Consider the following 144,179-nt stretch of genomic DNA (forward strand, 5'->3'; position numbering starts at 1 on the left):
GTTAACAAGAGGGGAAACTGAGGGGCACCTGGGGGGCTCAGTTGGCTAAGCGACTGCCTTTGGCTCAGATCATGATCCCAGGGTCCTGGGATCAAGCCCCACATCAGGCTCCTTGCTCGGCGGGGAGCCTGCTTCTGCCTCTCCCTCTATCTGCTACTCTACCTGCTTATGCTCTCTATGTCAAATAAATAAGTAAATAAATTCTGGAAAAAAAAAAGAGGGGAAACTGAGTGCTGAATATATGGGAATTTGCTGTACCATCTTTGTCATTTTTCTGTAATTACAAAATTGTTCTAAAAATAAAGTTCATTTAAAATGCATACTAACAAATGTCCTGAAAATATTTTAAATTATCACATAATAACCTACAGAGTTTATTAAATTCTTTAAGCATTTCCCTATTGTTGAATATTTGAGCCATTTCCAATTTTTCCCTGTTAAAAGTAACAGAGTGATGAACAATTATCTACATGGAGATTTTGGTTCATACCTTTGATTATGTCCAGCAAAGATTCCTAGAAGTTCATTCTATGTTTTTAAAAAAAGTCAAGATGACATATTTACCTAATTGCAATAATAACCAAAAGTATTGGAAGTCCCATTAGATTGTGCAGCTTCTCTGAAGTAAGTTCCATTCCTCTCAACGGTGAAAAAAAATCCAGGATTTGTATTCAACTCCCAGCCTTATCCACCGATTCTTGCATTCATTCAATAAACACTTGAGTAGCTGCTATATTCCAGGCAAATGTACTATTAGGAATGACATTTAACCACCTTAAGATCTTATTATTTTAGAAATAATAAAAAAACACCTAATTCACAGAATTCTTAATTTGACAGCTAAAGATCATTTCCTGATCTTTGCAGTGAGATAGTATAGGAATAGTAAGTGGTAGGCGCTTTTCAACTAATTGTTTGCAACATTTGAATCTCCAGGCCACAGTGTGATTCTGTAGCTAAAAAAGATTCCTCCAACGTTAGCATTTGGTGATATTTTTAAAAATACTTACTTAAGAACTTAAAATTTTTACTCTATAATAAATGATTTCCTGTAGTATTTGTCTATCTCCTTTTAACTTCACTGCCCTCTGGTGCCACCTAATGCCCATCCCTCTGGCACATTTGTGTTTCTTCATCCTCCCGTAAATGTTATTTTAAGTCTGGGTGTAACCACACCAGCAAAATTTCCCTTGATTGTCTTCAGAATGTCCATGTATCACCAAACTCTTCAAAACCATTGCCATTGTTTCCATGACATCTAATTGTTTCTTCCAAAAACTTAGAGATCACTTCAAGAAATTCAACAATGGTGTCTGTTAGAATGAGTTTCTTAGAAACATTCTCTGTGATGAAGAGCTGCATGCAGATGGTTTTTTGGGGTGAAGGCAGTGCCCCTTAAGATGCCCCTGTAAAGACGTGAGGGGGGAAGGTTGGGAGGGAGAAGGTGACCCACAGTGTGGTTTCACCGGAGCTGAAATAGATCCCACTGGGAGCATTGGAGCCTGGACTGCAGAGATGCCCCAAATGGAGACAGGAGGGCTGGGCCTTTAACCTCTCATCAAGCAGTCATTGGCTCTGAGCATCCCCTTGGAGGGGGCCAACCTTGGGAGAGGCAGTTTCCCACCGTCTAGGGCAATGCCCAGTGAGGGACACAGCTGTGAAGCCACACAACCTACAGCCCCAGAGGTGGGAGGAAGGGCACGTCACCAGAGGAGGGGATATGGCTGGAGCACTGAAGCTTCCACGATGGCTCTGCTCTCACTAAGTCTTTGCCTGCTCATTTACTCTTGCCAGTAGGTCTTAAGAGGATCAAGCTCTTGAAAATGAAGTCTACAATCCACAGACACTTTTTTTAATCAAGGAGACTTCTGAGAGCTTGTAGTTCGTTCCAGTTGTGAAACGGTGAAGCAGAGCGGGGCAGCCCTGCATGCTACTCCTAGCACAGTGCCTAGGTAGGCACTCCGAAAATACCTTCAGAGGATACCAAAAGCACCACCATTCTTAGGCATTACACCCGCTTTTAGGAAGGAAAGGAAGTGACACACAAAAATAAAAATATAAATAATATAAAAGGACCAACAATGAGATGAAGATGCCTAAATCAGTTCTCAGCAAAAAACCCGAGGGAGGACTATGTGCAGAGCTGTGAGCACAGAAAGATTTGGAATCACATTCTAAATCTGTATTTGAGAAACTGATGATTTTTGTCTATGTAACCTTGAAAAATAAAATCCCTCTAGTAGTTGTAGCAATGTGGGATATTCTCAGGAGTATAAGAGATAGCCTAACTCAAAAACGTATGGCTTTGTGAACAAAAGTTTGCATTTAACTTTCTTATGTTGGGTTCATCTATTTGTCTGTTTGTTTTTTCCAGACTTTATGTAATTGTTCTGAGTCTGACAATTTATAACATGGTAAAACTAAATCCTTTCTTTAAAAACAGAACTTTGGACTTATGCAATGTTTTATTTGAAAAAGTTCACTGTTGCAATAATATTAAGAAATTGATAAAGATGTGGTAAATATTTTTTTAAAAGTTGCAGCTAAACAGCTCCTTGAGATATTCTTTTAATAAATGACCAAAGCTATTCAATAAATATCAGAAAACTAAAAGATAAAGTTCATTTATGTCATACCATATCATTTATCCTAGTTATTCTCCTAATACTTTAAAAATTAAAAGTTTTTCTTGGGGCGCCTGGGTGGCTCAGTCAGTTAAGCATCTACCTTCAGCTCAGGTCATGATCCCAAGTCCGGGGATCGAGTCCCACATCAGGCTCCCTGCTCAGTGGGGAGTCTGCTTCTCCCTCTGCCCTTCACCCTGCTTGTGCTCTCTCTTGCTTGCTCTCTCTCTCAAATAAATAAATAAAATCTTTAAAAAAAATAAAAGTTAGAAGTTTTTCTTCAATTAATAGAAAAATTATTTACTAATTATTCAATTTGATTTCACATTTGTGGGGTATCTACTATGTGCAAGGCATATATTCAGCAAAGGGAGTAACTAAAAGTGGCCCCTTCGGAGGAGACACTCCACTTGGGCTGTGGTGAAGAAACATTTTCAAGTGTAGGAAGGCCTCATTACAAAACTATTATCTGTAAAGTGCAGGCAGCCCCTGGGTTTCCTGAACTGGTGAGGTTCCAGAAAGCTATTTACTGACTTCATCGGCCCAGGGAAGCAATGTTACAAATGGGGCTGGTTTCCAGATGAGACCTCCTAATACAGTCCTAGCAGCTCCAGCCCAAGTTCTGGGGGCAAGAAATTATAAGGGACGGGAGGAGAACACGGTAGGTTGCTCACTCCTTTGCCAGATCCAGTCATTCTGCAGCAAAGCTCGGGATCAAAGAAAGTCTTCAGACAGCATTCTCCCTTCCCGCACACCTCCACTCAAAGCTCTACTATTTTCCAGCCTCTTTGCACACCTGCTGACTACTAAGTTCTGCAGCAGCCCCTCAGGCCCAGGTCACCGCCCCAAATTCGACAGATCAAGCTAATTCATCCCACTCCCGCCAACTTCACCCACCTCCATCAAAATTTAGTTTTCTATCCAGGAATGAGGAGGAAAGAATCTAAGTGAATTAATTCATGCTAAAGTAGGAATGATCAGTCCTTAAGGCTCCAGAAGACAAGGGTGTAACTTTTAAAGGAAATTAATACCTGTTAAGTCAAATGTTGGAGAATAACAGCCTATTAACAGTGATGGGGGGGGCAGGCAGCATAGGAGAATAATGAATATGTATTGAGCATTTACCACGTGGCAGGAACTCACTCTAAAGAACACCATCGGGTAAGTGCGTTATTCTCCCAGTTTTACAGAAGAGAAATGTGGGGTTTGGAGGGGCTAGCACCTTAGTGAGCTCCGGAAGACACTCTGCCCAGTCCTCTCTCTGCCATGGTGAAGTCAACCAGTAGGGTCTTCACCCCAGGGGTGGACAGCTTGCCTCAGCCGTTCTTCCTTTGCACGATTCCTTCTCTTCCTTTTTACTGAAACTAGAGATCCTCGAAAGGCAAATTTTTTCCAGAGTGTGACAGTCAGGACAATAGAGAAACTAAGGCAGTGATGGATGAATACTACTAAAGCATATCTGTATAAATGAAACTGCTTCTAAGTGGGGTGTAAATCAGGACTTGCTCGTATACTAGACTCTGTAAAAGGAGAAGACAGTATTTTTTTTTTAAGATTTTATTTATTTATTTGACAGAGAGAGAGATAGCGAGAGCAGGAACACAAGCAGGGGGAGTGGGAGAGGGAGAAGAAGGCTTCCTTCCGAGCAGGGAGCCCGATGTGGGACTCGATCCCAGGACCCTGGGATCATGACCTGAGCCGAAGGCAGACGCTTAACGACTGAGCCACCCACGCGCCCCGAGAAGACAGTATTTTAACTTCCTCAGTATATTTATCCCCAAGCATCAGTATCTATCTATGGAAAGTATGATTTATAGGGTCTTTTCCAACACTCTAGGCCTCAATTAATGAGAGAGGCTTTAAGTTAACTCAAGTGTTATCATTTGTACCAAAGCTGACTTTAAAACTACTCATCTCATTACTATGGCTTTACAATAGTATAGAAAGGCATTAAAAAAGGAATCTGACATACTTTTTTATTCTATACACTATGCTCATTTTACATTAAAAACACAGGAAAAACAGTCTTCTCCTGCAGGGCTGGTGTGAGCCCTGTGCCCCAGGCCAGTAACTAGATCCAGCAGCTCACAGATCAATGCTCTAGGTGCCTGATCATTCATCTTCCCAACTGCTGATTATTGACACAACCCCAAGTGCACATGGGAAATTTTTGCTTGCCCACAGCAATATTTTTTTAATGAAAACAATCCCATAGCATTTATTGTCATCTAGTAATAACATGAAGGTAATCAAAACAATGTGAACAAATGTTTTACAACTATACTCCCAAAAAAGAACATTTAAAAAAACAAACTACATGGCCTTCTCAAGAATTTCTCACTTCATTGATCATTTCTAGTTGGAGACACTTTGGAGCAGGGTAATATTATCTCCTTTTGGCATGATCCGACCCAGCTGTTTTCTTGACTTTGTTTTAGAATGAATCTCTCCTGCATTACCCAATACAAGGTTCATGTACTCATCAAAACCAATGACACAGCCCTCTATCTGCATGTTCACTTGTTCATAAAGCCACACCTCAATCCGAGATCTATTTTGCAAGTATCTGAAGATGCGATTGATGGGCTGCGCCATCACCTTCTGTGCTTTCTGGCTCTGGCCACTGTATGCCATGATGGAAGCTGACAAAGATCACATGCTATCTCAGAAAATGCCCACAGCAATCTGATTTGCCTTTAAGGACCTGCTTCTCTCCCATTTTCAATCCCCATGGTTTAGGTTGGGTTCCCCTCACTCTGGGGCTCCAAGGTACACCCATGACCTGGCCAAGCACCTCATCCCCTGGCCACAAGGAGTAGAGTAAGAGCCCAATCATTCCAGTGAGACTCCCTCCAAAGAACTGTGCACCAAAGGCTGCCGGAGGAAACAACCTGAGAGGGAAGATGCCCAGAGTCAAGGAATTCTGAGCGAAGGTGAGAAGGAGGGGAGGGGCAGAGACAGAGAGAGCTGATGGTATTGCTTGAAGCTCTGCGTCCAGCCTGCTCTGGGTCTTTTCAGGGGTGAGCCAATATACCCTCTGTTGTAGCCATAGCCAGGAAGAGTTGAGCTTCTGTCACTTACAAGGAAAGAGTCCTTAATAAGACATCTCTGTCTGGGCTCCATTCATCTCATTAGACATCTGCATTCCTGCCCACTTCTCCCCAGATGTTCCATTATGATGGGAACCACTGTGTGCTCCTGAGCCTGGCCCACCTGGCAGAACCCACAGGCCCAGCCTCAGTAGCAGGTGTATCTCCTGGCTCCTGGCACACCAGGCATCAGTTGTCCAGCAGGCCCTCACACTCCCCCCAACCCCCAGCTCCACCTGCCCTTCTTCTCATAGGCTGCTGTCCCAAGCAGAGAATCAGGCTTCGAGGCAGGGAGCTCCAGGTTAGGTCTATGGCTGGTTTCTTTTAGAGGGAATTAAGGATGATTCCATTTGTCAAGGCCCAGAGCACACAGCACAGGTCCACATCCCTCTGAATTAGCCACCTCTTAGGTTTGAGAACTGCCTTCTAACTTAAACAAAAACTCTTTCTTCAAATGACTCCAGAGTGTGGGCTTTTACCTTTTCTAGCACATTTATTTCTAAACCATGGCCATGGGATCACTGAGAGAAAACTAGTAGAGAGAGCTGAGGGGATAGAAGTCTATTCACACTAGTGCTGGTGCAAACTAGACCAACAGCAGTTACCATGAGGTAACTGAGCCTCTGTATCTCCTATGAAGAGGAATCCCCATGGTTTCATTTACTTAACAGTGGGTGTCTACAGTACCTGATAGTGACATTTATCTTTTGTGTATTTTTACTATTTCCCCAACTAAGAGGACAAATCTCTGGAGGGCAGGGGCAAGGATCCATAGAAGCTAGAACAGAGACATGTGAGTGTAGCCCATAGGCAGCAAATGTTGACTCCTGAGGAGGAGAACTAACAGGATTCCATATCACATCCTCTAGTAAAGAAATCTTGCTTTTCAGTGGTTCAGTCCCAAAGACGACTGATACAAGGGAACAGAAATCAACTTTCAGGCAACAGAACCCAATATTAACAATAAACTCCAGTTGTGACCAAATTAGGGTTCCAATTATGTACTGGTCTCAGTAAATGCTACAGGCCACAACTAGCTTTTTATTTCTGGGCACATCTGCTTGTCTTTCTAGGAAGCCAATCTATAGTTCTGTCCTTCTGAGAACCAATCCATGTCCCCTGCAAGTTTCTGGGATAAATAAATATAAAAGGTCATGGTTGAAAATTCAAAGACTCGGGTTTTGATTTTTTTTTTGTAGTGCTAATGGGGCCATCTTATTTCATGAGAGCTATCACTGAGTCTTCCTTTTAACCCAAGGGTACTAACGGAGGTTTTTGGAGTCCATGGGTTGGAAGTCACTGATTTCCTTGCTTGAAGGTGAATCAGTAATAATGGATTTGTGTACATTTGTATTTCTTTATGAAGAGAATGCAGGTCATCACTGTGGTTGGCTGGAGAGATCAAAGCTTGATTGGCAGGCCTCACTTGGGCAGGTCTTGGTATAATTTCTGAGCCCTCATTTGCTGGACATGCTAGAATCCATACCCTGAGCTTTCATAAAGTAGCAAATAGGCTGCTGATACTACTACTTCAGGTTTGATTGATGGACTAGAGCCTCATAGAGGAGTTGTTATAGTTCCTTTTTTTTTTCCCTACTGCAACACTGTATAATAAATACCATGGTGAGGTTTTATACCCTTTAAGCTTTCCTTGTTGCTTAGGCACTACAGCCAATCTGTTTCCCAAAGGTGAATATTGGCTGTAAATGAATATATAAAACTTAGATTTTATATCTAAGAAAATACATAGGAAAACATAAAACTTAAATCTCTCTGCCCATGTTTCAGATCTGTTCAACAAGCAGTCTTCCTAACTACCCATGATTATGTTAACAAAATATACAGATTTAAATATACACCTCCTTACAGAATCCCTTCCCAAGGTTCTTCATTTTTTTCCCCCATCCTAACTTCAGGAAAGAAATAGGAAGCTCACAAAATAGATGTCTTCCATAATTTACCGCTGTAACATCTAAATCACTGGGCTTTATCTCATTTTCATCTCTACTTAGGCTGGGAAATGTGCTATCTCTGAGAATCTCTCCCCTGAGTACTGACAAGGGGAGATTAGATTGCATTTCCTGCCTTCATTTACCTTCCAACAGTGCGCAATAAAAAGGCAATAGGAAGAATGAAATGGCTTGTTTTTCCAGGGGGAAAGATATTTCTATTTCTTACAGACATTTTTAAAATACAACATCTTAGGAGAGGGAAGTAGCCCCAACTAACATTTCTATGTCTTCACAAACCACATCTGTGAGCACAATGTGGCTCCACAGGTAGCAGCAAAGAACAGCTATTCCCAGACCAAAGTCACGAACTCCCTGAAGATGGTTCTCCTCTTCACAGAGGAGCATCAGAGCTCTCAAGACGGCTTCAGAACTTGTGAAAGTCCACATCTCCCCATGGCCCACAAGGTCCTGCATAACCTGGCCCCGGCCAACAGTTCCAGACTGATCCCCCATACTTTTCTTCTTACTGAACTCTGGCTGCCCGGGCAAACTTTCTCTAAGTGCCTTCTGCTGTACTGTCCAGTGCCCAGAACTATCTGCCACATCCCTTACTTCCTTCTGCTCCCCCAAATCTGGCCAACTCCTGTTCATTCTTTGCACCTTAAATGTCACTTCTTCAGGAAAGCCTTCCCTGCCCCTCTCCTTCCTGCAAGCTTAGGCTGGGACCACTTACGATTGATTAGCTGTAGTTCTCTGTACTCCTCTGAATCCATTATTACAATTATAATGGAACATGATTTGTGTATTTTAAAAACTGTAATGGAAATTTCTCCTACTAGACCATAAACTCTCGGAGAGCAGGAACTGATGTGTCTTCTTTATCAAGGTATTAACAAGATACCATGTCTACCATAGTGTAGGATATTTCATAAATATGTGAGGAAGGGAGAGAGAAAGGAAGAGAGATCTAGTCCCAAAATTGTTGGTACGGTAGCAGAAGGAGATCTTCCAGCTACATATATACATCTGGGGCTGGTTCACCATAGAAAACATTTAACCAAATCTTTTCACCATTCCAAGATATCCAGAAAAGCCAGCGCTCGTGAGCAGATGTAGCAACTTCAGTGTGGAGGAAAGCCATGCATCATGGCATTCAACCACTTAACTTACTCAGGTACAAAAATCCCAGCTCCACCACTTACCAGCTATGTGACCCGAGCAACTTCCTCGCCCTTTCTGAGCCTCCACTGATTTATCTATAAAATGAGGCTAGGAATTCTGGCCTCTTCTAGAGTTGTCTCAAAGCCTAGAAGAAGTAATGCCTGCAAAGCACTCACGACTAAGACTTTAGTGCCATTATTATTATTACCAAGAAACATTAGAAGTCTTACCAAATTCAGAAGATATATCTCGCCTTTTTCTTGCTAAAGGAATATACCCTAACCAGGCATAGTCACGGACAACTAGTTGCTTAGACAACAAGCTGTTTTCCTGCCCAGAGATCCTAACACATAGACTAACTGCAGGATGCATAGCTTTATTCTTCAAAGGCATTTAACAACATGATTGGAAGTCCAGATACATGTATGGAACTCACAACAAGAATGATCTGAAAAATGTTCACTTATGAGCTCTCAGAACTGAGTGTGCAAATAGACAAACTAACCCATTCACACTCACTCTTTCTGGATACTTTCCTCCAACCAATAATAGCACATTCTTCCAGTTGTCTCTCCAAAAAGTTAAGACTCAGGCCCTTTGGTAAGACTGGTGTTAAAGGAATGTCAGAATCAACCACGAATCAGTGGTTTGGGTACCAGTCATGTACCCGGCACTGGTGCACGGATGTGGCCTCGCTAACCAGTGGAGCGGGGGGTTTCCAGAAACTATGGCCCGGCAGAAATCAGATGTCTGCTACCCATGCTCTTCCACTGACTAGCTATGGACAGAACTTGGACTGCATACAAACTGGCCTCTCTAATCATTTACCATATATAAAATGCACTGATAATTCCTCTCTGTAAAAACCGCTCTGAGGTTTTGAGTGAGATAATACACATAATCTATAACAACTATTTGAGATACCATGTAAACAATGCCCAGCAAATAAATCTACTTCATTTCATAGCCTTTCTCTAATATCATGCCTTTCACAGGATAAGAAAGCCTTAATGAGAGAAGCCGAGGAGGCTGTAAAATATAGATAATACATAATTATAAGGGTCTCATAACTTACAAAGCATTCCCTTTTTTTTTTTTTAAAGATTTTATTTATTTATTTGAGAGAGAATGAGAGAGAGAGAGAGAGAGCATGGGGGGGGAGGGTCAGAGGGAGAAGCAGACTCCCTGCTGAGCAAGGAGCCCAATGCAGGACTCGATCCTGGGACTTGAGGATCATGACCTGAGCCGAAGGCAGTCGCTTAACCAACTGAGCCACCCAGGCGCCCTTACAAAGCATTCCTAATAACAATATCAATAACAGAAATAGTGGTGATGATCTAGCAGGGTTACCTGATGAGGAAGAATTTTTTTTAAAGTAAGACGGACGTTCAAAAGTTGCTAGCAATATCTTTATCTAGCAGTCAAAGAGAGCTAAGAGGACTTAAGAGTAAGAAGTAAGTGGGAGAGCTAGGATTATGCCTGACACCAAAATCTTCTGTTACATTCTGTACTTGTTAAGAGATAACCTTCAGATAAGAAAGGGCATGGGGCCTGGGAAACTGGAAAAGGAAAAGAAGGAAATGGCCGAAGAGCTGTGATGTTACTACTGAGATGGGGACAAAGACAAGGCTTTAAAACTTCATCCAAACTTCCCCCTGGAGTTCCATTTCCCTAGGCTGGGCTCCTTGGGCACAACCTACTTCAGAGAGCCTTCCTTTGTAGAATCCAAATTATACTGATGTGTGACTCTGGAGCAGTCCCTTAATCTCCTATAACTCAGTTTCCTCATCTGGAGAATGCAAAAGGTAATAAACCTACTTCAGAAAGTATTGTAGTAGATAAATGAGCTAATATATGTAAAGCACCTAGAATAGTGCCAATACATAATAAATACTCTGTAGGTTTAGTGATTTTTAAGAGCAGGTATAAAGTGTCATTTTAAAATGGCACCAAGATGAGAGGCCCCGTGGTTGGTGGGCCAAAGGTCAGAGGTGAAAGGATACAATTACAAAGAGAGCCCAGCGCAGGTGGGTGAGGGAGGACCACACTCAGCATGTCCTCCCTCATGTGACCTAACTTCAGAAGCTGGAACATGTACTGCGATTTTACAAAAGTTAATTCAAATGCAGGGTCATAAAGCCAAGCCGTACCACTAGAAAGCAGTTCATGGGCACTTAAGCAAAACTAGTTTCCATGACCAATTTCTAGCACCATTTTACAAACAAAATTTGTGTAGCTACTGAAAACTCACATTGGATTTATATGCCTAAAAGAAAAGAATAGATTTTAAGATATGAAATGGACACAAATAAATACACCACTCGGGATGCTATCCAGATAAAATTAAGAGGATGAAAAAAGTAACAAAATGGCATAAGAACATATTTTCAAAAACAGTCAATGAGAATCGGTAGCAATATTAACAGAAAACAGAACATTTTTTAAGCAGCCAACAAAAACAAAGGCCTAACTCAGTTATTCTCTGACTTGTCTTTTGAGGTGATTTCACAAAATGAGCTTCCTCATGCGTATCAGGAATATCCTCAGATGAGAATACATCTTCACAATCCTAAAGGTATCACTTTTTCTCTAATTAAAACATGAACTATATCAATAATGAAGCTCGCCAAAACACCTCCCTAGTTTTAGCTCTAAGGATGTCTTTGTGAGGCTAATGCCAGGCCCAGCTTGAAAATACTAACGGTAGATACTGATTATTGTGAATTCTAGGTTTCAAAAGCTTAAGGGAATGATTCTTTTCCATAGTGGCTATAAATAAGATAGCTACTTAGGAAAGAATAATCATTCTGCTGAAGAAAAGGCATTCCTTATACATTAGTTCAAATTCAAAATAAGATTACTCATTCCCTTTGCAGAACACACCCCACAGTAAACCATGAAAATTGCTGATTGGTTTTTTTCTTCTCTCTCTTTGGCTGAGCTGGTTATTATACAACTACTCAGACTACATAGACTTAAGCCAGTTGTAAAGACAAAGTTATCATTGAAAGGTAGTACTGCCACATTAAATTTAGAAGTGGAAGAATATTGGAGTGCCTGGCTGGCTCAGTCGGTAGAGCATATGACTCTTAATCTCAGGGTCATCAGGTTCAAGCCCCATGTTGGACATGGAGCCTACTGAAAATAAAAATAAAAATAAAATAAAATAAAGCAGTAGAAGAATATCGGCGTTGTGGTCGTCTTTGGCCCCAGGGGAAAATAGTATGTGTGTGAAAGACTAGGTATGTATATACAACATACCTGGTAAAGACGTAACTGTGTGGGTGTGTGTACAGCAAATGTCAAAGCAGTGCAAAATGTCAAAACATCATAGGAGCTAATTACTTAAACCTCACTATAAGAAAAATTATAAAAACTTCTAATAAAAAAGTGCCTGACGTTCCTTTTTTATTTTCCCTGACCATGTTCCCAGAAAGAAAGAAAAGTAAAACAGCTGAAAGGCAGGGAGCAGTAGGGCAGAGAATGAAGAGCCAAGACCCACGTAATACCCCACCGGGGAAGTCCTGTGAGAGGTAAACAGCCTAACCATGGTTGATAATCCAAAATACACAAAAATCCCTTCCTAGTAAGTTCCATATAGTTCTTCCTCCTGTTCTGGCATATACCCAGGGAGAAAAAAAGTTCAAGTCAGAGAAAGTGAAAATGTCAGGCAGAGAGGAATAAATATAAGATCACTTAACAAAGCTGTATCTTCCTTGAAAAGAGGCAGAGGGCATGGGGCCTGGGAAACTGGAAAAGGAAAAGACTCTCCGCCTGGTCCCCGGCCTCACTCAGCTGATCCCCACAGAGCAGGCCAGAGAGTCACAAAAGCCCCAGCTGGGTCTAGAGTAAATGAATGCTGTCTGGGGGGACAAAGGGAGCAGGAAAGGATTGAGGGGTGACAACCAAAATGGTTAGGTAAATGGTTTTTTCACTTGAAACTACAGAGTTGAATTGGCATATATGCAAGGCCAGTCACAATCACAGCTGGACTCCATCCCTGTCCCTCAGCTCCAGGTTCTCTTTAAAAGCAGAGGGAAGGGGCACCGGGTGGCTCAGTTACTTAAGTCTCTGCCTTCGGCTCGGGTCATGATCCCAGCGTCCTGGGATCGAGCCCCGCATCGGGCTCCCGGCTCCGGGCTCCCTGCTCCACAGGAAGCCTGCTTCTCCCTCTCCCACTCCCCCTGCTTGTGTTCCCTCTCTCGCTGTCTCTCTGTCAAATAAATAAATAAAATCTTAAAAAAAAAAAAGGCAGAGGGAAACAAAGAAAGGAGATGGAGAAGGTGCGGGGGTGGGGGGGGCATGTTGAGTCAGGGTTTCCCACCTCTAGGGAGCATGAGGCTTGGCAACAGCTCTGTAGTGACAGAGATCCTCTCTCCAAAATCTATTCCAATCTCAAAAGATACTTTAGGAAAACACTCAGACTTCTAATTTGGTGTGGTGAAAATACTATTTAAAAGCAACTATAGAAATGCTGCATTTTTCTGTTATGAAAAGCTATTTTACATTTCAATAAAAGAACAGGAGCCAAATATGGCTTAAGGGTCTAGATAGAATATGGTTTCTATTTTGAGAAGATATCTATTTGCAATTTTCAGAAATTGATCATTTGCCATGCACAGATCAATCTTTCGTCTGAGAAAGAAAGCATATTTTAATATGTTTGAGGCACAAAATGCCTCAAGAATGAAAATTTCCAACAGAGCCCATGGATTCTAAAACTTTTCATTTTAACTATTTCCCCAAATATTTAGCCACTCTGACATCAATCAGGTCCATAAGAATCTATGAAACCGAGTCATGTGGGAGGTTTTCTTGTTTTACCTGATTTTAACAAACATGTTAAACCTGTTTTACCCTTTCTCTTACCCCACCAACACTATTTTCAGTGTCTAATGCTGCAGAGAAAAGGAAAACTATTTCATTCAGGAAGAATTCAAAATAACTATAAAGAATATGAGCTATTGCGGTAAATAGGTGACAATCTGGTGCTCAGGAGCCTGGCACCCTCCACCATAAATGCAAATTCAAAACTCAACCTTCCCCAGAAAAAGACTTTTCAATAAAAGCATTTTTTTTAACATAACCAAGAAAAACCAAAGACATAAGTAAAGGGGAAAACGTGGTGTGATTACTTCCTTCCACTCTCCCTTTCCTTGAAGGTTCAGCCAAATCCCTGGTCTTTCAAATCTCCTCTCTTCCCATCCCCAAGGTCAGGTGACTGCCCAGCTTCAGGCTCCCGCTAGGACTCTTGTGGTCTCTGCTGCTAACTTCTCCTTCTGATGCTCACTTGACTCTGTCTCTCCTGCTCAGATGCCCCCAAGGTTCCCTACAGCTGCCCTGGATGCACTGCTCGGCCCCCCAGTCTGGCCACAGCTTCATCTCCACCTCTACTTCCCATACCCTCCTTCCTGAAGCACAGGCCTCAGACCCATCACTGACTCCCATGTTTTGAATACACAGCACACTTATTCACATCCGTGGCTGTGGCAGTAACCACCCCTGCCCCCCACCCCCCACCCTGCCCTGCCACCACCACCATCTCCCTGTGGCCAAATCCTAACCACACTCCAAAACAAGGCAGAAGCCATCAGGTGGGAACACCCCTAAATTGCTGACACCAAACCTACTGCTTACCTGCATCCATGCCCACAGTGTCTCCTTCCGTTTGCAATGGAAGAGGAACCCTTCTTCTGGCTGAGGCTACCACATCCCCTAGACTCTGGGGCCCACTCTGACCCATGCCCTGAGTTAGCTCACCCCTTCCTTTATCCCCCTGTTCTCCTTAAATGTCAACCTCTCCCTCTCCATAGGCTCCTACTTATTAACCCACTCAGGTGATACCCATTAAAAAACCAAAAATCTTCCAAAGGGCCCATCCCAACATGGTTCCTGCCCTCCTACTACCACTTTCTTTTATCCCCTAAAGAGCCAAACTGCTTGGCTTCTTTCCCTGTCCCCGGCTCCTCTTTCTCACACCCCTCAGCCCACTGCATTCTGGCTTCAATTCCACCACTCCTGATTCCATTATTTGGTAAAATGCATTGACACCTCCTATGTCGCAGATAACATATGCCTGGCACTGGGAGAGGAAAGGAGAAATCAGACCTGAGCTCTCTGAGCCAGAAGTTCAAACTGATAGCTAAACTCAGCCCAGAGATATATTTTATTTGGACTATAGTTTAAAAAATTTTTTTCAAATAATTTGCCAAAAGTTCAAGAACCTGGAGATTTCACATGAAAATCCAGGTTTCTAGCTTGTATTAAAGAATCCAGAAATTATGGCAACAATGCCTCTTTCACGATATGACAATAACCCGTTGAAGCTGAAGAGCAGCTGCCCTTCAATGGAGCAAGAGCTCCCTTGTTCACCACGAACCCCATCAAACCCTCTCTGCTCATTTTCTTTTCTTGGATGGTCCCTGTGCACAGTGAAGTTTGAATCCCTGTCCTAGATCAGTGCGGTCTGCTAGAAATAAAAATGTGAGCCACGTACATAATTTTAAATATTCAGGTAGTCATATTTTTTTAAAAAATGGAAAGGAACTTTAATACTATATTCCATTTAATCCAACATACCCAAAATATTATTTTAATGTACAAGCACCATACAAAATTAATAATGAGATATTTTACCTTCTATTCTTTGTGCTAAGCCTTCACAATCCAGTGTGCATCGAACACTTACAGCACATCTCAATTCAAATTTGCTGTATTTCCAGCGTTCAAGAGCCAAGTGTGGCTAGTGGCTCCATCTGAGACAGCACAGCTCCAGATGCTTAATGATTCACTATGAAAATGATCTTGCAAGTAGAGAGAGGGAGAGAGAATTTTAAGGGGAAAGAGGAAAGCAGGCAGGACTGACGAAAAGGGTGATTACGTTAAAGACTAGACATGGTGAGGACTTCAAATTAGGATGGAAGGAAGCAGGATCACAGAGACAATGAACAGTGCTCCCCAAAAAGATCAGCTGTAGTCTAGCACTCCAGGTATAAAGACATCCTTTATAGGCAAATGTAATTAACTGGCAATGCAGATTTTCTGGAGGGAGGCTTTAGCATTTCCTAAATAGGCTCAGCGTTAGACATGTAGTCACTGTGAAAAGCAATTGACCAAATGTCTGACCCAGAGTTCACACACTTGGCATTCAAGAGGCAACAGAGTGGACCAGGCTAGTGAGGACAGGATTCTGGATCGAGGCTGGGATTTTAATCTGGTTCAAGGGGATGGGTTTGAGGAGAAGTGACAGTGATGCAGGCAGGACATTAGCTTGAGCTAAGATCCAAGCAGAGATCAAGACTTAGAGATCATAAGTGAGTAAGACTATGTCAGCAAGGTGTTGGAATCCAGATGTGGGGGTGCAACATCAGGGGTCAGAAAACGAGACTTGGGTGCCAAAAAAGGGTACCCAGAGTCAGAGATTGGCACCAAGAAATGCATCCCTGAGCCAGAGACCTCAGAAGTAGAAATCACTCCTCCATCCTCCACGTGAATACAATATGGTGGCCAGTTAGTAGGTGTCATGTCCTCCCTTCACACCCGCCGGCACGAACAAGAACTGAAGTACGGGCTGAGAAAAGCCAAGCCACCAGCTAGGGAAGAGGAGAAGGTCAGATACATCTGCCAGACTTAAAAGGACTTGGAAACAAGAAGGCAGGAACATCATTATATAACTAAAAGTGCTTTTGAAACATTTCCAGAGAACTTCTGAATAGCTCTAGCCCTTCCATTCATCCCTTCATTCACTCAGCAACCACTTAGTGAGTAGTCTTCCCTCTACAATGCTGATTAGACAGGTCGATTGTACTAAGGCTTGCCAAATTCTACTCTAGCAGTGCTGGTGAAGAGAGCCAGGCTTAAGCAAAATAGGGTGAGTTGCTCATACTGACGGGGCCTCACTGATAAAACCTGTGAGATTAGGAAGACGCATTGATCCCAACACATCCAGAGGTCCATTTGTCTATCATGTGTTATAATTTTTCCCAAAAGGATGAGAAATCAGGCTGGTATAAAATATCTCAAAAGACTTCACAGGACTATTGTTCTCTAAGAAGACAGTATGCAGGACTTTTAAATCTCATTGTATTGAAAATATAGGGGTTTTTTGTGTTGCTTGCATTCAGATTGATGTTAAAGACAAATATATCTGGAGACATGAGGAAAATCATGGCCTGATATTCCGCTGAAAAAAAAATTCTCATGTAAGAAACTGGTCTACATTGGAGGGGGAAACTATTTGCATAAAATCTTCAGTTGTTGAGGGATAGTCATCACTTTCCACATCTGATTTATAAAAAGCAATGTTAGTTGGAAGAAATGGTTGACAGTGACAAAGAAAGCAAAATGGCACATAAAGCTAATCTTGCAGGGAAAAAGAAAGTGTGATTGTCGACAGTTCCAACAAATCAAAAATCACCAATAAAAACAGTAGAGATTATTTGGCAACAGAAAAAAATGACATGAGGAAGGGTGCCTCACACCTTTCAATAATTAACTTTATAGAAAGATAAACTTGTCCTCTATAGATCCCATACCATAATTTTATGAAAAACAAACAAGTTTATCTAAAGCAAGTTCTAGCACAATATTTACTTCACTCACATTAAACAAACAAAAAAGCCAGTTTTCAAACAATAAGCCTCAGTTACCAAGAGCAGGTTTATTTAGGACTCTTGGCTTATTGAGGCAAGGAAATATATCATGTTTCGTGAGTTTTCCAGGAAAAAAAAAAAAAAGAAGTCAAACCAAAACGTTTCAGGATTCAAAAACGTCATTTCTGTTTGTCTAAAACATAGGACTATGACACTGCAAATGGTATGAATTAACAAGAAAACACACGACCTAACTTCAGAATATGCAGATTTTGTCAATGCTTACAAAATTATCAGACTATTTACTCTTCGTCAGTCTAGAGTTGACCAACATTTTGATAACCATCACGAGCCAAGAAACCACACTACGTTTCTGAGTTACAAAAGATATATTATTAACCTTTAATTTTGTGAAATCATCCCTTATTTCCAAATGACGGGGCAAAAGAAAAAAGGGAGAGTGCTTATCCTATTATCTTTATGAATCTAGTAATCCTATTTTCTCTAAGTATTTATTTCACTTTTCCAGAATAATGTGCCCACACTTGCCAAAAGTAATATAAGGTTTTTCATTACTCTGTGAAATTATACTGTCATCAGTACCACCTTGGTTAATCTGAGGCTACTTTTGCCACCCATGCAAGTAAAATCATTTACATCTTAAATGAGGAGGACCAGCAAAGTTCCCATTAATTTTTTTTCAGCTACGCGCTTATTTGTAATTTTGGCAGTGGCAAAACTTTAATACAGTTATACTATAATACACTAGCAATTGCTAGGGCTTATTGAGCTCCCATAATATTTACTTGATAACATTTCCATATACCCAAGATGCATAGCTGTACTCAAATCTGCCAGATACACAGGATAGAACATAAAAGTCATAGGAAAATAATTCCACTCCAAAGTAAGCCTGTCACTGTTTACTCTCTTCCTCTGCAATAAGCTGATGATCCCAGTATTTTTTAGAATGCTATCACACATCAAACTTCATGCCCTGTTCCAAAATGTCCTAAGATCTCATCCTTCCTCTCTCACTTTGAAAAAGCTTGGAAAAAGTTATTAACATTGCTTTTAGGGCTTGTTTTTGAGAGTGTTCATTTTTTGGTGATTTTAAGCCATTCATATTAGGAATTACATTTCTTTACATTTGTGTCTTCCCCAAGATTAAGTTATGTCCTTTCAAGTAATATTAAGGACACCTGGGAAATAGCAAAAATTAACCCAAATCACATTTTTAAGTCATTTTTGAAAACATAAGCTTTCTCTAAAAGGTCAGATAATTAATGAACCAAGCTGCACTTCATGTATAGACTTCATCTTAGAAAATATTTTTCTACTTTTTGTTGGAGCTTACAGATGTATCTTAGGAATTTTATCCCAATGAATGAATATTCCTCTTACTATGTTTTGAAACATTTCTATCATACCCTGAATAATGTAGCCACGTTTTTTACAAAAATTTTTTTGCTTCCCTATGGAAGCAGTTTTAACAACATGAATTTAAAAGAAAAAACAATAAAAGTTTAACATTCATAAACTTCACATTTTTGTTAAAGCCCTAAAAAAATGGGACATATTCATTCTTCACTCTTTATCTTAAAATACTGGCTTCCTGATTCTAGCAAAATATAATTTTAGTAACTCATCAAGACAGAATACATAAAATTGGCATATTTTTGATATGCACACAAATTCAGAAAGCATCTTTCCCAACTGTGTTGCAGAAAATGAAATGCATCTGGTATGACAATATGGCCAAGCACGTGAACTAGAATCAGTGGGAAGAAATGTGTTTTTTTTTTCTTTTTCTCAAAGCAGAACATTTTAAATAATGTACATGCCCTAACAACAAGACATTATTAACTCTGTTAAAGTGCCTTTCAGAGGTATATCGGACTGAAGACCAGAGTAGCAAGAGGGAGATGGGAGGCAGCATGGTTTGCTCAGTGTTAATCATTGTAGTTCAGTGATTTCCAAATCCCTTTCCCCCAGCAGTTCAAACTGATGTAGTTGTTTTTTTATTTTTTGTTTTGTTTTGTTTTCTTGCTTTTGCTTAACACCTCCACCCAGAGTCAGAGTTTATGCACATATGTTGTTGTGGCCTCATGCTGAGCTGCAGGGGGGAAATGGAGAGGTAGGGAGGTGTTGGAGAACAGGGCTAATGCCAGGATCAAGCAGAGAAAAACTGAGACATTTGCATTATTTTTGCAATGAATTTTCTTTCTTCTTTGAAAGAAAGTTCTTTTTATCTAGGCAATCTGGAGATGTATTCAGTGCTCTTATTGCCTTTGCTTTCATGTGTACCTATTTGGCTTGGTGTACAACACAGGGATCTGCACATGCTACACTCTCCCTACCCCAGCCCAAGTATGTTGTGAGGCCAGGGCCTGGGGGAGCAAGGAAAGATCTCTGAGTGATGCAGGAAGCTTGCAAGGGTGCATGAAGCTCAACCTACTCCTGGACACCTCAGGGAGTCCTCTTCTACTTCCAGCTTCCAACTCTATTTCTTCCTCTTCTTCATCACAAGGTGAGCCAGCCGGGCTCTAGGAATTGGGCAGAGGGGCCATGGGAGGACCAAGGAATCCTGCTTCTGCACTGGCGAGAGAGTGCTGCTCAAAGCCAGATTTGTGACTCCTAACAGAAGGCTGTCCACTTCTCAAGGAACAGACTCCATGAGCAGCAAGCAGATGCAGGAAACCAGCAATGGTGCCTCTTCCTAGGACTGTTTGTGGCCTCAAACAAGCCCCTTGGGGCTACTGTTCTGCCTACACCCCACTTTTCACCTATTCTTTGAAAGGCGTTTTAGCTTTGTTATTCCTTTTATGTCTTTGTTGAAATGCTGGTTCCTTATAAGGAAAAGCTTCTTTAGATGGTATAATTAATAATGTCACTTGTAAATGTGATGTCATAGTTATGAAATAATGTATCACAGAGAAAAGAACAAATTAATATAGCTAATACATCATGGAACTGATTCTAGGAAGGGGGAAACCCCCCAGAATGTATGTAAACTTGCAAGCATTAATCTTAGGACTGAAGTCATCTCAGAAACACACAAGCTCTAAAAGTTGTCAAAGGGTTATAGTAATGTAAAAAGACTCTGGAGAATTTTAGTGTAAAACCTTGGTCATTTATTAACCATGTGACCCTGGAAAGGTTATTTAATGTCTTTGAGCATCAGTCTCCTAATCCATAAAATGGCAACAAGAACTTCTGTCCTGTAGGGGTGCTGGGAGGCTCTAATCCAGTAAGGCTGTAAGGCATAGGGTGAGGGCACACACAATGGTAGTGTAATGTGCTCTCCAAAATTCATAATTACATGGCAGTATTTTTTAAAGCTTGATAGTGTCAGAAAACTTTTTGGTAAAAACTAACAAAGATTCATTCAGAATTCTCTGCTTTTGCTTTGAGAATCTTGGTTCGATGAACTGCAAAGAATTTGGGGGGTTAAGTAATATATCTACCTTCAGAATAATTCAATTATTGGTTGTTGTATTATTCCTGATCATAGAAGTTAATAAAAACAAATGTAAACAGTACCCCAACTCTGAAGTTCTTATACCTTAGATTTATGTACACATTCAAAAGTAAATTCTATTAAAATATATAGCATTCCTCTACACTGAATTTAAAACATCCTTTTAAAAACACTTTTTACTTTTGAAGCCAGAAACAGGAGTTCTATTCAGTTACCTTTCAAGATAAAAGGAAAAGTAGAGTTTAGACTCTTTGTCAATGTTATCTCTACCTACTCTTCTCCGAATAGGAACTTTTTCTAGAACATCAGGTGTCTTCTAGAGCATCAGTAACATCAGGTTACCCACCTGTATTCTGGCTTGTTTTCTGAAACCACAGTAATTAGCTAACAAACGACAAAAATTTTCAATTGAGAGGCCATCTATTCCTGTATCTTGCTGTTCAAAACATGGCCTTAAGGTTATGTAGCTCAAATTTTAATCTAATTAAAGATTAACCTTTAAATTAATTAAAGACTAATTAGAGTCAAAATAATGAGAATTTAAATAAGCTAAGATGTATTGGAGGAAAAGAGTTCTTTGAGGTCACTGACAGACTGGAACTTTCAAAATACTTGCTAGCATTAACACAATTTTTAAGTATTAACAAAAGGAGCGCAACTCCTCTCCAAAACCGAGGGAGTAAAAGCAGCTGCTCCGTGGAACGCCTTAAGAATCCTACAAGTTCATTTTTACTTGACTCTCGTCGGACCAAACTTAACTCTTGCCTGAACAAAGAGGCAACACGATGTACATAAAGCAGCATACTTGAGACGCAACCGCTTCAGATGACTACTGAAACTTGGAAAAGGCCATAGGAGCGAGTCTGACGAGCTCGGCTGAGACGCTCACGCAGTCCACTTGTTGGGCAGCGATCGACTTGCCGCCGGAACTTTGAAGAAGGGAGTGCGAGAAAACAAGCAGACTTCTGCTTTAAGGGTTTCCCCAATAAACGGCCTCACGTTTACCAACGATTCACCTCCCCGCATCACTGTTCCTTCCCGCAAGCCATTTGTTTCTAGTTGTTTCCAATGGTGGCCCCTCCGCACCCTCATACATGGCTGTAATTTTTTTTTTTTTTAAGTTGCTGGATTTGTTTTTCTTTAGAGGTGAGACTTACCTAAGACAGCCCTTCTAGGAGACCCCCCAAAAAAGTACCCATCTTATGTCTAACTTTATTCCTCTCTCATTTGGCTACTATTAATAGCTCCATTTTCATTGGCAACGCATAGAGCTACCCAAAGAGCTTCTGGTAGTAGGGGTTATTTCTACCAAAAGTAACGTCAGGGTGCAAGTCAGAACTGTATCTTTACTGAGCAGGACCGGGACTGTTTTCTTTTCACTATTTGATTTACTTGGTAGCACCTCCACTCCCCCCGCGTCTCCCCGGGTAGCGACCGCCCGAAGCCGGAGGCGTGTCCCGCGCACCCAGTCTCCCGCCGCGCGCACCGGTCGCTCACCTGGCTGCTGCCGAGCTCCTCGCCCTTCTCCGGGGTCCGCGGCTGCACCGGGCTCTGAGGTGGCTCCGCGGGAGGCGGCGGCGGGTCCAGCAGCTGCTCCAGGCAGGCAGTGCCCGGCAGGGATGAACTCTTTTGATGGCACAAGTGCGCCTCGGGGCCCCGACGCCGTGCACCCTCATCTCGGGCGCGGTCCCCCCTCGCGGGCGGCTGGGGCGAGGAGGACAGGGAGGATGAGGCGGAGGACGAAGAGGGAGCCGAGTCCGGGGAGCGTCCGCCAGGAGGCGTCCCTCCCTCTGCTCCCGCGGTCGTCGCCGGCCCCTTTCCCGCGGGGAGCAAATGCTCACGGATCCGGCGGCGCAGGGTGGACCCCTGCTCGGTTCTGCCGGCGCCGCCGGGCTCGAGAGGCTCCGGCGAGGAGCAGCACAGGTTGGGCTGGGAGGAGGAGAAGACGCGGTCCAGCACTTGCTTGCGCTTCTTGAAGCCGCTCCACCTGCTGCCCGCGCCACCCACGCCGGCCAGTGCGTCCCGCCTGCCCCCCGGGAGTGGCGGGGAGGGCGATGGGGTGTCCGCAGTGCGGCGCTCTGGGCCCCCTGCGCGCCCGCCCCCGCTGCCCTTGCTCTTGCCCACCCCCAGCTGCAGGTTCTTCCAGAGCCGGGCCTGGAAGGAGGAGGACGCCGCCGCAGGCTCGGGCGACCCCGCCGCGGCTGCCCGGGGCTCCATCCTCCACCCCCTGCTCCTCCTCTCCACTCCTCCGCCACCTCCTCCTCTTCCTTCTTCTCCTCCGCCCTCTCCGGCTGCACCTCCTCCAGGAGCCCCGCGGTGGCGGCGGCGACGGACGCAGCAGCAGAAGCCGGGAGTGCCCGGCGGCTTCAGGACAGCGCGGGGGAAAGCCGCCGCCGCCGCCTCCAAGGCTCTTCGGCCGCCGGACTCCGGCGCCGCCTCTTCCTCCTGCGCCTGCCGGGGTGGCCTGGCGCTGCCACCGAATCCCGGCCGCCGCTCCCGCAAAGTTTCTAGCTCCGAGCTCCGCAGCTCCAGTCCCCTGGAGTCCCCCAGGCCGCGCCCTGGCTCCCTCTCCTCGCGGGCTCTGGGCTGGAGAAGCTACAAGCGCACGAGCGTGCGCGTCCAGCTGCGCCAGGGACCGCACCCTGCGCCCTCAGGGCAGCACCTGTCAGCGGCGGGGGCGGCTGCCTCCCAACTGGGCGCGCGCGCCACTCACACAACAGGGCGGATCGGGCTGAAGACAGGCGCGACCAGCAGCCCCGCGGGAGCACCCCGGGACCATCCTCCAGCTCCTGGGCGGGAGGGTGGGCAGGCGAGAGCCGGGTGGAGATGGGTAGGGACCAGCGCCAGGTTGCTCCCCAGGATCTGGCCACAGCTCCCCACGTAGCTCTCTTTGGGCCGATGGCTGGACGCGCGCGCCGGCTAGTGTCTTGGTCCAATGAAGTGAGCTAGAGAGAAGATTATGCGCCTTGGGTGGGTCCTGTGGGGCACAGAGCGTCCATACCGAAAGGTGAACCTGACCGAATTCTGGGGCTGAACACTGCTGCTCCCGCCCCGTTTCGTGTCCTGGATCCAACAAGAGAGTTTGATTTCTTCTGTCTTGACTTCATCCCATCCAGCCTCCTTGCTCTTTATTTGCATGTACACCGGTAGTTCCTTTTGTGATCCAGGTCTAGAGGTTTCCGGAGTCTGACCGTAAATTAGCCAGCCCTAAAGTTGCAGGGAGTTTATGGTGGACGAGGATATGGAGGATGTCCACTACCTCTCACACCATTCCAAACGCAGAGAATCTTGTTTAAATCCAAGTGCATTTACTTCCTTTGCTTCGTTGCAAGGCAAATGGAAAAGGGTTTGTTTTCCTCGTTCAGACCTTGCTTCTCCCTAAATCTACTGATCCAAGGGTCTTCCGATTCTACTAAGAGTGCTTCTTGAAAAGCAGGTGACACCGTGTCCCTTCCCTCGTCCACTGCCCTCCACACCATTAAATGTGGAAAACACGGAAGAGTTCCCTGGGCTTTGGCACCATACTGTCTGATTCCAGTCTCCTCTAGCTAACAGTATGCCCTCGAGATCTTACCATCCTGGCTTTTTAGTCTTTTTTTTTTTTAAATCTTTATAACAAATACTTAACAAATATTTATTGAGCACCTACTATGTGTCAGGCAATATGAGAGGCTGTGAGGATGAAGCTGTGAACAGGGCAGACAGGGCCCCACTCTCATGGAGCCCATCTTCCGATAGGAGAGTCGAACAGTAAACAGAATTTCTAAAAAGAAAAGTCCCATGAAGAAAATTAAACAGGAGGGGCGCCTGGGTGGCTCAGTTGGTTAAGAAAATTAAACAGGGTACCATAACAGAGTGGCTCTGGAGGTAGGGTTGCCAGATAAATTGCAGGACATCCAGTTAAGTTTAAATTGCAGATACTCTTTGAGTATAGGTATGTCCAGAATTTGTACACCACACACTAAAATGCCATTTGTTGCTTATCTGATATTCAAGTTTAACTGGGTTTTGTATTTTTTACTTGCTAAATCTGACAACCCCATACAAAGGGTTTTTGGTTGCTATTTTTTCTTAAAACAAAAGTCTAATGAGAAACTAAAATTTAAGGTGAAACTTAATAAGGACAAAGAGATAGTCACAGAAAGGTCTGATTACAGCATTCCAGGCAGAAGGAACAGCAAGGCAAGTCAGGAAGCAGCTTGTTTAGGCATGTTCAAGGACAGATGGAGACCAGGCCATATAGCGTGAAGCAAGGTGAAAGAGTCGATAAGAGACGGAGTAGAAGAAATGGACAGGGTCCTGGCGGGTGGGTCCCATAAGGACAGTAAGAGTTTGAGGTTCCTGTAAGTGAAATGGGGAGCCATTAGAGGGTTTTTAAACATGAGAGTAACATGATGTGATTAACTAATACCTACCTGCCCCATAGGGCTGTTTTAAGAATTAAGTGAAAAAGGACTTAGGTCAGTGCCTGAGGCTTTTCCACACAAGACAATCAAACTTAAAGTACCATGATCACAAAAAATTACATCAATATAGAACTACCATGATAGTCCAAAAAGAACTGCAATATACAAGTCTTTCTTCTCTATAGCACAGGAAAATTATTTTGTTACTAATATTTCTAAGACATAGTAAACAAAAGCATAGAGAAAATAAGAAACATAGAATTACTGTAAAGAAGTAAGAAGAAATGACCTTCTTACCAAAACTCTTTATAAATATGTCAGTTTGTCATATTTATATGACATAGATCTGTGGACCCATGGAGATAGCTCCATACAATTCAGCCTTATATTCATATAGTCTTTTTTTTATTATACATTTAATTGACTTTTGTAGTTTAATATTTTCATTTTTCTCCTCCACCTAATTTTTCCTTGAAAATACTAACTCTGAGATTTTGGGTTCTGGGCTCTATGACCCATCCCAAATAACACTTACTCATCAATGTGAATTCATTTATACAACTTGAATATGTATGTATATGTAACTTGCGTATGTAACTTTTCCTAAATATCTAAAGTGGATTACAAGAGAGGTTGTCCTACAAATATTGCATTATATAAAGTTGTACATGATATGTCCGATGTCTTATTATGTTTAAGAGAAGATACTTATAAAAACGACAACGCAAGGGAAAAGGGAATGGTACAAATTGATCACTGAGAAGTGAAGAATCACTTCTGCCCTGACTGATCAAGGAAGATTTCTTGCTGGAGGCATCATCTGAGCTAAGATCTATTGCAGGCGACAGAGTATACCAAGAAGATAGATTGCCACCCACCAGGGAAAGCAAAATTCATGGCATGTAAGCTGTTCTTTTTATTATAATTTACTAACCATCTTAAATACTGATAGAGCATCTGTTGCTTGAATTAATAGGAAATTAATAGATGCATCACACACTGATATACAGGAGGTTGGGAAGGGGATGGGTAAGGTAATATTTCAGCACAAACCCAAAGGAAGTGAGGGAGTGAACCAGGCAGTGAATCTGAAGGAAATTTTTTTCCAGGAAGAGGGAACATTAAATGTGAAGAGGCTGGGGCATGTGGGTGGCTCAGTCGTTAAGCATCTGTCTTGGGCCCAGGGTCCTGGGATCAAGTCCCCCCCCCCCCACCCCCATCAGGCTCCCTGCTCTGCCGGAAGCCTGCTTCTCCCTCCCCCACTCCTGCTTGTGTTCCCTCTCTCGCTGTGTCTCTGTCAAATAAATAAAAATCTTTAAAAATAAATAAATAAATAAATAAATGTGAAGAGGCTGAGGCAGGAACTTGCTCAGACTGAGATGTGGCAAAGAAGACAAAGTAGCCGGAACAGAGAAAGCAAGAGGAGAGGGGGAGGGAAAGACATTGCAGAGATGGCTAAGGGCCAGGTCCTGTAGGATTCTGTAGGCAACAGTGAGGACATTGGATTTGGGTGGATGGGAAGCCACTAGGGGGCTTTGAGGAGAGTTTCCTTATTATCTAATTTGCATTTCAAAAGATTCACTCTGGTCTTTTTGTTGACAATAAAGTGGAGGAAGGGAATGGGTGGAAATAGTTTTGTGTTTTTTTTTAAGATTTAATTTATTTATTTTACAGAGAGAGAGTACTAGCAGGAGGATGCAGCAGGGAGAGGGAGAAGCAGGCTCCCGCTGAGCAGAGAGCCCGGCGTAGGGCTCAATCCTAGGACCCTGCGATCATGACCTGAGCCGAAGGCAGATGCTTAACTGACTCAGCCACCAGGCTCCCCAGAAACAAAGTTTAGATAGGCGCTGTCACTCACTATAATACCCGAGGGACAAGGGTGGCTTTAAGCTTTAGCTGAGGAGTGATGAGAGTGGTTAAATTCTAGATACACGATGTTTGGAGGATAGAAGCAACAGGACTAGCCATAGTCTAGATATGGAGTACTCAAGCATTGTGCTAAATGGTTTGCATCATTTACTATCTGTAATTCTCACAGCAACCCTATTTTATAGATGCGGGAACCAAGTCTGAGGCATGTGACCTGATCTCGCAAGGTCACTCATTGAGTAGTTAGCAGATCCCAGGTCTAGGGATTCTGAAGCCACAAACCTTCTTTAGTTTTAAGATGTACGCATAAATATAGGGAATAAAATCATTGAAAGAGGCTTCAAAAAGATGCATGGGTCCATGTCCTTGCGTTGGGTGAGCAACAAGACTGTCCTGGACAGAACCACAATTTCCACTTGGTGAGATCAAGGACATAAATGCAAGCATAAAAAACAACACTTGGGGGACTAATTGAGTTAAAGGCCAACTAAATGGCCCTTAAAGAGCCCTCTTGTCAATGGAGCTCTGGCTGCTGTCCCCGCCAGCTCCCAGCCCAGGGCCAGATGCCTTCATGCCCTCATTTCCTCTCTCAGTCTCTAAAATGGGGATAAGAATATCTATGGGCCTGACCCACCTCACAAGGATCCAATTAAAAGCCAGTGGAGGCAGCGGTTTTGACGAGTAAAGCCTGTCTACAAGAGAGATGTTATCATCACTTTGTAATCAAAAAAAAGAACAACTACCAGACCGACTTGTTCCAACTTACATGGAAAAACCCTGCCTGTGTGGAAAGCAGCATTGTGAACCTTTTAAAAGCAAGAACCCGGTCATCACAGTTCCACATGTTGAGACGGCTGCTGACTATAGTCAGTTCAACAGAATAAACGCCTGCTCAGGTGTGAACTAGTTTTTGCCTTTTTCTTTCCTGCAAGTTTTCTCAACAGTTCTCAAATGCAGTTTAATGCTTAAATAACTTCAGAGAAGCTCTTTCTGTTAACTTTGTTTAACCTAAGCCACCTCCTATTTTCTTCTCAACCAGAGTGTTAAAAATTCTAGGGTCCTAGACCAAGACATGCTCTGGAATGTCTATGTTGGAAGGGCATAGGACTGTCATGTAGCTTGAATGGGGGAGGGGGGAGTTTGAAGCTGTCTTTGCATAATATTTTTTTTAAATCAATTGTCCTTATAAAAGAAGAGGAGAAGGAGTTAAGTGGCGATTTGGGGAGAGAAAAGTCTTCTGCTGCCCACCTCTCAAGGCCAATTCTACATTGCACAGAGTCAGAAGACGTGGGCATTTGCCTGGTGTTGCACCTAAGTGCTCTGTAACCACAGGCAGCCCCTAGAGCCTCAGTGTTTCACTAGCAAAATGAAGAAATGGAACTAGTTTCCCTCCAAGGCCCCTTTCAGCTTAAAAATTATGTAAGCTTCTGAAACAGTTCTCCAGTGTAGGATATAATCCATCTATTCATTCCTGGTCTGATGTCCTACTTTCGCTGGTATATACAAAGGCAGGTATTACTGGATGGGCATGCAAATAACCCCCTTTGAATATATACCACATCACAGAAGCTCCCAGGGCCCTACTCCTATCCCTCAGGCCTCAGCACTTCACAGTGGGTATATGATCTCTCTACTACACCTTCCTCAAGTGTCCTAAACCAATGAGTTCCAGGAGATGATGTATAGATATTTTGCTCTCCCTCAGAGAGGGAATCAGGTAAGATAACTCAGAGGGAGGGATTCTATCTTCTTCCTAGTTCCAGTGCCCTTGGTGCCATTTGGGTTGACAACACACCCTTTCTAAGCTTCCTTCCCTTCCTGTCTCACATGCCTCCTTCCCTAACACTGCGCCCTGCACCTCAAAAAGAAACTGCTTGTATTTGAGTCCTTATCGCTAAGTGGGCTTCTGGGGGAACCCAAACTAAAACACATGGGATGGACATTTCAGTCTTTAGCCAATGAGGTTCCCGATTTGACCATTCAATGAGAATAAAAGTAATGTTCTCCAGCAAGATTCCTTTGGGCCGTACAATTCTCTTACAGGGAACCTGGGGCCTATAAAGACAAAATTTACCCCCCAGCCTACAATCTATCCCCTGAAAGTGAGACCCCTTGAAAACCAGAGTTTTCATCTATGATTTACCTCCTAGAGTAGACAATAGGGTTGTACCGGCTGTTGTATGGATGTATTGAGTCACTAAATTCTACACCCAAAACTAATAATACAGCTCGTATGTTAGCTAGCTGGAATTTAAGTAAAAGGTTAGAAGAAAAAAAATGTTCAAGAACTCAGAAGGTCATCGCTCAGATTGAGTGGGGCACTCCTATCTTGTTGCTCCGCCGCATAGACCTACCATTCTCAAAGTCACTCACGCTTCACCATCATCAGCGAGCTGCACTCATTACATTCACCTTCCAGCCAAAGGAAAAAAGGTAAAGAAGAGTCTGCCCCCACCTTTAAAGTTCCTTCCCAACTCTTCTCAGATCCCAGGGCTTAGAACTCAGGTACATGGCCACGTCTAGCCATAAAATCTTTATTCTGGGCAGTCATGTGTCCAGCTAAGAAATCTGGGGTTTCATTATTGAGGAAGAAGGGGCAGGCAGATATTGGGGGACAGCAAGCAGACTCTGACACAGAGGAGTAGTCATTTGAGGACTTCTGCACTCATAAAGAAAGGGCACAAAATAAATGTTCTCTTTTCTTTATCTACACGTTTCGATGTTTGGTGTGACGTCTGGAACTGCTGCCCCCATCTCCTTCTGAATCTGAGGATGAAGCGGACACTGACGCTGGCAGAGGAGAGAGAAACAGCCTCAGTTCTGGATGTCATTGTGCTACACAGTCAGTCAATCCCTGAGGCCTTCCTTAACTCTGCTCCTGTCTTTATGTAGTTAGCTGTTTATTAATTATTAAGTAGGAAATTAATTTATCTAGATTTGTAGACCAGAAGAAAAAATACATCTCCCAGGTTGCCTCATTCACACTAGGGCATTAGAGGAACTGGCTCCGTGTTACAAAGAATTGAGACACATCAGTATTCACTAATGGTAAGAGCACTGAGAGACAGCTAAACAGGGTAGATCTTTCCTCTCTGCTGTGTTATTTCAAATCTGGTCATTCTGCTAATGAGAATCACACTGCTCCCTTATTTTCACCTAACAGCATGCTTTCCCAGGTTGCAATCAGTTTTGGATTTATTTCAAATCCAATCCCCTAACTCGCACGTTTTTCTCTGAGCTAAAATGGTTATTTAAAAAATACACATTATTGATTTCAAACCGGTGCCTAAAAATTGAGCTGCCTTTCTGGCAAGCTCTGTCTTAAAAATGCTTGTTTAGGGAATACATGAGCAAGAACTAGTTAGAAAAAAGTTTTGTGGAGTTTTATTCTGAGATGAGCTTCTGTCTGAATCCCATAGGGGAAGTAGGAAAAGGAAGGAAAGATGGAGTAGCTAAATGTGTACAATCATCCTTGGAAAAATAAAATCAAGTATTATGCATTTTATGAAGAAAATTACTTCGAATGAAACTACGTTGGCTAAAATAGATTTCCCAGACCCTGATTTGTAGCCTGGAAGTCCATCCGCCTGGTTTGTTTTTAATCTTGACATCTGCCACCATTACAGTTAAACTTCTAAATTCTGTCCATATAATTACGTAGGTAGGACAGGTATTGTTTTCCACCTTTGACAGAACACCTAAGAAACCAAGGTATACGGGGACTTGGCCCAGGTCTCATATAAAGTCAGTGCTGAGATTAGTGAGGTAATTATAGTGAGGTAATTATTGGGCTATCCTTACTCCCACCACTCCCAGTGTATGTGGATCTATTTCTCATTCAGTTCTACGATTCAGCAGATTGGATCCAAGCACAATTTAACCACTCCAAGATCAAGAATTGTTTGTCTCTGTCGGGATGCATCAGACCATAGCCTAAACTCCAAAGACATCAGGTCTGGTGCTGCAAAGTCTTGGCTCAAGCCGGAAGGCAGCACCTGGAAACTCTGCCCTGGGGTTAAGAAATGAATTTGAGGCAGAAAATTGCTGCCATAAGTAAACAAAATGGAGGCACCATTTATGGGGGCTGTCATCTATAAATAAAACCTCTGAGCGCTAATGAGATTGGATATATGCCAAGAGGGCTAGGGACTGTAGGGAGAGTCTGACTTTGCAAATAGGAGAGTATTGGAATAAAAAAAAAACCACAGTATGGCGAACTTTTGTGCAGATGGAGAGAAAAATATAGCTCCTTTATATTTTCTGTAACTAATATGGTCTTCCTTTAGAGTAATGTCACTCAACCAGAAGTTAATGGAGAAAAAAAGAATGAAATATCCAACCCAACTTTGACAATCACCAAGATTTAATCATTTAGACAGTCCCTTTAGGAAATGCCTATGGTCTTCCTGGAACAAAATGTCTCTCAGGTAGGCTTCTCTCCCCTCGTTACTCTCCCTAAGAAGGTATCTGGGTAACTGGGGAAAGGCTGTGTCTTTCACATCTTCCATGAAAGCAGGAAACAGCCGGGGCAATGTCATCTGCCTCTTCTGCTCTGGGAGAGATGTCCCTTGTCCACCTGTTTTGCCTGCTACCATTCATGAGCAAGTCTGCACTCATATGACCCGGTGTTTCCCATCCTAATCAGATCCCAAAAAAAAGCTCCCAGATGACTCAACATTTCGTTGGCTCCCACTGACCGGGGCCCCTGACATCTATCTGTCATTTCTCTTATCCAGCCTGGGCCCAATTACTCATACTAAGCTTCTACTGTGAGGTCACCTAGGCCCATTGGCACTTGACTCGGCATCCATAACTTAAGAGATGAGTTAGGCTCAGAAAAGCTGAATGTCAGGGCCTTCTCCTGCCAGCTCTAGAACGCCACCTAGCCTTTGTTTGTGCGTCTGCACCCTAAATGGGTTTGCGACAGCTCTGTCCTCTGGGACTAAAGAGAACTTGCTCTTTTCTCTCTCTCTCTCTCTCTCTCTCTCTTCCCCCCACTCCTCCCTCCTTCCCTATCCCTATCCCATGTCCCCTGCCTTCCCTCCATCCCCTTGGACTGTCCTTTGGTATCCAGACAGGATAGGTTCATCATTCAGGGTTATAGCAGGAAATAGATACCACATTCAAGTAAGAAGATTTTGATATAAATTTAGTAAATATAATTATTTTCAAAGGTGTGGGAAGGTTGAGAGCTGTGGCTCTCAGAATCTGACCTGGAGACCTGAGATCCTTTCGGGCCAAAGCTATTTTCCCAATAATTCTAAGATGTCATGTGCCTTTTTCATAGTCTCCTACAAGTGTACAGCAGAGTTTTCCAAAGACTACATAGCATGTACTATTTATAAGAAAGGACATCATAAAGTAAAAGATAAAAAACAAAATGGGGAAGGGGAAATAACTGCAAAATATATAACAGGCAAGAGATTAAAATACAGAGGTTATAAGGAACTCCTCAAATTGATACAAAAAAGACAAACAACCCAATAGAAAAATTGGCAAAGAACATGAATGCGAAATTCACAAAATAGAAAAAGGAAAAATGCAAATTGTAATGCCATGAAGATACTTTTAAAAAATTTATTACAGAGATTAGTAAAATATAAAATTGCTTGCGGGTATCAGCTTTGGTATGGGTGTAGGGAGTAGATATCACAGTCATTACTAATGACAGTGTGAATTATTATAGCCATTTAAGAGGTCAATTTGGGGACTCCTGGGTGGCTCAGTCAGTTAAGCGTCTGCCTTCGGGTCAGGTCATGATCCCAGGCTCCTGGGATCAAGTCCTGCATCAGGCTCCCTGCTCAGCTGAGTGTCTCCTTCTCCCTCTCCTTCTGCCCCTCCCCTCTGGCTCGTTCTCTCTCTCTCTCAAATAAATAAAATCTTCTTTTAAAAGAAGAGGTCAATTTGGCAATGTGTATTTAAATGCACATAATTCATTACTCAGGAATTCTACTCCTCAGCATCTTCCCCACCCACACCCCCAAATTCTGCACATAGATTAGGCTATATGTGTAAGGATCACATTGCAGCATTGTTAGAAATATCAATAATGGTTAGTAATAGCCAAATAAAAACCAAAAAGGAAAAATTTGAATGTCCTTCAACACAGGAGTGATTACATATATTGCAATTTATCCATGCTATGAAATTTTATGCAGCAGACAAAAAGAAAGGGGTGGATCAATATGTTCACATAAGAAAGATCACCAAAACATTGCCGAGTCCAAAAAAAAGCAAGTCGCAAATAAATATTTATGCTATAATAGCATATTTCCATTTATAAATAAATAAATTCACAAATAGAAATCAGTAGTACATTAAAAAATAATACACCATAACATAGTTAGATTCATCTCCACAGTGGAATAATAATAGCTTACTATTAGGGAATTTACTAAAATAGTATGCCTATTAATCAAATGAGATGAAGTAATACAAAGCACGTAACAAAATTTGACATCTTTTACTAATTTAAAAACCCTAGTGAAATAGAAAGAGATGCAGGAGCACCTGGATGGCTCAGTTGGCTAAGCATCCAACCCTTGGTTTCGCTCAGGTCATGATCTCATTGATCATGCCATCCAACCCCGAGTGGGGCTCCACACTCATCAGGGAGTCTGCTTGAGATTCTTTCCCTCTGCCCCTCCCCTTGGTCACACACACACACACTCTCTCTCTCTCAAATAAATAAATAAATCTTTAAAAAAAAAGAGAGAGATGGATAATTCTTTAACATGATATAATAATATATGCATAAACTCCAAAGCCAGCAATAATATTCATAGCAAAGCAGTAATAAAGGCAATTCTGTATAAGTCAAGACCCAGACAAGGATCCCAAATAATGGCACAACTATTTATAAGTGTTCTGCAAGAGTGAGCCAGTGCATTTAAATAAGAAAATAAAATAAGGTGTAAATAGTGGAAAGAACAAAGCAAATTTTTCCATTATTTATAGATGACAATCATTGAGTACTTGAAAAACTAAAGAAAAAAACATAAAAACAATAAGGAAAAACAGTAATGGAGTAAGTTACAAAATTAATCTACAAAAGTCAATAGTTGTTCTTTCTACAGAGATTATAAAATAGAAAAAATAATATTGTTAAAAATAATACCCAAAATATAAAAACTGAGTGCACAAAATAAGATAAACCCAAGAGCTATATGAGGAAAGCTTTAAAACTTTATTGTGGGACATGAGAGAAGACTCGAATAAATGAAAACCAGCTGGGTGAAGAGATTCAGTATTGAATAGTGATCATTTATATTTAAATGAATCCATAAAGTCAATGTGATCCCAATCACAATACCAAGAATTTTTAAAACATGATGAAATAGTTATAAAGTTCATTTGGAAGACTATGTATGTTGTAAGAGTCAGAAAATAAATCTGTCAAAGAAGACTTTCAAGGGGAAATTAGTTCCTTCAGAAATCAAAATTTATTATATAAACTACAGTAATTTTAAAATTATGGTATTGGCTCAGAAACAGACACTATGGGTCAATGTTCAGAATGGAGTTTAGAAATAAACCCAAGTACCTACAGGTATTTACTTTTTCATAAGGGTGCTACTTGAAAACCAACAGTAAAAGATAAAATAATTAGTTGAGATAGCTAATCCTATAAAGAAAAACAAAACAAAAATGTATTCCTACCTCATTCCTGTTATCAAAGTAAATTTCATATAGCTCAAATACTAATCCAATGCTAAAATAATTAACAATATCATAGCAAATTGAGTATATTAAAAGAATATCTAAGTGGATCAAACATTATTCCATAAATGCAGACATTTTTGCCTGTTTTATCCACCAAAGTAAGATGCCTGACACACAGCTAGTATACGATAAATATTTGTTTGATGAATACATGAATCATAGTCCGAAACATTAATAAAGATAAAAACTACAGAAGAAAATATAAATGACTTAAAAAAAAAATCTTTGAATTAGAGGGGTACCTCTGTGGCTTAGTTGGTTAAGCATCCACTCTTGCTTCCAGCTCAGGTCATGATCTCAGGGTTGTGAGAATGAGCCCCATGTGGGGTTCTGCACTCCGTGGGGTGGAGGTGAGGATCTGCTTGAGATTTCTCCCTCTGTCCCTCCCCCCTTCAAATGAATAAATAAATCTTTTTTAAAAATCTTTGAATTAGGAAGGTCTTTTTTCATTGTAAAAGGAAATCCAGAAACCACTGGGGGGAGTAAAGATTGATAAACCTGGTCAAATGAAAATTAAACTTGTCCATTCAGCCAAATTCCCATAAATAAAAAACATATATGAGTGGCAAAAGACAAACTTAACATTCAGAATGAATTTCCTAATCAATGCTAAAACAACAACCCCATAGGAAACTTGGCAGAAATTAGTGGATAGAGAATAAGCTATACACAGAGAAAGGAATACGGACGGTCAACAATAATTTCATCGTTAAGTAGCTAAATATAAGTTTTCTAAATGCCACATTTTCTAACCAATAATATTGGAAAAGATAAATGGATTGTACCCAGTGTTCACATGTGTTACTTATTTAAAAAGGAGTTCTCATGCACTATTAGTGGAAATATAAAATGGAACACATTTGTTAAGGTAATTTGGCAATGTATATCAAAATGCTAAAAATGTTTACCATTTGACACAGTGTTGGTTCATCACCTTGGGGAGTTTCCTGGATGAAATTTATTATTCAAATTTTTTACTATTTATAGATAATATCAAATCGGCCCCCCCCTACACAGATTCAAAAAGCAAAGGAACCTGTGTGGCTTGTCTTAAGTGGCCACGAGAATAATCAGTCTCCATTCCCACCTGCCAGAGTCTCAAAAGTTTATAGAGAGGCCTTAACTGGGCTCAGTCACATATTCAGTGCACCTGGTCTCAATGCCTTACTCTCTGAAGGCTGCGTCCTTGAAACAGCCTGCTGCTAGTATGGGCATAGTAGACAAAACATACATTTTAGGTACAAGAGAGCTGTCATACAATAGTAGGTAGAATATACATTCCAAGGACAGACCAGCTCTCTGGTCAACCAGCAGTCACATCCTATGACCTCCTCTAACAGTAAGTTTTTCTAAATAATTTATCTGACAGATATACTGTCACAAATGTTCAAAGATGTGTATTCATTACAGCATGTTTATAATAGTGAAATTTTAAAACAATCTAACTATTCATCAGTAGGGGTCTGGTTAAATAGCAATGCATAAAAATAAGGAACTACAACATAGTCATAAAATAAACTGCAAGATATAAAAAATAACTATAATATAGATTTAAAGTTAAAAGAAAATCACAAAACAACATGAGAATGTCATTTTTTTATCTTTAAAAATGTATAGGTAGGTAAATATATACCCCATGTGTGCACTTAGGACGTCTAGAAGGAAATACACCTCTTTTTTTTTTTTTTAAAGTAGGCTCCATGCCCAGCGTGGAGGCCAACACAAGGCTTGAACTCACAACCCTGAGATCAACACCTGAGCTGAGATCAGGAGTCAGACGCTCAACCAGCTGAGCCACCCAGAGACCCTGGAAATATACCTAACTCTAAATAGCAGTTACTTCTGATATGGGGCACAGAGCATTTCTCACATCACACAATTTTGAGCCATCAGATCTTTACAACCATTTGTTGGCTTTATAATAAAACCATTTAGTAACTGATTAAGCTTTTAAAACAATATGGGAAAGCCTTAATATTTCTAAAATAATGAATTTAATATAGGACACATAATATATTAACATTAATTACTATCACATTAATTAATATCAACTATATTAATATAGGACATAATGTACTGGGCATTAGAAGGCTTGGAATTAGAAGATCTGTGTTTGAATTCAGCTTTATCCCGTACTAAATATCAGTAATTTATCAAACCCGTATTTACTAAGATACTAGTACCTCTGTGCTAGCTACTAAAATTCTAGCAACTAATGAAACAAAACAGATCTTTCCTTTATGGAGGCAACAACTACTAGTTATATCACTTAACCTATCTGCAGTACAGTTTTCCCATCTGTAAAATGGGAGTAGCAACGCCCACTTCCCAGAATCCTGTGACAATTAAATGAGTTCATGCATGTGAAAGCATCTAGCTTGTGCCTGGAACATGATAAGCACTCAGGAAATACTGGCTGAATGTGAAGGGTGTGCAGTCACTGATGACTTCACTAGCCTGAGTTTTTAGTGAAAATGAAAAAGACAATAGGAGTGCCTTTGTTTGGAAGACAAATGACAGATAGATACTGTCTTACTTCAGACTGCTTTAACAAAATATCTCAGACTGGGTAGGTTAAAAAGCAGACATTTATTTCTCATAGTGGAAGCCTAAGGTCAGGGTGCCTGGAGATCCTGTTTCTGACAAGAGTTCTCCTGTTTGCACATGGGTGCCTTCTTGCTGTTCCCCACAAGGTGGAGAAAGACTCAGGTCTCTTTTCTTGGAAGGTCACTAATCCCATCATGAGGACCTCATATTCAAGCCTTCACCCAAACTTAATCACCTTGCAAAGGCCCACCCCTAAGTACCATCACAGTAGGAGTCATATTTTCTTTTTTTTTTTTTAAAGATTTTATTTATCTGACAGAGAGAGAGAGCACAAGCAGGAGGAGTGGCAGGCAGAAGGAGAGAGAGAGAAGCAGGCTTCCGCCAAGCAAGGAGCCCGATGTGGGGCTCAATCCCAGGACCCTGGGATCATGACCTGAGCCGAAGGCAGACGCTTAACCGACTGAGCCACCCAGGCGTCCCGGAGTCATATTTTCAATGTATAAATTTGGGGAAGGACACAAACATTCAGTCCATGAGAGCATATTGCTCCCTCCTCAGAATCAGCCAAGATAGGTAAATATTTCATTTTAGTAAATTAGTCAGTGGTCCTGTGAACAAACAATAGTTTTGATATATCAAACTAGTGTATGTCATCAAAAAAGAAAAGCTCTTGGGATATGTTTGGATTTGCTAGTTATTGCCAGACTCACATCCTGGCATTCCCAGCTTGAATCTGTAAATCAAAGATGATGGAATTGGTATCATATAATTTCACTCAAATATTGACTAACCTGACTTTGGTGTTAAAATATTTATTTTAAATGTATTTTAACAATTTTTGTTTATGATACAATTGCAAACAATTTTGGAGCAACTATTTTTTATTGGTTCCTTCAACTAAATTAAGTTGGCAGTGAAAGATGAAATAAATAGTAAGGAGATAAAGGGTAAGAGAGAATAGATAATACTTATGTTGAACCCATTGAGAACAATAGAAACATACTGGTTTTCTGTCAATATAACTTTTATAAATAATGACTGAAAAGGCATTTCAGTTTCAAAATCACTTGGTCAACTTGAATTAGAGAAGACTATGCTATTTTACTGTAGTAGGCTTGAAGGGGGGTTGCATCAATTTCAGCCAAGGCATTTTTGTTTTTTATAGTTTTGGATTATTCTTGGGATTTATTCTCTCTGGTAGTAATATGAACAACTAAAGATCAAATGACGTAAGTAACTTTTAAGACAATAACTTCAATTTTAAAGCCAAAAATGCAATAAAGGGACCCAATAATTCAATTCAACATGCACATTATGAATACTTCCAAAGTACAGAGTCTGTCCTAAGTGCTAACTGAACACAAAAATCAATCATACCTGATCTTTGTCCTTGCAGAGCATATATTCTAGAAAGGGAGCTTTGCCACATTCATAAATGATTATTAAACAGTAAGGAATGATTTGTGTTCTTTAAAAGAAATACAAGATGCTTTAGGGATAGATAGGTAGAGGAGAGATTTTTTGGTTGGCAGATGGGGTAGGTGATGTGGATCAGAAAGTTTCCATGACCAACATAGCATTTGAGGTAACCTTGAAAAATGGATAAGGTTCTGTTTGACAGGTAGAGATGAGGAGCAGGAATACCAAATGGAAGGAAGAACATAAGCAAAAGCACAATGTACAATCGTGCACAAGCATCAACAAATGGTCTCATTTGCCCAACTACTGTGGCAAATTCTGGGGTGGGGATGGGGGGAGCTCTACCTATTATGCAGGAGCAAAATATTGTCATTATTTATATAGTATGTTGAACTTTATTCTAAGTAATGGAGAGTCACTAAAAATTTTTTTTTAGTTGTAGAAGTGACATGGTTTGAGCAGTGGTTTAGGGAGATTAGTCTGACAGTGTACTGGACAAGGGCAAAATGGGAAGCTGGGGGAAATATTATAGATTACATTGACAAAAAGATAAGTAATAATGGCCTTGGCATCTTGGGTTAAGGTTGTAGCAAAAAGGAAGATATCTTAAAACCCTTTGAGTGACACACAGGAGGGAAACAACACATTCTGAGCTCTTGTTTTGTTCTAGATGCTTTATATGTGAGCATATATATATATAATTTTATATCATATATTTTTATTTTTTATATATATTTTACATATATATAATCACCACAAGGATCCCAGGTGGTAAATAATATTATCCCCCTTAACTGAGGCTAAGAGATCAAATAATTTGCTAACTAGGTGTGTTTGATTTTAAAATGCATATTTTTTCTAGTGTACTTTTCTGTAAAATTTACTCGTTAGTTGATTAATGTGGGGGGATAAGAGAGAAATAAATGAGTAAAAGATTTGGCTTTGACCACGAGTGATTGAGAGAATGCAGTTGCCACCAATAAAAATAAAATATCCTAGAGAAAGAATAGCTTAAAGAGGATAATAGTCAAGTTTTAGACACTTTGAGTTTGAATCAATATGCATTGTTTCTTCTCACCCCGCTTGTTCACTCACTCAGATCAGGCTTTCATCCCTGCTATTTTACTAAAACTGCTCAGGTGAGGGTCACCAATGACCACCTCATTGTTAAATCCAATGGTCAACCATCTTAAATTAACAACAGCATTGGAGGCAACCATGCTCTCTCTCCACCCTAATAATTTTTTTTTCACTTTCTAAAACTTTATACTCTCTTGCTTTTCCTCCTACCCCACAGATAAACATATTAGTCTCCTTTCTTTGGTTCTTCCTTTCCTCCTCAAACTTGTAATGTTGTTGTGCCTTGGGATTCAGTCCTTAAGCCTTTTGTCTTCTCCATCCATGCTCATCCTCATAGTGGTCTCATCCGGTCATGACTGTAAACACCATCTGTATGGCACCAACAGTCATGTTCATATTTCCAGCCCAATATCACTCCAGAATCCCAGAATCCTATCCAATCTGAACATCAAATAGATGCCTCAAATTTATCGTGTCCAAATGTGATCTCCCGATCCTCCCCCATTGAACCTGTTTTACCTGCAACCTTTCCAATCTCGACTGATGGCAACTCCATTTTTCTAGTTGTTCAGGCTAAACATAGCTAATACATCAGGAAATTCTAATGGCTCTCTATGCAAAATATAACCACAAGTTGACCATCTCCCATTACCTCTACTCCTACCATTCTGGTCCACTATCACACTTTGCCCAGATTGGAAAATAGCTTTATAGTTGGTCTCTCAGAGCTATCCTTGCTACCCTATACCTTGTTTTCAGCACAGTAACCAGAATAACCCATTAACTTGTAAAATACGCCATTCATTCCTCTGCTCAAAACTCTCCAATGGCTTCCCATTTCACAAAGGATAAAAGCCAAAGCATGACAAAACCCTAAACAATCTGACTTCTCATTTCTTCTCTGACCCTCTCTCCTACCACTATTCTTTGAGTATACCAGACATATTCGTGCTTTAAGGTCTTTGCAGTGGCTATTCCTCTGCCTAAAATGCATTTCCCCCAGATATTTTCCAAGTTAATTCCCTCACATCCTTTAAGAATTCTACAAATGTTTCTGCCTGAGCCAGGCCAGCCCTGACCACCCTCACCCTATGCAAGAACGCAACCACTAGTCCTGTTACCACCCTGGCTAACTACACTCCCGATTCTCTTTATCCTGTCCTTTTCTCTTCTTTTTCATAGTGCTTCTCACATACAATCTACATGTTATATGTTTTATGCTTATGGTTTGTCTGTCTCCTGCCACTAAAAAGTAAGTATCATCAGGAAGGGTAAATTTGTTTTATTCACTGATACAACCCAAGCACCTAAGAATATTACCTGATATCTAGTGTACACTCAGTAAATCTTTCCCCAGGAAATGAGATGGTTAGCAAATGGAAACTTAATTCAAGAAATATTTAGTGAGTATTCACTATGTTCAATATTCTGAATAGATCTGGAGGTCAGGGGAAAAGTTGGAGAGATACACTTGAGAGTGATCAGAATAATTCTAATAACTGATATTGTGGAACTGTATGTATTTCCAAGCAGAAATCCATGAAGGCAAAAAGAAGGCAATTACAGACAAATCTTTGGTATGGAAGGATAAAAAGGACCCAGTGAAGCATAGATGAATCATGAGCATGCCACTTCATAGAAAGAAGTTTTCAGGAAGAAAGGGGGGTGTTCAACAGTGCCAAGTGCTGGGAAGAGGAGGGGAGGAGAAGGATGGGGAAATGGTACTGGGTTACTATATTTCAAAAGTTACTATGACCTTAAAAGCCACAGCTTTTAAAACAACTATCTTGGGGCACCTGGGTGGCTCAATTGGTTAAGAATCTGACTCTTAGTTTCCAGTCAGGTCATGATCTCAGGGTTGTGAGATTGAGCCCTGCATCAGTCTTTCTGTGCTCAGCAGGGAGTCTGCTTGAGATTCTCTCTCTCTCTCTCCCCATACCTTTGCCCCTCCCCTGTGTGCTCTCTCTCTCTCTCAAATTAATAAAATCTTGGGGTACCTGGGTGGCTCAGTCAGTTAAACCTCTGCCTTTGGCTCAGGTCATGATCCCAGGGTCCTGGGATCGGCCTAGTTTCGGACTTCCTGCTTAGCAGGGAGTCTATCTCTCCCTGTCCCTCTCCCCCAGCCTTCCACTTGTGCTCTCTCTTGCTCTCTCTCTCAAATAAAATCTTTAAAATAAAATAAATAAAATTTTTTTTAAAACTATCTCATAAGAAGTTTTATGATGCTCAGTTATAAAAATAGGACAGTGGAATCAAGAAATGATTTTATTTGCTACACTAGTGAGAAAGCCAGATAAACATAAGAAACGTGTTATGATATAAGCATGATTTATTAAATAGTAAGCAATCAAAAATTGAAAAAATATTCATACTTCATTGAAACTTCATTTGTTGGTCATTTCAGTAGTAGTAAAAAGTAGACAGCAGGCAGCACTTGGACTTGAAAAACCTGAGTTTGAGTCCTGGTTCTGCCACTTTCTAGCTTACAACTTTGGGCAATTCACTTCAACCCTCTGAGTCTCAGTTTGCTCCTCTGTCAAATAGATTTAATACTATTTGCCTTATCTACGTCACAGGTTTATGGGAAGAATAAATGAGATAATGTAAGAGAAGGAGTAAACTATAAATCTCATCATTCCACAGCCAATATCATTCATAGGCAGCATGCTGTATTAAGAGTTTTTGAGTTCTGCTATGGTTTGACCAAGACATTGGGCATTATAGGGGAACCTGGGTTGTGCAGGCAGTTAAGTGTCCAATTCTTGGTTTTGGCTCAGGTTGTGATCCCAGGGTCATGAGATCGAGCCCCGTGTCTGGCTCTGCACTCAGTACAGAGTCTGCTTAAGTTTCTCTCTCTCTCTGCTCCTCCCTGCCCCCTCTAAAATAAATAAATAAGTAAATAAATCAATCTTTAAAAAAAATTGGGCATTACAGGTACCCATTATCTCCACTTATAAAATAAAATATCAATACCTTTCTTGTTATCTCATTTCATTCTTCTAGGGATCTAATGAGCTGCTGTATAAAAGCACTTTGCAAACTTTATGCCATATGGTTGCAAGGAAATATCTACAGTTTCTCTGTGTCTAAGACTCTTGAAACAGCAGTTCTCAGACTTCAGTGTATATAAGAATCATGGGGGAGCTTGGTAACATTGTGGATTCCAGAGACCCCTACCCAGAAATTCCTAGTCAATGATCTTACAGAGACCTGGGATCTACATTTGGAACAAGCCCCCAAGGTAATTCTGTTGCACAGTCTACCTGTCATAAGGCAAAGAGTGGCAAGACTGGGAGTACTGAGGAGGTATAGAAAAGAAGGGTAGAAAGTGTGGTAGAAAGGAGGTGAGGTCCATTCTTCATTCCTGCTGATAGAGACCTGGAGGCATGGGAAGGAATGGGCTCATTCTGACCCCTGGGTCTCACTCTTGATGCTCACTGGGGAGGGATGGTTTTTCCTCCAAGGAGGCAAGAAAGGTCTGGAAGCTCTTCATCTAACTGCAGGAGTTTGATCAGAAAGTGAACAACTAACACCACTGATCATTTTATTAGTTTGAAATTGGACTAGATACTTGAACACTGAGAACACATTAATATAATGGGATATGGAATAGTTTTATACCAAATTGTTAGCCTTTCCCATTCTTGATGCCAAAATCACTGGGCATGAACACGCATAATCAGTATGAAAACAAGTGAATAATTCTTTCCTACTGGCCACAAAGGTACTCCTTTCCCAGATCTCTCTGTGACTGCATCTCAGCCTTTTGATTCATAGGATGCCCAACGCCTCAGTTCGAAAGGAGCTTAGCCATCCTCATCCTTCACTGATTGATTTCACACAGCTGAAACTTTCCCTGGCAATAATTGTTGTTTTCCTACAAAAATCCCCTTCCTGCCATTAAGGTTTATCATTTGTTTAAGTGTAGGACAGTACTTTCCCCACAATTAACCTGGAATAATGTTGTAGTTCTATATAGCAACACAAAGATAATGTTGATGGTTGCTAAAATGAAAACAATTAATGAAACAAATCCATGTACAATTAAAAAGTAAATCCATACTCCCTTGCACTGAAGTATTTCCCAATGATAAAAATAAAAACCTTCTGCACAGCAAAGGAAAAAATCAACAAAACTAAAAGGCAACCTACTGAGTGGGAGAAGATATTTGCAATGGCATATCTGGTAAGGGTTAGTATCCAAAATATATAAAGAACTGATAAAAATCAACACCCCCCAAAATGAATAATCCAATTTAAAAATGGGCAGAAGACATGAATAGACATGTTTCTAAAAAGATATACAGATGGCCAATAGACACATGAGAAGATGCTCAACATCACTCATCATCAGGGAAATACAAATCAAAACCACCTCACACTTGTCAGAATGGCTAAAATCAGCAACACAAGAAACAACAGGTGTTGGCGAGGAAGTGGAAAAGGGGGAACCCTCTTGCACTGTTGGTTGGAATGCAAACTGGTGCAACCACTCTGGAAAACAGTACAGAGGTTCCCCAGAAAGTTAAAAATAGAACTACCCTACGATTCAGCAATTACACTACTAAGTATTTGCCCAAAGAATACAAAAATACTAATTTGAAGGCATACATGCACCCTGATGTTTATAGCAGCATTATCTACAATAGCCAAAGTAGGGAAGTAGCCCAAGTGTCCATCAATGGATGAATATGGATAAAGAAGAGGTGGTATATAAATATATATAATGAAATATTACTCGGCCATAAAAAAGAATGAAATCTTGCCATTTGCAACGACATGGATAGAGCTCAAGTGTATCATGCTAAGCGAAATCAGTCAGAGAAAGACATCTACCATATGATTTCACTCATATGTGGAATTTAAGAAATAAAACAAATCAGCAAAGGGGAAAAAAAGAGAGAGAGAGAGAGGCAAACCAAGAAAAAGACTTTTAATTATAGAGAACAAACTGATGGTTACCTGAGGGGAGGTGGATGGGGGATGGGTTAAAAATAGGTGATGAGGATTCAGGAGGGCATTTGTTGTGATGAGCACCCGGTGCTGTATGGAGGCGCTGAGTCGCTATGTCGTGCACCTGAAACTAATGTTGCATTGTATGTTAACTAACTGGAATTCAAATAAAAACCTTAAAAATTTTTTCAAATAATTTTCATCTCCTTTAAAATATTTCCTGTGTTTATTTATCATAGATCATCAAAAAATTTGAAATAAATTTCAGGGAAGATAAAAAGAATCATTTTTCTCTCGAGTATATACATCCCACAAACTTTCACTCAAAAACATTCAGATTCCATTGTATATATATATATACCACATCTTTATCCATTCATCTGTTGATGGGCATCTTGGGTCTTTCCATAGTTTGGCTACTATGGACAATGCTGCTATAAACATTGGGGTGCACGTATCCCTTTGGATCACTGCATTTGTATCTTTGGGGTAAATATCCAAGTGCAGCCATCAAAAAAAAAAAAAATGAAATCTTGCCATTTGCAATGACATGGATGGAACTACAGGGTATTATGCTAAGCAAAATAAGTCAATCAGAGAAAGACAAGTATCATATGATCTCACTGATATGAGGAATTCTTAATCTCAGGAAACAAACTGAGGGTTGCTAGAGTGGTGGGAGGTGGGAGGGATGGGGTGTCTGGGTGATAGACATTGGGGAGGGTGTGTGCTATGGTGAGTGCTGTGAATTGTGTAAGACTGATGAATCACAGACCTGTACCCCTGAAACAATACATTATACATTAATAAAAGAAAAAAGAAGATAGTAGGAAGGGAAAAATGAAGGGGGAGGAATCGGAGGGGGAGACGAACCACGAGAGACTATGGACTCTGAGAAACAAACTGAGGGTTCTAGAGGGGAGGGGGGTGGGGGGATGGGTTAGCCTGGTGGTGGGTATTGAGGAGGGCACATTCTGCATGGAGCACTGGGTGTCATGCACAAACAATGAATCATGGAACACTACATCAAAAACTAATGATGACTTATGGTGACTAACATAACATAATAAAATAAAATTAAAAAAAAAAAACATTCAGTTTCCCTGGTTCAGTTTGAAAAGTATCTGTAGTTTCCTCTTGAGAAATAATCCCAAGAGTCTTATTTTACTTTTATCTTTCACTTTTTCCCCCTGCAATACTATTAAGCCACTTCATGTCTGAGTTTTAGAATTTGAAACAGGACCATTCCATCTGCAGGAGCACATACAAGCATACAAGCGTTTTATCTTCCCTTGCTGAAGATCTACGCATGGTGGCTTTGCTTCTAGCACATCATGGAAAAAAATATTCAAGCACATAATTCAAGATTAAATATGCCAGATAATATGTTTAATGGTAATAATCATTCTTTTCATGAAACCTGTGTATTATAGCTGGGCTTTCACATGGGATGAAGGAAGATGGTTAAACACACAGTATTTTCATTAAAATTACAAATATGTAAACTATATTAATATTATAAATATAAACTTGTATACAAAATGGTCTTCATTTTAAAAGCAACTACAAAATATAATGCACATACTGCTTGAAATTATTATAGTTTATTTATTTAAACTCTGCCTTCTTTAAAAAAATATTTGGTCACTTTGAAGGCTGTCTAGCACATAACAAGAAGATATAAATTAGAAGAAATTTTAAAAGTAAAGAAATAAAGTACAACTATGTAAACATTTATATCTAACTGACAAAACTCAGAAGTTAATTTCGTGAAATAAAAAGTTTTATGTTCCATGAGTTGTTTGTTCTGTAAAGTCAAGTACATGATGAAATATTTTTCAACCATAGTTCATGGAAAATGCCCAAAATAGTTTAATGAAAGAAGTTGTCTCACTGAGACAGGAGACAGGTTCTGAGCTCATAAGACTAGTGTCTCTAGGGTACGTTATTTGAACATCAGAAGACTAAGGACATTGATCTCAGTACAATTCTTTGGCTTCTGGTTCCTTCTTCTGGAATGTAAATTCCACCAATCTAAACCAGCAAACATGAGAACCCATTATATATAAGAAACTGTTTCAACCTCCCTCTCTATAAAAAATGTCCTTAATAATGATTAGTGCCTGCTTCACACTTTGGGGGTTATTATTCCCCCTTTGCTGAAACTAGCTTTTCCTGATTCCAACAAAGCACAGCACATTTCAAGGGAAATTACAATTGTCTGAGCAAATCGGATTGAGTGCTAAATTTATCTGAATAATCTGAAACAACTAAGAAGAAATAAATGTTTCTAGCTCTTAAGAACTAGGATTCTCTAGTTCTGACATCTTACTAATGTTCGTATTGATTAGGTCCCTGGCAGTCAGTACTGCCTCTTGTTCTTTGGGGAGGGTATGTGCTATGGTGAGCGCTGTGAATTGTGTAAGACTGTTGAATCACAGACCTGTACCTCTGAAACAAATAATACATTATATGTTTTTAAAAAAAAAAGAAGAAGAAGAAGAGCTAGCAGGAGGGGAAGAATGAAGGGGGGGAAATCAGAGGGGGAGATGAACCATGAGAGACTATGGACTCTGAGAAACAAACTGTGGGTTCTGGAGGGACAGGGGGTGGGGGGATGGGTTAGCCTGGTGATGGGTATTAAAGAGGGCACGTTCTGCATGGAGCACTGGGTGTTATATGCAAACAATGAATCATGGAACACTGCATCAAAAACTAATGATGTAATGTATGGTGATTAACATAACATAATAAAAACAAACAAAAAAGAACTAGGATTCTCAATACCTCAGCAAAGTATTTTAACACAAGGAAAGGGTTCCAGAGAAGTGAGACTAAAACATCTATCACTACAGTCTTGGCATTTATTCTATACTAATTGCATATTCGTCAAATTAAGTATGAGAAGAAAATGACTCAAAGCTTCTAATATATTTAACTGTGTACAAGATCACTAAGTCCCCCTGGGTTTGTTTCTTGCCTTTAATAAATTAGCATCATTTTCCTTTGAAGAAGTCAGTTTGGCATCTGGAAACCTGAGAGATGAACAAAACCCTGTGAGAAAGTTCAGCATCCTCCCATATATATCCTTCTGACACCAGGGAAACAACAGAAAAAGGACAGTAGCATGGTTGAAGGTCAAAACAAGGACTTCAAATAATGAATCATGGAACACTACATCAAAAACTAATGACGTACTGTATGGTGACTAACATAACATAATAAAAACAAACAAACAACACCCAAACAACAGAAAAAACAAGGACTTCAGATAGGAATCCAGCTGGAGAGACAATGGGCAGGTTTGGTCTCCTTCAGCCAGAGGTCAAGTGGCCTCACTTAAGGTGGTCCAATGTGTCTGACAACAGAACTCCCCACCCCCCTCCCCAGCATCCCTTGCAATTCATTTCCAGATCATGCAAACACTGCAGGAAAACTACCACACTGACAGCAGTCTCAGGCATCCCCCGAACACCAACATGTTCACTGGTTATATCTGCTTGAGTTCTCTGACTTTTTCAATTGCAGACTATTCCTTTCTTCTTTTTCTTTTTCCTTGTCTTTTGAGTGGTTTTGTTTTTCCTCTGATATCAGGGTTAACACACATCCTTTCCATGAAATTTAAAATATGCAGTTTTCCACCATACTTAATATGAAAAACGCTTGTGAGAGATCCATGATTTAATTTCTAGCCTGTCTTAAAGGGCAGGTCTCATTCACTATTATTGCTCTAAATTTTACAATGAAAAAAAAAAAAAACTGTTAGACTTTAAGCTCTAGGACGACAGGGATCATAGTATAGGAATCAGAGGTTTGCTAGAACAGTGCCTCAACATTTAGATTCTTGAGTAAGGCTGCCTGGTGCAAATACTAATTTTATGAGCCACATAATTTCTGGACAAGTTAAGGAAGCTCTTTTGGGCTTAGTTACCTCATCAACAAAATTGGAATAATAATAATAGTATCTATCTCAAAGAATTGTATTGAATGTACTGAAGGGAATAATCCATACAAAACATTTATCACAATGCCTGTGACAACTATATAACAAATGTTTAATAAATATAATACTCATTATATATTGGCCATTGACTATTTTAAAGGGTTTGAATAGGGCTACTCGATCTCCTTTGTTGCAAAGTCACTAGGTTGATATTGCAGATACACCTCAAAGCATACTAACTGATTTGTTGTATTTTCAAGTCTGCTTCCTGCTGGGTTTTGGTACATATAGTTCAATTCTCTTTTCATTTATCTTCATTAAATTGAGGACTATAAAACACTGACCTGAGCAACTCTTCCCTGGTTACTCTTTCACTATTTTTTATAGTTGCATAATGCATGATGTGTCAGGAAGATAAAGTTTACACTCAAGACACTGATCATAAGTTCTTATTTTTACTTTGAGTAATTTTCTATTTCTTTGGGACTATTTTAGTTTCCTCTGTTAAAATTGCCTTTCTCCTCTTGAGTAAAATTGAATTCAGATTTTAGAGTATTTTTATATCTTAAAATATTATATCTTACTTTTCTTCTTCCTTTCTTTTTTTTTTTTTTTAATTCACTTCCATGAGAAACTATCTTATAGGTGGTGGTGAGAATGTTTGTCATTCTTTGGCCTTTTCCTTACTAGATTTGGTCATAAGGGCTGGTTTCCTTGTCCTCATGCTCACAGTATCCTGGCCTCTTTTTAGCTATTTTCTGATATTTTTTTAATGTTTTCTGAGTTGCTTCAACATATGTAGTAATAACTAATCTTCACTATTTTCTCTATATTTGAAAAATTAACATATTTTCATAAGAAGGAATAACTAATTTGTTTATATTGTTGCCAGCAAATTAGAACCTAAGGCATTCTTTATTCTGAGCTTTTCACTATCCTTCCTGTTGTTATTACTCGTTTTCATATTCTTCTCTACATCATATTTTATACAGAACTTAGAGAAGTTGGATTAAATTTAAATAAATTCTTATTTTTAATCTTTTGGGGGGGGAAATGATAGGAATAAAAAGGATTCTAACAATCCCGACTACACTGAAATCTAGTCATGTCATATTTGGGTGTCACAGTCCTAGCATGGATCCCAGCTCTGTCTTGGTCTCTCCAAGGTTGAGCACATAAATCTGAACCTTTCTGGGCCCTGGCTTTCTTTATTTTGTTTTGTTTTATTTCTGTAAGAAGAGATTGAATGAATGAGCTGTAAGTTTCCCTGCAGATACAAAATTTGTCTTCAGATGAATACATCCTACAAAATACAATCATTTATATTGCTGTGGCATGTATTAAGAAATTATAAAACATAGCACAGAGTAATGCAACAACAAAATATACTTTAACCAGTGATCTTTCTGTTGAAAAAAAAAAAAAAGCTAACTGAAAAATCTACTTCCTTTTTTTTTTAATATTTTATTTGAGAGAGAGCACAAATAGGGCAGGGGCAGAGAGAGAGGGAGAAGCAGGTGGGGAGCCCAGTGAGGTGGTAGGGGTAGGGGGAGGGCGCTCCATCCCAGGACCCCCGATATCATGGCCCAAGCCGAAATCAGATGCTTAGAACTGACTGAACCACCCAGGGGCCCCTGAAAAATGTACTTCGTTGAAAGAAACTTTCCTTGCCTTGAATATTAGATGATTATTTAAACATACATTTTTTTTTTAGATTATTGGTATTTTAAAGCTGAATGAAGTATGAGCACTTTAACAATAGTAACACTTCTTGGTCATTAATGAGGGTTCAAATTTTATATATTAAACTTCAACCCAGTATCTGTATTTTCTCATAAAACAAAATAGAAAATTTTGCTATATAAAATTGCACCTTGGATATGTTTTATCATCATCCTTGCTCCTGGTTCTCTTTTTTCCATTAGTGCAGAGGGACACCCATGCATTGTCCAGTACCTCCTGTGGGGAGAAGTACCCAAAGTGACTAGTCTTTCGAGGAGTAGTTGCCCCTCCCCCTCCCCAGACCTCCCCCTCCATAGTGGTATCACTATCGCAAGTACCAAATCATCCTGCTCTCAGCATTGACTGTGAACCAGGCAGTCTCCTAATTCACCTGAAGTAGGAAGAAGCTGCTCATTCATTTGAAAAAAAGCTTTGACAAAAATAAGATGTCTGTTATTGTAGAGGGAGATGTAAATGTGTGTATAAATAAACTGATTTTATTGTTTCACTTGAACATGAAAGTTTATTAAACTACGGAGTGTGTTCTGGTAAAGCAACAGCTGGGTTTTTCTTTTTTTTTTTTTTTTAATAAGATTCTATGTAATGGTTTCTACATTTTTATCATCCCCAAAAGAGGCTTCAATATTTTCACTCATAAAAGCAGTCCCACAGCTTCCACTTTCAATATTTTACTCCTCATTTTAAGGTCTAAACCAAAATTGAGTTAATTATGAAACGATCCCTACCCCTTCTTTGAATACCCAAGTAAGAGCAAAAAGAGAGGAAATTTTATCAGAAAACCTGGGTCTTCATCTTAATTCTTGAAACAACCAACTGTGTGTTCAAGTTACTTGACCTCTCTGTGCCTCAGTTTCCACCTCTGCAAAATGAAAGCACTGGACTTGATCCTTAAGTGCCACCCCTACAGCTATAAAAATCCATAACTCTAAAGCAAACAATTTTTGACAACCAAGTCAGTGAAACAACTCCATTCACGGATTCAATCAAGTTAATCTCTGGTTTGGATATTAGGAAGAATTTATCAGGCAGAGTATGAGACTGGAGACCTGAGAGAAAAGAAGAATTCAGTGAATATGTTGACTTGCAAGAAAGTATATTAATATTGGGATCTAGAACTAATTGAGGTTGGCAAGATGCACTCATTAGTGGTCCTTCTCCATCACTGACACTGGGTTTGAATGGTGGGACCCTGACCAAGTTTAGATCCCATCACTGGCCCCATGATGCTTTATGTAGGTTAGAAGGTTAGGCTTAGAGCTTCAGTCGAGGAGCTCCCCCACCATTTTGTGCCCCCACCTACTGCATCACTTCCTGAGTCTTGCAAATGTTCCACTCACTGAATGACACTTGCAGGTTATTTCAATAATTTAATATAATCTTTTCTATCCAAATGCAAACATCCCAAGATAAAACTATATTCAGTTTTTTCCTCACTGCACTTAAGTTTTTAGACCCTTTCCCGCAGATAACATTTTGATGAGGAAAGAGAAAAAAAGAGTACTGCCCCATCAGGGGTTAAAAAGTGAGTAACCAAGAAGGTGAAAGTAAAGGCAAATTGGCTGGAAACCCAGACTTTCGGTGAGAAACAAATCTGCACCATGTGGCATGGTGGTCTCTAGGTCCTGTTCAGCAAAGGACAAGAACAGCTTAAAATCCAGCTTGGAGAATGGTGAGAATCCACCTTTAACCAAAGAAAGGTAATAATGAGTCTGAGCAAGAAAAGTATTGACAAACTTGTCAACTATCAAGGAATAAGGGGTGGGAATTTACCAAATAACTCAACTCTCATTTAAATTCCAATACATCTCTTGATTTTAACAAGTTTAACAAGACTGCTATCTTTCCAAGCTATTAACAGAGTGACTGTATAATTTATCAACTAAATGGGCATACTTTCAAGAGTAAAGGAAATAATATTTTTAACAGTGCTAGACAATATATTTATACCAAGACTGTCCCACGAAAACCAGATATATGGCCACGCTTGGTAACTTTCCTATCTTCTTAGGTGAGGTATTCTTTTTTTTTTTAAGATTTTATTTATTTATTTGACAGAGAGAGAGAGAGAGAACACACAAGCAGAGGGGAGCTCAGGGAGTGGGAGAGGGAGAAGCAGGCTCCCCGCTGAGCAGGGAGCCTGATGCAGGGCTTCATCCCAGGACCTTGGGATCATGGCCTGAGCTGAAGGCAGGCGCTTAACCGACTGAGCCACCAAGGCACCCTGGGTGAGGTAGTCTATATAAAGTAACTTTTTCACTATGATCCAAGTCATGAACATCCATTTCACTGTGTTGAAACGCAGTGATGCCCTCTGGATTTAGAGGACCTAACCACCAGGGGACCTCAGCTTGTAGTGGGCACCAGAATCACTGGAGGGTTTGTTAGATTGCCAAGCTCCACCCTCAGAATTTCTGACTGAGTAGTTCTGGGGTGGGGCCTGAGTATTGCATTTCTTACATTTCCAAATGATCCTGACACTGGTCCAGGGCCCACACTTTGAGAAACATGCCCTATATATACTTCATGGTGATCTCAAATAGCAGTGTTCTGCTATTTCTTTGTTCTTAGGTCCTCATGCTGTAGTCTTTCAGTACCGGAACTCAGCTTCCCCCCCTTTTTTTTGGTCAGCTTTCAGTATACCTGTCCCTCACAGTCTTCTAATTCCTTTAGTTCCTTCTAAACTGCTTCTTCTCATTTCCTGCTGACTGGGAAAATCAATCTGCAAGTTATTTACAACTCTCTTTAAAATAAGTGCATCTATAGGCCTGTTCAGGCATTTCTTCACTGAGCCAACATATATTTGTCTTCTCCTCTGGACCATCCCTCAGGGGAAAGGATTGAGTCATGTGGATTTAGGCTACTCACATGCCTTGCTTCCTTTATTTTCTGTCTCCCAACTGGGCTTCAAAGAAGTATATTTTCTACATAAACGTGGAATAAGTAAGGGATAACTGCAATAGCCACTTGGAGAACATGTAATATAAAAGATATCTATTAAATTTTTGATAGGACATTGCCATAAAGGCATTGCCACATAATATTCCTTTACAGAGAGAATGCTAATTTTTTACCAAGATTTTTAGTAAAATCTTCATAAAAATATGCCATTAATTCATAATATCCCTCCCATATTTGTCATCAACCCTACTCTTAGGAAATTATCTGTTATCCTTACAATACTATCATCAAGTTATCCTCATCCTCTTGGCGCATCCATGCATATGGCTGTGTTCCTTCGTACATACTTTTTTTTTTTTAAAGATTTTATTTATTTATTTGAGAGAGAGAATGAGAGAGAACACATGAGCGGGGATAGGGTCAAAGGGAGAAGCAGACTCCCCGCTGAGCAGGGAGCCCGATGCGGGACTTGATCCCAGGACTCCAGAATCATGACCTGAGCCGAAGGCAGTCGCCTAACCAACTGAGCCACCCAGGCGCCCTCCTTCGTACTTACTAAGATACATGGATTCTGCTAGAAATATAATGGAAAAAACTTAGCTTTTAAGGAGGACTTTCTCACAGACAGGAAATCCTCATTTAGTGAAGAAATCTACTTTAGCTATTCTGAGAACTTTGTGGCGGTTAAGCTCTGAGTATTTCTTTGGTTTTTCATTGCTCTCCAATAGATACTCTTTGACACCAGAAAGTTGTTCTAATTAAAATCGATGTTGGAGTAGTGGGTGAAAAAACAGCTCTCACAAGCCAGGAGGGAAAGGAGAAGCCCTGGTGTTGGTTCCACCCCACCCTGGACACCAAGGCAAAGTATGAGACGGCACAAATGAATCACCTGCCTCTCATCCTGTGCTAATGCTATCAGCACAGGGCAAGGGCAGTGAGCAACTAGGACGGAGCTGGGCTTTAGGATCAAGTACACCTGGCCTCAAGATTCTTCTCTGTCACCAAGTAATATGACTAAAGAGCCCCAAGACTCTTACTTTCAGGGATTCTCCTTTTTTTTGTTATCTAAATAAAACGATTCACACTCAGAGAGAGGTTCAGCACCTCCCCAGTATTTCTGAAGATTTTAGGAGGAGGGACCTTTAGGTTTCCATTCCTTCTTGCTCCAAGGTTGATTCTCAATCCCTCCTCATATTTTTCTCTCCTGTACCTGCTTTCCTTTCTCTTCCTCACTTCACCCTAAACATGGGCCACCCAACCAAAATGCTATCGATGCAAGACTCTGAAGGGTAACAAGGTTTCACTGAGCTTTTACTGCCACTGAGAGTAACTGCACACAGTATAAACAACAGCTTTGAATTAAAAGCAGATCTCCCTGTCCCCCCAAAATACCATTTCCAACCAGAAGGCCTTTTTCTTCCTCAGGTTCTGACTTGCTACTAGGTGACTGGACATACTAGTGACCTAGGCACTAGGTGACATACTGGGCACTTTCCATTCTATTCATTCCTCTGTCTTCCAGAAATCCTGTCCTTCTCTCCGATCACTAGTGTGCAGTCTAAAAACTTCTGTTCCTTTATCATGCAGAGCCGTTCAGTTTCTTAAACTCTATTCTAGACTGGTGTTGTCCCTTCACATAACCAAAAACAAGCTCTTCTCCCCTGAAATTAATTTTATTGCTATCTTAGAATGGTAATCAATGACTCTAGTCATCTTTTTGAATTGCATTCTTCCTGTCCATGGCAATGGCTGCATGAATGTGTGTAAGCCAATTGGTTTATCTGAGCTTCAGTTTACTCATCTACTTCATGTGGTTATTATTAAGATTACATGTCAAAGCCCAGCATAACACTTGCCAAAAGGTAACAGATAACCATAACAAATTTCCATTGGAAAGAATAATTAATAATGTCATCACTTGGGTATATGAGCCAACTCCCACAGCCAGTAGCTGATGTGCCAGGCTCAAGCTGAGGGTCCCACACTCTGGCACCAGGAACTGCATTTCCTGAGGCCCTGGATGCTATATTTTCTGGCAAATACACAGTTAGAAATATTAGGCAAATCATCACACCCAAGAGCTAAATATATCACCACTACCCCCCAACAGCAAGGGATGGTGTTCTATCTTGCTTATGTTGTTTACTTCTTTCTCTCAGAGAGGAGAACCGAGCTGGACTGAGGCCCAGCTATGTGCTACACGCTTCTGCAATCCACTGCCTGCCATCATGTATCTGCTCTGAGAATAAACTGCAGTCACACTTTTATAAGGATTTAATTTCCCAATGAAACCAAAGTTGGTCTATGGATAATCTGCAAATCATTTAAACTGACAGATGAGTTAATGTCAGTTAATGCCAATGAAATGAGTTAATGTCAGTGAAAAAGGAACCAAATTTAAGGTGACTACCAGGGGGTGGACTTGAATCAGGTCCCACCAGCCTACTCCTTGTTCCCAGGTAACCCTCACATCAAAGTGACCCAAGGCCTTCTCTGAGGAAAGAGACCCTCACCCCCTGTCTCTCTTCCTTTTTTACATTTCCAAGATGATTCCTACTCCTACAGACCTTTCGCAGAACCATAACCCAAGCACTTGTCTAAAAAGGAGGTGTGGTCGAAGTAGTTTTGGCTGTTTGTGGTGCATGCACTGTGCACCAGCCACGTGCCAGGCTCTCTGCTATGCACTTTACATGTATAATCACTTTACGTGTGTCCTCTCAATTATCTTCCCAGAAACACAATGAGATAGATAGTACACACCCATCTCAAAGACAGAAAATCATACTGGGAGAAGGTAAGGTACTTGAGCATGGTCACAGGATCAGTAAGTGAATAAAGGGGATTCAAGTCAAGGTCTGTCAAATGTCAAGTCTCAAGCCTTTCACCACAAAATTCTCCCTGTGTGAGACCATCAGCTTACCATCACCTCAAAGAAGGTTTCTACTTAGACTCAAAGAATTCAAGAATTCTTAGTTTGGAACTGCTCACAGCCTAAAATGTTTCCAAATACATCTATCTCCACCCAACTGGGGACAATATGACATTGTTTATTCCACCATTTTTGGCTAACTTGAAAAAGTATAAGGTGCTATCTCATAATACATGAGTGATTAATATATTTATTTAGAGCTCTAGAACCACCACAACAGTGGAGTACTCATTCCCAACCTTTGTTCTTCCCAGTTCAGCCTACATCATGGTATTCTCTACCAGTCTAATTCCCAACTCCCATTATGGTATCTCTTTCCTTAAAAACTACCTTTCACCCTCTGATGTGCCTCTGCTTAGTGTTCAAGGCCCTGTTCTTCCTGGCTGTAATGTAATATTTCAGCTTCATCTTCCATTTGCCCTCACATTTAGATGGTCCCCCTGTCAAGTGAAACCACTCAGGGGCCCGCTCACATGCCCTGACCCTTTGCTAGTTCAGGGTAGAAGTTGAGAGTAAATTTCTCTGCAATAAGAAGTAACAGAAACTTACCACAATGAGATACCACTTCACACTTACTATGAGATTGGCTGTATTATAGGAGCGCTATAATAAAAAAAGTGGAAAATAGCAAGTGTTGATGAGTATGTGGAGAAATTGGAACTCTCATGCACTGCTAGGGAATGTAAAATGGTACAGCTACCATGGAAACAGTTCGGTGGTTTTTGAAACAGTTAGATACAGATCTACCATATTACCCAGAAATTCCACATCTAGGTATATATACAAAAAAATTGAAAGGAGGGACTCGAACAGATATGTATACACCAATATTCATAGCAGCATCATTCACAATAGCCAAAAGGTGGAAACAATTTAAATGTTCATCAATACATGAATGTATAAACAAAATGTGGTATATACATACGATGGAGTAGTATTCAGCATTAAGAAGGAATGAAATTTTGATACATGCTAAATGGATAGACTTTGAAAACATTATGTTCAGTGAAGTAAACCAGATATAAAGGCTACATATTGTGTGATTTCATCGTATGTAATATCCAGAATAGGTAAATCCATAGAGAGAATAGGGAATTAGTGGTTGCCAAGGGCTAGGATGTAGGGGAATGGAGAGTGACTGCTTAATGGGGATGGAGTTTCCTTTTGGGGTTATGAGAATGTTCTGGAACTAGATAGTGCTGATGGTGGCACATTGTATACGTACTAAGTGCCACTGAATTTTATACTTTAAAATAGTTAAAATGATAAATTTTGTTATGCACATTTTATCACAACAAAAAATACAGACTATAGAAATGACATAAAAACTGCTCTATCATATTTATTCAATAACTCATTTATCCAAGGATGCTTGCCTTGAGGACAAATGGTGTTCCAATCCTAATGCAATAAATGTTTATTTGGAATTGTTAAAAACAAAAAAGTACCCTGTTTTTTTGTGAAAGAACTGGGTACCCTTTTTTATTATTAAGACTCTAAGTGTAATGATTGACATAGTATGTGGCTATGAATTGGGTAATATTAATATTTTGAGAAATTTATCAAATTGGTTAAGATGTCCCGGATTCAAGTCAATTTAGTAAATAATCATCCCTGAGAAATAGCAAAAGGATTTTTAAACATTTACGATCTATATTCCTGAAAAGCTTCATGACAGAGATTCTGGAGCCCAATCCCACCACTAAAAGTTACATTTCAGACATTCATCCATGGGCCCCAATTATCTATTAATCTATTCATCAGTGGTGAGGAATGAAAAACACTTTGCAATCTATGCAAGCCCAAAGGGAAGGACAAGCCTTGGTAAATCCTCACCTTTTGGGACTGGTAACCAAGTAGAAAAATTGTTCAGTATGTCAAATCTAATAGAGCAGTTAAGTTTCTATAAAAACAGATTTAATTTCCAGATAACTTAAATGGACAAATACAATCGAAAGACAAAATGTATGCATTCCTCCTACCATTTGGGGCAATGATTTACACAAAATTTGCAGTAATTTCAGCTTCAGCCATTTATTGGGCAATATGATATTATTCTTGGAGTCATTACAGACAATCAGTTGGAACAGAGTTGCCAGGAAAAAACACTGTACAATTTAATATTGGGCACTCTTCTATTGCTTTTTGAATAGTAGTTCTGACTCCAGGACCTTTCAAATTTTTTCCTTCATATATTACCATCTGAAGTCCTAGGGCTGGTCAAGATGGAGCATATATTGCATGGTAGACATAGCAGTGACTTTTGAAGCTAGAAGATTCAGATTAAAATCTCTTCTCTGCTTCTTTCTAGTTGGAAAAATGAGTTCCTTAAACTTGGTCCTTCTTGATCCCCATCTGTAAAATAGGATAAAATAGTCTGTCCTCCCTACATCATGAGGTTGCTCTGAAGATTAAAATGAGGTGCTGATTGTGAAAGTAAATTATAAGGGGTGATATTGAAAACAGTGATGACAACAATTAGCAATCAGAGCTCTTTACCACCTCGTCGTTACTTACAGCGAATTCAACCACTTGCGCTCTTCATACCCTCCTCTCTTATAGTTGTTGAATTGACTTTCCTGGGAGACTGTTAAAAAAACTGGACAAGATGAGCAGAGCTGTTTTTATTCTGATACTTCTGCCAACAAGAGGGGAAAAAGCAACGACCAAGTCTAAGATCCCTAGGTCCACAGAGAAAAGGGTTGAAAAGACTTAAATTTAAGAGTTAGCATGGCAGATCACAGGCCACCTCTGTTTGCTAATTGTCCTCACCCAAAAGAAAAGTAAACTTTCTCACATCTTCATGACAAAAGTAGTTTTACAACTCGAAGCAGGGAGGTGGAGGAAGTGAGGCTCCTCCCCTCCACGGAGTCTGGGACAGAGGGGCGGGGCACTATAATTGCATTTCAAAGGGTGGCTTTCAGATCCTTGAGAAAGACATTCCTGGGTTGTAAAACTGGCAAGAGGCTATTTGAAAGATTTACATCTCAAAGGGGCAGAGTAAAGGATACACAATAACAAGTTTTCGAAGTAAATGCTCTAGGAAAAGGGAGGTCAGGGGCTTACAGTCAGGAAAGAGCCTATCTGAAGTTAGTCAAGCTAAAGGGTACTTTAAAGCCATCTTGGTCAAGACCTACGAGAAAATGGCAGCAAATTGATTTTTTACGATTTACAAAACATGTGCCAAAGTGTTCTAGTTTCACTGGATTTCCTCATAAGAGTGATAAAAATAATTTTATTTATTCAGGAAAAAAAATTGTGAATCAAGCAGCAGAATTTACGTTCCCCTGTGTGATGCTCCCAGTTCTTCTTGGGACACAGTGAGATCTGTACTGACTAGAGTACATAATCTCTCATCCTATATGACCTGCCATAGAAATTACCCATGAGTTCAAACACTGGCTGTTAGAACCTGAATACAGCAATCTTTGGATGTTACCAACAAAGAGGAAAGATTCTGTAACGGAAATCAAAGTGCTTTCTCTGTGGCCTTTCAGAAACTCCTTCAAGGGGGAAGCTAATAAAACGTAAAAGCCATATCAAAAAGGAAATAGAGTTAAGAAGTTGAAGAAAATGCTCACTCTTCTCTTAAGCTACCAAATGCTTCCTGCGTTTACTTTCCTTCCTACCAGCTTCTTTCAATTAGTTTCTTGTCCTTGTATCTTAACCCTACCCTACCAATCCCTAAACTAGTATCAATTCAACAATTTACTTTCTCTACCATCGCTGCTATGAAGTTGGGTACTATTGGAGAAATCTCAAAACTTTATCTACTGGCAGTAATTCATAGGTTAAGTTTCTGTAAACAGAATAATGGCCTCCCCAAAGATGCTCACGTCCCTCCCCCCGCCCCAGAATCTGGGAATATGGGAATTTACATGGGAAAAGGAACTTTGCAGATGTGATTAAGGATCTCAGTATTGGGAGATTATCCTGGATTATCTAAGTGAGCCCAAGGGTCAAGATCAAAGGAAAAGAGGTGAACAACAGACCTAGAGAGATGGGGTGATAAGCTTTGAAGATGGAGGAAGAGGCCATGAAACCAAACAATACAGGAGTCCTCTAGAAAGCTGGAAAAGGCAAGGATACGAGTTCTCCCTTGGATCCTCCAGAAGAAACACAGCTCTGCAGACACCTTGATTCTAGTCCCACAGGACTCATTTTAGATTTCTGAAATCAGAACCATAAAGCAATAAACATGTGGCCTTCCCAGGTGGCTGCCAAAAATGACAGGGGGCAGATCCTAGTGCTTGGTGACCAATGCCATCTCCTGGCCGCCCTGCAGACATCGTGGCCAAGGAGGTACTGTTGGGGGGAAGGTGGTACTCCTGCACTAGGAGGGCATCCACGTTTCTGGCAACTTCTACAGAAACAAGGGACCCGTTGAGGTGTGCCGCCCCATGAGAACCCTCGAAGCCCAGGCTGCCCTGTGCCACCTCTAGGTGTTTGATGAGACCCCATCACCTTATGACAAGTAAAAGTGGGTGGCAGCTCCTGCTACTCTTGAGTCTGTGCCTCTGAAGCCTACGTGAAAGTAGGTCTAGCCATACGGAGCCAGGAGGCTGGCTGGGTGTACCCGGGGTGCCAGCCACCCTGGAAGAGAAGAGGAAGGAGAAAGCCAAGATCCATTACTGCGAGGAAAAAACCCCCAGCTCATGAAGCTTTGGAAACAGGCAAAAAAAAAAAGGGGGGGGGGGGAGAAAATCGATAAATCCACAGAGGTATTTTTTTAAAGATTTTATTTATTTATTTGACAGAGAGAGACCCAGTGAGAGAGGGAACACAAGCAGGGGGAGGGGGAGAAGGAGAAGCAGGCCCCCTGCGGAGCAGGGAGCCCGATGCGGGGCTCGATCCCAGGACCCCGGGATCATGACCTGAGCCGAAGGCAGACGCTTAATGACTGAGCCACCCAGGCACCCCACACACAGAGGTATTTTTTAAGACCCATGGACGCCAGGCCTGAGCATGATAAAACTGTTTATCCTTCATGTTTGGCCTGGCCTGCTCTTTTCCATCCCTGCCCTGGATGGAGGGGATCTGGAGGTAGCCATCCAGGTGCCAAGACAGCGTGGGACTTAGCTGAAGCACAGAAGGGGCCTTGGTCGCTGCTCCTGTTTTAAAAAGAACTGTCTTCTACGAATGTACTTTAAATGTACTTTAAACAGCTCTAACAGTTGCACAGACAAAATTCACCTACGATCTACCAGTTCATGAGGGAGTTTTAGAAGATGGAGAATAGGGACAACCAGTTACTTTAGTTTTGATATTTGCCCAAGTGAGCTGGAAAACTAATTGGAACAAGGCGTCGTGAGCAAGACATCTGTTTCCACTTCCCACATGTCGGATACTACACTCTGCAGCTGTCAGGGAGCATGCTGGTGGGGCGGAGGGAGCCTCTGGTTGCACAAAGGCATTCCCAGTCGTAGACCGGGCACACACACGGTACAGATATTGCCCCTGCTGCTTCCCTGTATTTTGTGGTCAGAAATGAATACATTATTTGAAAGTAAATGAATAAATTGTGTTGCGTTAAGCCAACTTTGTAGTAATATGTTTGGGTGGCACTAGAAAGCGGATACAGTTTCCAACCTTAGGTGAGTCTTCAAACCCTTCAAACCCTCAGAAATTGTGGTGGAGAGACCTCAAAGACCACTGCTCAGTTCCTTTCCTCCCTGTACGTGCCGGCAGCTCATGATTTCAACAGGCACCATCTCCTTGCCTGCCCCTTACATCTGGGCTGGCTTCATCACTTGTGTTGACCAACAGAGCGAGATGGAAGGGACACTCTGCCAGTTCTGGGCCTGCCCTTGCAACAGCTTTTTGCTTTCTCCCTCTTGGTGGCCAGCCACCATGTAGGAAGTCTGACTGTCCTAAGACCATTATGCTGTAGGAAGCCCACGCTGTTCCAGGCATCCCAGCTGGGGCACCAGACACAGCAGTGCGGGAACCATCTTGGATCGTCCAGCTGATACCGTATGAAGAAGAACTGCCCAGCTGAGCCTAGCCCAGATCTCAGAATCATAAATCATACATGGCTGTTTTTTAAGCCACTAAGTTGGGGATGGTTTGTTACCAAGCAAGAACAAACTGAGACAAAAATATTTCCCGCTTGCCATTAGTCAACTTCTTCTCCCATTCCCTTCCCTCTCTGCAGATGATCTTCCCCCACCCCTATTTCAGAAATATCCTGGTCCTTCCAGCATATTTTCCATTGGCTTCAACCCTAATCTCCCCTCCCATATCTGTAGCCACATTGGTTTTCTGGTCTTTCTTAGAATTACCCTCCTAACTTAATCCCATCCTGCATCTCAAAGTTTCAATCTTTCTGCAGATTCTGTCACTGTCGTTCTCCACTGGCTCCTTTCTTGGTACACACAACCAGGTTGATCCCAATCCCTTTAATTACAGCTTCAAATTATTGCTCTCCTTTTTTAGTCCAAACTTTTTGTAAAAGAGTCTGCACGTGTCATGTTCACATTGAATGCTCAGTCACGTAGTGAGCTAAACTAGTGGAAGGACCTAATAAGGGTTGAACAGAGGCAATCGTGTATGTGGGAGTGGGGCAGAGGATGCTGGGGAGGGAGGTCTATTATTTAAACAGAATCTAGTTGCCAACACCAGAAAGTAAAGGTGGGTTTGTGGCAAGTAGTGGCCGAGTCAGGGAGAGGACAAATGTGTACGGTTAAATGTATCCTACAGGCTGGGTGCAAGTCCCAGGCAAGACGTAGAGAGGGCGCTCAGTCCAGCCAAACCACAAGAAACTGCAAGGTTGGAGCCTCGATTATTCAGCTGTGCGTGGTTGCTCTTGCTCAGGTGGACAAACAGGCCACTTACACACAGAAGGTCTTGCCTGCCCCAGGCTTTTCTATTCAGTGGTGAGGGCTCCATCTCTATATACTTAATGGATTATACTCAGAGAACAGTTAATGCTTAGATACCTACCAACAAAGCAACATTTCCAAATAAAGTAACATTGAGGTAAAATTACCAAGTTAATTATTTCAAATTAGTTTTCCCGGAAGAGATATTCACTTTGGACTATATATAACTAAAAATCTGCAAACCAGCTTTCCCAAAATAATAAATGAACAACATTTTTGCATTCTACTAGCAGAGTGAAATTGTTAAGAGCATGCACTTTGGAATCAGAGAAGAGGACGCACACATATCAAAATAACAGTCCATGTCTTAATGCTGGAAACGGTGAAGGTGTTACCTTACACAGCAAGGGGAAATTAAAGTTGCAGATGGAATTAAGATCGCTAATCAGCTGACCTTAAAATAGGGAGAGTATCCTAGTTTATACAGGGAGGCAATGTTATCACAAGGGCCCTTCAAAATATCTGAGGGAGACAAAGAAGGAGGTAAGAGTGTTGCAGTGTGAGCACTCAACTTGCCTTTGCTGGCTCTGAAGTTGGAGGAAGGGGGCCAGGAGCCAAGGAAAGCAGGAAGCCTCTAGAAGCTGGAGAAAGCACGGAAGCATCCTCCCCTAGGGCCTTGCTTTTAGTCCAGTGAGACCTCCGTCAGACTCGTGACCTACAGAAGTATAAGGTAAGAATCGTGTGTCATTTGAGCTGCTAAATTTGTGACAATTTGTTAATGGCAGCAGTAGAAAACTAACAGTGACTACATCATTCAAATCCTGACTATCATTTACCTCTGGTGGACTTAGGGAACGTTACTTAATTTTTCCATTCCCATTTCTTTATCTGTAAAATGAGACTAATGAAATGAGATGAGATAATACACATAATATTTAGAGTAATGCCAGACACACAATAAGTGCTCAATGTTAAGTGTTGCTATTGTTATTTCATTGTTGTTTTGTATTTACCTTTCTCTTTCGTTTTTTTGTCACCAGATTTTACCTGAGAACCATACTCCAAATATGTTTTTCCTAGATCCACTTAAACAGCACAAGGCCCATACCTGCTAAAGGATTAATACCTTTGAAGTCCTAAATTGCCTGGAGTACCTTCTTAGAATGTTTTGTTTTTAGCTTTGAACATTTAACTCATCTGGCTTGTTCCTATCTTGCTAGAACAAGCTGTACTAACACCATTTTTTAAAAAGAACTTTGCTACTTCTTGAGGACTTAATTACAGTGTTGCTGGTTGATGAGTTTGCATTTTAAACCGAGACCTTGAAATAAACCGTCATTTCAGTTCTTGATACAACACAGAGAAAGTGCATTCTCTGATTAGCCTGTCGCCTTAGGACTGCACCATGGCAATGGGATAAAATTAGCCATACTTGCCAATGACCTGATACCCATTACAGATTTTGGCAGTTTCTAAATTCTTAATTCTTTTTGAAGTATATTGTACTTGATATATTTAGGGTGTTTACAGTACATCCAGCCATTTTATTTGAAAAATGTAATAAGTGTTTGCAGTATTTAATTAACTTAAATAATTTACATTTTCACAAGAGGTAAGTTTTGTTATACACGTAAAACATAAAGTCCTTTTATTTTTACTAAGTTCTGGGATCCCCTAAGAGAACACAATCTTCAACAACATCCATCTTCATGCTTACAAGACATGAAAAAGAGTTTTGCATTAGGGTCCTGCTTTAGTCTGAAGGGTCCCACCCTCCTACTCTTAATGGTTAACAGGAGCCCTTTTTATTAGCATTGACAAATATACATAAAAAGTATCAAAGAACATTGTTTGGACAAAAGGTTTTAGTGATGTACTACATCTTTGGTAATTTCAACAGTTGGTGAAAGAAAAAGAATGGATCGAGTTTCCTTGTTTGTTATTAATTCATTCTTTCAACAAGTGTTCAAGGGTTTATTAAGTTCATAGAATGGGACGCGTGGGTGGCTCAGTCAGTTGAGTGTCTGCCTTGGGCTCCCGCCTTAGGCTCCCTGCTCAGTGGGGAGTCTGCCTCTCCCTCTGCCCCTTCCCCTACTCGTGATCCCTCCCTCACTTTCATTGTCCCTCTCTGTCAAATAAACAAATAAAATCTTTAAAAAAAAAAAGTTCATACAATGTCCCAGGAATTAAGAAACTCTCTCAAAAGCTAAATAGTGTATTGTCTAGGAATATACATATATATGTGATTAAATGGATTTTAAAACCCACCAAATTCAAAATAGTAACACTCTAGGGGAGGTAAGGAGATGGGAAGGATGAGGATTATACAGGTATTCCCACTGATGTGGGTGTGTCGGAGTTCTGGAATGGGTGGTAGGTCCTCAGGTGTTCATTCTCTGTGTTTTATAACATACACATACTTTACTTACATTCTTTTGATGTATCAAATACTAATTTTTAAAAGGAACAGCCGATTTCTACTTTAAGGAGCTTCTAGTCTTGGGTGGCTGGGTGGCTTAGTTGGTTAAGCAACTGCCTTTGGCTCAGGTCATGGTCCCAGGGTCCTGGTATTGTGTCCCGCATCTGGAGCCTACTTCTCCCCCTCCCTCTGCCTGCCACTCCCCCTGCATGTGCTCTAAATAAATAAATAAATAAATAAAATCTTAAGAAATAAAAAGGAGCTTAAAAAATAAAAATAAATAAAAATAAAAAATCTTAAAAAATAAAAAATGTCTAGAACTTGACTGTTTCTCATATCTTGTGCTGTAACCATAGCCTGTCTCCCCCGTCACTCCATATTTAGGAGTCTGTCATCATCTTTTAGCGGGGAAAAAAAACCCAAACTATATGCACCAACATTTTTTTTTAAATCCTTAATTAAACAGCATTACGAATTCAAAAGTGCTTCCCTATCCTGAGTTCAAAGGCCCGAGGATCATCATTGTCTAATGAGAAGAGCAGTGGGTGCTCTTGTTTGTTTCCTGCCTGTTTCCTGCGACTAGAGCTCAAGGCAGGGTCAGCCCCTGGCATACCTTGTGTCTTGCAGAATGCTAAATAGTCAAAAGGCAAGTTTCTAGACCCAGTTCCAACATTAGCTCACTGTGTGAATTTATGCAAGTAATTAAATATTTTGTGGGGTTTTTAAAAAATTTATCAGTGTCAAAACACTCACAGATATAACCTATCTCCCTGGACCTATGAAATATAATTACAAATATGAAAGCATTTTGAAGAGTTAAGTGCCATATTAAAGTTGAATACTATTATAAGTATTCTTATTACAAGTATGTGAATTTAATAAACATTTATAAAGAAATGTATGCATATAAAAAAAAAAAGAAATTTGTACCTGTAATTCAACAAAACTAAAAAGATAGAAGAGCATAGTGGGGCAGAAAGAAGGTAGATTTATAGCCAGACAAGCTTGGGTTCAAACCTTGGCTGTTTGTTATTAGCTGTGTCATCTTTATCAAGTACACTTATTCCTTTGAACTTCTGTTTCTTCACCTGTAGAATGGGATAATAATACTAGGCTTATAGGATTGTGGGAAAGATTAATTAACATATAACAGTAAATTCTACTACTCTGCTGGTAGGAATGAAAACTGGTATAGCAACTGAGGAGAGATACATGGCGACATCCATCACATCAAGTTGACATATCCCTTGAACAAGAAATCCCACTTCAACAAGTTTGTCACAGTCTCATACAATTAGGAAATGACAAGACATGCATGGTTGTTTATTATAGGATTATAATTACTGAGGCTTAGAGATAATCTAAACACACAGAAATAATGCACATCCATACAATACAAAATTATAAAACTGTTAAAAAAAAAAAAAGTGAGGAAGTTCTTTGTATATGTATATGGAATCATCTTCAGGATAACTTGTTCAGTGAAAAACCAAGGTCCAAAAGGAAAAGTATGCAATATACCACAATTTGTGTTTTTTTTTTAAAGAAAAAATATTAGTTTAATATGCATGAAATATTTCTCTAAGGACACACAGGATCGTATCACTTTGGTGACTTTTGAGGAGGGCAACTGGAGGACCCCGGGAGGGAAGGGGAGGCACCCTGCATACCCTTCTGGACCTTCCAAGTTTTGAACCAACAAAATACATCACCTATTTGATAAAGTTGAATGGATGGATGGGTGGATGGATGGATGGATGAATCACAATATCAGGCATAAAATAAATGCTCAAAAATTCTTAGCTTTCATTCCCTGCTCCTCTCTACCTAAATTATCTTTAAACTAAATGTGTAAATTTTAACCCTTTACCAATTTCACCCAATAATTTCAGAAATTCAATTCTTTATTTTATTTTTTTTTAAGATTTTTATTTATTTATTTAACAGAGATAGAGAGCATAAGTAGGCAGAGCAGCAGACAGAGGGAGAGGGAGAAGCAGGCTCACTGCTGAGCAGGGAGCCCGATGCGGGGCTCGATCCCAGAACTCTGGGATCATGACCTGAGCTGAAGGCAGCTGCTTAACCAACTGAGCCACCCAGCTGCCCCACAATTTTTTAGTTTAAATAAAATCAACAGTAAGTCTGCCAGGTAAAAAAAAAAAAAAATCCATATTTCCCTATGACATCAATTGCAGAAAATGAAACAGAACACTCTTTCAGCAGATTCTGATTCTTTAAAAAAAAACAAGAACACACACAAAGGACCATCTCACACCCAAAGTGAACTCAAGACTCAAGGACATTAGAAATGAGAGAACAAGCTCAAATACCTCTGTACCTCTTTCCCCAAAGGGAACAAGGTGAACTCTCTTCCTGCAGAGCCTGAGCCACATCATCCTTTGAATTCAGCCTCTTCTCCCACCTGACCTTTACAGCCACTTTCAAGCAGCAAAAAGAAATTCCCTGATTGAAGCGCCAGTGGGGAAGGAAATGTTCCAGGAAAGGGAAGATGCCAACAAAGCTCAAAATTCAATAACCCAAGTACTTGGGAGGACAAAGTAATTTGACTTTATTAACTTTTTCTATATGATTAAAGCAATTGCCATTACCTACAACTTACCATCTTTGACCTCTGTGTTCCATGGACCATTTTTAGAATCCTTTTGGAGACCTAAGATGCTAGATAGGTTTGAGCTCAGGTGGTTTTTTTCTATTTCAATTCTCAGATTACCTGCCTCTTCAGTTCCTTCCCATCTTTAAGGGTTGGTTCTTCAAAAAAAAAAATAGATCGTGATATCACTTGTTTTTTTCTTTCGATTTCATTTACTATATCCATCATGCTTTTGCTGCTCAATAAGTGTTTAATCATGAAAATGTGCATAAGGATATAGAGATGTACATGACATAGGACAATGGAAGAGTAAATAATAATCCCAGACAAGAACGATGAAGGTGAAGCAGTGCAGTCTGCCATAAAAGTCAAAAGAATGAGAACAGTAGGTGCTAGAGGCCCGTAGAGGAGGAAGTCACTGTGGTCTGAAAGGACTGGAAAGATTTCATGAAGGAAGTAACACTGTTGGGTACTAGAGAATTTGGATAATGGAATGAAGAGGTGAGAACATCCCAGGTGGGAGAAATTGTGAGTGAAGGTGTGGAGAATGGAAAATCTAAATCACATTTGGGAAACAGAAAATTTTTCATTAATTAATTAAAATAAAAATAAACCATATTCAGCCAGGAGTTATCAGTGTGGGGCAGTATTTCCCAAAGTGTGCACCAGGTAACATTGGAGGTACTAAAAGATTTTAGATGATACAAGGAAAATCATTTTATATTTTAACTTTTTTTTTTTTTTGAAAGAGAGAGAAAGAGAGGTGGGGAGGGGCAGAGGGAGAGGGAGAGAGAAAATCTCGAATAGGCTCCACACTTAGCAGAGAGCTTGACATGGGGTTCGATCTCATGACCTGAGCCTGAATTAAGAGTAGGATGCTTAACCGACTGAGCCACCCAGGTGCCCCAATTGTTGTGCTATTTTGAGCAAGTCGGTTAACCTTCTGCAATTACGTTTTCTCATTTATAAAACGAAATTAAATTAGAACAGTGGTTACAATTTTTGTGTGTTTTTATGAGATTCTGTGAACTACTAAAATTTCAAAGAACAAAAAGAGACATGAAAGAAGGCTTGAAACTTAATTTTGCCAAATGTGGCAGGGATTGGTTAATTTGTCACTAATCCTGCTGCTTCTTCCTCCTGAGCACATAGCTAACCTGTATTTCCTAGCCTAATTTGCTGAGAAGTTTGGCCACATAGTGAGTTCTGGACAATGAAATGGGAATAGAAGTGATGAGCTCCAATTCCAGGCATGGCCAGTAAAAACCTTGCTCCTGAAATCTTCCTTCTCTTTCTCCTGGAGAAAGGAGACTTTGGGAATCTAATTGAGAACAGAGCCACAAGATGGAAGGAGCCTGGGTCCCTGAGTGAATGTGAGTAATGCTTCTTTTATTCAGATTTTACTTGAGGAAGACATGAACTTTATTGGGTTTAATCCATGGATATCTGGGGATTATAGCAGCTATCATTACTTACCATAAGTCACATACCAAGTAAAGACATTTAAAAAATACCATCTCCTATCACAAAGAAAGGACATTTTTACATCAAAATTATAGGAAGCATACAATCTTAGAAACTGGAACAGTCCTTCAGATTGAAAAGCTAGCTTCATGAAAAACTCATTGCCTTGAACCTGCTTTTTCTCATTTCACCATGAATGTATGAAAACTTCATTATAGACAGTCACTGGCCCTTGACTAAGCATTGAACTTTAGGACAGATGATTTTCCACTCAATCAGAACTCAAGTAACAGGCTGAATTCACCCGCTCAAATAAAGTTGTCAAGAAGCAGCCTCTCTCCATCTCCTGGCTCTGCCATCCTGTGTTGCTTCATTTCCAATAGGGTAAATTCTCATGGTGGGCCTCATTCCTCCAAGCTAACATGAGCATAGTTCCAGGTCCAGAGGGGAGCAAAGCCTAGCTTCCTGTCGTTTCTTGACAAGTCCCAGCATCAGTTCTGCTCAGATCAGCGTGGATCATGTCCCCACCACCAACCAAACACTGCAACCCAGAGGCCGGGATGGGCTACATGGCCATGCCTGGGTCACATACAAGGCTGCATCCCCAAGGAAAAATATGCATGTTCTATTACCCAAAGGAAAGAGAATAAGCTCCACAAGGCCAAAACAACAGATACTGCAAATTCCAATGCCTCTCCAGCACTGAAATCCTGTTTGTAACTGGGGCAATCTGATTTGAAGAAGCTTACAGAATATTCATAGTAGCCTACGGTATTCCTCACAGCTGGGTGCCATAATGCTGCGGACGACCTTAAGCAAGGATTCTGCCCAGCTTATCAGTGGGATTTAAAACAAAATGGGGGAGGGGGCGCCTGCGTGTCCCAGTTAGTTAAGGGTCAGACTCTTGGTTTCAGCTCAGATCATGATCTCAGGGTTGTGAGATTGAGCCCCACAGGAGCCCAGGACTCCGTGCTCAGCACGGAGTCTGCTTGAGATTAGCTCTCTCCTTCTGACCCTCCTCCTCCCTCGTTCGCTCGCTCTCTCTAAAATAAATAAATAAATAAATCTTTTTAAAAGAAAACGAAGTGTAGAAGAATCAGTTTACAAAGCAGCACTTTGAAGATCAAAGAGTAAATGAATAATAATCAATCAGGCACATATTTCCCAAAATGTGCTATTATCCATATGAAGATAGATGTAGATGCCCAAATTCTTGGGCTTAGGCAGGCTTACTAATTTCAAATGTGAGCTTTGGTTTTTATTTGGAGCATAAGAACAAATGAAATAAATTTGGGATAATTAAAAACTCGGTTTCTCCATCTATCATAGTATTTTTATATGCTACTAGTATCAGTCCATCTGCGAGACAAGACTCAAAGACATTCAGCCCTTAGTATCATCAAGGCCACATCATTTTTTTCCTCCTCAGTCTAGTGCCCCCCTCCTTCTTAAATGGGTGATTCTTCATATCATTAAATGTATCATTAAATTTTACTTTACCCAGATTAGTACAAAGTTCCAGGCTTTCAATCTAAGCTCTTTTGAATTTAGTATCTCCAAATCCTTTGAAAGACCTATGCCATCATTTTGGTTCCTTTTATCCTAATTATACAAGAAGGCTAGATTTATATTCCTATTTTTCAACAATCTAGCCAAGTCTCATAAAAGGTAACCCAGCATATACCTCCAGAAATAAGTGGACAATGAAGAATTTTCAAACCTGGTACAGATAAAAACTATATCACTCTCCATTATGTGGTATTTTTCTTTTCATCTCTGCTATCATTAATTCAGTCAAGAGCCCTTCGATATGATTTCTCCACACAGCAATGGATTTGTTTCTGTTCTTTCTGTCCATATTCATCTCTTTCAGGCAGATGTGAAGGCCAACTTCTGCCTTTATTACTTCAAGGTTATCTCTGCCCTGAATCACCACATAACACTGCTCTTTCATTTTTTTTTTCCCTCAACGAGAAGAAAAAATCTATAGTCCCACATATTCACTTGCTTTTTCTAATGTATTGTAGCATGTGAGGTCAACTTCTGTTGTTGAAATATTGGAAATTCTGAAAACATTCACAATTATTAAGATGAAAATTAAATGTATGGAAAAATTTAGAGTTTTTTTCTAAAGAGATCTGATACTTTTAAAGTATTGTCAAATATCAAGGGATAAGGATGCCTGGGTGGCTCAGTGAGTTAAGCATCTGCCTTCGGCTCAGGTCGTAATCCCAGAGTCCTGGCATCGAGTCCCATGTCGGGCTCCTTGCTCAGCGGAGAGCTTGCTTCTCCCTCAGCCTGCCCTCACCCTGTTTGTGCTCTCTCCCTCTCTCTGACAAATAAATAAATAAAATCTTTAAAAAATATATCAAGGGATAACCAATCACTCATCCTTTTAACAAATACTTATTGATTCCCTGAATGTGTCAGTCAGTGTGCTCTGGGAGCTGAGGACACAGCACAGAACCAAGCACTAGCTCCTACCCTTACAGAGATGATATCCCAAAGAAGGAGCAGGAAAGAAACACCAACACAATTGTTAGAAAAACTGGGTCAAAAGCTAGAGAGTGCCTGATGGAGAACACTGTTATGGAAGTCATCTCTCAGGACATAACATCTCAGCTGAGACCAGAGGATGAGAAAAAGGCAGTCATGCTATGAAGGTGGGTGGGGACAAACGTCCAGGCAGAGGAAACACATATGCAAAAGTCTGGAGGCTGGAAAAAGTTCCCCAAAGTCACAGGCTAAAAAGGAGACTGGTGTGGTTAGGTCATTATTTTCACTGATCTCTGTAAATACCCAATTCAGAGACATTATTTCTTGTCTTCATTTACTGCACCATTTCAGTTTCATGGTTAAGTCACTTACTTCTTAACTTTAATTATGACTTACTTTACTTATGCATTTAGGTCATTGTGAATTCTCTGAAGGAGTTTGTCTTTACCACTAGAGAAGCCTTTCGAGAGTCAATGTATTAAAAGCATCCGCTACCCCGCCAGTGGTCAGGAAGAGTTAATAGACCTCCCCAAATATCTGGTTTACTGCCAAGAAATCCTGCATACCCTGAGAGAATCTGGCTGGGTATTTGTAGCCATCTGGTATTTAAAACAAAACCCATTGTGCAGAACTGGCCAGTATTTTAAGAATACAATACACCCAATCTAGGTTTTAAATGCATATACCAATTGAATTAGGCTGCACTCATCTTTGCCTTTGAGCGCCCTGGTTTTAATAACATTTCAAACTAACAAAATGTCATATAAAAAAGATGGAAGGAGCAGGGTTCGATTGTCTCAGCAGGATCCTGGTGTCTGCTCCATCTGCTTCCTGTAAGCACTGGGCCAATCAGGAATCAGCCAGTCTGAAGATGACAAAATGCTGACTGCTTGCCCTAGCTCTGCTCCAGCTCTCTGGCAAGTGGGAGAAGAGGCTTCCTTGACAAGAAATGGGGTAATCATTGAGAGGATGGACTATGACGTCAGGAGGAACTGAGTACAAATTCTAGGCTGCTATTCACTGGCATTAAGACCTTAAGTCCTTAGATAACTTACCTAACCTCTCTGAGCTTCACTTTTAGCAACTATAGAAGAAGGATAATAACTACGTATTTGTTTGTTGTGAGAATTAAGTACGAGAAATAAAAATAGCTGCTTCTAACACAATAAAAAGGTCTAGAGTGCCCTGCTTGAGATATAATGCAAAACGCTTGGAATTTACAAACGATTTCAGGTGCCCATCACCTAATGGCACTATTTGCTATTTGTAACTTAGGAATAGCCAACCAGCTTTATAAATGCCTTAGTCTTCACACCAGAGTAGACTCTGTTAAAATGCCAGGTTTTCTACAAAGAAATAATACTGGACTTGAAATATTATATTAAAGCAAGAACATAGAGAAAAACAATTCCTAAGCATTTTACAGACTCCTCTACTTGATCTGTACACTTCCCTGAGCCCCTGATGATAGGCTTCGGAGGCTAAATCCCAGCAATGTCCCCAGCGAGCTCTACCTCTGGATCCAGGTGCCCTCTGCCTGGACATGGAGAACATCAACAGCAAGCCTTGAGTCACTAGCTGTCTTCCAACCCTTGTAATCCCTTGTTGACCTGTGTCCCAAGGCTTGAGCCACAGTTTGGTAATGGGTTATCTGAAAAGCACCCCCTGCTCCAGAAGAACTTCTCAAGGAAGTGGTCCTGGGGCCAATGGAAACACTTGAGTTTATGGCAGGGGCAGAGTCTACTTCCTCAGCTGCCAGATCTTCTGCCTCCCCCTGACCTCACTTTCTGCCACTCTGCTCCTTACTCCTTCTTTCAGTTTTCCTCATACAACCTGTTCTTCCCTGCCTCAAGTCTGAGCACACGCTGGTTGTTTTTTTTTTTCTAATTGAAATGCTTTTCCCCAGACCAGCTACACCCTTTCAGGGCACACTGCAAAATTAAAAATCAGGTGTTCTTATTCAAAACTCATTAATAATTTCAATATGGTGACAGCAGAGCTTTACACCAAGCGTGGGACCCTTCTAAGCTTGGGGACCTGAGCAAATAAACAGGTCTTACACCCACAAAAACTGGCCCCACTTTTCTTCTGCTCTTTACATAGCTGGCTCATCATCACTGAGGTCATCATTTCTAGTTATTCTCTTTCAGTTTCTTTTTTATTTTCTTTATAGCACTTATCACAATTTTCGATGTTAAATAATTAGCTTACTTTTTTGGGTCTAGCTCCCCCCACCCAGCCCCCTTTTACACTATGAGCTGCATAAGGGCAGAGGCTACATTTAGCCTTGACCACATGGATCTCCAGTGCCGACAACTGTGTTTGGCATAGTAGACACTTAATAAATATATGTTGTGGTGCGCCTGGGTGGCTCAGTCGGTTAAGCATCTGACTCCTGATTTTGTCTCAAGTCATGATCTCAGGGTGGTAAGATAAAGCCCCACATCAGGCTCCACACTAAGCAGGGAGTCTGCTTGAGATTCTCCCCCTCTGCCTCTCCCCCCACTTGCATGTGCTTTCTCTCTCTCCCCAAAATAAACCTTTTAATAAATTAAAAAATACATACATACATACATACGTATGTACATACATGTTCCATGGTTGGATTAATTTATGTTTCTTTGCTTTCAGCTACAAGTTACTTTTAGCAATTGAAATCCTCAGTGCATAAAATAGCTTTAGACTCATCAGAGAGAAAGCAGGAACCTCTAAGAGTGATCAGTGCTTGACTTGAGTCAGTGTAATGATATTCTCTCTTCCTCTGAGAAACTGCCTCTTGTTTCTCCAGAGATGGCTTGCTTTCTAGAATCATTTCATTGCTTTTAAGATTTCTGATCTACCCAAATTTTCATATTTTTCTTCTATAAAGGAAACATCCCAGTCATTCTATGAGGTATATTTAGAAATGAAAAAGATGGATATGATGATGTCTCTGTGCAAGAAGTGAATGAGGAGTTATTCTGACACCAACCAGTGTCCTGTGGACTGCAGTGAATTCTGACACTGGCCACCCAGAGTTAGCACAGACCCCACAGGTTAAAGAGCCCAGTACCTAACAAGACACTTCACTCACCAGCTGTAAGTGGAGTCCCCAGGCCACGCGCACTTTCTGACCAACTGGCTATATACTTGAGTTCTCTGGGGGAGAGAAGGACAGGCCTCTCGGGCAGGTTTGAAGTGGCTTGAGAGCGCAAAGAAAGGAGACTGGCCCGGGTTTTTATTGCCGTTAGGGGCTTGAATCTCCTGCAAGTGCCAAAGGAGGGAAGGCTTTCTTATCAGCTGGCGTAGATGTGGGGCACAACGGGAAGAGGGAAGGTGACACATAAAGGTTGTTGGCAAACACCAAAATACGGAGTCAGACTTGTCATTACACGTACTAAAGTAGAATGTACTAGGCTTCCCCACTCACACATCACAGAGCTTCAAAAATTATCATACAGTTTTTTGTTTCTTCTAAACTTCTTCCTACTTCCCCACCCCCATCAGATTATTTTGAGGTAAATCCTAAGCATCAGACCATTTTATTTACAAATATTTCACTGCATATCTCCAAAATACAGATGTTCCTTTTAAAATATAACTATAATTTCATCATTAAACCTAAACAAATTAACAATAATTCCTTAATATTATCAAATACTCATTCTGTGTTCATATTATTTTTAAAGCTTCTTTTATTGGAATTTGGATCCAAAGACCATAATTATATTTAGTTAATATGACTCTTCAGTCTTCAATAATTTATAGGTTCCTACTATATCTAATTATTTTTCCTTGCAATTTTATTGCTAAAGAAACCAGGTTGTTTGTCTCATGGATTTTCCCCATGGTCTGACTTCTGCTGTTTGTATTCTCAATATGTCTTTCAACATGTTCCTCTTCTCCTTTAAATTGATGGTAATACCTAGAAGCTTGATCACATTCAGGTTTGATTCTTTCCTTTTTTGCAAGACCATTTTACTGGGGTTACTGTAAACTTCCATAAAGAAGTACATGATATCTGAGTGCCTTTTTAGGTGATGTTAGGAACCACTGATGGTTGGTTCACAGATCCATTAATTCATTAAGGGTTGTAAAATGATGAATTCCTAATTCTATCATTTCTTTTTGATTACTTAAAATACATAAGAAGGAACTTTTGTCAACCACTTGGTTACTTGGAGGTAGAGTACTATAGGAAAATTAGAAGAACTGCTTGGTTCTTTCCCTGTATTTATAATGAGTTGGTGTCCTTGTGTCCTCAAAAGGCAATCTCTGAGTTTGTTGGAGGCTTTCTTAATTTTATGGTCTTAAATACATGGATTTAAAAATATTTGCTTTTATTATTCTCATTATCAAATTTTATGACCTTAAACTAGGGAGAATCATTTCAAGTTGGCTCTTGAGTTCATTTGCCACAATCCCCGTAGCCTTTGATAACACTCCTGCTTGTTGTGACAATGCAAATCTTCAATATTTCCTTGGACTGGAGATTTCTCCAAGACATTCTTGTCCCTTTAGTGGGAAATTGTCCTTGAAATCACTATCTGAGAGCTATAAGTACTTGTAGCTTTTGGGTTGGTATTGTAGAATGGTTTGTTTCTGTTTTTGTATTTCCATTCTTATTTCAAACTGATTTTTTAAATTCTAACTCCACTCTCATTAATTTTTAGTTTTCAGCTTTACTTACAGTATTTTAATGTTCTTAAAGTAGTTATACTACAGTTTGCAAAATCATCTTTAACTGACCTAAGTCTAGAAGAGTATTTTATCTTCTTCCAGACAATGCAAGGACCTTAAAATAATTTTATTCCATTCACTTCTTCTCGTAAAATACTGTTGTTGTCTTATAGGACTTTAAAATATGTGTATTTTATTTACATGTTTATATAGTGTTATTCTTTCATACTGTTAACATTTATTTAGATTTACCCTTTTTGGTGCTTGTGATTTTTTCGTGCATCTCTAAGATTTCATCTGAGATCTTTTCTACCCAAAAACCTAGTATTTTCTTTAGTGGAGATCTTCTGGTGATGAATTCTGCCAGTTTTTATTTGTCTGAAAAAGTATTTTATCCCCATTTTCTTTAGGCTGGAAATTATTTTATCTCAGTAATTTGGAAAATGCTACCCCACTGTGTTCTGGAGTCTATTCTTTTTTTAAGTTTTGTCTTTTTACTCTGCTTACTTTGTAAGACTTTTTTTTTTTTAAGATTTTATTTATTTATTTGACAGAGAGAGACACAGTGAGAGAGGGAACACAAGCAGGGGGAATGGGAGAGGGAGAAGCAGGCTTCCTGCTGAGCAGGGAGCCCGATGCGGGGCTCGATCTCAGGACCCCGGGATCATGACCCAAGCTGAAGGCGGATGCTTAACCAACCTAGCCACCCAGGCACCCCACTTTGTAAGACATTTTTATTTTTGACATTTCTTTTCACCAATTATAGCATGATGTGTCTAGGTGTGATTTTCTTTGCATTAAACTTGCTTGTATTTCTTCTCAAATCTATGGCTTGATGTCTCTTTACCAGTTCTGGAAAAATCTTCAGCCATTATCTCTACAAATATTTCTTTTGCCCTTATCAATCTTTTTCTTTTCTTCTGGGATGTCAAGGAAACATGTATTACTTTTTTCTATATTTTTTTTAATCTTTCTCTCTTTTCAGTATTTCCAACCTCTTATTCCTTCATTCTAGATGTTTTCTCTGACCTATCACTGTTTATTCTCTATTCAGTAGTATCTGATCTTCTACGTCCAATTTTGTGTCATTGATTTTATATATTGTATTTCTCATTTCTTTTCACTTTCAATTCTTTGCAAAGGTTCTTGATCTTGTCTTTTATCTCTCTTTCTCGCTTTTTTTTTTTTTTTTTTTTTAGATTTTATTTATTTATATGACAGACAGAGAGCACAAGGAGGGGGAGCTGCAGGCAGAGAGAGAGAGAGAGAGAGAGAAGCAGGCTCCCCACCGAGCAGGAAGGCCGATGCAGGACTTGATACCAGGACCTCAGGATCATGACCTGAGCCAAAGTTAGATGCTTAATTGACTGAGCCACCCAGGCACCCCTAATCTCTTTAATCAAATTATACACATTGTTCTGAATTCTATTATCTAGATTCTCTGTGAATCTGTTTGTTTGTAGTTTTTAGTTGTATTGTCTAGTTTCCTCATATGTCTTTTATTTTTTACTGAGTGCTAGATATTGGAAATTAAAAATAATAAATGTAACTTGAATCTTATTAGAATATTATCTTTTTCCTAAGAGAATTCACTTTTACTTCTGGTAGAGATCATGAACACTGCAATTTTAGATTTGCTTAATACAAAAAGGGATTAAAATTATTTGAATGATCTGGGCTTCAGTCCCCGAGAGCACTGGTCTAATTTCCATACACCCTTACTCGAGTAATGCATGCAACTATGGGCTGCCAACCCAATGCCTAGGAGTTTGTCAGAGACCTTTTTCTTTTCATTTTCCACCCCAGCCCCATGAGTTTGTTAAATATTTGCTCAGCTTTTCAGGTCCTCAACCCACATTTCTGAATGTGGCAGGCATCATTGTGGAAAATGCAGCCCAAATATTCAGAGCGTAAACCCTCTGGGTTTACCTATCCTGGATCTGAGTCCCACAATTCTTTGCAGCCTCAGTGGTTCTCTGATACCTTCAAAAAGACCACTTTCATACTCTGTCCACCCATTTTAATTGTTCTTAATGGGAGTATTAGTCCAAATTACCCTTTCTGTCCTTATTAGAAGCCAAAGGTTGATGTCTATCTATGCTTTTAGATGGCAAGTATAGCTAAGGTAAAAGTTAATTAAAGTTGATCTGTAAGCTAAAAGAGTATTCAAAAATTTTTAATTGAAAACTGGTGGTACATTAAATGATTCGAGGTGACAGACTTTTTTTTTTTAACAGTTATGTATTGATTGTACAATTATCTTTTCTTTGTGGAAAGTTTAAAAATGAGTTGATTTAAAGAAAAACATTAATGAGAGAAAAGCCGGTGCTTTGATGTGGCAAAAATCATTGCTATCTTTCACAAATAACTGAAGTTTGAAAATCTGAAATAAAAAAAAGATCACAGGCAAATAGAGAAATGGGAGAGAGATTCCTTTCTTGGCTTTATTCAAAATATAAGTTAGTTACTCATCTTAGTCCCTAGTTCATAAGTCAGTTAGCATTTTCAAACTACCTTAAATAAACGTATCTGCCAATCATGAATTTACTTCTCCAAACCACTTTGCATAGGAAACAAATACTTTAGGAATAGCTATTTATTTTAATCTATTAGTTTATAAAGAATTGCTTTACAAGGATAGTATGGACTGATTCTGTCTTGCAAGGATATGTATCATTGATTCCTCCTAAGATGTCCACTAAAATAATACATACCATTCCAGAAGATCCTCCCTCCCAGGGGAAGACAGGAGAAAAAGATGGGCAGACTTGAGAGAACAAGCTCTTTCTGTTAATTTTATTAGAAAAGATACCAGTTCCTCCTTCTTTTACTGACTGTACTTCTAGAATTCTTTCTCCAACTTTCAGATTGCTCAGCATCAAATTTTGCTTGCTTAATGGGATATATATGTTGTTTTTGTCTTCCAGTGTCCCTCTGGAAAATCATCTCTCTCCTACCCTTCATGTGTTCCTAGTTGGGCTATCTATCAATCATTATGTTCCTTTAACCCTGGTGGGTTGGTCACAGACTAGGTATATTAGTTTCCTATTGCTGTTGTAACAAATGACTACAATTTAGTGGCTCACACGATACAAATTTATTTTCTTACAAGGCTAGAGATCAGAACTTCTAAAGTCAAGGTGTCACCAGCCTGCATTCCTTTGGAGGCTGTAGGAGAATCCACTTCCCTGCTTCTTCTGGCTTCCTGAGGCTGCCTGAACTCATTGCCCCATGACCACATCCTCCATATTCAAAGCCAGCAGCATAACCTCTTCCAATCTCACTCTCACTCTGAACTTGGCTTCCACTGTCACATCACCTTCTCTCTGACTCTACCTCTTCTGCCTCCCCCTTATAAGGGAACTTGTGACTACATTGGGCCTAGCAGACTAACACTGGATAACTTTCCCATCACAAAATCCTTAATCACATCTACAAAGTCCTTTTGCTTAGTATGGTAACACATTCACCAATTCCAGAATTCAGCCTACCACACTGGGTCAGTTAGGATACCAATAGCCCTGACCACAGAGGTTTTTGAAGAATGAGCGTACAGCCCAATCAGAGACAATGAGAGAATCTTCTAAGGTTGATATGTGGATGTTGAGAGATTCTCTCTTCCTACCACGATTGTTTATCAAAAATGCTATGCATGGCCCTCTTGCCTGACACATGGAAAGAGATTGAAGCAGACTCAAATTAGTCTGCAACAATTAGAAGCAAGGAATGGACAGGTGTGTGGGAGAGAGTGGGGAAGGCCACACCCCTAGCAATATCCTTAAAATTCCCTTATCTAGAAGCTTCTGAAATAGTGTCTCCACCCATGAACATCTCAGTACCATGATTCAATTCATTCTCTTATTAATTAAGCTAATTTGAACGGGGATTTTTTTTTTCAGACAGAAATTGCTTATCTGTCAACTGATCTCTAATCTCTAGGTCAGATGCCAGGTCAGTGTATTACTCAGACTTAAATGATTCAAATGAATCATAGGGAAGACCTTATTTTACACTCAAGCTTTTTGTGGTTAGAATTTCTGCTGCTTTTCTCCACATAAGAAAGGAAAAGAAAAGGCTTCATGTGGCATCTTTCCAATGAGAATATAACAACACCTTTCCTCCTGTGCCACAGTTCTCCTCAGTGGCAGATTTCTTTACCAAATACCTTTGGTTTTTTAGCCATAATTTTCTTTCTGGAAGGACTCATTTGCTTAATCATCCACTAACACTCATTTCTGCAAACTGGGTTGAGATATTGGCTACATGGAGCCAAAGTGGTTTCTTAAAAGAGCTGTATATTCTTTGTAGAAAACAGAATTCTCAACAAAATTTAACATGGATTTTGTGTGTGTGTGTGTGTGTGTGTGTAGAGACATCAAAATTACTTTCATCATAAGGTGCAACATTATTTTTCTCCATTTAGCGGTCTTCTTCACGGACAAGCTTATTCCATGGAGAAATAAACATCTTCAGTTTGGATCAGTTATCAGTTACATAGATCTATGAGCCTCTCCCCACCCCAACACACACATACACACACACACACACACTCTTTAAATTTTCAGCATTCTATATTCTTAGTTACATTTCTAACTCCGGATTACTTTCCACTTGTGATTTCTAAGGTTTATTACATAATCAGCTTAATATATCTACCTCAAAATTTAAGCAAGTGGGGATTACCAAGAGGTCCAGTCTGCCTTCTGTGGTGACCCTGGAAACTGCTCGGCCCAGACAAGGACAGTCACTGCCACCATTGGTTTTGGCTCCTTTGCCAGCATGTTTGCTGTGAGCTGACAACATTTGTATCTGACTTCTGCTAAAATTAACCTCACTTGGAATACAGTCTTTCTGTTTCATCAGTATAATTACTGGCCCTAGAGTGCCTTCCCAAAGCTATTGTTTATAATGATTCATGTAGCAGAAAATATACAACTTCATTCTTGAGAGCCAAGCAATGACAATTCCATCCCATGGCAGAGAAAATGCAAAAACAATCAGTATAAAAACCCAAAGGTAAAGAAGATCTCTTCCTCTCTGAGTGAATCATTTTTTGGTGAAGGAAATACACACAGGCACACGTGCACGCTCCTGCACTTTGAAACATCTCTCATTCTAAAAATCAATGACCAGCATCTGTTTGGTGGCTCATCTCATCCAGGTTAATTATAAACTGGGTGAACCATGGGTGAGGGCAAAATGAGGGATGACTTCTGATATTGTTTCAGGAGTCATGAGAAGACCTTGACCTTCCTCCAAATGCTTTCTTTGTCCTGGTAAATGACAGACATGTCACCATCAGTGCTTCATTCCTTTAGCAGTTGGATGTGGTCAAAATGCAACACCCCTGAGGCAGGTTAGCATTCAAACTTCATCTTCCTCTGTGTTTAGGATAGACAGATTCTTCCCAGCATCAAGTTTAGCTTGAAGGAGCAGCTCTCAACGCTGACTATACATCAAAATCACCTAGGAAGCTGAAAGTGTTCTACTTTAGACAACTGAATCAGAATTTCTGGGGGTGGGGCTAAGGCACCAGTATTTTTTTTTATTTTCCTTACCTCTGGACACATGTCTAGCAAGACGTTTCAGTGGATGAGGCCAAAGAGGTTGCTACCTGTGTTCTCCTTTAGGATTTTGATGGATTCCTGTCTCACATTTAGATCTTTCATTCATTTTGAGTTTATTTTTGTGTATGGTGTAAGAAAGTGGTCCAGTTTCATTCTTTTGCATGTGGCTGTCCAGTTTTCCCAACACCATTTGTTGAAGAGACTGTCTTTTTTCCACTGGATATTCTTTCCAGCACCAGTATTTTTTAAAGTCCAAGTGCTCCTGTAACTTCCAACATGGGGCTATGATTGTGAAGCTAGAGAGTTTAGATAGGAGAAAGGAATGGAGAAGATAGGAGCCAGGCGTCCAATGTGAAGGCACAGTGTGTGCGCACTGACAAACCCCTCCCAGGAAGAAAGGAATAAAAGAGGGACAGACCTGACAAGGCTGTCCACATATGAGGGACAGCTTGTCTATACTCAAAACACCCCCTCCACCCCCAAATCTGCTTATATGCGCTCTAGGTCTATTTGACCAGTGGAGGTGGTCCTCCATCTGTTGGTGGGGAAGGGAGATGTGACCTAGGTAGGCCTTGCCGATTGGAGCACTGAATCCCTCTGAAAAATGATTGGTTTGAGAAACCCCAACTGCGCCCGGCTGAACCTCAAATCCTTCAGATACAGAACTTCTACTGAAACTACTGGGAAAGAAGCTCTCTTTCCACTGAGATTGCTTAACTGCCAAGATTAAAGTCTAGACCTGCTAGTGCTAGCCACCATCCCGAGGGGAGAAGCCTGAGAAGGAAGCCAACATGGAGGAAGGTGCTCCGGATGAAGAGAGCCAATCTTAATGGCATTCTATGAACACTGGATCTTACCTCATATATTGCCTAGACTATGGTGGTGGGAGCTAATAAACTCTTATGCTTGCGTCATTTTGAGTTGAATTATCTATAAATTGCAACAAAGAAGAATTCTGAATAATTGACAAGTAGTCAAGCCCAAATGAGTCAATGAAACCTCTAGGTCAGATCTGTTACTGTCCCACTCTTAAGGTAGACCTGGTTGAATCAAAAGTGGTAAAGGTTACCGTAAGCCGTAGAAAAGAAATTGAGATTCTCAAAGTGTTTCATAGTTAATATGTTAGACTTTTCATTTTAGTTGCAAATAAATATCAAAAAGAAAAGTTGTGCCTTTAACTATGTTCCTAATTTTAAGAAAATCTACTCAGTCTTTTTTTTTTTTTTTTTGCTATTTGGGTTAATCTGAGCTAGATTAATTATAGCATCAGTTAATTATTACCGACACTTAACCTCCTATGGTGAATCAACCTCTCATGAAAAACTAGTTTACAAATCCAAGTGGAAAAAAAAAACCAGTTTTCTGCAACACACATTCTAATAAATTGGGTTTCTATATACAACATAGTCGATTCTGGAACTACAAATCAATAATCTTTGAAACTACTCAAATCAGCATTATAATATTTTAGGAAAGCTGAATGCCCTTCGCAGCAAAGAGAAACAAATATACATTTTTATGATAAGATATAGAATAAGTTTATATTCAACTTATATTTTATAGTCACTGTCTTGAAAATATTTGTCACCTTCACCTTATCCATCTAACATGTAATGGACAATTCAAGTCTTGTCGTCTCAAATCTCATGCATCAACAGACTCCCATTCTTTCCCAGCTCTTTATAAATAATTTCTAGTTGGAACTGGAAATCCATCAAATTCAGTTATACTTTTTATTTAACCAAACTTGATTTAAATAAAGGATTATAATTTTCTAATTTTACAGGTCTGTGGTTGAAATACTCCAATCTTGTGTTTCCCTGTGAAGCAAGCAAATAAGACTTTTGGATAAGGTGTTAAGAAGAGTGGAGGAATGAGCTTAGAGCCAAACCATGTGAGTTGACGGGTCTCAGGCACAGGCTAAACCACAACCTGTGGATGTGGGTGTCACAGGTCAAAGTAATCATGTGGCCCCTATCCTAATTGACCCTCCTTAAATTTGTTCAACATTTAGTGATGTGTCATCTGCCCGCATGCAGTTTTGGTTTATTGGTTGTTTGGTTCCATGCTGTGATTGCTGTTGTTTTAATTTCCACTCAAGGTCACTGCTTTCTTCAGCAGGAATGGGACTAATTAATGTTTCGGTCATTATGTAAGAGGCTGCATATGGAAACCTGAAGTAACCTGTTCTGACTTATCCCAACTATATCTTAACATACCTTAAAAACTAGTGACCTGACTGACCTGCTTTCTGATCCTGCCTTTAGCCCCATCATTCCTGGTTTGGAGCAGGCCATGGTGTAGACTGAATCCTAGTACTGGGATAACTATTGTCCTTGAGCCTTGGGATGTTTGCTCTGGGATTTCACTTCCTGAGGTATGTGCATTCTGCCACCAGTCCAAAGGGAGGGAGCTCAGGTCATCTTCACTCCCTCTCATCCTGACTTGTGCCTTTGATCCCATCCCATAGTCTCGGTCAGACCGTAGCACACAGCCAGCCCATCTCTCACTCTAAACATTTCCTAGGTAGGAGTCAGACACCAGCCGACTATGTCCTCTTAACTTTAGGGGACACATACCAAGTTCTCCAAGTGATAGATAGCATGGAAGTCTTGAAGCGTCTTTCTCTTGGCTTGGCCTACAGAGGAAGTACCTACACACATAGAACTTTTCCCCCTTGGGGGCTAGGTCTCTAAGGACACCCTCCTCACAAATTCTCCTTGATCCTAAACAACTAACTCTTTTTTATCCTGGAGGTGGATGAGATATAGAATCCTATAACTCATGTATATGTAACTGATTTTGGGACACTTACTTGGAAATTCCTATAGGATGCTATGGCTCACAGAGTGTTACCTATCACCTAAGGGTTCATCCCACAACTTCCATTTTAATTTCCTGTTTTAGCAAGGACTAATATAGCTAGCCTACAGCAGCATCAAAACCCCGTAAAGTCATCCGGATAAAAAATTAAAAGATTCTTTGCCAAGCATATTTAGAACAGCATCATGTCTCACCTGGAGAACAATCAGGTCATGACCACCTTGTGCTCTATTTTTCATCTCTGAGGTTACATGCCACTTTTAGGAAAACTTGGCAAACATCATTGCTTTAACTCATACTAAAGGCAGAACCACCTCGGCTGCCTGAAATAACTCACTCCTTGATCTACCTGTAATAGTGTCAGATTCATTCCCCAAAGAATGCTTCATGTACTGCAGACTGAAAAGGCACGGTTCAGCTCAGCAGGACTTCGATAGTCAAAACTACTATAAATAAATACAAGTCACTTTTCTACTCTAGGAGTTTGATAACTTGACTCAATGCACCTTTACAATTGTGTCTTCTAAGTAACAGGACAGATAAATCCATGGTTGACATGAGATGAGGCATATGATCTTCTCAATACTTACAGAGGCAGAACATTCTTCAATTATTTGGGGAGAGCAATTGTAAAAATAACACAGCCTCATATTATTAAGAATTAGTACTGACCAGAATAAAGAACAGTGGTTTTTTGTTTGTTTGGTTGGTTTTTGTTTGTTTGTTTGAGGGAGAGAGAGAGAGAGAGAGAACGAGCAGGGGGAAGCTGCAGAGGGAGAAGCAGGCTCCCGCTGAGCAAGGAGCCTGATGCAGGGCTCGATCCCAAGACCCTGGGATCATGACCTGAGATGAAGGCAGTCGCTTAACCAACTGAGCCACCCAGGCGCCCAAGAACAGTGTTTTAAAGTCATTATTTTTGAGTTTGGTCTGGTTTTATTGATCCTTTCACTTATATTAAAGATAAAATTTTGCCTGTGGATATCCATGGACCTATTTTCAACAGAAAACATTTGGTAGGTGCTGGAGATGCAGAGATGAACCCAAGGCCAGCTGTGTACCCAAGATATCTCCGGTTCCACGGAGGAAGCAACACAGCGTGGCAGTGACAGTAGGATGCGCTAAGTCCTAGAGTGAAGCCACTTACAGAGGGCAGAACAGAAAAAAAGTCACTTAGTCTGAGGCATTCCGGGCAGACGGAGTGATATGTGCAAAGGATATGAGAAGTGACAATTCATGACTTATTTCTGGGATGTGGACTGGTTCCACAGGCAGAGGAGGCTGCCCTGTCAGCATCCCTGTCTGGGTTTGCTTGAGTCTCGGGCAAACAACTACTGGCTGCCATCGATTTGGTAAGCTGAGTAACAAAAAAGGGAAACGATCTGTGAGGGCTTACCACGGACAAGCAAGTAACTGAGACATCCTGAGATTATCTTGGTATTCAGGTTAAAGGTGCTTCACAGGGACGCCTGGGTGGCTCAGTCGTTAAGCGTCTGCCTTCGGCTCAGGTCATGGTCCTGGGGTCCTGGGATCGAGCCCCACATCGGGCTCCCTGCTCAACGGGGAGCCTGCTTCTCACCCTCCCTTTGCCCCTCCCCCTCACCTGTGTGCTCGCTTGCTCTCTCTCAAATAAATAAAAAATCTTTTAAAAAATAAATAAAAAATAAACGTGCTTCACAGAAAAAGCCCTCTCACTTTGTTGTCTAATTCATCAGAGAAACCGTGCTCTGTGTAGCGGACTCCAGCCCACCAAAACAATACACTTTGTCTTTCCCCGGGCGTCCTCCGACTGACCCAAGCCTCCAGTCAATCTCCCCATTTGATCCTACTTACAGCAACTGGTGGAATCATGTTTTCATTGTTTTTAAAGAAAAGTGTTTTAAAATTGAAAGTGACTCGAAGGTATCCTTGAGAAACCTTCACAACGCCTTTCTAAGAATGTTGGAAAGGGGGAAAAAAAGAAGTTCAAAACACTTACAGAAATTGGAAATTGCTTCTCCTAACCGGGATATTTCCTTGAGGTAGGTTTCTTCCAGACCACCAGCAGCACCTGGAACTTCTTAGAAACACAGTTTCTCCAGCCCCACCCCAGCCCCACCCCAGCCCCACCCCAGCCCCACCAAATCAGAAACTCACGCTGGGGCCAGCCTTCCAGAGTCTAACAGGGCTCCAGGTGATTCTGATGTAGGCTCAAGTTTGAGAACCATTATCCCAGAGGAATAACTAAGGGCCTGGCAAAGCCCACAAGCCCAAAAATATGCTTATACAAGACTGCTGGTTATGTTACGAAAATGTTTATCGTTTAAATGTATTCCTTGGAATTAATGCACAAGCCCCTTAGAATGACCATTTCTTACTTGGGGAAGTCACAGCCACACACTCACCAGAGAATTACCTCAGGGGGCATCTTGCTCCTCCAAACCTCTTCTTGTGTTGATGAGAACACTGAGGCCCAGAGAAGCCAAGGAATGCGTCCACAGCAGAGGGCGAGGTCTAGTCTTCAGACTTCTTGACACAAAATTGAAGGTCTGCGCAACAGATACTAACATAATTGCACAAATATATTTAGTTCCTCTAGCAAAAACCAGGCATTCAAAAAAATGGACCATAGTGAAAATAGTTTTATTATTTCTAAGCTTTTTATTTTTTGTATTAGGGAAACTAATACACATTTTGTATTAGGGAATTTAGAATTAATAAAACTCATAAGAAGGACAAAAATCAACTATAATTATACCAAGAGAAAAGTGCTATTAACATTTTAATGTGTGTACATGTATATGCATTATGTGTGTATAAAGACTATTTTGTAACAAAATTTTTGCACATGCATGAGACATCCTGAGATCATCTTGGTATCCAGGTTAAATGTGGTATTCAGGTTAAACGTGCTCAGTGGAATGTTTTCATTGTTTTCAAATAAGTGTATTTTAAAATTAAAAGTGGGGCCCCTGGGTGGTTCAGTCAGTTAAGCATCTGCCTTCCGCTCAGGTCATGATCCCGGGGTGCTGGGATCAAGTCCTGCATCAGGCTCCCTGCTCAGTGGGGAGTCTGCTTCTCCCTCTCTCTCTAGCCCACCCCACCCCACCCCCACTCGTGCTCTCTCTCAAATAAATAAATAAAAGCTTTAAAATAAATAAATAAAATTACAAGTAACTTGAATATATATATGGAGAGAGAGAAAACAGAATATACATATAGAGAGAATTTCTATATAGGGAGTATATAACACATAGAATTTATGTATTTTTTCACTTAACATTTCTTTAGAGAACAAAATCACCATTTTAATGATTGACTTGTGTTTCATCAGACTAAATTTTTTACCTTTTCTTACTTTTTACATTTATAATTTTCCCACATTTTGTTCTAGGAATAGGAAAGAGGTACCCAAGAAGGGCCCTCGCCAGCTGGAGAACTGAAAGCCCCCAGGCCCCTATGGAGATACTAAGATGGGCAGGAGGAATATTTTGGGAGATGTGGAAATCCCCAAGAAAAACTGACCATTCACCATTTTCCCAGGCATTGTACCGTGTATAGACGTGGCTGCCTCGGAAAGAGCGCATAGCTTCATCCAAGGCTAACACATGCCCTCACCTCTCTGTCTCTCATAACTCTGAGAAGCTACTTTTCTAGAACTTCAGTCAAGTGATAACAAACATCTTCAGTGCTTCATTTAACTTAGGGTGATTCAATCAAAAACGGATCTTCATAAGAATTCTTCAAAGATAAATGCAATACACCCTTTTTCTAAATATTTTTAATCAATGCTTGTTGTTTCCTCTCATCTGAATAAAATTCCCTTTTTTTTTAACTCAGCGCTAAAACAATGTTCTCAAATAATGATGGATGACCTATTTATATCATATGAAAAAGAGTATATTGCTTCTAATCTACAAGGCTATATTTAGGTTGCTCAGCTAAAATGTTCTCCAGTTATAAAATATTTATAAAGTAATTTTCCTACGTTTTGCCCTTTCAACAAGTTTGCAGTTGTAAGCATAGTGTAGTGTTTGGGTAGGAACTACATTTACATCTTATCAGTTTGACCATTTTCCCAAACAAATAGCAGTCTTTTCCCAATGGGTCATTACTCAACATGATAATGTTTATTCTTAATTCCATCCAAATTTTAGAAAGAATTTCAACACCTGTTTTGCGTGATACATTTTTTTTTTAATTGAAATACTCTGGGGGCTGCTGGGTAGCTCAGTCAGCTAAGTGGCCTTTGGCTCAGGTCATGATCCCAGCATCCTGGGATCCAGCCCCTTGTCAGGCTCCTTGCTCAGTGGTGAGTCTACTTCTCCCACTCCCTCTGCCTGCTGCTCTCCCTGCTTGTGCTCTCTCTCTCTCTCTCTCTATGTCAAATAAATAAATAAAATCCTTAAAAAAAAAAAAAGAAATATTCTGATCTTCAAATGGCCACTTTAATTTTCACACTTGCCTTTTTAACTCTTGGCAGCATTTCTAAAGATTTGGATTTTAAGTGTCTGTTCAAAAAGAAGATTCACAGAGATTCAGTCATGCAGAGCTCCAGTGAAATAAGACGATGCTTCTTTTCTGAAAGGCCAGGTATTCCAATGTCCATCTTGAGTCTTAGTGGAAGAACCCATCTCCTGAGCAGTTGGTGCTGATCCTGGCCCCATCCCTGGGTTGGGGGAGGGAGCTACACTACGCAAGTCCACCAATGAAGATGCCGTTTACCTCTAAAAAATTTCAAGGAAATTAATTTCTGAGCTTTTCACTGGGACGCTTCTCAAAAACAAACTTTCTGAGGCAGTATTTCTGAAAGTGGTTCACTATTACCCTGGGATGATAATAATTGTTTTTCAATTTAAAATAAAATAAGATTACCTAACTATATAATGTTTGGAAATGGTTAAGCAAAGGTGAGCAGTTCGACATGCTAAAATACCTGCTGAAGAGGGGGAAGAAAGGGTTGCAGTGGTTCCCAAACTTACCTGACCATGACCGTATCTTCCTTCAAAAAAAACAAAACTATTAAATGTCCCAATGAAGATTTAAAGCCAAGGTCAAAGGTCAATCGTCCCTTCTTCTATGTCCTGTTCCAACATCACCTCCACAGCTTTTACTGACAATTCTGTAGATATTTCTACCCCTTCAGCTCTATTCTTTCCGAATTTACATCGGCAGGGATTCACCCCATGTGTTGGAAGGCCTTTACTATAATGAAAGAGTGTAACTGCTTTCTTTCCTAATTCCTGCAAGAGGACAGGTCGCTGCTCCTGATGTGTTCCACGGTGCTACTTTATCTCTTCATACCTTTCCCCAGGGGTCTTTCCCCCATGTACACATATTTTGAGTTGAAATCAGTGGAATTTTTTTTGTAACATTTAATTGTCTCTCCGGCCTCTTCCATCAGGAACTATGGAATGTGCTTTGCTTCCTATCAGGGGAAAGTCAAGTTAGATAGCCAGTTTCTTGCTGTGGCAGGTGGGGGTTAGAAGAAACCTACTCCCCTGCCAAGCCTCTGCGACCACCCCACTACACCTGATACTTCTAATCCCTTTATCTCTGTCCCCAGAACAAGAAGTCATGTCTGTTGGCCTCCTGATACCTCGGTGGGATCGGGAACCTTAGTAGTGACAGCTCTGTCCTTTCTCTGGATTAAGGATCCTGGAATCCAATTTGAAATGAGAGAAAAGTCAATGTCTTATGTAAAACATACTTTCCAAACTTGCTTCCACTGTGCCTCCTTGGACCTGCCCTGGTACTAATACTGAGTCCTAGAGAGCACCAGTTCCTGCAAGGTCCCTAACCACTAACCCCACCTCAAATTCCAAAGGACTCTAGGGCAACCAACCACTGAGGAGCTTTCCAAAACTCAGGACTTTCAGGACAAAAGCTGGGAAGGTCCTGAACAAACTGGGATTGGTCATTCTGTTCTCAAAGCACCTTTCCTGGTAAGAGCACAGTCTTTCCTGGTAAGAGCGCAGAGTCAGAGTAACAGAACCTCCTTTCTAGTGATTCCCACTCTTGTCTCTAGGGAGCTAGGAAGCAGCTGGAGCCAGGCCAAGATAATGATCTAGTGGGAGTCTGGCTCCTCCCCTTCCTCCCTCCTCCCCTTCAGCACCTCCCAACAACCCCCAGAGCCTCCTCTTTCTATCCCTTTGAACTTCAAGTCTTGGTCACAGAATGTCCCACTTTGTTACTTTCCTTATCATGCCTTATTAGTAAGTCATTCTAATAAGGGGAGTAACCTAGAGACTAGGCATAGAGTCAGCACAATCAGGTGGCCTCTGGGGATGGGAGGCACAGCCATCTCCATGATGGAACATTTAGGCTCTTTCTACCTAGTTGTTACTTGTGACCAGTGGGGTTGAACCCCCTCCCAGTCTGAAACAGTTTCTTCCAGAACCATTTGGCTGACTCACAGCTTCCTGACCTAAGATCTGAAGAGTATGGTCTACACACAGGGTGGTAATACTCTTTTTATTACTTATATCAGTTAGGATGTTTCTACTGCAAGTAGCAGACAACCCTATTCCAACTGATTTATAAAATAAAGGGATTGTATTGTTTCATAAAACTGAAAAGTCTAAAATAGGGAAGTTTTCAAAAGATGCTTGACTTAGTGCTCCGTGAAGTCACCCAGGATCTAATGTTTTCATTGTCTGCCCTACTTTTCATGGTTTTGCTCCGTCGTAAGACTGGAGTCCTTACCTCCAACTTTTTGTGACAAATTGAATCGAGTGAAAACTACAGGGCTTACTTCTTAGGTCTAGCTCCTATATTTGTGCCTGGATCTCTGTTCCACCAGTGTAAACCAGTCACAAAACCCTGACTATTCACTGGTTTCCAAAAATAAACAAACAAACAAGCAAATGAAAATACCATTCTCCCCCAGCATTTAAGGAATCTAGCAAGGACTAACAATTTGCAAAGGACAGGTCACCTCAAGCCCTAAATTTTCTCTCAATCTCCCACACACATCCCAGCAATTTTCCTCCCTTTCTGGAACAAACCAGCCCTCACTGGCTTTTCCCCTCCTGTGGGAGGGGACTAAAAGCCAGGGCACTAGTGGGCATGGTCCCCAGTGGATAATGGAGGCATTTTCCTTTAAAAGGTGATTTGCTCAACCTTGAGGCATACTCACCACACTCAACCAGGAGAAGGGTCCCTGCAGGGACTGAGGGCTAGCGTGAGACAATATCATCCTCTACTCCACCACCAAGTGTGGCATTGGGTTCCAAATCCTTCCACTGCAGTGTGTCACCTGGAGAGATATTAAGAACAAACTCTTATTGGATATTTGGATGACTTTCTGCAGCTTTCATCATTTATTCAGTTCCACTATTACACATTTTAAGTGTTATAATGTGAACATCTTGTGTTCTCTTTCTCTCAATTCAAATACACTCAAACTCTACCTTATTGAACATGTAGTTTTATTCTATTAAGCATACAGTTGTAGTTATGTATTACTCATTTATTACTTAAACAAACTAGGCTAACAAAGAACTATCCAGTGGAATTCCCAAGGACTTTTTGAAGAGATTTTAAAATAAATAAGTAAATATGTACATACTAGATATACATACATAAATCCATTCTTCTTTCTTCAAAGTAGTGAGGCTTTTCCTCATAAGTATCTTCAATATCCTTCTTCAACTTTATTTATACCATTAGTATTATTATCTAGGCTCTTAACCTATTTAAAAAGAGTTTACAAAAAAGTTATCTAAAACTTCAATCCTGGGGGCACTTGGGTGGCTCAGTTGGTTAAGCATCTGCCTTTGGCTCAATTCATGATCTCAGGGTCCTGGGATCTAGTCCCGCATCAGGCTCCTTACTCAGCGGGGAGCCTGCTTCTCCCTCTGCCTGCCACTCCACCTGCTCCCCCTGCTTGTGCGTGCTCTCTCTCTCTCTCTGACAAATAAATAAATTAAATCTTGGGGAAAAAACAAAAAAGTTCAATCTTGGGACAAGTGGCCAATGGCCTGCAGAGCAACACAGCTAAGTTTTATTGTGACTACTGCGACCCATTCCTCACCCATGACTCTCCATCTGTGAGAAAGACACACTGCAGTGGTAGGAAGCACAGAGAATGTGAAAGACTATTATCAGAAATGGGTGGAAGAGTAGGCTCAGAGTCTGATCGACAAAACAACCGCTGCATTTCAACAAGGAAAGATACCTCCTACTCCATTCTCTGATCCTCCTCCTGCAGGCGCAATGATCCCACCACCTCCTTGCCCGGTATGAGGTCAGCGCCCCATATGGGGGGCCCTCCCATGATGCCAGTGATGGGCCCTCCTCCTCCTGGGATGATGCCAATGGGACCTACTCCTAGAATGAGGCCTCCTACAGGAAGCCATAGGCCAATGATGGTAGGGCCCCCAATGATGAGACCTCCTGCCTGTCCCATGATGGTGCCCACTCAGCCAGGAATGACTCGACCAGAAAGATAAGGAGAGACAGGAACCTCTTTATATTCATTTTACATTACTTATTCTACTTCACCAGGAGATCATAGTGCTGTGACTCTGGGTGTTTTCTCACAGCAGGACAAGGAAGACTTGCTCCCCCTTCCTAGCAAAGAGAGAATAGTTTTTGCAGGGGAGTAGTAGGACAAAAAAAAAAAAGCAATTTTCATTTGTATTGTGAAATGTGATAATAAAATTGTCTACTGTTTTATTTAAATTTAAAAAAAAAGACTTCAATCCAACCCTCATAAGCTATCCCAGATTCCACACAATGAATTTGAATTAGTCAAGTTTTACTCAGTGTTATTTACATAGATTCACTTATTCATTGTTAAAAACCTAATGTGAGGTTACATTTGCATTGTCTCTCAAAAATTGTATTCTTAAACTGAATTTGCGAATATTAAAAAGTAAGTATGAAACATGGTTTAAAGGTTGAGACAGAGGGGACTGGAGACATTTTGGTGGAGAGCGTGCTTTCACACGCAGGTCCCAGGCTCACCCAGACACTCCCATGCCGTCGCCTGACCAGGCCAGGCCAGCTCTGCATCGGACCTCTCACTGCCACCCCTCTACCACCTTCCGCATTTCCCAGCCCCACACGGTCCCCTCCCCAGTGAATACTACTCTGGCCTCAGCTGTGGCTAGAGCCAGAATCAACAGACCCTCCGTGGGACTTAGTAATACGAGTGAAGAGTGCACGTGACCACCAGGTTTGCAGCATTTAACAGGAAGCAAGATGCAGATGGAAGGCTGGGTCTCCCTGACAACAGACAACTTCAACAACGGTGTCCAATAAGGCCAAGTGTTGGCAAGGATGGGTAATGAAATAATCTGCTTTGTCCATTTCCTAGTCTAAATTGTACTCTCTAACCAAGGGTACTTTAGCCATTTCTTGTAGTATAGTTTATTCATCACCAGGTTTAAAGTAAACAATAGAATAAAAAGCATAATTAAGTTTAGCCCAAAACCGCCTTAAGAGAAACTCGGACAGGGGCGCCTGGGTGGCTCAGTTGGTTGGGCGGCTGCCTTGGGCTCAGGTCATGATCCCAGGGTCCTGGGATAGAGCCCCGCATCGGGCTCCCTGCTCAGCGGGAAGCCTACTTCTCCCTCTCCCACTCCCCCTGCTTGTGTTCCCTCTCTCGCTGTGTCTCTCTCTGTCAAATAAATAAATAAAATCTTAAAAAAAAAAGAGAGAGAGACTCGGACAAGCAGCTGGAGAGATGCTTGGCTCAGAGATAGTGCTGTTTGGTTTGTTGTTTTGTTTTGTTTTGTTTTAAGATTTTATTTATTTATTTGACACACAGAGAGAGAGAGCACACATGAGCCGGCGGAGAGAGAGAGGGAGAAGCAGACTCCCTACTGAACAGGGAGCCCGATGCGGGCGATGCTGGTGGCAGAAGACAGAGCGGAGCGGCTTCTGTGGCAGAATGAGGTTGCGATGCAAACAGCTCTGATGACATTTCCTTGAGTGGCGCCTGTCATCTGCAAAGCCACGTCTGTTCTTCATCACACCCCAGTCCTAAGATGGCCACCTAGAATAAATCATCTGAAACCCACATGTCATCACAGATGGGGGAGGGTGAGGCCTGGAGTGATAAATGACAATGTCTTCGCAGCGAGTTTGAAAGCCACAGTTTAAGTGAATAGAAATGCTTTTGTCGGGGCGCCTGGGTGGCTCAGTTGGTTAAGCGACTGCCTTCAGCTCAGGTCATGATCCTGGAGTCCCGGGATCGAGTCCCGCATCGGGCTCCCTGCTCAGCAGGGAGTCTGCTTCTCCCTCTGACCCCCCTCTCATGTGCTCTCTCTCATTCTCTCTCTCTCAAATAAATAAATAAAATCTTAAAAAAAAAAAAAAAAGAAATGCTTTTGTCTGATGAACTTCATTTATGTAGAGTTTACCTCCAATAAAATGGCCCCGTTTTAAGCCTATAGCTCAAGAGCGTTTGACAAATGTTTCGCACCTACGTAATCACCACCACAGTCAAGATACAGAACATTGCATCACTCCAGAAAGTTCCTTGTGCCCTTCCCTGGAAATGCCCACAGGAAATCTTCTTATTTTTTAAGGCATAGAACATCTAATTGAACATTTTAAAATTGAAGTACATAAAAAGGAATCTGTTCACTTGCCAAAAACAATATTTAGATCTTAAATTCCTAACGTAAAATCAGATAACGTTTCTCGCAGTATAGTTTTAGCACAGACTAGCTACTGATGAGAAGCCATAGCCATAGTCCTTTTGAACCTGGCTAACATTTGAAGTGTAGCATTCGCCCAAAACTCTGAGTGGGGAAGGGGTGTTTTAACCTGCTTGACATACTCTGAAGTTATAAAGGTCTCCCACTAAGGCTACATGGTAGGTCACTCACATGGGTGAGAGGGTTGGGAGAGGGAGGAAGCAGAAATGGAAAGAAAAAAGACTTCACTTGAAATAAATATCACATATATTTATTTAAAATTATATATATGTATATGGAAATTGAATTTAAAATACAAAAAAAAAATTTCAGAGGCACCTCAATTCTTGCAAAAATTTTAAAAGTTTCCTAGTGAATTCCCCTCAAAACGTTTCTTGTTTTATGTCATATCAAATAATTTTCCCGTCCCTCTTAAAAAATAAAAACAAACTACAATCTAGAACAGATTGACTGATAGAAATAGAGTCTGGGATTTGGAGTGAAAAGTGCTGTCTCAGTCTGCACCTAAACATTCTGCTCTGAAAGTGCTTCCCTCCCTACTTCTCCACAAATCAATAATAGATCAGGCAAGAAATTTCTCTGCTGCTACTTTCTAAGAGATGCAGAGAATTGGGCAAGTCAGGAACCCAACGAGAATTCCTGATCCTAAACCCCGTATCCATCTCTGTCAGGTGCAGTCTGTGAAAACCTTCTGGAATGAAAAGGCACTTTCAGCCTTCTGGCTTCAAAGGGCTGCAGCTAGGAGATCCTAGTGATTTCTAGTATGACTTCTTAAGAAAATGTTAAAATTGATGCACACCATTAGAAAATGAAATTATGCCTGCAATTTTATCCAAAAACTGACATTGGTAAGGAAATCGAGGAGGAAAAAAAAAGCTACAATTGCACAACAAAAGAAGACTTGCCTTAGTCACTTTTTTAAATGTAAAAACAATTCATGCTAGTAAAAATATGGCAAACTAGAAAGAAGAAAAAAAATTATGCATAATTCTACCTCCCAAAAAGCTCTGATAAAATTTCTTTTGGAATTTTTCTTAACATAGTTGAAATCAAACTGTATATAACATTTTGTATCCCAATTTCCCACTTAACAATTATAGTGTGTACATTTTATATATCATAAATAATTATTAATACTTTTTTCAATGGTTGTCATAAATAAGTCCAACAAAAGTAATACTCTTCATTTCCCCAGTGTTGGACAACTAAGCTGGTTCCAATTTTTTGTTAACACTGTGGTCAATATGTTTGTATATAAGTCTTTTTCTGTACTTTGGGATATTTCCCTAGAATATATTTTAAGATGTGTGGTCTCTGCATTTGGGTATAAAAGTTTTACATCTCTTGTGACATATTTTCAATTTGCTTTACAAAAATCTAATAGTCTCTTTTTAGGGCAACTTGGCAGTGTGTATCAAGATCCTCACAAATATCCCAAACCTTTGTTCCATTATTTTCTTAGAGAACAAACAGAAATATATAAAATGGTTTTGTTTAAAATATTATTGCAGTATTATTTCCATTACCAAGAAAGTTGGTCACAATCTAAATGTCCAAAACTAAAAAAGTAGTTAGAATAAAATTATGGTAGCCATAGGATATTCTTATACATCATGTGGATAGAACTGGAGGGTATTATGCTAAGTGAAATAAGTCATGCAGAGAAAGACAATTATCATATGGTTTCACTCATATGTGGAATATAAGGAATAACATGGAGGACCACAGGGGAAGGGAGGGAAAACTGAATGGGAAGAAATCAGAGAGGGAGACAAACCATGAGAGACTCTGGACTTCTGGACTCTGGGAAACAAACTGAGGGTTACAGAAGGGAGGGGGGTAGGGGGATTGGGGTAACTGGGTGATGGGTATTAAGGAGGGCATGAGTTGTGATGAGCGCTGGGTGTTATACGAAACTGATGAATCATTGAACACTACTTCAAAACTAATGATGTACTATATGTTGGCTAATTGAACATAATAAAAAAATACTATTTTCAAAAAATATGTAAAAACATGTGAAATGTCAAAATATACATATAATGAAGATTAAATGAAAAAGTTAGAGGGGCGCCTGGGTGGCTCAGTCATTGGGCGTCTGCCTTCCGCTCAGGTCATGATCCCAGGGTCCTGGGATCGAGCCCCGCATTGGGCTCCCTGCTCCGCGGAAGCCTGCTTCTCCCTCTCCCACTCCCCCTGCTTGTGTTCCCTCTCTCACTGTGTTTCTCTCTGTCAAATAAATAAATAGAATCTTTAAAAAAAAAAAAAGAAAAAGTTAGAAAATAAAATTATATGTATAATATGATGTTAATTATATACCTAATTATATATGTATGTGTTCATAGAAAAAAGTCTAGAAAGAAACACATCAAAATGTGTATAATGATTTTTTTTCAATGATTATTTCATAAGGGATGTTTGTAAGTGTTCCCTGCTGTATACCTTGGTATATATATATATTTTTTTACATACTCAGAATATTAATCCTTTATTTCTGTGATCTATATTTATGTAAAAGTATATGTGTATACATATAAGTGCAGATTGAGTAGAACATTTAAAACATAAAAATAGAGACACCCCAATTCTTACAAAATAATTTTTTAAGGCTTATTTTTTGTCTATTTTGTTTGACAAAAAAAAAAACTGACTAATTTCTCAGGCTGGGTTTTAACATTTAAACACATCCACAGCACTCCGGGACTCAGTAAATACTCACTATGTGACCACCCAGCTCTCCATCACCTATAGGGTACATTCCAAACTCCCCAAATGCCCACAAAGATACAAGACCCCTCAGCATCTGGCTTCTACTCATCTATACAGCCTCAGCTGTGATTATCAGGGAACAGGCCTCCCCGTTCCCGCCACTCTGCCCTCCTGGCCATGGGATTGGGCATTCACTGAGCAGAAACTACTTTATCCAGTCATTGGGGGCAATTGCTACAGGGCCACAAGACTCCCCTTAGCTGTCACTTCTTCCAAGAAGTCTTCTGTTTCCTCCTTCCCTGCAGGCTACTTGTCCTTCCTCTGGGCTGCCACCATGCCTATGCCTTTGCTAGTCTCAATAATTGTACTCATCACACTTCCTCTTGAACGCCTGGGTACTTATTGCACACTCCCTTTTAGAATGTCTGTGAGGGCATAATTTTTTTTTCCTGTTTTGCTCATCGCTGTAGGCTGGGTGTCCAGAAAAGTACTTAGAGGTACCCAAGCAATGTTCAAATGTTTATATGGCTGACTGACAGAATAAATGAGTGAATGAATGATTGAAGAGATTCAGCAGAAAACCTGAGTATCTAAAACACAAGGTGTCTGGCAAGGGGCAGAAGTATGCCAAAAAGAAGGAAGAAAAGGATGAAGATATCAAGAGAGTTCAAAGAGAAGGAGCTGGGCCAGGTAGAAAAACACAGACTTGAATCAGAAACACTGCTATAGGACTTTGAGAAAGTTTCTCAGTTTGCACCTATGAATAGGATATTATACTCATTTGGTTGTTGTGAGAATTAACTATAGATATAAATATACACAGAGAGAGCTTTGCATGTCGTAAGCATCCTGTCAAGGTTTGACCTTTTTCTTTTCCCCTTACATTATCATTTTGTCTAGTTATTCTAGATCTATGAAATACTGATCACAAATTTCTAAGAAAAAATGCCCTGGACAAAATTATTTTTACTGTAATTTTTTCAAAGATAAATCATTCTAGAAGAAGGGCAAGGGAAGATGGCCAAACTCTTAACAAGGTTACACATCATAACCATAAGGAGACGTGCTACATAACCCATATTGCAAGTGGGGGCCCCAGAGGTTACTCAGAGGTGAGCTTTGTACAGAACAGAGTCTTATATATTTTAGTGATGGGGCAAAGAAGTATTCCCAGAGCACAGGGAAACTTCGCTTATAGGTTTCATTACCCTTTCTACTGATGAGACAAACACATACAATATTAAATTCTGTCCTAGAGCCATTTGGCTAAATGTGTAGATGTCTAGGGCCAAAAATACATTCATTGATTTTGGGACTAGACTCTATTAATATACTTTTCAAACAGATCTTTCTGTTCACCTTGAAGTGCTGGTGCTCATGTTCGGCTGGATGGTTGGGAACACTGGTCTTACTCTGCAACAAAAATGAACTCCTCGAGATCATTAGGACCGCAAATGGGATGATTGCCCACCACAGCCCGTTCCTGGTGAGCTGACAATTGCAGATATGTTGAGTTGACTAATCTAGAGCAGACTGCTGGATCCACAAACCTCACTCACGGCCTCCCTGGCAGACTGAGCAACGTCCCCACAGCAAAAGAGATTTTTGTTGAGAAATAGAATTAGAATAGGATTAGAGCAACAAGAATAAATATTCTGCTGCCAGTATCATAAAGATTCTTTAATTTAACAATGAGCACAAGCTTTATTGCTTCCACAAAAATTCATGGTTCCTATATGTGGTAGCAATACAATTAGTTGTCATTGTCTTGGAATTCTTAGCTTACCTACTTACGTACTGCATCATCAGCCATGTGGGATTTTGTCAGTATCTTCAGTGGTTGTGTTTTGCTTTTGTTTGTTTGAGACTCTGTTTATATGTGTGAATATGTGTGATAGACTGATACAAAGATGAATTTACTTGCCCTGAGTGTGTTTTTCCCCTTGGCATTTTATGTCATTGCAATCATCAAAGTTCCTATATTTTAAGGTATTGCACTTCTTAATTTGGTTAGTCAACTTACTTGGCTGCTATTGGCCAAAGCCAGATAAAGGTCAGTGGGAATAGTAGGCAGGAAACAAAGCTAAGGGAGGTGGGAATTCACCATAGCAGCTTGGCTACAATTAGGTGTCTGGGGAGAAGGTGTTTGTTCACAGGTAGGGGAGACAGAGGGAGACAGAAGGGGTAACAGAAAACCAAAGAATGGAAAAAGCGAGCCTTGTGGGCACGTGGAAGGAGGAGGCATAGACAGGCACAAACACAAGGTAGGAACGAGAGCAAATTCCTGGTGGGCACCTGAGGGCAGACTTCCTGGTAGGATGTGGCTTGGCCTTGGGGGAGGTGCAGATGGTAATTAGGACCTGAGGCAGTTGTTTCAAAAGGAGAAATCTCCAGCACTGCTACCAGGTAGGAAAATTCACACAGACACAAGATCTAAGGCAAAGATGGAGGGAGGCACAGTGGACTAGATGGATGGCTGCATGGGCAGACAGGCAGGCAGGTGGATGAACAGACAGAGGGACAGTTAGATAATAGTTTATGGGAATACAGTAGCAATTTTTAGGATCAAAGAGGTCCACTGACCAAAATTCTGTTCTCTGTAGGACTTTAGGAACACCAACATTAGAAATTATTTCCTTTTGAGTATTTCACTGTGGGGTGCTTGGATCTCTGGATCAAAATGAGCTTGTTTATAAACTAGTTGGGGTGGGACATAGGAATTTATGGCTTAAGAAGCTCTCCCCCAGTGAGTTTTATATACACCCATGTTTGAAATGCCTGAACTAAGGCATCATCCTTTGTCCAGTGTAAAGTCCATATTGGATTAATCAGGTCCTTCCTTTTTTTTTTTTAAGATTTTATTTATTTATTTGAGAGAGAGAAAACAAGCAGTGGGGAGGGGCAGAGAGAGAGAGGGAGAAGCAGGCTCCCTGCTGAGCAGGAAGCCAGGGCTCGATCCCAGGACCCGGGTCCATGACCTGAGCTGAAGGCAGACACTTAACCGACTGAACCACCCAGGCGCCCCTAATCAGATCCTTCCTAACAGGCACTGGCGGAAAGTCAGACAGCAAGAGAATAGGACAAGAAATATTTGGTGGTGGAGAGAGAGAGGTCTTTTCTCTCCCCAAGTGCCAGTGCAGGGTACTAGGCAGGAAGAGGCCCTGGAAGTGCTCTGGGGGCTGTTAGGGCAGCAGAGAGAAGAGTCAAACCACAGGGAATGCCACTCAGACCTTAGGAACTACCAGTCATGCATTTTTTAAAGTTCAGGTAAAATGCCAACTCCTTCAACAATTTATGCCACGTTCATCAACCCAGAGGGGAGTCACCCATACTTCTGAATTCCTCTGTAGAATGTTGTCTATACATCCTGATGGCCTTCATTTATTCATTCATTTAACAAATATTTATTGGGCACTTACCGTGTGCCAGACACCGTTCTAGGCATTGAGGCAGAGCAGTAAACAGGAGACAAAAATTTCTGCCCTTGTGGAGTTTAGATTCTCATAGGAAAAACAATAAGAAAGGGAAAATGTGTATGATACAGATAAATACCAAGGGGGAAATGCAGCAGGAAACAGTAATATGAAGCATGCATTTTTATTTTTTAATTTTTATAAAGATTTTATTTATTTATTTGAGAGAGAGAGAAAGAGTACAAGTGAGGAAGAGCAGAGGGAGAAGCAGACGCCCTGCTGAGCGTGCGGCCTGATGTGGGGCCTAATGTGGGGCCCGATGTGGGGCCTGATGTGGGGCCCGATGTGCGGCCTGATGTGGGGCCTGATGTGGGGCCCCACAGACCCTGGGATCATGAGGAATTCAGTAGAGTTGCAGGATACATAATCAATGTACATAAATCTGCTGCATTTCTCTATACTAAAGAAGCAGCAGAAAGAGAAATCAAGGATTTGATCCCATTTACAAGTGCACCAAAAAGCATAAGATACCTAGGAATAAATCTAACCAGTGGTGAAAGACCCGCGCTCCGAAAGTTATGAAATCCTGATGAAAGAAATTGAAGATGGCACAGAGAAATGGAAAGACATCCCATGCTCATGGATTGGAAGAACAAATATTGTTAAATGTCTATAGTACCCCAAGCAATCTACACATTTAGTTCAACCCCTATCAGAATACCACCAGCACTTTTCACAGGTCACGTAAGCAGAGGCAACAGTAAGATCAAAAGCACTGCGGCAAGAGCCCGCCGGGGTGTCCGAGGGGTACACCAAGGCGGCCTCTGTGGCTGGAGGAAAGTAAGAAAGTAAAAGAGAAGTAAGAGATGAGGTCAGGTGGCTATCGGAGGACTCTATCACATACGCCTCAGAAAGATTTTGTAGATATTACAAAGGCTCATCTTTTACAAGACGGAAAACTATTGAATGATTTTGAGCAGATGGGTTTCTTGATCACTCTTTGACAACATCACCGGCTATTTCGTTGAGAATAATTTACGGGTGGCAAGTTTGGCGGAAGGGTGACTGGTTTTAGAAAGCCATTGCAACAGTCCAAGGGGGAAAACAACGGTAGTTTGGACCCGTGGGGCAGCACAGAAAGCAATGAGAAGTGATCCATTCTGGATATTTTTTTAAGGCAGGGCAAACCTTGCGTTTGAAAGAAAAAGAGAAGCAAAGGAAAATTCCAAGGTTTGGGGCCCAAGCAACTGGAAAAAGCTGTTGCCATTAACTGTGGGAGGGGAGGCTGTATGGGTGGCAGCTCTGGGGAAAAGGGGACCTGAGGGATCACTAGCTTATAACTGTGAGCTTAGGTGAGCTCGTCAAGGGGATGAGTGTCAAAGTGCAAGGACTGAGCTCTGGGGCACAACACTCACAGGTAGGGTGATCAGCTTTTCTGGTTTGCTCAAGGCCAATTCCCAGGACATGGGACCGTCAGGAAAGCTCTGAGAATACTGAAACCATTGATCCACTATTCAGAGGTGAGGGAGATGAATGAGAAGCCCATGAGAAAGAATAGCAGAGCCCTGGGAGACGCATTGCCCTGGCAGCCAAGCAAGGAACCAGCTTCAAGGAAAAGACAGCCCTCAACTCTGTCAAATGCTGCTGATGGGGCAAGTGACAGGAAGATGGAGAGCTGACCCCTGGACATACATAAGAGAAGTCACAGGGGACTCTGACAAGAGCAGTTTTAGGGGAAGGTGCCTGGGACAGAAAGCCGGATTCTGGTGATTCAAGAGCGTCTTAGTCTGCCCAGGCTGCTCTAACAAAATACCATAGTCTGTGCAGCAGAAATGACAGAAATTAATTTCTCACAGTTCTGGAAGCTGGTAAGTCCAAGATCAAAGTGCTGACAGATTCGATTCCTGGTGAGGACCCTCCACCTGCCTTCTCATTATGTCCTCACTCACCTCAGAGTGTGTGTGCACAGAGACAGAGAGAGACTGAGATCCCTTTCTCTAAGGCCATCCATCCTATCAGGTTAAGAACTCACCCTTATGATTTCATTTAACCTTAATTACCTCCTAAAAGAACTTACCTCCAAATGCAGTCACATTCAGGGTTTAGGCATCAGCATATGGGAGGAGGGTATAATTTAGACCATAGCAAACAGAGAAATTAGGAAGAGAAAAATAAAAACAACACTTTCAGGGAGTTTTCCTGTGCAGAAAAGGGGGGGAAAGTGGTAGTTAAAAGGATATATAGGATCAAAAGAAGGTTGTTTGTTTTAAGATGGGTAGAAGGAAAATAAAAACATGTTTGTATGCTGATGAGAATGATCTAGCAAAGAGGGAAGAGGGGCCCTTGAATAGTTGAGAGGGAGTGGGACCTAAGGACAACTGGGGGATGGGCCTAAAGAAGGAACACAGATGGTTCATTTGTTGAAGCAGAAGTGGAGACAAAATTTAGGGACAGAGATGCACGTAGGTCTATAGACGTAATGTGTGGACTCAAGAGAATTCTGATAATTTCTGTTTTCTTGGTTAAATGGAAAGGAAAGATCATGAGCTGAGAGTGAGGATGGGAGCAGCTGTTGGCCGTTTGAGGGCCGAGGGAAAGTAGGAGTGTCATCTAGGAGAGTAGGCGAGTCCTGTAGAAAGGAACTGTAATATAATTGCCAGGGAGCATTAAGGACTCCCTTAGAGTTGAGCGCTCCTTCAGAATGGCAGTTGAACACTCACACCTTAGCAGAATCCAGTATGGTTATCCTAGGAGGGCTGGTACACAAGGCTAAGGGTTAGCTGACCTGGGGACTAGTCAGTCAGGGTTTCACCATTCACTTATGTATGTCACTTCATCTCTCTGAGCCTTCTTGTATTTTTACCTGTAAAACTGGGATATTCATGTCTGCACTGCCTTCCTTGGAAGAATCATGAGATGGAACCTGAGGAACATCTTCTAAAATGTTAAGTGTTAAACACATCAGAGATTACTAGAAGACTAAAGCAGGTAAAACTGGAATAGCACGAGGAAAGTTCCTCCGGTCCAAATGAGGTCTTTCCAGGAAGGATGGCCTAATGGCACTCCAGATAACAGGTTGGAGGTGACATACAGGAAAAGGACGTTGAACAGGACACACTCTGCCAATGACTACTGGTTGCTGTGGCCTAGGGCTGGTTGAAGCTAGTTAGCTGAGGACATGCGCTCCAAAGACACCCAGGATCGGGGCTGCCCTGGTGCATGTACACTTTTTGTGGTGAGTTAGAAATGGGTGCCCCCTCGCCTGATTGGCTCAGTCAGTTAAGCGGCCAACTCTGAATTTCGGCTTAGGTCATGATCTCGGGGTCATGGGATTGAGCCCCAAGTTGGGCTCTGTGCTGAGCTGAGTTCGGAGTTTGCTTGTCCCTCTCCCTCTACTCCCCCCCAAACCCCCCTCTCTCATGTGCACTCTCGCTCTCTCTCTCAAATAAATAAATAATCTTAAAATCTCAAAAAAAAAAAAAAATAGGTGCCCCTTCCTCAAGACCCTTTACTTCCACATATCAGAAAACTGTCCCGACATACTTAGCTTGTTAGAATAAGATATTTTCTTGACATACACCTAAAACTTGTAACAAATATGAAAATCTACAGTGCTATTGTGTGAAAGGTGCCCCCTGGGGTTGTGGAGTGCTCAACACAGTTGTCTCAGCTGAACCTCAACATTCACCACCACCTCATGCCTATATTTAAAGTAATATCAGAATATAATGTTGTTTTTAAGGTTTCAAGATCAAAATTGAACATTATTGGCCTTTGTGCTTTAGGCTCTATTCTTGGTAGACCTGGATTAGAAGAGGTCTTGGAAGATTGCTGACTTCCAGGAAGGATTTTACATATGTATTCAGCAGGTGGGAATCCAATGGTACAAATATGTTACGTTCACTGATAAAATGATGATCAGGATGGTGTAATGGGCCTTTTGGACAGCTTCCAAACCATGAAATACTGTATTTCTAAGTTTTGTGGGTTTGTTTGTTTTTTATTTGACAGAGAGAGAGATAGCGAGAGCAGGAACACAAGCAGGGAGAGTGGGAGAGTGAGAAACAGGCCCCCCACAAAGCAGGGAGCCTGATGCGGGGCTCGATCCCAGGATACCAGGACCACGACCCGATCCAAAGGCAGACGCCCAACGACTGAGCCACCCAGGCACCCCTGTATTTCTAAGTTTTAAGAGCTCAGCTAAACATTAGAAGACATACTGCTGAAGCCAAAAATCATGGGCAGTATTTATCTGTGGGATCTAAGTTTGTCATTTGGCATCCTGAACATTACGTGTCCCCAGAGCAAAGCAAACCTGGTACCTTACTTTGAAAAATAACTCAACCAATAATATAATTTCTGTATATGAGGGCCAGGTAGTATTACCAAAATCTGCAGATTCCAATTTTAGAACTCAGGAAAATATTTCAGAGCTGAAACAATCAACATCTTTTTGGCCAAGTAACCGAACAAAATTTTCTCTACAAAGCCAAGGTTCACTATTTTAATTCCGTTAAAGCCGGGACCCAGTACACCCGTCGTTATTACTGCATTCTTTGTGAGACTCCCCCTAGTGGCCCACAAGAGTTAGCTTCCTGAACGAGCACACCTGGACGAAGACTGGGGCGTTCCGTAGCAGTTCATTCTCTTTGTCTAATTTGATGGAAACTGGTCTCCTATCAAATGTGAAGGTGAAATGAGGGGAAGGGTGTGAAATGTAAACCTAACCGCCGCCCACCCCCACCCAATGGGACCAAGAGGTGAAGGACCTAGTGATTTTACGACAATGAGCACTAAGAAAAACCCTTGAAGCTCTGAAATCCCAGGGACTTGACCTATAAAGTGTGAGGGCCAACCCCATTGACATCACAGGTCTTTCCTGCGGTCACAATGGTACTGAGCCACCCTGGGAAGATGCCCCAGAAACACAAAGACTTTAGTCAGATTGCAACCAAGTTTCCTTAGAGCTTTGGCTTTCTGAAAGACAAAAAAATCTCTGCTCCCTTTCAAAAACGTCAAATCAACAAAAAATAGAGCCAGGAAATCAAGCATCATGAGCTCAGGTATTTATCTCATAGATTATTCAAGGTCTCTAAGTTCTCATTCTTGACGACCTTACTTGTATTTCTTCCTACATATAAACAAGGTAATAAACCCCAAAGGAGATCCTTGGATGGCTTGGGTACGATAGAGTGAGAAATCATTTCCTATTCTTTTATAACAGTTTGATCTATGTGGATGCATCTCAACAAAGTTTCCTAAATGTCTAATGGAAGTACCTGGGATGATAAATTCTTCTAGGTGACTATGGGTGTGATGGGGACCTGGCGAAGAATTGATGTAGGGGAGGACAGAAGAGGAGAGTGTAAAATAAATTAGAAGCCTCCCTTAACCTTCACCGTATGTACAGAAACTGTCCTTAATTTAAAAAAAAAAAAAAAAAATTTAACCACCAGGGCAAAAATTCACTTGCCTTAGTTCCTGATCTGATTCAGCATTCTGGTTGCCTAGTTACAGATGTAAACAAAAGTGCCTCCCCGTCTGCAGAGGAACAGCCGAAGGAAACTGATGGCCCCCTTCCTGGCTCAGTCAATGACCAAGAAAAGAAAGCAAGTACTTTTAGCCATTCATATTAAAAATAGAATATTTTGCTCAGCTTCTTTAAAGCTTAGCGTTGTTCAGAGAGTTCTAAGGAGTCCTAGAAGAGTTGTTTTTCTTCTCACTCTACCTACATTTCTTGTTTGTTCTGCTTTGACAAAGTGACTGGTGACGACACAAGCTGAAAAGAGAAAGTGTCTCAATATGTGAATACATTTATTGTACTGACTTTTAATGTGCAGGGCTAAATATGAACAAAATTTGATCATTATTTTTTATAAAGATTCAAAAGAAACTATGATAATTGCAAGATAGAGACTTTATTCTAACATGAAAAAGAGAATAGCTAAATAGGTTTTTTTTTTTATTGGTACTTGTCATCAATGAAAAAGAACATTCAAATAAGCAGTATTTTTAGACCTCACCAGAGGATGCAGCCTCTGGTGACGGAAAGAGCACTGGAAAGCTAGCACAGTATCAAGCACTGGATTTTGGTTTCTGTTGGCTGTAGCACCCACAGGCTGTGTGACTTCCAGCAATTACTTAACCTCTCTGTTTCCTCTTCTGTGAAATGGGCTAATTAGGCCTATCATCCAAAGATGTGAGGTTTGAATGAACCACTAAGATAAAGAGTTTAGTAAATAAGAGAGACTCGGTCAATCGTTAGAATATGATTATTATTATCATCATCTATATGATCTTGAGGAAGTCTGCTACTTCTCTAATCCTCAGATTCCTTGCCTATAAAAAATAATCATCTTAAATTCTTTCTGCAATAAGGTAGGATTTCAGTAAAGACAATGATTCCCACCTTATAGGGCATTATATACATGAAAGTATTTTATAGGCTTCAGTTAAGCGGTAAAGGAACACAGCATTTTAAAGTATTGTTATAAAACAGGTGCAAACTGACACACGCAAGAAGTCCATGAGTAGCCACCGGCTTGTCTGTGAGAATTGTTATATAATCACAGTCTAGCTTGTAGGAACAGAGATGCAGCAGAGCTGCCTCCTATATGCAATTAGCAAAGATAGAAAAATTTACATATAAACTTATGTTCGATACATCAAAATTTGCATACAAGAGGAAACAAACAGGCTGCGACGTTAACAGCTTTTGCTCTCTGTAGGTAGTACAATTACAATGAGAATTTCTTTTTTCTGTATCTTTTACTTTTCTATATTTTTCCAAATTTTCCTCCATTATCAGGTCTAACATGTGTTACTTTAAAAGTATGTGAGTTGTAGCTGTGTTTTTAAGAGGATGCTATTTATGGTCTTCAACATAAGACTTAAAAATAACATAAAAGTGAAAGATATAGATCCAACTGTTTCACTTGAGAAGGGGGAAGGAGACAATCACCTAGTAATTTAGTGTCCTTGGACACAATATTCACAAAGTCTTTCATTCCCCAAAAGGGAATGAAAGGGCTCCTAGGTGCCAAACATGGAAGGCCAGGGAGCAGCCAGTTGCTGAGGGCATACCACAGGCCGACCAGGCCAGGGTCACCATGGAGAGGTAAGAAGAGCAGCACTGAGTAGGCCAGGAGCCCAGGGTCCAGCTCTGTTCCAGCTCAAACCTGGAATCAAAACACAGAAGGGCAGAAGGCCAGTCATGTTCTGTAGGTAGTTAGGATAGTTTCCATAACATGGACCCCTGGGTGCCCAGTGGATCAGTGTACCCATCCTCTAGGGGAAGACCTGGCTTCAGCGCCTCAGACCCCACTCAGCAACGGGGAGAGAGGGCCTGAAGCATGATCATGGTGGTCACTGGCTCCATTTTGAGCAGGCTTGAGCCGTGCTGGTTGTCCACCGCCAAGTGGGCAGGGTCAGGAGAGCCTAACTATTGTCAGGGGGTCTTCATTAGCTTCCTTGATAATAGACTCACTTTTTTTTTTTTTTTTTTTTTTAATTTTACTGGAGGAGAGAGCTTTCCAGTTAAGTCTCTTAGGTGTTAATTAAGAAGTAAGACATGGTAGTTTTGCAAAAGGAATGATTTCTGTTTGTGGGTCTTACCCACTCTGCTCACCATGATCGTATACAATAACATAAGCTAAGAAAAATATCCCAGGAAACTATTTTGTTTAAGTTTTAAACTGAGGCAAAATACCACTCATACTCTCCCGATTGAATCCAGTTCAGTGATGGGCTATTAAAATGAGCATAAATCTGTGTCCTGTTTTTGATCTTAAAAATAAAGAACATTAAAGTTTAAAACAGTTTTAGCATATGTCAAACAGTGAGTGCATTTGGCAGTCTCTTTCCTCTGAGAAATGCTGTAAAATCATGAACTTTGGTACAAGGGGAACTTTCTAGTAGTGTCATGTTATTGAATTAGTTAAGTTCATATGGCCAGCTATGTTAAACACTAGTAAGTTATGTACAAAACTGTGCTCTGCTTTCATTTCTCATTGACTGTAATAATCTGACATCCAGGTTTCGTAGAAAACAAAATTACCTGGATAGACTAGATTTCTAGTTTTGGACTTCATTTTTGAAAACTAGTTGTTTTCCCTCAGAAATTAGCATGTTGGAGTAAATTCACTCTGTGAGAACTTCTTTAGTAACTCATCCAATAATCATTGGATATTCCACTTAAAATTTTTCTAAGAATAATCCATGGCTTTGAATTGTCCAAAAAGTTTCTCCTGGCTGTGATAGCAATCTATGAAATGAAGCTCTCTAACGTGATTTTGGTTTTAGTCTCTAGAAATACAGATGGAGCATGTGTAAGTTTAACTGGGCTGATGGTCTATAGTATATATTTTGTTTAAAATTAAAATATTTCTATAAAAATAAGATTGGTAAGACTTACCTATAAAGTAGCTGATGATACATTTTAAACCCATGACCTTTGTTTTAGGTAAGATTATCTCCTACCACAATGTCAACCAAGAATTCTACAGATCTAGTTCAGTATGTTGACACGTAAGTCTGTAAATTGCAACTGGTTTTAACTATTTACTATATTTAATGATTCAGCTAGAGATTAAAGTGCCTGACTAAGATCTTTGAGTTCATATAAACACATTCTCTGCTTTCAGAAGAGACTGCATAAACAACTTCAGAAGATGACCCTCTCTATGCTATTCTCTTCTCTTTGACCAAACAAGCCCATTTTATAGCCTCCTCTTTAAGTACCTTCCATAGGCTCCTATAGATTATGAATCATAGAACATAGGCAATGAATGACATATGCAAAGATCGCATAGAGTTAACTATGACTTTCAAAATACACCAAATAAATCTATTAACATTTTGTTATAAAAACTCAGAAATTTTTGGGCGCCTGGGTGGCTCAGTTGGTTAAGCAACTGTCTTCAGCTCAGGTCATGATCCTGGAGTCCTGGGATCGAGTCCCACATCGGGCTCCCTGCTCAGCAGGGAGTCTGCTTCTCCCTCTGACCCTCCCCCCTCTCATGCTCCCTCTCTCTCTCATTCTCTCTCTCAAATAAATAAAATCTTTAAAAAACAACAGAAATTTTTAAGTATATTAAATGAATCATCAGAAAATTTTGTTTCTGCTGCTTACAGTGCCACACCTGGACCTCATCCAGGGAAGGTCTGCAGAAGAGGGACAACTCTGGGGGCATGGAAATATGATACATTATTGATACATATACAATGTCCAAAAGACCCTTGAATTCCAGTTGGTAAAGGTGGCATCACAGAGGCAATGCATATTCACTTGAGTTGTTTTCTATTTTGTATGTCGAGGGAGGATTTGGTCTGAGGCAACAATGTTTTTAGGGCATTTGGGATTTCATCTCTATATGACCTCAATCAGTCCCATAATGTCTCTTGGCTTTGGTTCTTTCATTTGCCAAACAAAGAGGTTAGTTAGATTAGAAGCTCCCTCGGACCCACTGTAACTTTCAAATGATTCTGATCCTGGGGCATCTGGGTGGCTTAGTTGGTTAAGCATCTGCCTTTGGCTCAGGTCCTGATCCTGGAATTCCAGGATTGAGCCCTGCATCGGGCTCCCTGCTCAGTGGGGAGTCTGCTTCTCCCTCTGCCCTCACCCCGCTCATGCCTTCTCTCTCTCTCAAATAAAGAAGATTTTTAAAAAATAAGATAAAATAATTCTGATCCTAAAATATATATTATGACCGCAGAAGAAATTTATCAAATAAATGAAATGAGTCAATGAGAAGACAAAAATCTAAATACTGGATTTTCATTTTTTTTATATTATCTTTAACAATGAAGATGATAAAAATTTTAAACTCACAGATTTTTATTACAATCTGTTCACAATTAAGAGTTTCCCTGATCCTTAGCCAATTGAATTAACACACCACAAATACTTCAACCACAGTATTTCAGCCCCTCTTAACTTGTATTTGCTTATATGACAATAAGGCCATAATTTAGGGAAAATGAAACCAAACAAAGGAAAAGGATTTTTTTAATGTTTAAAAATACAACTGAGGGTTCTAGAGGGGAGGGGTGTGGGGGGATGGGTTAGCCTGGTGATGGGTATTAAAGAGGGCACATACTGAATGGAGCACTGGGTGTCATACGCAAACAATGAATCATGGAACACTACATCAAAAACTAATGATGTAATGTATGGTGATTAACATAACATAATAAAATTAAAAAATACAGTATTTTAATGTTTAAAAATACAATTCGGATTGGTGACTTTTTTCTGAGTGAAGGACAATGAATGTGGTAGGCACAGAAATAATTATTTTACATGGATATATTAGCTAACCTTGCCATCCGAGGAAGAAAGGGAGACTTGTTCCTACCTGAATCTACACATGGTAAATGGAAAATAGAAATCATTCTTCTGATCTGTCAAATTCCAATATGAACCCAAGTGGATTTCTTTAGCCCAGGCTGCTGACCTGCATCCCGGGAGATGACAGAACAAATTCCTGGAAGACGGTGACAATCTTGAAAAGAAATCCAAGGAAATCTTTGCCATTTCTTGGATTCCAGAGAAACTAAAATTAAGACAAGGGGGGAGAAATATTCTCTAATTCAAAGCAAAAGCATAATGAAGATTATCTAGTCCCAGAATTCATTTCTACCTTGATCTCCCCCAAAACCCCTCTCTTGTGGTCTAAGCCATATATCTAGAACTTCTATGTACCACCTGAGATAGTTTTGTTTTGTTTTGTTTTTGATCTTTCCCCTGTGATCTCCCAGAGCAGGCTGCAAGCTTTCAAAAGGCAGGGATGGTATAACCTTACCCCTACAGTACTAGCCTATCGCGGTGCATTGACTATCGATTCCTGTGGAACCATAGTTGATAGACTTAATGTAGAGTCATGGGGGAACAACTGAATCTTTAAGAGTCCTCTTCGTGCAGCAGACTCCTAGGTAGCTGATTAACTGGAAAAGCAAAATGGCACTCGGGCATTTCAATCACAGTGCAGATAATTCATACTGAAAGGTTGAATCCAATAAAATAAACAGAAAAACAACAAATTTTAAAAAAATTGCTTCATCATGGGCGCCTGGGTGGCTCAGTCGTTAAGCGTCTGCCTTCGGCTCAGGTCATGATCCCGGGGTCCTGGGATCGAGTCCCACATCGGGCTCCCTGCTCGGCGGGAGACCTGCTTCTCCCTCTCCCACCCCTCCTGCTTAAATTCCCTCTCTCACTGTGTCTCTCTCTGTCAAATAAATAAAATCTTAAAAAAAATAAAAATAAAAAAATAAAAAATAAAATAAAAATTGCTTCATCCTTCAAGCCATAGTACTCAGTGAGCAGCAACAAATTTATTGATATGCAAACAAGGTACTTACACAAGCAAAAGTCATTATCAACTCATTAAACTGCCTAAATATATATTACATATTCACAGAGGTTCTGCCTTATAAATCTATATGGGAATATTTATAGGAAATACAAAAAACCAAACACTAACCACAACCAAAAAAAAAGTAAAAATCCAGCAAAGATTCATGCTGTGAAGGTTTGCACATTAAAAAGACTGGCAGGACCAAGTGCTTACAGGGCTCTGCTCAGCCTCAGGCAGTTGGAGCTACGCCCACACATTATTAGTACTTGTTAAATGTTAGTCATATTAATAATCCATGGGGCAGGGGGAGGCGGAATGCTTGCAATCATTTATAGGACAGTTATGGTGACATTATATTAAAGGCAGTAAATAATTCTGATTGCCACATGTGTTCGTTGATTCACAATGACAGGGTAGCCCGTGCTTATTAAGCTTGATTGAACAGGAAAGCACCAAAGTCTTTTTTCTTTTTCTTCTTTTTTTTTTTCTGCTGGCAGAAGGAGCACTACATGGAGGCAGGCACCTCAGGTCCACTCTTAAATCCGCCTCTAATTAGCTATGGGACCTTGAGAAAAAGAAAATGTCTTTTCTTTGTGGGCAGTCTCTGCCTCTTCTGTAAAATGGGGTGGAGTTTTAAGTGATGATGAGCAGCCAAAGTCTCAAGGGCTGTCTGTGTTCACAATGAGATCCAGATTTCATTTCCAGGATGCAGATTAGAAAGCTGCCTCTGTTTGCTACTTCTCAACTCTGTTCACAATTTCTCATCAACATTCTTTTATGTCATAACGTAAGTGGCTAAGATTTAAGAACATAGATTATTCCCCCATGGGATTTAATTTTGAATAGAAAACAAATTCTGCCGATAAATCTCTTTTTTATTTTTCTTCAATTGACCCTACTGAAAAAAAAAAAAATTCTGACCTCTGAATCGAATAATTTCTAAGGTCTCTTCCATCCCTAAAATTCTTTGGTCTTCTAAAACTGGTTATTTACCTTTTATTCACTTTACAAACACTTATTGAGCATTTACTATGTGCTAGGCACTTAGAGAGTCATCAGGGGACAAGACAGACTAAGCCCCCTGGCCTCGTGGAGCTTCCATTCGAGCAGGAGGAAGAGACACGCGTTGTTGGATAACCTGTCAAGGCAGGCTTTGCTGAGAAGTCAGATGTGAGCAAAAATCGGGAGATGAGGGAGCTGGCCATGTAGACGTGTGTGCGAAGAGCAAAATTTCCAAGGCATGGGGGCAAAGATGGCTGGAATGAAAAAGAGAAAAGTATAAACTTGAAGTATCATGCCCCTGGGCCAGCGAAATGAAGTTGTTTGATACTGAGGAGTTGTCCAGGCTGGGTTACAGCCAGTGTGTATCTCAGGAGTTCTCAGGAGTACCCTCTGGGAAGATGAGGGGTCTGGCTGACAGTCAAAGAAGGGTATTTAAAATTTGGATCCATGAAACTATCAGTAAATGAAATGGGCAAAATAAGACATGATTGATGATCTATCTCTCTTGGTGAGTAGAATATGGCATTTGGGGTCTGGGAAGTATTTTTTTTTTCATGGTTTCCCCTCAGTACCATGGCAGACATTTTATTATATCCCCGTGATGCATTGCTTTTCTTGCTACCTGATGAAGACAGATATTTTACAGTACAGGACAGGAGAAAGGAAGACCAAACACTGTTGGTTGAGCTTTCTATGGGCTAGGTCATGTTACCTTGGAGATCTTTGGGGTTTTATTTTGCAACATCCTATCCATCCATGAGGGCAACCGGCTCCCAGGAGAGAAAGTTCAAAACAGTCTGCACAGCTTGTGAAGGAGCGGGCACTCTGGGTTTGTTAGCAAGGATTCTATGACCTGGCAAACCGTCTTGCACCCGGCACAGCTCCCTGGCCCCACTGACCATATTCATTGCTAAAGCTTCCAGCTCTTAGGCCATGGTAATCTCCTCACCTCATCCTCTCAATAACCCTCACAGAGGGAGAGTGTCACTATTTTAACGACAAAGACCCTGGGGTTCAAAGGAGTCAAATATTTGTCCACACACAATACTATGACAGGACCAAGATTCTAACCCAGAAATCTGTGTCTAGATTTCCACATGCCTTGCCAGCGATCCGCTCAATACACGTGTGCACACGCACACATACACACACATGCAACACCAGGGGACATTTCACCTGCAGCCCATCCCTGGAGCATGAAAGATGTGATACGACCATAGACTTCTGATCTTCCTCCATGCGGGCCCCTCTGTGAGGTGTGGCCAGCCTGGACCCCCAGCATCTTAGCCGTGCCTGGGAGGCACCATCATCAGCCTCAGTGCAGTCTCTTATTCCTCTCTAGCATCTTCTAGATTCCATCTCTAGCCCCTTGCTATGATGGGTGAGACTCTGGCTGTGGGTAGACACAGCTACAGGAATTGGGCATGACTCACAGCACCCCCCCCCGTATCCGTTAGGGTAGGGGCTGCCCAGATGAAACTCAGTACCTCCCCCACGCCCCAGGAGGCCCTCTGGATTCTTGCCACACGTCGGAGCTTCTGCTCAAGCGAGAGAACTGTGCTGGGGTCAGGTTGAGGCTGGACTCAGTTCTTTAGAGCAGAGAGGGAGCCCCTCCAGCCTCTGGGTCTCAGAGAGGACCCTTAGAACTCCACGGAGAGATACAAGCCAAGCAGAGGAAAGGTGACTGGTAGTTACATAATGTATCCTGAGAAAACACAATGTAACAGGAAGAGCTACTGATTGGTCTAAGCAAAGTTGCTGTGATGCAGGAAAAAAGAGTCAAAAGAAGCAGCTTAAAACGTTTCCCAGCCGAGTTACTGCCAATCTCCAAGCCTCAGATTCCATCTGAATTGAGAAAAATTTTACCTATGTAGTGGTGGGGATGAAATGAAATAATTTTTATGGAAGTGACATGTCCACTATAGGCATTACATGGAAATAAGATTGTGTAATAATATGTTCCTTACATTTGTCCTGGGTTAGGAACTTCCCTTAAGTAATAGACCATCTTTCCTAGGGCTGCCATAATGCAGTCTCATAAACTGGGTAGCTTAAAACAACAGATATTTATTGCCTCACAATGGGAGGTCAGAAGTCTGAAATCAAGGTGTCGGCAGGGTTGGTTTCGTCTGAGGGCTCTGAGGGAGAATCTGTTTCATTCCTCTCTCTTCACTTCTGGTGACAGCTGGTAATCTCTGGTGTTCCTTGGCTTCTAGATGCATCACTTCAATATCTACCACCATATTTGCCTGGTAGTCTCCTTGTGTCTCCATCTTTACATGGCCATCCTCTTATAGGGGCGTCAGTCACACTGGATTATGGGCCCACCCTACCCTATAATCCCAACTAATTCCATCTGCAATGACCTTATTTCCAAATGGTTATATTTTGAGGTACCAGGAGTTAGGACTTCAACATATCTTTTGGTGGGGACACAATTCAGCCCATAATTCCACCTAATAATTACTAATAATCATCGTAAGAACATATGTAAAAGACACTTAATGACATTACAAAGCACTCCAAGTACATTAAGTAAATTGATATCCTTCAAGCAATTGGGTCAGGCGGGAGTCCTGATCTCCACAGGACACAAGGACAGAAGGACAACCCAAGAAAGGTTAAAGATAGGAAGTGGCAGAGACAGCGCTTGAACCCCAGTCTTCGGATTCCAAATACAGTGTTCTTTACCCTAGAGACTCCCATAAACAACACATACACCCCCCCCCCAAAATAGCCAGGCAATATGGAAAAGTGTCACAAGAACGCTACAAAATGCGATAAGAACTCCAAATATCATCAAAACCATTCGCTGCTGCAGTTTGCACACGCTTTGCCTGTAAGAGCTACCTATCACATCTCCATTCCCGCAGACACTCTGGAACACCCAAATGCCTCCCACAAGAAAGCCAGTCACCGCAGGGGTAGCATTCATTCTGTAATGTCATTGAAAAGTTTACTAATGTGAGGTTTCCCTCATACGCTATAACTTGTCACTAGAAATTATCCACAACCAGTCTCCTTCTCCAATCTCTTCTCAGCTACGTTCCTATTTAGAGTCCGGTCCTTTCCAGGCTCTTCCATGCAGACCTCACACTGGCACAGCCCTACTGGCTTTGGTCGGCCTCTTCCCAGACTGTACCCATGAAACCGGAGTTGCCTCCCTTAGGGCCCTAGAGCATCCAGTATCACATAAAACTCAGCAACGGAGGCTTCTCTAGCTGCCAAAATCCATGTGCCGGGGTGGTTAGATACAAGCAACAGAGAAACTACAGAAAACATCTTTTCAATTTCATTGTTCCACATTCACTTACAGGTTATTTTTGTGAGGCCTCAAAATGTTCCCTAAAATGTCACTTTATATGTGTATTTTTTGCAGGACTCTAGGCACCAAGAACGGAGCTAGTCATCATAGATCTCACAAAAATGAAAACTGTCTTCAGTTCTGCTCGTCATTGTTCTAGAAAAGGCTTTCAGCTCTCCAATTTTTGCGTCTTGAGTATTACAGGTTGCCAAGATGGTTATCAGAATCTCCTAAGTAAATGTAGTGCTCTACTCACAAGAACAGAACAGGCAGAGAAGTGAGAGGTTCTCTGTGCTGATGCATCTGTCAGCAATAACACAGCTGGTGCAAGTCACACGGAGCCGCAGAGAAATAGAACTCGGAGTTTGTGGAAAATCTGTTCAGATTCCGTTGTCAGCTCCATAGTCAATGATTTATGGAAAGCCCAAATCTCTCTCTGAAAAGGCCCCCTGGGAATTCTTTCTCCTGCCGTTAGTAGCTCCATCTGGACGAGTCTGGAATATTCGGTCATTTCTTTACTTTCACAGTTAAACTTAGATATAAGTCCCACTGATATAACATACTAATAAAACAGTGGGCTTGTTTTTCTTTTTAACTTACTGAAAGAATCAGAGTGGCCATATCTTGTTATTCAGTTTGTAACCATTTGGATGACCTGAGGCTTTGAACCATGGTATCAGGAATCTCTCTTAGGAGATTGAGAATGTTCCTGTGTGAGTTTTTCTGGTGGTTGATTTAGAAAGCTCAACTGAAAAACAGTCTTCTCTTTTGTTACGGTAACGGAAGTGGAAAAATATATGAGCTCTATGTTTATCTTGCAGGAATCATGTAAAGAGAACTAAACAGAGCATTATCTGGTGCTTCATTAAGCCTCATTAATAAATAATAATAAAACGCCCCACCTATAGTAAACCTTAAGCATGAAAAGAAATTTCAGAAAGGAATGCTCTCCGTTTAAGTGTAAAATAACTTCTAAAAATAAACTTTAAAAGCTAACAGAAACCATAGAGTCCACCATTTATATAAGTCAGTTAATGTCCCCAGGGTTGCAGGAAAATATACTTGCAGAGCAGTAGGTGCTGCCTCCCCAGAGGCCTCCTTCAGTGTACCACACGGCAACATCATGGAGCCCGTCATGACAGGCAGGGCCACAGACTGGCATCTGAGGCACAGGCGGCAGCCCCGTTCCTCTGGTCCCTCTGCTGGCTTCCGTCTGATGCCTCATACTCTCTCTGGATACGGTCTTGACACCAGCCAATAGCGCCCCCCGAAGAGTGAGTGAACGTGGGCTGCTCACATCCCTGCAGCTCCGTGGCACTGGTTTCGCCACCTCCACCATGTGCCTCTCACAGGAACTATGGAGCTTCACAACCATACAGCCAAGTAGGCCTGGTAGCCCCACTGAAGGATGAATTTAATTGAAACACTTGGTTGGTCAATGGTGGAACCCATACTCTACCCTCAGTCTATCTTGTCTACCACCTTGCCAAACTGCTTCTGACTACCCACTTGACTTGAGAGCTCATATTCTCTATTTGACGCATCAGCACTTCATTCTATTCTGCCTTGTAACATTCACTGATTCACATGACCCATCTTACATAAATCAATGATGCTCAATATTTAGAAGACATTTAGAAACACCTAAGTGCTTATTTCAAATATGTATTCTTGCGGTGTCCCTCCCAACCTTCGAGATTATGATTGAACGAATCTATGGTAGAGCCAAGGAATCTGCTCTGCGTTGTAACAACTTCCCTCCCTTCTCCACCCTCATCATACTAGTTCAAGTTTCTTTATGAGAAATACTGAATTAGACTAAGTTCCTTGAGGGACAGACCACTGTATATTAAGCATGGACTAGAGTAGATATTTAGTACATACTTGCTGACATATTTTTTATTTCAACTGTCATTTTTATTGGTAGATTATTATAGACACAGTGCTTTCAGCTACACATAACACAAACTCCAATCAAAATGGTTGATTAGCTCACATTTTTATAAATCTAGAGTTTGGTTAATTTAGAGGCTTAACATCATCAAGCAGGTGTTTCCTATCCTTCCTCCCTGCCATCCTATTCTCCCTCATGATCACAAGATGGCTTCAGCAGCTCCAGATATCACACACAGACATGACAACATTCAGCAAACAAGTGGGAAGTTTCTTCTTATGTATCTCTTCTTGAAAGCAAAGAAACCTTACCCGAAACACCACAAGAGATCTCCCCTTTCACCGGACTGGCCAGAATCGCTTCACATGCTTCTACTTAAACCACTTGCATCTCAACCCAGAAGGAGACCACCATGATTCACGTGCCCCGCTGAAGGACATGGCAGATGGGAGGATGAACCAAATCAGGCAGAAGTAGCGAGGGTTGGCAGGGTGGCTACAAGGAGTTAACCAACAATATGTGCCACACTGGGAACACCTAAGAGTACACAAATACTCAATTTTGAGAGGAATGCAGCATCATTCACAAGTGTCTGTATGGGGTGGAAGTCTAGGAACCAAACACTCTTTTACTGACACATGCAGGCTGCAGATTGTGGAGAGGCCAGAAAGAAGCACTTGCTCAAGGAAGATCACAAGTATATGTGCAGTCTGCCACTAGGCTATGTGTCACTGTCAGCAGGGCCCGACATCCTCTTCCCTTCTGCCTGTGACTCACACAGCCCATCCAGGGGAGCACCGTCAGCATGCTGGGGTTTTAGAGGAATGGATTTTACATATATATGAGGCTCCATTTGGTAATTTTCCAGAAGAACGTTTTTGAGCCGAATGAGTGGTAGAGGGAATTTAATGAAACCCTCAGCAAAGCCTTCTTTGTGCAGGGGCAAGGAAAGAGGAGCTTCACCTCGGCTGAGGCTGAGGCTACTTTATACTGCCCAAGAGATGAAACTGTAAACCTTGAGGCTCTCCCAACCTGTAGCTTTATGGCACCATTCCCGCCCCCCGCCCCCCATTTCCAACAACTCAGCCTTAAGGGAACAAACAGTCCAGCTAGAAAAGATAGTCAGTCAACAAATATTTATTGACTACCTACTTCATGTCAGGCACCCTTCTCAGTGTTGGAGACCGTGTGGAGAACAAGTTAGATAAAGCCCCTGCCCACAGTAAGCTTTTAGTCTAGTGATGGAGGGCAGAAAATAAACATAAGGAAGTAAGATAATTTTAGATAATGACAAATGCTGGGGAGAAGATGAAATGGGGTATGATGATAGAAAGTGACTGAGGAAGGGTGCTTGGGTGGCTCAGTCGGTTAAGCATCTGCCTTCTGCTCAGGTCATGATCCCCAGAGTCCTGGGATCTAGTCCCGCATTGGGCTCCTTGCACAGTGGGAAGCCTGCTTCTCCCTCTGCCTGCCGCTCCCCCTGCTTGTGCCCTCTCTCTCCCTCTGACAAATAAATAATAATTTTTAAAAAAGAAAGAACGAAAGTAACTGAGGAGTAGACTTGTCTGAGGAGGGGATACTGGATTTGAGATAAAAAACGATGAGAAGGAGGCAACCATGAAGTGACTGCAGTGAAGAGCATTCCAAGCAGCAGGAACAGCAAGTGCCTAGGCTCTGGGTGAGGAACTAGTTTAGCATGTTTGCGGGACAGAAATAAAATCCATGTGGTTGAATAAGAGTGAATGGATGGAAGAGTGGGAGGAGCTGATGTTGGAAATGAGAGAAAGGATTTTATTCTCAGAAAATGGATAAGCCATTGGAGGGTCTTAGACTTTTAGAAGACCACTCTAGCTGCTATGTAGAAGATGCACTTTTTGTTCAGACACAGAAGTAGAGGAGATAATAGTGGCCAGGACCAAGAAAAGAAGAAAGAACTCAGGAAAGAGTGGATATGGAGCCTAGGGACACTTCTATGTGTCTATGTGTCGTTTCTGCTGCCACTCTAAGAGATCACATGAGTAGCATTAATCAAATTGTGTCCCCTGCTTCTGCTTATTATCTCTTGGAATTATAGGAATATAGGAGAGTTAAGCTTAACATTTGATTTTGGAGTCACACAGATGAGTTTCAAATTTTGACCCTGACATATTTGAATTGTGTGACCCTTTCTTCTGTCTGGTAAATTTCCTCATTCCGGTCTCCCAAATCACTAGTTCATCCTTCAGCTATTTCCTCTGTCATATTTATCCCACCTTTTTTTTTATTTAGACTATTATAATTTTATGCCTAATATTTCTAGTTTACTTTTTTATGTTTTCCAGTTTTTTGTTTTCATTCTGCTAACATCTTCCCTTCTTTTATTGTTTACTAGCCTTTTAAAAAATGTCTTGTCGGGACACCTGGGTGGCTCAGTCCATTAAGCATCTGCCTTCGGCTCAGGTCATGATCCCAGGGTCCTGGGATCGAGTCCTGAGTGGGGCTCCCTGCTCAGCGGGGAGTCTGCTTCTCCCTCTCCCTCTGACTGCCGCTCCCCCTGCTTGTGCTCTTTCTCACTCTAGCAAATAAATAAATAAAATCTTTAAAAAAATTAAAATACAAATAAAAAATGTCTTGTTGCAGATATCTTACTATTTCTCTTACATGGGAAAACCCAGCAGATTATTTGTGGGCTAGTTGGTTTTGGAAAAGACTGTGCTCCTCAAATGTCTTGCTATTTTGGCCCAGGAATTAATTTCCCTGGGGGTTGTCAACTCCAGTAAACTCAGGGGGCAGGGTGTGGATGAGCCCCAGGCACAGTAAAACCACAATCAACCACTCCTCATCTTACAAAATAACTTGCCCTGTCAGGTCTTCACCTTTGCTCCACAGGAAGAAGTAACAGTAGGAGACCAGTTGCTTTTCCACCCCTGGGGCCTGTGGGTAGGATGGTGTAAAAACAAATGCCCAAGGTCAGTTGCTCCCCAAGTTTTTTGTTACTGTTGTTTCAGGTTCTTACCAACGCAGGCCTTCTGCCTTGCCTGATCTAACTCTTGAGGACACTTAAACAAGAATCTGAAATTTCACACAGATAGAGCATTTGTCCCAAGGCTATCAAGGGGAAGAAGCAAAAGCAGAACTACACCAGTCCTTCTTCCGCATTTTACTCTCCCCCAGCCTCCCTGAGCTATCTCTTGCCCTAGGCCCGAGGAGCCATCTGACTGAGGTTGGCTTGCCTACGAAACAGGCTCTGAGATGGAGATTGGTGAACAGAAGGCTCACATGGAGTGCTCTGGGGTCACTGTCGGGAAGGGAAGGAAACAGAATTGGGAAGAAAGAAAAGTATCATGATACGATTCCACAGGGAGCTCTGAAGCTGGGACGGTCCTCCCAAGTTGTTCTGAGATAGAGCAGGCGTGCCAAGCCTTCATTCTCACATGTTGACCTATCACTAAGTTCAAGCTGCCCCAGGAAGTGGGCATAGCGCTGGACAAAAGTGACTCTCTTCACCAAGGCTGTTCCCAGAGAAGCTGTTAGCTGAGGTCTGTCAAACTGGCAGCCCTCCCAACGCTTGGAGAAATAAGCCCCTCCTTCCCGAAAAGGAAGCTGGGGGGCACATAATGGCACCCAATACACCACCCTACTGTACACATTCACCAGCTTAAAATAATCCCCACAGCACAAGGGTTTTTCAAAGTTTTCTAAGTTTCCTTTCTAGATCCTCCAAGGTTTTAGGAGGCAGAGAGGATAGGAAGCCAGCAGTCACGACAGGTCAGCATTTTGGTCAAGACCATAGTGAGCCCAGGAAATTTTACTCCGGAGGGACTGTGCAACTCATTTCCTTTCTTCAGAGAGTAGGTCACAAAAACAAGCAAAGTAAATTCAATAAAGGGAAAAAAAAAGGACAAAACAAAAGTAGCTTGTCCTTTAAGAAGCTTATCTGTGAAGGGAAAGAGGAATATAATAATGCCAGTAGAGGTTATCAGGATCTTACATGTTTCTTTACCCTAATACTAACGAGCCCTAGCCTTTCAGTTTCTTTTTCTAATTTACTGTGTTTACTTTTTCGCTGAACTTCTGATTCTTTTGTGAATCTCTGCCTTTGAGCTATCATTTCTCCCACCTTAGAAGGCAACACTCTCTTCAGTCGAATTTTCAGGCATTAAATTTATATGGATCTAACTGGCTTGTTAGAATAGCGGGTAAAGTGTGAAATGATTCCTGCTTAGGAAACATGAAAAATGCATAACGTAAGACCAAGGCAGAAGTCAGATCTTCTTAGATGAGACGCAAACCAGGATTCTAACCAGGCTGGGGCTTAGGATCCTCCCAAACTTCCAAACTTCTCACAGGGGAGACAAGACTGTAGTAGAAGTGAAGATGCAAGTTCTGCTTCTGGCTCCTCCTACTCATTCTTGTAACGCCCCTGGTGTTGTTTCTTTTTCCTGACCAGGGGTCATTCGTTCCTTCCTGTGATTCCAAACACCCAGAGAAGTCAGCTAGAAGACAGACTGAACAAGCAGGAGCGCACCATCGCGTTCCTCCTTGATCAAGCCTTCCGCATCAAGGATGACATCTCTGCTTGTCTTCAGGGGACCCACGGCTTTCAAAAAGAGGAATTGCTTGCCAGGAAGCTACTGGAAAACCACATTCAGACCATCACCAGCATCGTCAAAAAACTCAGCCAAAATATTGAGGTAGTTCTTTATTTTCCTTATGTTGACATCATTGTTTGACAACAATTATCAACCACCAATATCATCTTTCAACTATAGAAATGAGACACTATGGCTTAAGTTTAAGTGATTACAACATGTTGCCCCAGAGGAAAACAGTTCAACTTCTCTTTTTTTTTTTTTTTTAAGATTTTATTTATTTATTCATGAGAGACAGAGAGAAACAGAGGGAGAAGCAGGCTCCCAAGGAGCGGGAAGCCCGATGCGGGACTCGATCCCAGGACCCTGGGATCATGACCTGAGCCGAAGGCAGACACTTAACCATCTGAGCCACCCAGGCGCCCCCAGTTCAACTTTTCAACTGCTCATTTATGCCAAAAAGTGGAAGGAAATTCTATTCAAAAAGCATTTAGTGTCTATTCTGTGACAGCAGAGAGAATTGTTTAACAGTATATGTCAGATACATTTTAATCTAAATCTCCAAGATTCTTTTCATGTAATCATCAAAAAATCTTAGTGAACTTTTAGAAGGTATTTTATTGGTATTTAGCACATGATGAATTGACCCCTAAAAAGTCAGTGCACTTCTCAAAGTGGTCAAAGGTGTTTCTAGGCATAATAGTGTTAAGAAAGTGACAAGAGGTTAGCGGCTCAGTGCTTTTGAGATAATGACAAAATCAAGGACAGCACTAGTGCCCAAATAAGATACCAATTTAAAAGTCAAAACTTGCTGGTAATTAAAAAGAAAATTGCATTCTCTGAAATATCAAAATGGTTCTAGGATGTTCTATATTTTTATCCGGGTGGTTGTTACATGGTTGATTATATTTGTCAAAATCCATCCAGATACACACTTTGATTTGCACCTTTTAATACATACTAATTATACCTCAATAAAATACTCTTCACATTAAGGGGGGAAAGTTTCCAGATCTCTAGAAATCTTGCTAAGAGTTTCTTTTCCTAGAATAATTGATTGTTGTAGATTAGCTCTGAAAAAAAGACAAAACATTTTCTAAAAACTGTAAAATCTCAAAATATTTGCAATCCTGTTGAGGGGAGGGCTGGTCTGTGTAGTAAACTGAATTAGAAAATATTTTAAAGTCTGTAGATAACATAGTTAAAACATTATCAAGAAGAAACTAATAGGCTACCTCTAGTAAATAACTAAGACTATAGAGTGCCAGGCACTTTACAGAAAAATAGATGCTACTTAAGTATTTTTTTGAAAACTTGAACTCATTAGCCAGGTCAGCCCTTGCCAATTGACCAGCAAGATGGGTTTGAGTGTGAGCTGAAGCTGGACTTGGGCTTTTGAGAGGAATGAAAAAAATTGTTTTTAATCAACCATAATTGTAACACTTAAGTTGCTTATTCCTTTTCATAATCAAATTATCTGTTTTTCAAGCTGGCAGCTAATTACAAGTTTTAAAATTAATTTAAACTCAAGAAATAATTTTATGTAAAACATTGCTTTCTTGTGTTTTTTCCCATCAACTTATAAAAGCAATACTTGTTCATTATAGATTATTGTGAAAACTTAGGAAAAAATGTTAAAACCTGGGGGAAAAAATTCTCATAATTCCACCAACAAATGGCAATCTCTACCAACAGCCAGAGTTATTTCCCTCAAGTCCTTCCACATATTCCATTCAGGAGGCTGAGACTACATTTGTAGGCACAATCTTTAATATAAAATTATATCATAAACTCTCACATGTCATTAAAGGTTCTTTGCATGGTGCTTACACCATGATTTCCTAAATTATTATCTTAATATTAAAATATCTTTGTGCATAAATGTATGTCTGTATTTGGCTTCTTTCCATAGTATATATTCTTAGAAGTGGAACTCCAGGGTGTGAACACCGTAAAAGCTCTTGATGCATGTTGCCAAAATGGTTGCTGGAAAGTTTATACTTACTTACACTTCCATTAGCATTATATGAGAATGCTTTTTCACTGTGCCCATGACAGCGTTGAGATTTGTTGTTTTACCTTTGCTAAATTGATGGGATAGAAATGAGATCTTTCTCTTTTTTTCACTTTCTGAAAGTGACTGTAACCATTTGCATTTTCTCTGTCAATCATCTATTAATGTCTTTTGCCAATATATCTTTTGGAGTTTTAGTACTTTTTAATTCTTATTGATTTGATGAGATTTTTTTATTAATTAAGGATAATAGTTGGTGGTACCCTGGCAAATGTTTAACAACCAGCAGTCAAATATTTTCTGGAGGATAAAAACTTGGTTTGTAGCGTTTGCCTATTTCCATGGTGTTAATACTCTCACTATGATTGATTTCAAACACCAAAACACCAAACACAAAGATGGGAAAAGATAGGCATAATTGGCTTTCACCAACAAGCGCATGCTGATCGTAGCACAGAACTGAAATCCTTGGCAATAACGTTCATTACAAACGCTTTTCCAGTTTGTTGTTTACACCTTAGTTATATTTACAATGTTTCTATCACATTTTACATAAGGTTAAACATTCCAATATTTTGCTCTGAGATTTCTCTCATTAGTTTTAAGAATCGAAATGTCTTCATTTAGAACTGAAATAATCACCTGTATTATCTGTTATTTTTATGGCTGAACTTTTTATTTATATTTTTAATCTACTTTTCTAAAATCTATATTGATGTATGTCATGAGATAAGGATCTAAACAGATTGTTTTCTGAATAATAACCAGAGATCCCAACACTATTTGTGAAATTCCTCCCCCAGTGATCTGTGAGCCTCAAGGATAGCACCTTTCTTTCTTACATTTACCAAGACCTTCATTACATTACATTGATCTATTTAGGTATGCATATCTATTTAGTTACATTGATGTATTTATCTTTGTCTCATATAATGTTTTAGTGTTTAGTAGGGCAATTTCCCTTTCATCACAATTCTTTACCAAAATAAAGCAAAACAACATCTATTCTATGGTCTGAAGGTCTGTGTCTGTCCCCTCTCCCCAAAAATTCATATGTTGAAATCTCATGTCAAATGTGATAGTATTAGGAGGTGGGGTCTCATGAATAGGACTAGTGCCCTCCTAAAAAAGACCCCACAGATCTCCCTAGCCCCTTCACCACGTGAGGACACAGTAAGAAGTAGGCAGTCTGCAACCCAGAAGAGGGCTCTCACCAGAACTGGACCATGCTGGCACACTGACCTTGGAGTTTTAGCCTCCAGAACTGTGAAAAATAAATTTCTGTTCTTTAGTAGCCACCCAGTCTGTGGTATGTTGTTAGAGCAACCTGAATGGACTAAGACACCTACATGCATGCAAAAACAAATGAAAACAAAAAAACTCTAGCTAGTGTTCTTGACACTTCTGTGTTTTCAGTTAAAATTTTATTTGCCCTTGGGTGGTCTCAATCTGCCAGTTTACAAATGAGAAAGATCCTGTATATGGTCTTTAAAATTTCTATCATTCATTTGTTACAAAAATCCTTCTTTTCCTCAAAAAATTCATAAACATAAATTTAAACATAGTTCAGGCCTTGGTCAAATACAGCAACTAAAATGTTTCACGAAATCATGAACTTGTATTATACTCTCACTTTTTTATGAATAAATATGAATTATTTTATATATCTTCACTTTACACTAGAATTTGTTTGAATGTCAAGTAAGATAGAAATTTTGTCTATGGATAAGCAGAATTTTTTTTTAATTTTTAAATTAATACTTACATATGAGTGTGAAAAAATTTTAACCTACTATTCTTGGAACCACCAACCTGGTAGAGTAAAACAGTCAGGGCTATTTCAGAATAGCAAGAACTACTGAAGACATGACTAAGGCTACTCAAGGGTAAAATCTGAACACACTTCAAGCCATGACTCTCTCGTGTTCTCTAAAAAACCAAGAAAATAAACCTTTTTCACTCCATGTGAGTGAAACAGGCTGATTCAGATTTGCTTGTGTTAGTGATATTAGCTTCACTGTGCTTCTGAGTCAATCTGTGAGGGGTCTTGCCTGATGCCATGTGAGGGATCCCTTTTTCTAAATCCACCACCAATTCTGAAACAGGTTTTTGTGAAAAGCTTGAATATCAGTGTTGGCCAAATGGCAGCTCATGGCCATAACAGCACAATAAGTATGTTTTATTTGGCCCATATTGTGTTTATAAAAGATTTTGACTAAGATGTCAATATTTAAAAACTGAAAGATTTAGGGGTGCCTGGGTGGCTCAGTCAGTTAAGCTTCCGACTCAGTTTTAGCTCAGGTCATAGTCGCAGGGTCAGGGGATCAGCCCCGCACTGGGCTCCACACTCAGCAGCGAGTCTGCTTGGGATTCTCTCTCTCCCTCTGCCCCTCCTCTCACTCCCTCAATTGAGCTTGTGCTCACTCCCTCTCTCTCTCTGAAATAAATCTTTTTTAAAAATCAAAATATTTAACATAAAATCTAGATTTCTGGCTTGTGTTGAAACACCGTGGAGCCATTATTCCTATCTGGCAACAATCTGCTGGGATCAGGCCATCGCTGCCTCCCTCAGATAAGGCAGGGACTGCCTCTCTCTGACATAGGACTCTCTCACTCCTTTACACTACCAGCCTAGTTAGGAAAGGCATTCGATTTGGTAGCCTCTGCTTTAAACTATATTTTCTTATCATGTGGGATGGGAAATTAATGGGAATTTTCACTCAAAATTACAGGTTTTGGAAGACCAAATAAGAGCTCGAGACCAGGTGGCCACAGGAACTAATTTTGCAGTACGGGAGCTAAACACCAAACATCTTCAAGGAGTTGGAGATCTTCGAGGAAGAGTAGCCAGGTGAGAAGAAGCATCTAACAGATAGTCAGTTCTTGCTCACTGAATTCTCATTCCCAAATAAGTTCCATATAGTAGAAAAGTAGATATTGTCTTTACATGAGGCTAAACTGATGAGGTAGTAGCTGAGAAAGTGTATGATAGAATTTGAAAGCTTCATACCACCTGTGAGACTCCAGGGTTTTATAAAAGACCCCTTATAGGCAATGTCCAGTTTGGTTCCATCTGAAAGTGAGAAGAATCATTATTGTCTTTATAGCCCTGGACTGTCCAAATACCAACATCTTATGCAAAGACACAGCCTCATAGCCACAAACAAAATCCCCAGATGTGTCAAATTCTAATGATTAAAACATTAAAAACATATACGAATGACATTTAAAAGTCTAACAAAAGGGACTTACTTCCTAATGGATAAAATTTTGAGTAACATCTTTCAAATGATATTTCTAAATCAAAAGAATTAATGTTATACAGGTTAGCAAAAATCTGTGAGTATTGACAATGGCAGGACCACCCCAGTAGGCATACCAAAGATCACTTGTGAACGGATGACTGTAGACACCTTTGCGACTCTACATCATCTGCCAGCACCTCTTTCCTCTCTCCTGGAATACCCAACCTCTATCTTGTTAATCTGCTCCGAAATGTTAATGACCAAACAAGAATAGGTGATTAATACCTAGGACAAACTTCTCTTAGAGTATCTATCCATTCAACTCAACAACAACAAAAAATGCATTAAGCTCTATGCTGTATACCAGGCAGTATGCTGGGATTCAGGGATTCAGCAACATGGTCCACTTCCAATTCCCCATGACCCCCGGTTTATGGTCTACCTGGGAAAACAAGCTCCAAATATAAGAAATGAGATGAACACTACAATGAAAGCCTGTGGTGCCATGGGAATATCTAAATCAGATTGAGGCGTAGGGAAGTCTTCCTGGAGGAGGTGACACTTGAGATGGAGTTTTGAAGGATCCATAGCAGTTCGCTAGACAAGGAAGGATGGAAAACGCACTTCAGATAGAAAGAATAATATGTGCAAAAGAACTGAGGGATGAATTACTGTGCCATGTTCAAGGGGCTACCTGTGAGAAGAGTGTTTTAGTTTTGGTATTTTGGGGTTTGCATTTAGGGAGAGATGGGAGATGGGGAGATGAAGCTCAAAGGTGGTCTAGATTGGATGCTGAGGGATCTTGTGGGCCAAGGAAAAAAATCTGAACTTTACATAGAAGGTTATAAGTAACCATGGGAAGATTTTAAGTAAGGGGATGACATATTTGGTGACATTCTAGTAGTAGCTGAATTGCTGCGGTGCAGAAAGCAAACATGAAAATGAAAGGAAGCCTATTGCAGCAATCAAGGTGCCAAATGTCAAGGGCTTAAACTAAAGCACTAGCCATGAAAGTCCAGAGCAGGTAACAGACATTAGGAAAACAGAATCTATGGAAATAGTACCTATGTGTACACACACACAGATATGTAATTATATTATTTATAAATATATGTTTATGAGTCCAAAATATACAAAATTCTATATTTCATTATATCATATTTGATACATACAAAGGAAACTTTATAATATTTGGGTAAGTTATGAAGCAAGATAATAAAACACTAGCAAACCCACCATCAGACTTAGACGTGCCATAATTTTCCAAAGATAAATACCAAACATCTGTTTTGAATAAACTTAGAATTTGGTTCCATTTGGTGGTGTGCTGATGATGACTCAACTATTTATTTTTTCTGCAAACTGCTTACAAACCTACTCTTCTATTTTTGTAAATTCTGCCTTACATATAAGATAAAATAACAGATTTAAATGAAACCAATACATGAATGGAATAATATCAAGAACAAGATGTGCAACTCCTTTTGCTCTGCTCTAATTTACTTTTTTCCTTTTTGTCTCCTTTCTTAAAAATAAAACTTATTTATATTTAAGGTCTACAACATGATGATTTTATATATATATACACATACTAAAATGATTATGACAGTCAAGCTAATTAATATATCTTCTCCTCACATAGGTACCATTTTATGTGTGTGATAAGAGCATCGGAAATCTACGTTAGCATATTTCCATTCTTCAATACAACATTATTAACTATGATCGTCACAAGTGTACCTTAGGTCTCTAGCATGTTCGTCCTACCTAACTGTAACTTTGTAATCTTTGACCAACATTTCCCCATTTCCCCCACCTCCTCACCCTGGACAACCACCATTCTACTCTCTGCTTCTATGCACTTTACTTTTTCAGATTCTATATGAGATGATGAGGTTTTTTTTCTTTCTTGTCTACCTTAATTAACTTAGCATAATGTCCTCCAGTTTTAGCCACGTATTTGCGAATGGCAATATGTCCTTTTTTGAGTCTAAATTGTAATCAGAATCTGTGTGTGTGTGTGTGTGTGTGTGTCACAATTTCTTTATTCATCTGTCAACAGACACTTAGGTTGTTTCCATTTTTTGGCTATTGTGAATATTGCTGCAATGAACGTGGGAGTGCAGATATTTCTTCCAAGTACTGATTTCATTTCCTTTGGATATATATCCAGAAGAGGGGTTGCTGGATGATGTAATAGTTCTATTTTCAGTTTTCTAAAGAATCTTCATCCTGTTTTCTACAACGGCTGTACCAATTTACATTCTTACCAATACTATACAAGGATTTTCTTTTCTCCATGTACTAGTCACCCTTTGTTATCTTTTTATTATTTTGATAATAGCCATCCTAACAGGTATAAGATGATATCTCATTGTGGTTTTGATTTGCAGTTTCCTGGTGATCAGTGATGTTGAGTACCTTTTATTGTACCTGTTGGTCATTTGTATGTCATCTTTGGATAAATGTCTATTCAGATCCTTTGTCTATTTTTTAATGTTGGTGGTCATTTAAAGCTAACTCTTTGTTTTCTGTGGTCCCAAGGGACTTGCAAATGAGCCCCATCAGCTCTTAGAGAGGGGTGATTTGGAAGCCAGTCTCTCGAGTGGCTGTTTGGTCCAAACATTTCACTCCTCAGGGAGAAGCTGGGATTTGGGGGTCTCCCCCAATTGTAAGGAAGGCCCTGTGCCAAGAATGGGGTTTACAGCGTGAGTGTGTCTCAGCTTTTCCTACCCATTTCAATATTTTCTTAGTTGCCTGATATGTAGGAGTCTTTAAATTAGTTTCTGGATTTTTCTCAGAGGGAACTGATCTGTATGTAGCTGTTTATTTGGTGCATCCAGAGGAGGAGGGGAAACCAAGAGCCTCCGAGTTAAGCCATGAGACTTAAACTCACTCTTCCTCTCCCATTTTGTGCATTTTTGCCAGGCAAGTGACTTATGGACAAGTTGAGACCGAAGTAATGACTGTTTTTCCACATATACTGACCTTCATTACAATTAGTATTTTGGCGTAACTGAGATTACGTTGGTTATTTTAACATAATTCTTAGCAAACGTTTTACTGTTGCATAAATCAAACTCAGTATTTAATAATGGCAATGTGCTTTGAATTTTTCACCTTATTCCCTACTCCGAAATAAGTGGCAGTTGAAAAGCAAGTACTTCCAATGAGGTGAGGTTCTCAAAGTTGTCTGGCCTGCTTTTGATACCCTCTCCTCTGTTTGGTAGATGATAGTCTCAAGTGCAAATGAGGAAAAGCAAATACGTAAAGAATACCCACAGCGATGGCTATGATTTATAGCCTGCAGCAGTAGCCAGAGGAGGCCAAACTTCTAGCCACATTTGGTGATTTGGGACCCGAAGGCAGATTTGCTTGTGAAAAAATAATAAATTGTGTTAATATGTGACTAAAAGCAAAAGTCATATCCTTTGGAGAAATAATAATGATATCATGGATATTGTCAACCTTTGAAAAGCTAAGAGTAGGAACTTCTGATTAAAGATAGTCAAATAAAAATATTTTCACGTCACTTCTCTCACTTGAGACATCTTAAAGCCAGTTAAAAATATAAGGGAAACAAAAACTCCATCTTTAATACAACCTGGAAGTTGCCACAACTGCTAACCACAAACAGCATACGCTTATCAACTACTGTGATGTCTGGACTGGTAGAGTCCTCCTCCGACCTCGAACATAATAATTTGCTCCAAATCAAGAGTTGTAATCCTAAAAGGCATAGGCCAAATAATTTGAATGGAGCAATATTACGTAGGGGCTCAGGTGGGAAATAGGAGAGATAGGAAGTGGCCCTTTAGAGACTCAGGTCAGTAACACAGAGCAGCTAGGGAGTGTCGCTGAGGACGCGATCACGTTATTTTGATCATCTCGAACAGACCTCCATGCTTGCAAGTTCACACCTGAGAGAAATACTGACGTGTTACGTGCAGAGGAAGTGGAGGAGGCCTATAGTGTCACAACAGAGAATCTAGGACTCAATGATTGGCTGTGAAATACACCAGTCTAGTTTTTGAGGAGAAAATGGGGAGATGTACCCGCCCCCACACACACCCTGCCAGGCCTAAGGAAATAACAGATTTGATACCAAAAGCCTAAGTGGAGGATGTGGTCTACTCCTCACCAAACACACACTTAGCTATCTGCAGGTAGTCAGAATCATTCAAAGATGTAAGAGTGATAGTTGGAAGAATCTAGGCTGTGCATAAAATCGCCTCCACCACCATCAATAGACAGAGAAAAACATAAGGCTGCTGAACATACCTCAATGAGAAGAATTACTCAGAAAAACACAGGAAGAGTTCAAAGGTTCTCCTGGTTTCAAAGAAGTTAAGAACAAAAGAAAGAGAAGATTGCTGATTGATCAGTCACATGTAAATTTGCTCCTTCCCAAAGTCCCACTAAATCTACAGCAAAAATAATGTTTCTCTTTAAAACATACCCACAAAGACAGAGGATATCAGCATAGAAATCTTGGAACCTAGACAATAGACAGACATGTGGAAGCTGATTTAGCAGACATAATAAAACCAATTTTAAATCTGTGGGGTAAGCTGAGAATGATGTGGTTTCACACCACAGAATTCTCAAAAGGCATAGGAGTTGGCCTCGCCAGGAACCTCTGAAACTGGGGGTAAAGACAGGCACCTGTGTCCAGGGAGAACTGAGAAAAGCAGGAAGAAGCAGAGCAAGGAGCCACTATAGTTTGTTATTAGTCTTTTAGTTTTTACTGACTTCTAAACTATAGGCATGTTTTAGTTTCATAAAATAAATATTATTTAAAATAAATAAACAAATATTATTTAAAAAAATAAGAAATAAAAGGGCTTTCCCCCAAAAGAGATTATCACATAAAAGAACGAGAGAGAGAAACTGGAATTGTTCAGGAATAAGGTGGAAATTTTACAGAGATTAAATATGCTTTGGAAGGCCTCCAAATGCAATAAATACAACTACAAATAATAATAATTTATTTTTAAAAAAGCAAACATGAGCAAACCATAGAAAACGAAAAGAAAACGTTTTTCAATATAAAAATAGTTGTAGAGAAATGATATATACAGCAGACAAGTAAAACTCTTTCAACAAAGACCCTCTGGGACCTCCTCAAGAAGAAAGAGAGCGAATTCTTCAGGAAAAAACTATGTGTGGGTATAAGAGAAGAAAACTTTCTTGAAACAAGATTTGAATCTATAGATCAAGACTGTAATCCCAGAAAAATTGCTATAAGGACAATTAAATCAAGATATCTTGGTTGAAGTGACTGAACATCAGGAATAAAGAATCATTAGACAACCAGGTAAACAAAACAAATCAGCCTGGGGCATTAGGCTGGCGCTGTATGTGTTCACGTGGGAAGGCAGGAAGCAATAAATAAAGCTGCTGATCGGGTAGGGGTGCTTCCTCAGTGCCAGGTACTGGCTAAATCCTGTCTGTTCATTCCTCCTTTCATCCTTAAATAACCCTATCAGGCTAGAAAATAGCAGATTCAAAGCCAGGTCACTGTGATGCCAGAGACCAGTTCTTAACCACTAGTCTACAAGGCACAGACCAGCTGTCGCTGAAGGTGGAACAAGGAGGGCGTTGGGTGAGGAGTGGCAGGGGGCGGTGGCAGCAGTCACTGTTTCTGTGTAACCTTTGGAGATCTTAATGTGGATTCACGTAAGAATATCCTAACTAACCGACAATAGAACTTGTTTTGACAACAACGGTTTCTACAAAACGGCTTTTGCCCATGACTTTGGTGCGTTGCAAGCTAGCTCCCATTTTTGATCAGATTAATTCCGAATTTTCCCTCCCAGCAGTCTCCCCACCCCCACGACAGTCCCCTGGTATCTCTTGAAGGGACTTCCCAGGCAAAATTACCATCTTACTCACTTTTGGCTCAACTTTGGCACCAAAAATCTTAAGAAAAACAAATTGATTTCTAGATCCTAAAAAATATTGACAGCTATAAAGCAAACGATATTTATAGCACTTAGTGTGACAACATGAAAATGTGCTTCCAATAAATATTATTTGAGGACAGTCAAAAGAGTTATTTTATAAAATTACAAACTTCAAAGTGATCTCTGTTAACTTTATATAAAAAACACAGTCCCTCAGCATTCTACACCCTATCTTTCATGCATATATGAGTGTATTGAAAGTATAAGACAGTCTGTAACCTGTTGTCTCCCAGGAGGAGCCTTGAATGGTGATAGTGGGGTGGGGTTCCCTGACACGCCGGGAAGATGGTTAATCTTCAACTCCAACCCCACTTCACTAGAGTTCCTTCCTTAAGACACCAATGCAACTTTTGGGCCAAAATTTTATTCACGTGTTAGTGTGAATTGTTTTTGTCCTAATATAAGACAACACTTGACTTAGACCACTCGAGGAACAGGAGTTTTGATTGGGGCTGAGAGGAGGGAAATTGTTTTTTGAAGATGGGTTGGAAGATGATGGCAACCTGGGGCTCTTTGTAGCCAGAAGAGAATTGGCAATCTTGGAGTCAACGAAAGAGACTAATCAGAGGAAAGTGGATTCAGAATGCAATATAGAACAGGAAAAAGTTTCGATTTTGCCTAACCATAGGCAGCAGTGATTATTCCCAAAACATTAAAATCTGTTGGAACTCTTGGGGCGCCTGGGTGGCTCAGTTGGTTAAGCGACTGCCTTCGGCTCAGGTCATGATCCTGGAGTCCCTGGATTGAGTCCCGCATCGGGCTCCCTGCTCAGCAGGGAGTCTGCTTCTCCCTGTGACCCTCCCCCCTCTCATGTGCTCTCTCTCATTCTCTCTCTCTCAAATAAATAAATAAAAAATCTTTAAAATCTGTTGGAACTCCTATGACTGAATTAATATATCAGACTGAAAATCTAAAATTCTCCACATTTTCTCCCAATGTCTTCATCTACTTCAACCCAGTTCTTTGATTTTGGTCAATGTATCATTATCCAAAGTGGTTTCACTCCCATCAGGAAAAAAAGAGAAAAATGAAGATTTCTACATTTGCTCCTACATCCACTAACTCATTATTCAAAGAACTTTAGAACTTTTGCCATCAGGTGAATGCGCACGTCCTACTGCAGTATTAAAAATGTTTGCACCTATTGATCTCACAACCAATTTTCATCTTGCTGCTAGATGTGACTCCAGCATTGTGAAGCTTTCTGGAGACATTCACTTCATCAGGCACGAGCACCGGAAAACTGAAAAATCAATTCAAGATTTTATGTCTGCCCTAGAAACTGTTTCTAAGAACTTGGATGTGAAGGTAACTGAAAATATTTGGAACTCTTAAGTTACGTGTTACAGACAGCAGATCATTATAGCTTATCAAAATGCCTAGTCAAGTGGTAATATTTCAAAAGAACTCTTTTCTTCCAAAGAGTTTAAATATGACAGCTCGGGGCGCCTGGGTGGCTCAGTCGTTAGGCGTCTGCCTTCGGCTCGGGTCATGATCTCAGGGTCCTGGGATCGAGCCCCGCATCGGGCTCCTCACTCTGCGGGAGGCCTGCTTCTCCCTCTCCCACTCCCCCTGCTTGTGTTCCCTCTCTCGCTGTGTCTCTCTCTGTCAAATGAATAAATTAAAAAAAAATCTTTAAATATGACATCTCATGCATATATACCATGAGTACTGTCAGTTGAATGAGCAAATATTTAATGAGCACCTCCTATGTTCCAACACAGCAACCCATTGCAAGCCTATGCTGCTTGATTCCACTTTTGCTGTTATTCCCTTACTCTCTGGGTTTTCCTCAAAGACTGTAGAACCAAAGATTATAAGCAAAGCAATTTCTCATGGAAGCTATTATTATTAAAGATACGAGCTAAACGTGAGTTGATGTTACATCCCTACAATAGGTTATGTCTCTCACAAAAGAATACACAAATCCCCCATTGGCCTGGTTTTAAAGGCCATCTCCACACTGGCCCCTGCTTAGCTCTTCAGCTCACCCCATGTTTCCTGGCTCACCCCTCACACCTAGTGATACTGAACAACCTGCTGGTAGGTCCCTACTCACTCTAAGATATAGTATGGCCTCCATATTATTTGTGCTCTTTTCTGCCTAAAATGCCTCTCCTTTCTCATCTTCCCAGTCAATGGCTTAAGTAAAGAAGCTAATGCAAATTTTTCCCTGTCCTACTTTGTTACATTTATTTATTTATTTATTTGAGAGCGAGCAGGAGGCAAGGGTAGAGGCAGAGGGAGAGGGAGAGAGAGAATCTTAAGCAGGCTTCACACTCAGTGCAGACCCCAACGTGGGGCTCAATCTCATGACCCTGCGATCATGACCTGAGCTGAAATCAAGAGCCAGACACTTAACTGACTGAGCCACCCAGGCACCCCACTTTGTCACATATCTTATGTAATGATAAGCACATCTCTTCTGAAGTCATTTGGGCAGAACAAAGTGAAAATCCTTTGGGAATTAGGGGGGGCGGAGATCAGTGTTTGATTATTTGCTTGTACAAGCCACTTTATCAAGAGCAGAAGGTTCACAGGGGCACATAGTTTACTGCAGTCCCATTGGACTCACCTTGCCCACACCTACACACCCATCTAATTAAGTCCTAATCGTTTTTTTGGTTGATTTTCTTTGTTTTTCTTCAATTTCTTTGTTTTTCAAAATATTTAGTCATATCAACAACAAATCATAACCACTTAATCTCTGGTTTTCTGATTTAAAACCTTAGTACTTTTTTCATAAAGCCATGACCAGAACGTCCAGGTCACTGTTAAATACAATGTGTGGGTCATAAATGGTCATAATGGTCATAGAGGACAGCTTCTCTGGTTTCTGATTATACTGGAGATGTCTTTTGTTGTTTGCTGTTGGTTTGATATGTTTAACCATGTTAAGGAAGTATCCAGCAGTTCCTACTTACTTCCATTAGTTTTTATTAGTATTTAGTTTTTATTAGGACTGAATATTTAACTTTACAAGTTGCCTTGTAGACATCAACAAATGCCTAAATCATATTAGTTGTTTTCTGGTTTGGGTTTTTATTTGTTCACTTGTTTACCTCTTTGGACTTCTAATGTGCTATGTCAATACATTTCCCAATACTGAAACATTCCAGCATTTCCTGCTATACAGTCTTGTGTAATCATTCAGCATTTGTCTCTGCATCTAAGTTCAAAAGTGACATTGACTATAGTTCATCCTTAGTTTTTTTAAGATGATACATATGATATGTATCGTTCACAAATCAAAACTATATAAGAAAATGCAGGGGTGCCTGGGTGGCTCAGTCAGTTAAGTGTCCAACTCTTGATTTCGGCTCAGGTCATAATCTCAGGGTCATGAGATTGAGCCCTGCATTGGGCTCCATGCTCAGCAAGGAGTCTGTTTGAGATTCTCTCTCTGTCCTGCTCCTCTCCCTTCACACCCTTCTCAAATCCCAGTGTACTCTCTCTCTCAAATAAATAAATATTTTAAAAAGTATACACCAAGAATGTTCATGCCCACTTCTGTCACCAGTTATCACCTTCTTTCATTTCCTCACTGAAACCATTTTTATTATGCTGCTATGGATCCTTTCAGTATGCCTTTATGCAGATATAAGCAAATGCAAATATATTCTTATTTCCTCCTTTTTACAAAATAGATAGCATATTATATATATTACTATGCACCTATTTTAGCTTTTTTTAATTTAAATTTTACTCAGTTAACATACAGTGCAATATTAGTTTCTGGAGTAGAGTTCAGTGATTCATCACTTACATACAATACCACGTGCTCATCACAAAAAGTACCCTCCTTAATACCCTTCAGCCATCTATCCCATTCCCTCCCACCACCTCCCTCCATCAACCCTCAGTTTGTTCTCTATCGTTGAGTCTCTTATGGTTTATTTTCCTCTCTCCCTCTCCTCCCTTTCCATATGTTCATCTGCTTTCTTTCTTAAATTCCACACATGAGTGAGATCATATGATATTTGTATCTCTGACTGATTTATTTCACTTAGCATAATACACTCTAGCTGCATCCACATCATTGCAAATGGCAAGATTTCATTCTTTTTTATGGCTGAGTAATATTTCATTGAATGAATATATATATATATATTCATTCAGATGTGAATGACAATGTGATATATATATAGATATATATAGATATATCTATCTATATATATTGATGTGATATATATATAGATAGATATATATGTATATCTATATATATATAATCTCATCTTCCCAGTCAATGGCTTAAGTAAAGCTGGGACTTTCCAGACTGCTGGGACTATCCAGACTGATTTTAAAATCATATGCAAAAATAGGGCGCCTGGGTGGCTCAGTCGTTAAGCGTCTGCCTTCGGCTCAGGTCATGATCCCAGGGTCCTGGGATCGAGTCCCACATCGGGCTCCCTGCTCTGCGGGAAGCCTGCTTCTCCCTCTCCCACTCCCCCTGCTTGTGTTCCCACTCTCGCTGTGTCTCTCCCTGTCAAATAAATAAATAAAATCTTTAAAAAAAAAAAATCATATGCAAAAATAAACAATTATCACCAGGAAAAGGGAGAAAAGAAAGCAATGAAAGGGACTTGCTGTACCAGGTATTAAAAGTACTGGGGCACCTGGGTGGCTCTGTTGGGTAAGTGTCCGACTCTTGGTTTCTGTGTATATATATATGTATAGTGTATGAGAGAGAGAGTACCCTGGGATTTGAGAGGGGTGTGAAGGGAGAGGAGGACAGAGAAAGAATCTCAAACAGACTCCTTGCTGAGCGTGGAGCCCAATGCAGGGCTCAATCTCATGACCCTGAGATTATGACCTGAGCCGAAATCAAGAGTTGGACACTTAACTGACTGAGCCACCCAGGCACCCCTGCATTTTCTTATATAGTTTTGATTTGTGAATGATACATATGTATCACCTTAAAAAAAACTAAGGATGAACTATAGTCAATATGTGTGTGTGTATATATATATATATATATATATATATATATATATATACACATCTTCTTTATCCATTCATCAGTTTCATCAGTTGATGGACATTTGGGCTCTTTCCATAGTTGCCTATTGTGGACATTGCTGCTATAATTCAAATCTGTATTTTTGTATCCTTTGGATAATGCCTACTAGTGCAGTTGCTGGGTCATTGGGTAGGTAGTTCTATTTTTAACTTTCTGAGGAAACTCCATACTGTTCTCCAGAGTGGCTGCACCAGTTTGCATTCCCACCAACAGTGCAAGAGGGTTCCCCTTACCTCTGCATCCTTGCCAACACCTGTTGTTTATGTTGTTAATGTTAGCCACTCTGACAAGGGTGAGGTGGTATCTCATTGAGGTTTGGATTTGTATTTCCCTGATGATGAGTGATGCTGAGCATCTTCTCATGTGTCTGTTAGCCATCTGATTCCTTCTTTGGAAAAATGTCTATTCATGTCTTCTGCCCATTTCTTAACTGGATTATTTGGTTTTGAGGGCATTGAGTTTGAAAAGCTCTTTATAGATTTTGGATATTAAGCCTTTATCCAATATGTCATTTACAAATATCTTCTTCCATTCCATAGGCTGCCTTGTAGTTTTATTGATTGTTTTCTTCACTGTGCATAAGTTTTTGATCTTGATGAAGTCCCAATAGTTCATTTTTGCCTTTGTTTCCCTTGCTTCTGGCAACATGTCTAGTAAGAAGTTGCTACAGCCGAGGTCAAAGAGGATTCTGCCTATTTTCTCCTTGAGGATTTTGATGGATTCCTGTCTCACATTTAGGTCTTTCATCCTATTTTTTCTAACTAAACAAATAGATCCTGGAGATCAGCCATATTAGTATATGGAGAGCTTCCTCATTCTTTTTTATAACTGAATACTCTTCCTGTCTGTATAATAGCTCATTTAACCAATCTCTCACAGATGGACATTCGGGCTATTTTTAATATTTCTCTCTTGCAAATCAATGCTGCAATGTATAACCTTGCACTTATGTCTGTGTGCGTGTGTGTGTGTGTGTGTGTGTGTGTGTGTGTGTAGGTATGTCTGTAGGTTCAACACCCAGAAGTGTGATTGTTGGGTCAAAGTACATGGTTGTTATTTTGAAAGATCTTGCTCTCTGTGGGGCTTTGACCATATTGCACAGCCACCAACAATATGTAAAATGTCCTATGTCCCCATCGCCTCACCAATGGTGTTGACTTTTGAATTTTACCATTCTTATAGGAAAAAGATAGCTATAGTCTCTATGTTTCGCTTAGTCTCTCTTATTGTGAATGAGGTTCATATCTTCAAGAGCTATTTGTATTTCTTTTTCAGTGAGCTATCCGTTCATCTCTTTTATCCATTTCCCTATTGGTCTGTTTTCCTTTTTCTTCTCAATTTCTAGGAGCTCTTTATATGTTAGAGAGATGAGCCCTTCTCTATGATATGATCTGCAAATACATTTTCCCAGGTTGTCATCTTTTGACTCTTGGCATGCTTATGTGCTCTATTTGTAGCTAAATTTATCAGTTTTTTCTTTTTTGGCTTCTTTTAAGTCACACTTAGAAAGAAATTCCCCATACAAAGGCCTGAATTATTCATATTTTCTTCTAGCACTTTCATGGCTTTACTATTTATATTTAAATTCTTGATCCATTTGGAGTTTTTCTTAATAAGGTGTTTTAATTATTATTTTAATCAGTGAGGCCTTATAGTACTTTAATATTTTTAAATTTATTTCTTCATTTTAGAGAGAGAAGGGGAGAGAGAGTGTGCGTGTGAGTGGGGGGGGAAGGGCAGAGGGAGACATTCTGGAGCAGTCTTCCCGCTGAGCACAGAGTCCAATGCAGGGCTCATTCTCACGACCCATCTGATCATGACCTGAACAGAAACCAAGAGTCGGACACTTACCCAACAGAGCCACCCAGGTGCCCCAGTACTTTTAATACCTGGTACAGCAAGTCCCCTTCATTGCTTTCTTTTCTCCCTTTTCCTGGTGATAATTGTTTATTTTTGCATATGATTTTAAAATCAGTCTGGATAGTCTCAGCAAATAAGTCAACAAACTCAATTTTAATTTTTATTGAAATCATGTTAAATGTATAAATTAAGTTTAGAATTGACAGAGTAGGGGCGCCTGGGTGGCTCAGTCTGTTAAACGTCTGCCTTAGACTCAGGCCAGGATCCACTGAGCCCTGCCGCTCCCCCTGCTTGTGCTCTGGCTCTCTCGCGCTCAAATAAATGCATAAAACCTTTAGAATTGACAGAGTGGTAATGCTGAGTGTTTTATCCAAGAACATCGCGTGCTTCCTGTTTGTGCAGGTTTTGCTTTTATATCGTTCAAGAGTGGTTTCAAATTTTCCTCATGTTTGCATCATCTTCAGTGTATTTTGGGGTTTTGTTTTCTTTTTTCTTTTTAATTTATTGTAATGAAGTTTCATTCTATCTTCTGACTAGTTGTTAGTTGTATATAATGAAGGCTGTATTAATTTTATATTCTACTAACTTGGCGAATTCTTCTCTTGATTATAGAAATTTTTCAGTTTTTTGCTGTTGTTGTTTTCCAGGCACACAATCATATGATTTTTCAATAATAAGTTTACTCATCTTTTCCCATTTTCTTTTTTTTTTTTTTTTTAAGATTTTGTTTATTTATTTGTGAGAGAGAGAATGAGAGAGAGCACATGAGAGGGGGGAGGGTCAGAGGGAGAAGCAGACTCCCTGCCGAGCAGGGAGCCCGACGTGGGACTCGATCCCGGGACTCCAGGATCATGACCTGAGCCGAAGGCAGTCGCTGAACCAACTGAGCCACCCAGGCGCCCCATCTTTTCCCATTTTCACACACATAATTTCTGTGTTCTAGTTGTTTTAATAACTCCAGTATGATATTAAATAGTAGCGAGGGGTTAGTGGTCATCCTGCTCTTGTTTCTGTTGTTAACAGAAATGCCCCCAGTGTTTTCCGCATGGTGAGAGAAGTTTCCTTAGTAAACATGTTTGGTGCACAGCTATTCCTATTTTACTGAGTTTTTGTTTTTAATTAAGAATGATTATTAATTTGGCAAATGCATTTTCAGCATTTGTGGAGATAATCATGTGAGTTTTCTCTTAAACTATACTAGCATAATTATTTGTATTAACATATTTCTTATTAAACAATTCGTTTTAAAAAATAAATTGCACTTGATTATGATTTTTTTTAAGTTGTGATGCTGGATACTGTTTGCTGATATTTTATTTGAGAAGTTTTCATCAATGTTTATAAACAAGACTAGTCTTTTTGTGCAAACTTTTTCAGATTTTAGAATCAATGTTTTGCTCACTTCAAACAAATAGTTTGGAAGTTTCCCTTCTTTTTCTATGCTCTGAAATAGTTTAAAGGCATTGCAATGACCTATGCTTTAAAGATTTGGTAGTTTTGCCTCTGAAGCCATATGGGCCTACTCATTTAGTGGAAAGGAAAGACCTTTGATATCTTTGCTCAGTTTCTCCTGTGGAAATTGGTCTGTTTCAAGGCTCCATCTCTTCAAGGGTCTTGGAAAAAAGTACATTTTTCATCCAGATTTTGAAATTAATTTCCATAAAATTATGCAAAATACTTCTAGGATTGTTTTAATTCTTTCTGCTTTTATATTTTTCCCCCTGCCATTTTATTTGTGCTTTTTTTCCCTTTGATTAGTTAGTTGTGTCTAAACGATACTGATTTCTCTCCAATGAGCCAGTCTTTTTATGTATCTTTAAGTTCTGCTTCTATTTTGTTTTCCATGTATTCTCAGCAATTTAAGCTTTTGACTTTCTTTTTCCTTTTCCTGTGATTTGTTTTGCTGATCACTTT

At 40.5% G+C, this 144,179-nt stretch overlaps 2 protein-coding genes and 1 pseudogene across 2 annotated transcripts in view; 2 read left to right on the forward strand and 1 right to left on the reverse strand.

Annotated features, from left to right (window-relative positions):
* Window positions 1-4,964: 4,964 nt before the first annotated feature.
* Window positions 4,965-5,409, reverse strand: LOC118017011 (small nuclear ribonucleoprotein E-like). The gene has a single exon (XM_035014875.1). The coding sequence runs from the start codon at window positions 5,256-5,258 to the stop codon at window positions 4,980-4,982; it is 279 nt and encodes a 92-aa protein (XP_034870766.1). The 5' UTR covers window positions 5,259-5,409; the 3' UTR covers window positions 4,965-4,979.
* Window positions 5,410-24,139: 18,730 nt separating this feature from the next.
* LOC118017150 lies at window positions 24,140-93,919 on the forward strand (annotated as a pseudogene).
* An 11,294-nt stretch (window positions 93,920-105,213) lies between these two features.
* FAM81B (family with sequence similarity 81 member B) overlaps window positions 105,214-144,179 on the forward strand; it is a 54,563-nt gene continuing 15,597 nt past the window's right edge. The window contains exons 1-7 of the mRNA XM_035015074.1: window positions 105,214-105,270; window positions 107,020-107,098; window positions 107,547-107,644; window positions 110,497-110,561; window positions 124,019-124,262; window positions 128,907-129,025; window positions 136,564-136,693. Coding sequence (XP_034870965.1) covers window positions 105,214-105,270; window positions 107,020-107,098; window positions 107,547-107,644; window positions 110,497-110,561; window positions 124,019-124,262; window positions 128,907-129,025; window positions 136,564-136,693 — 792 coding nt within the window. The remainder of the gene's footprint in view (window positions 105,271-107,019; window positions 107,099-107,546; window positions 107,645-110,496; window positions 110,562-124,018; window positions 124,263-128,906; window positions 129,026-136,563; window positions 136,694-144,179) is intronic.

Source organism: Mirounga leonina, unplaced genomic scaffold (genome assembly GCF_011800145.1).
Source record: "Mirounga leonina isolate KUSES-001 unplaced genomic scaffold, KU_Mleo_1.0 Mir_168, whole genome shotgun sequence".
Taxonomy (NCBI): Eukaryota; Metazoa; Chordata; class Mammalia; order Carnivora; family Phocidae; genus Mirounga; species Mirounga leonina.

What these genes read in the sequence shown, in the direction of transcription:
- LOC118017011 (XM_035014875.1), bottom strand. Translation starts at nt 5,258, where the DNA reads ATGGCATACAGTGGCCAGAGCCAGAAAGCACAGAAGGTGATGGCGCAG.